This window comes from Taudactylus pleione, unplaced genomic scaffold (assembly GCF_031769625.1).
Source record: "Taudactylus pleione unplaced genomic scaffold, aTauple2 ptg000810l, whole genome shotgun sequence".
Taxonomy (NCBI): Eukaryota; Metazoa; Chordata; class Amphibia; order Anura; family Myobatrachidae; genus Taudactylus; species Taudactylus pleione.
The window spans coordinates 476,458-620,636 of record NW_028285212.1 but is presented as its reverse complement, the minus strand read 5'-3'; the positions used below and the strand labels follow the sequence as shown (position 1 = coordinate 620,636).

The following is a 144,179-nucleotide window of genomic DNA, read 5'->3' as shown; positions in this document are numbered from 1 at the left end:
GGAGGCCATACGGATTAAGTATTGTTCTTGCTGCGAGGGATACTTAAGTATCCAACTTGCAGCGGGGGAAACGTGATACCAGAGCAATTCATCTCCCTCGGTTAGTATAGTTAATTACCTCCTCCCAGTCGTCCCGGCTACGTATGCCTGACATCAGGTCATACATGGGCACAGCCCCCAGGGAGGTAGTGAGGAGGCAGCGGAGGGATCCGCTCAGATGCCTCTTCACATCCCTCTTCGCATCCCCGGAACTCCTTCCCATAGGAAGGAGAGGGGATCCGAGAACAAGCACTGTCTGAAGATGGCGCTTGTTCTCAAAAGCAAACTCCTTGGCTGAATATCAGGGGGTCCTTTTCGGACCCCTGATGATGAATGGCCCGGTAACGAAAATATGCAGAAACTAGTGTTTCCGCATGCTTACCGGGCCTTTTAGTTTGGATGAATAGACCTCTAAAGGAGGATTTAACCTCCATAATAAGATTCCATTGTTTTTAGTGAGCTAAATACTCGGGTACTTCATTTTAGTAGGTTGCCATTTGGAAAGAAATTGAGGGCCTGATTCAGAGCCGGACGCTATTTGCGCTCGCTCGTTCAGAAAAAGGGGCTGGCTATTTAAATTGAGCGCTCGCTCTTTGCGGTCTGTTGACGCCTCTATGTCTGAGCAAGCGAACGAAACATGGGCTCGCTATTTTGAAAAGACGCCCCCTGGCTGCTCGCATCCTACGTCATCTCCGCTATTTATTAGATTAATCGAGTACATCGAAAGGCGTCTGAACTGCTCGTTGTGCTTGTGGTTGGATTTTCCTACCGCAATCATGCGAACAGTTCAGGCTAAGAGACAACCAAGTGACGTGGCCGATGACGCTGCTTTGTTAATTATGCACACCCTTAAAACGCCCGTTTTAACCGTTTGGCACGCCTGCGTTCGGATCTCCACTCCCCGTTTTCAAGCACCTTCCCCTGTTACCACTCACAAACGCCTCATCCTGTCACTCAAATTATCAGGCACTCGCAATTTTGCGAGCACTCGATTTCCGACCGCAATGACTGGTTGGCGCATGCGCATTACGACCCATACGCATGCGCAGTTGTGCCAACATCGCTCGGAGCGAACGAGCGGCCGCTTACGAGCAGCTCTGAATCAGGCCCTGAGTTCACTTCTAACAGCTACTTAGTATTCAGAGGGATGAATATTTAATATTTCTGTTGTGGCTGCATTAGATAGAGTTAAGTTAAATAGCCAAGACAGACCTCATTAAAAATTATAAAGGGAAATTAATGTATTTGGATTAGTGAGCATGATGTCCTCAGCATACAAAGCTATTTTGTGTGAATAGGAGCCTACTGAGACACCGGACAAGAACGCTGAAGGTGCACTTATGGGAAGAGTGCCAGGAAATTGCTCACAATGTTTCATCAATTATACACATGCATAGCATCCAACGTTTTATATCACAGAACAACAGTAGATTACTTTATCATTAAACGATTCAAATTAGTACCTGTAATATTTGTATTCTCTCTGATCCTGGCGGCTGGGGCTCAATGATGAGGGTGAAGATGAGAGGTGATAAGGTGCATCTCGGCCTAGAGAGCACACTAAGGACCTCATTCAGAGTCGGTCGAAGCGGCCGCACGGTCGTACGCCACCGATGTTCGCTATACTGCGCATGCGTAAAGTTCGCAATGCGCGTGCGCAAACTAGCCGCTACGATCAGAAATTTCTCTCTCCTTGAACACAGCCAGGTCGGTAGTTTGAGTGACAGAATGAGGCGTTTGTGGGTGGTAACAGGGGAAGGTGCTTGAAAACGGGGGAGTGGAGATCCGAATGCAGGCGTGCCTAATTATGTGAACGGCGTTTTATGGGAGTGCATACGGATTATGGGAGTGCATAATTAACAAAGTAGCGTCATGGCACATGGGTGGTTTTTACACTGACATGATCGTAGAGCTTAAGAGAGGGTATGGTCAACCTTAAGCTCTACGACCAGTTCCGATGGTTCCCGATGGTCTTGATTAATCCTTATATGCCGGGAGATGACGTGCAATGCGTACGAGAAGGGGGCGTTTTTTTTAGAATTCCGGCCGCTTCCTCCCCTTGGTCGGCCAGCTACCGATCCGAACAGGGACGCAACTTGCGAGGGAATCATTTGCATATCCGGCCCCTTTTCCCGTACGACCGTGCGGCCGCTTCGACTGGCTCTAAATGAGGTCCTAAGTGCCATGAAAGGTCTTACGACTGGGAGTAACTGTAATGAAAGTGACTTGTGGCTCCCTCAAGGATCAAATTCAACTATTTTGTTAATTTCAGAACCAAGAAACCACCACACTTTCTGTAACATAGGGTGGGTAAGATGTCTGGGGCTGAAGAAGATATTATTGAATGGACAACAGATACCTCTCTATCAGTTATATGGGAGTTCCTTCATGACACTGTCTCCGGGAAGTTGATGAAGATTACATGATTGCTAATAGCCATCAATAAATGCTTCATCCTCAGACGCAGCCATTATATGGCAGTCACGGTTATATAACTTAGCATTGAAGTTCTGAAATTAAATTGCTAATCTTTTCCTGATTATAAATTGGGGTCTTTGACGTGGGAAATGGCATTCTGGCTTTGTTTCTACATATATTAGTTTGCCCAAATGAGATCTAATATCTTTCTTTTCTCCCAAAGTGCTTACCAAACTTATTTAAGGGGATTTGGCTGTCTTTGAACAAGACCACAATGAGCACTGTCAAAGGGACTGTGGTGCTGATTCAGACCCGCTCGCAAGCTGGTCGATGTTTGCGCCCTGCGCATGCGCCACATCTGTCGTGCGCATGCGCAAGACCCGGCCAGCGATGGGCGCTCCATCGCTACGGGTCTCGCACCAAAATGGGGCGGATGTCGATTGTGATTGACAGCTCGCCCCATTTTGGAGGCGGGCAGGGGGTGTGGCTACACAAACGGAGGCGTTCCCGAAGGAACGCCTGCCGTTTGTGGGAGGCACCACTGACATCATCAGTGATGTCAGTGGTGAGCTTCCTGCTCTAATTAGAGCAGGAAGCTCACTGGGGCTTGCGGGAACGAGACCCTACCACAAGGGTCTTGTCGCAAGCCCCGATGGTCTCGACCATCACCTGGCCGCTCGCAAAAGCTGTGGGTGGTCACCCACAGCTTAGCGAGCGGCCAGGAGGCAGGCTGCATTAAAAAAAAAACGCCCTGATTCAGAGTGAGCGCTCTGAAAGAGCGTCCGGCTCTGAATCAGGGCCTTTGAACAATGGTATGACTTGTGCTGGGATAAGAGTGATTCATTCAGATGTTCTTAATTTGTAATGGTCAACTACTTCTCTATTGTGTCAGCACCCATCCTACTAAGTTATCCTCTCATTGTGGTTTTATGTTGCCCATCAAACCAATCAAGTGATGGGGTTGGGGGATTTATTGAGCAAAAGGAAAGCAGAAAACACCTCAGATCTCCACACAGCCAGGAGTAATGTGTGAAAAGAAATGAACGAAAAAGGCACCTTTAGAGCAGTAAATAATCAGCGTTTATACAAAACTGCTCTTTAGCGGATTTAGCACTTACAATTTTATACCAGACCCTTATATTACACGAGGATTAAGGTGAAACATTTCATTACAGAGTCCAAAACGGAGCTGTTGCACATAAACAGCAGCAACAGCTTCTCCCATGAGCCTTTGCAGCCGTGACAAGGCGGTGCGCAGACTGTAGATGTGAATGGCACTATCCGAAACGGCCAGTGTACTTGCATACAGTATATTTTATTTATATCTACATATTCACCTCCCTAAAAAGTCAACAAATGTGTCCGTACTACATATGGCATTTAGGCCGGCTACACACTTGTATGACCGGCAATTGTGCCGATGGACGGGGGCGATTTTACTTTTGCGCCACTCCTAAGGAGATTGGCAGTACACACTTAAAAGATTTAATGAATGACGAAACGCTCACTGGGCCTGAATCAGACCCGCTCGCTAGGATGCGTTCGCACGCAGCCGTCAGCTGCCAAAGTATGCAAAGCAAAGCATTAGCACACCCATTTTGTCTTGCCGTGCGATTGCGGTGTGTATTTAGACGCCCACTAGCCTGTCACAAGACGTCCACTTTCCCTTACTAACACACGTCATCTCCAGGAAGTGTATTAAACAATCAGTAACATCGCGTAACATTGGACCCATACGCAGCACTTGTTGCTGACCATACCCTACCGCAAGCACTGCGAGTGCTGCAGTGTGTAATACAACCATGTGCGTGTACTATGACACTGCGTCTTAATTATGCACGCCCCTGAAACGGCGTAAAGACGCACAGACACGCCTGCGTTCGCACCACCACACCACCGTTTCCATCGACCACCCCCTGTCACCACCCACAAACGGCTCGTCCTGTCACTCATTCTAGCGGGGCGTCTATGTACAGGGTGCAAACAATCGCATGGACTAGTACGCGCACTAAAACTTGTATGCATACGCACATTGCAAACATCAGCAGGCTACGTGCGAACGCAGCCTAGCGAACGGGTCTGAATCAGGCCCACTGTTCCATCCTTCATTAATATGTACAGCCTCGCATGCGATGTCGTGTGATTGGCCCTGCAGTGCTGCCAATCACACAACATCGCATGCTACCCACGGGAGCAAGCAGTCGGGCATACACTCTGCACGATATGCCCGATTTGTCATTCCGATTTGCCCAAATCTAATCGATATCGTGCAATTGTGTACCCACCCTTACACAGATTGTTCTAGATAGTATTTTTATTGTAAACCAATAGGCTCTTTAAGTACATTTTCAAAATCATTATTATTTGTCTGCTGTTTTTTTAAATAATAAAAACTGAAAAAAATGCTGCAGGCATAAGTATTCAACTGCAGTGCTGTGGAAGCTCCAAGTTTACACAAATTAAATTGGGTGTCAATTAGTCTCTACCCATGAGTCATTAAAAAAGCTGGGATTTGGGCTTAAAATTGGCGGGATTTGAATTTCCAATCCCAGGATTTCGGTATTAGTGAGCAAATGCACGGTTTAGTTTTTTTTAGCACCTGCATCACTCGCGCAGACGCTGCCCCGGCCCCCGCTTGTGTACAGCGTGACGTGATGTCAGAGGTCATGCTGCGCAGCCCCACGCCGGCCTGCCCCTTCAGCCATGCCCGCCCACCCCATTGACCAACTCAATCCCAGGTATCCCAAAATTGAGCGTTTTTCAATCCAGAATCTCGGAATTGGCTTCCCTAGTGAGCATTGGAAGAATTGTGAGGAAATGGAAGCTGGATCATACCACCCAGGCACTACCTAGACAAGGCTGTGCCTCAGAACTAAGTGTCAGAGCAAGAAGTAGACTTGTTAGGGAAGCCAGGGAGAGGACAACTATCACTGTGAAGAAGTCATGGAGTCAGTGGCTGAGGAAGCACCAGTCAACCATATGAAGAGATCTGCATACAACTGGCCTGTATAGGAGAGTAGCTATGAGGGAGAGCAGCTCAGGGGACAACTGAAGTTTTCCATTTGTTTACTAATATAGATATATAAAACCATACATGCTCTACACTCACCTAATTGCACTCCAAACTGTATTTCATTTAAATTCAGGGAATGTTTGTGCCAAACTATTGCAATCATTTGTGAAGACAGCCAACTACGTCAAAGTCTTCCCTTCTGGCCTGTCCCTACACTGACCTGTAAAAACCTTTGACAAGCAGGTATCACACTAGGACTAAATTTGAGAAGCACTGCACTAGTCAGAGTTTTGCATTAATCAGGTGACATGTCCAGGGCAACAGAAATTTTGGGCAACCATCACACATGTTTTGAGGGCCCTCTATCTCCTCCCATTAGGTACAGTACATGCAAGTCGACCATTTCCCATGTCTCTCATCCTTGCCTGTGTCGCTCCAGCACTATCCCTGTGTCTCCAGCCTCATCCCTCCTTTGTCTCTCCAGCTTCACCCCGTGTGTCTCTATCTCCAACCATCCATTCATCTCCTGCGTATCTCAGCATTATTATCCATCCATCCTACTAGCAGCTTCATCCCTCCATCCTGTGTCTCTCAGCCTCACCCCAGCCCCTGTGTCTCTCGGCCTCACCGCAGCCCCTGTGTCTCTCGGCCTCACCCCAGCCCCTCTGTCTCTCGGCCTCACCCCAGCCCCTGTGTCTCAGCCTCACCCAAGCCCCTGTGTCTCTCAGCCTCACCCCAGCCCCTGTGTCTCTCAGCCTCACCCAAGTCCGTGTCTCTCACCCAAGCCCCTGTGGCTCTCAGCCTCACCCCAGCCCCTGTGTCTCTCAGCCTCCCCCAAGCCGCTGTGTCTCACAGGCTCACCCCAGCCCCTGTGTCTGTAAGCCTCACCCCAGCACCCTCACAGCCCCATCCCCTTTGTTTTAAGCTCGACTCCACCTCCTGTCACTAGTTTTATTTTTATTTATTTTTTTAGCATACTTTCCTACTTTCTGATCTCCCCTCCAGTCATGGGAGGTCAGACCGAATCTATATTCATGGCTATCTGGGACAGTAGAAACTCGTCAGGTTGCTTCGGGAGTACAGGAACTGGATGAGGAGGATGTCTGAAGGTGGCAATGGCAAGAAGGTATTCTTGAAGGTGCAGTCAGCTAGAATGATCTACGCAGAAGGCGCATTACAGAGACACATCCAGCAGTTTTATATATATTTTAAATGTAGATTACATTGAAAACTCAAAGTTTCAATAAACACTTAAGTCTACATGAACAATTCTGAGAGGTATGGCATAAATACAAAGTTTCCTATTTTCCTGTCTTAAATTCAACTTATCTGACAATTCTAAGCATGGGTTTTTTTATGTCCCCTTGGATGAGTAATGTGCAGCCATGAGACCAGTCATTGTCTTCTAATATTCATAGAATGTAGTGTATGGGGTGGGATGTAATTAATTTACCGGCGCTCGACCCAGAGCTAAAGATAGGCATTAAAATCCCGACACCTATCTTTAGCCGACGACAAAATCCTGACAGCCGACAACACGAACGAAGGTAAGCGGGGCCCTGTAAGCTGTTAGCCATGGGGGGAGAGTTATGCTGGCCATACACGGGACGATTGATCACACGATTTGGGCTGTTTTTACAGGTTGGACAGACCAATCTTATGAAAATAGTTGTATTTTGAGTCTTCTGTGACCCCGATGCGCGTCCTCACCATCGTCTAGTTGGATCGCAGATCAGATGGTTTAGCAGAGAGACCTCAACCTATCGTGTCTTATGTGAAGTCTTATGTGAAGTCGTTGCATTTTCAAAACCAATCGTCTAGGATCTTAAGGGAATAATTTCAAGGGAAATCGTACAACTGATCTTACCACCTTTTGAATCTCACTGTGTATGGCCACCATTAGTTTTAGGGGCCCCAGGGGGAGATTAGGGTAAGGCACACCACAGGAAGGGTTAGGCTTCTGGGAGGGTGGGTTAGGCTTAGGCACCGCGGGGGGAAGTGAGGATTAGGCACCCCTCTGGAAGGGTTAGGCACCACCGGCGGGAGGTTAGGGTTAGGCAGCACTAAGGGAGGGTTAGAGGGGGAAGAAGGGTAGGGTTACCATATTTACCACCCCTATCGGCATATTCATCCTTCCAGCTGCCGACGTCAAGATATGAACCGCTGGGACTTCATACCCATTACCAGTGGCGTCCTTACCTGACATCGCACCTGGTGTGGGCTGGGTCAGGCATCCTTCACTGAGCGCGCCACAGCCACGTGTAGGAAAATTAGGGGGGCGTGGCCCCGCGGGCTGAACCCCTGTCTTTTTTACACCTGGAGGTGCAGGCTGCCCCCAGGGACCTGCCTGCTTGAGTGTCGGCTCCCTCACTGTGCTAGGATCTGAGTCACTGAGGGGGAGCCAGCACTTTGTTGTCACCCCTCAGCTGGTGACACCCGGTGCGGCCCGCACCCCCCTTGTGACGCCAGTGCCCATTCTGTATGGAGTACATGCATTTTCCCATATATAAAATTTATAATGCAGATGGAATTTTAAAAGGTGCTTTATAGGTTATATTATAACCTATGTCTCAGGGACCTATGTATCAAGCTGTTTGATACATAAAATTATGGTGAAACTGCAGGATGCTACGGAGACCATCGCGAGGATGGAGGTGAGTATAAGATCTTTTTTTCAGGTACTCCAAACGGGTTCTACGGACAAGTGGACATGACCAGCTGGCACAGGTAAGTATGTTTGAGTGAGGTAGGTAGGTGTGTAATAAAGTTTTACTTTAGACAGTGTGCACTGTGGTTTTTTAACTATTTAATTTACAGTGGGGGTATGGGTGCCGGCAGCCTGCTGGCACTTGTAGTTCCACAAGTGCCAAAGGGAAGGCATGCTGGCACCTGTAGTTCCACTGTAAATTACAATAGTTTCAAACTATATACCACATTATTACCCCCCTACCCACTGCTCCAGGGGTGCGGGAAGAGCCCCGGTCTTCAGCTTAAGCCTGTGGTTTTGGGGGGTGTCTCCACCTTCCCTGAGATCCCTGGCTTGGGCTGACCAGCTTATGGTGTTAATGCTTTGGCCCTGGAGACCCGTTGATAGGGTCTCCTGGCTGTGGCTTTACACCCCGGTCGGTTTGGGTCTGGTGCTGGTTTTAAATATAGGGGACCCCTACGCATTTTTTCCCCTATATTTAAAACCAGCTTTGCAGCCAGGTGCTGGTTCCTAAATTATTGGGGAACCCTACTCGTTTTGTTCCCCATAATTTTAGGAACCAGGACTGGCTGAACAGTCTGGGGCTGGTTATGCTTTTGGGGGGGATCCTACGTAATTTTTTTTTAAGATTTAACCCTTGTTTAACAGGTAGACCACACAAGCAGTCTTCACATATCTCACTGATATGTGCAGTCTGCTAGCTCGGGAGAGTTTTGCAGAGAGAAAACACTGCAATCTCGGGTGAGTAATCTCATCTAAACTTGCTACTCGGGGGAAAAATCTCGATCTGCTTCACCATCGGCCAACTTACTTTCAGCTAAACTCACTTCTTAGTAAATGTGATTGTTTAAAAACGGGAAAATCACCCAAGTTTTGGCGAGGCAAATCGAGTTTAAAAAAAAAAAAAAACTCGATCAGACTGGAATCTTAGTAAATGTATTTATTAAATCCTCCTAGGTGTGCGGTCTTCCTCCTGGACCCTTTCAGTATGCAATTCAGGTGCTCCCAACTGGAGAAGATCTTTTCCATGACGTTATCCGGGAACATGAACAACAGATTACAACCAGTTCCAACACCAGTACCAGGCAGAGTGCTGTTACCCGGCTGCACTGTTGTGAACATCTCCTAAATAGCATTATTTTTACTGACGTTTGGTAAAGAATATTAAAATGGAAATAAAAAATATTAGCATTAATAAACCTATTTCTGTACTACCCTAGGTTCTAATTTGCATGTATGGTAAAACAGCCTTTTGCTTATGCATGGTTTTTTCTTAATAAGAGCTGGAAATGGTGTGCGTAAGGAGCAATACAGAGCCATACACGTGCATGTGTATATAATATAGTGAGTCACACAGATGAGCCTATGTGCGTTGCACTCATTGAGCAATACTGCTACATACACTCTATACAGGTAACAGTTACTTCCTGGTCCTCTGCCCCCTCCCCCTGCACCTCCCCTCACAGGTGCTGTGGTTGCCAGACTGCGAGCATAGTACAGAAGGGAACATTGGCTGCAGGTAATAGTGGTGTCTCTTGTAACTGTCTGCTGGTGGCTACAACTATCTATGCACATGCCTTCTTAGAAACCTCTGATGTCTAGGTGCCTGTGTTTGTTACCTTCCAAATGGACCCTGTGTATTTTTCCTGTGACCTATCCTGTCCGCTTGTCGCTTTGGTTTCACATGTCTGGAGATGATACAATTACGGTAGCTCTTGTGTCGGTGTTATGCTCTCTGTCCCTCTCTGCTTCATGTATGATTACAGGGCTGATGGTGACAGCTTCTGTCTCTAGTTCATGTTTCACTTGCAAAAAAGTTCCATACAGGGAGGCAGCAGTGAAAGTGTATTGTTGGGTGGACACACCTGGAACTACTATCTGACCTTGGGCCGGGCACATTCCTATTATCTATTTTGTTGTGTAAACAGATTAATGTTTTTAACACTGTGTGCGCTGATGCTTAGTTTCAGTCATTATATACAGTATATAATGTGTGTGTATGTATATATATATATATCTCTATATCTGTGGTGTAGGTGTCACATGTTTTTTTTTTCCTGTCTGTCAGCAGCCTGGAGATCTCCTTTCACTGATGAGCCAGTGACGTTCCAAGAAAATGACTGGTGAGAGCTGGCACTGGATTATTTTATGTCACACCCAGAACTCCTGCATTGCCCAGGGGGACACGGCTTAGTGAAAGCTGCCGCACTACCTGCGTGACTATAATTACCGCAGCTGTAATCAGTGCTGCGCATGCGCCACTTTTGTGAACGTAACGGCGCATGCGCAGCACTGATTGTTCGCAGACACATCGGTTGTACACACCTGCCCATGTACTATAGACCTATATCGGCTGATTAATCTATCAGTGTGTACCCACCTTTAAAGCTGTAATAGGAACCATTGTGGTCTGTAAAACTGGGCACACACCATTGCGATTACTCTTTCGATGCGACGGTTTGATCGACTTCATCCCCGATTGGAAGTCCCGACCACAGTGCTGATACGCGCGTACACACCTATACAATCATACAACATTCGAACCCCGTCTGCCATACTATCATAAGAAAAGGATTGTGCCACCCACATCGCAAGAACAGGCTGACGATTGTATAGGTGTGTACACAGCTTAAAAGTAGCCGGCCAATTGGCCCGACCACCAACTGGGCTAATTTAGATGAGATATCACCAAGCATAAAGATCAACAAGTGCGTGGCCACGTTAACAGTGCCAGGTACACAGTGAAAGGAGATTACAATGTGACACTATTTATTCATCAGTGTCAATGGCTTACAAGCATATAGAAGCATGTAGGGAGTAGTTCTGACTTACAGTAAACATTTCTGACATGGACAAAGAAAACAACAGTACGGTTCATTGTATTTTTCTTCTGTGTTAAATGGTTTTGCTTATTTATTTTTATTTTATTTTTTTTTAAAAGGTTGGTTCATACTTACCTACTCTCGCAGGAGTTGCTTGAGGCTCCCGATTTTTTGGGTAACCCGTCGCACCCCCGAAAGAGTAGGCGTATTTCCCACATCCCGCTCACTTCCTAGTGAAGTGGGTAGGATGGGCAGGTTTTCTAAGACGTGTGCGGGCCCTTGTGGAGTTGGCGTGGCTAAAGGGGTCAATTGCATCATTCAGCCCCGCCCCCTCGGACCCGCGAATCGCTGGGGTTTCCTGTAAATGGGCATGGCCTAATGTCGGCCATTGTCTGGTCTCCCCCCCCCCCCCGAAAATGAAAAAAACATGTCCTCTCCGGCTGCTCCCGGAATGCTGACCTGCAGAGTAATGGGCTGGTCATGGGAATTATCACTTTAGTCAGTGACTAAAATACTTTGTTACTTACCTTACCAGTAATCTTTAACGACTTTCAGCCATAGGGCCGCATTAATCTTTACAATGTCATGGATGAATAGGTACTGATCCACTACTCATACTCACCGCTGATTCATATAGAAAGTGCGAGAGCAACCGACAGAAAGCTCACTTGTGACAGTACTCTGAGGGGTATATTTACTAAAGTGCGGGTTTTTAGAAGTGAAGTTGTTGCCCACAGCAACCAGATTATACTTTTAGAAGATAATAGCTAGAATCTGGTTGCTATGGGCATCAACTTCACTTCTAAAAATCCGCACTTTAGTAAATATACCCCAGAGTGTGCACTGTCTGGAATGCTTGAAAGGTCATGACCCCACCATTTGTTTAATTATTACACTATTCTAAGACCTGGCCACTTGTGTAATAACAAGACAAGTCAAGAGGAGCTTTATGTTCAAACACAGGGCGGGACTGGCAATCGGGCACTTCTAGCAAATGCCACAAGGGCCGGTTTGACATAGCGCAGGCTTACCCTGGAGAGCAACCTCCTGGGCGGCGCCATGCTCTGAAATGCGCGGCCACGTCATTGCGTAATGACGTCATGACACGGCCGGAGCCAAGCCCCTCCCGGGCAGCGTTGACCCGGGCATGTGGATGTTCGTGAGAAAGCAGGCTGTCAGCCCGGCAGCCCTGCTTCCTCTGTTGCTATGTGCGGCCACGTCAGGGCCGGATCATAGGCACGCCCCCGACTGGCTCCCGCCTCACGGCAGCAGGAACCAAATGATGATTGCGGCTCTTAGGAAGCCCCGCCCCCTTTGATTAACTAATGCCGTGATTCGCGGGTGAGTAGGGGGCGGGGCCTTATGCCGCGAAGTGCCCGCCCCCTATAGAAAGCTGGTACCTGAGGTAATTGTGCTTCCTAGAGAGCGTGCACACACTCCTTTCCTCTCAATTCTCTCTTTTCCTCACTCCCTCCACTGCTCTCTCTGGGCCTGATTCAGAGCCGGACTCTATTTGCGAACGGTCGTTCAGAAAAAGGGGCCGGCTATTTAAATTGAGCGCTCGCTCTTTGCGGTCTGTTGATGCCTCTATGTCTGAGCAAGCAAACGAAACATGCACTCGCTATTTTGTAAAGACGCCCCCTGGCCGTTCGCATCATACGTCATCTCCGCTATTTATTAGATTAATCGAGTACATCGAAAGGTGTCTGAACTGCTCGCAGTGCTTGTGGTAGGTTTTACTTCCCGCAATAATGCGAGCAGTTCAGGCTAAAAGACAACCAAGTGACGTGATCGATGACACTCCCTTACTAATTATGCACTCCCATTAAACGCCCGTTTTGACCGTTTGGCACGCCTGCGTTCGGATCTCCACTCCCCGTTTTCAAGCACCTTCCCCTGTTACCACCCACAAACGCCTCATTCTGTCACTCAAATTAGCAGGCCCTCGCTGTTTTGCGAGCGCACAATTTCTGACCGCAATGACTGGTTGGCGCATGCGCATTACGACCCATACTCATGCGCAGATGTGCGAACATCGCTCGGAGCAAACGAGCGGCTCTGAATCAGGCCCTCTGTCCACTACTCCTGTCCCCCTCCCTTCCCCCACCCTCTCTCCTCCTTTATCTCACTCTCTGAGGGGAATTCAATTAAGAGCGAATACATTCGCCTGGTCGAATCTGTGCGGCAGCTGCAGCACTTTACAGCAGCGGGATTTTGCTCAAAAGTGTTCGCTACCCCATAGGGTACCGAGCACTTTCGGGCATTGGGTTGACCGTGCGAAGGGCGCGAGAAGAGCTGCCGTTGCCGGCGTTTAAACGCCGTGGCAACGGCAATTCACACCCTTCGCCTGCAATTGCATTCCCCTCTCTGTCTCTCACTTTCTCCTCCCTCTCTTATGGTCCGTACACACGTAGCTATCTACCAGCGTTACGATATCGCTGGCAGACCGTTATGCACCCTCCCTGGTATGCTGGATGATCAGTATCGATCATCCAGCACACCACCAACTTACCGACTACTATAGCGATCTACTGTCATCGATCGCTGGTTCCTATAGTAACTTGCTCTAAATCAAGCAAGTTGACCGGCATGCACGTCCGATGGACGATATCGCTATCGTCCATATGTGGCCGCGCATCGCTGGTTGACGGTAAGTTGGTAGGGACCATTTAAAAGAACAATTTTAAAGATTACGGTAACGATATCGTTATTGTTCAAATCGTTCATTTAAATCGCAACGTGTGTACGGACCATAACCCTGTCTCCCTCCCTGTCCCTTCCTCCCTCTCTCTCTTGCCCTCCCTGTCTCTCTCTCCCTCACCCTTTTCCCTCTCTTAGAGGTCTATTTGATGTTAATTATCGGGGTCTGAGTGGACCCTGATAATTAACATTCTAACGCTACGCGAGTGTCGGAGCAACTCATCATTGCTCCAGCCGGAGACAGCTGATCCGAAAATCAGCTGTCTCCCCAAAGTGTTTCACTGTTCCTTTCAGAGGAGACAAGTGCGCATGTGTGACCTACGGGTCACGCATGCGCACAAGAGCGTATGGGGACAGCGGGCCATTCTAAGAGAGGAAGGTAAACAGGAGATATCTGTGAAATCTACTGCTTTACCTTCTTGATGAATGGCCCAAAAACCTAATTTCTACAATTGCAGGTGAAAATGTTCATTTTCCTCTGCTTTTGTAAAAATTAAGTGAGTAGGATTGCCCGGTGACACCATGCTGAGGACAAGGTGGAGTCACTGGAGTGTCACGTGCGGCTGCGGTGGTGTCATGACACGGCTGGCCGATGGATGAAAAGCGTGGCAAGGGCGGACGAGAAGCTGACTGGATGGACTGAATGCCATCTTCGGACACTTCATGATCTGCTGACAGACGCCATCTGCAGATGCCACGATATTGCTGTGAGTGGCATAATGTGTTATAAGAAGCATTATTGTGTGTGTCATAATGTATAAGGGGAATTACTGTGTAGCAAAATGTATAAGGGGCACTACTACTGCGTGGCATAAAGTGAATGGGCTCTGGGTGGCATAATGTGAATGGGCTCTACTGTATGGTGTAGTGTGAATAAGGGACACTACTGTGTGACGTAACGTGAAAAAGGGACACTACTGTGTGACGTAATGTGAATAAGGGACACAACTGTGCAGTGTAGTGTGATGAAGGGACACTACCGTGTGGTGTAATGTGACTAAGTGACACCACTTGATGACATAACGTGACTATTGGGCACTACTGTGTAACGTAACGTGAAAAAGAGACCCTACTGTGTGACGTAAACTGAAAAAGGTACACTACTGTGTGACTTAATATGAATAAGGGACACTACTGTGCGGTATAATGTAATGAAGGGGCGCTACTGTGTGGAGTAATTTCTTTAGATTGTAGGCTCTCACGAGCAGGACCCTCTTCCCTCATGAACTTCTCCTTATACTTTCTTTTACTTCTTACTCCTCAAAAGAGCTCTAACAATTGATTGCGGACTTCCTGATGCTTATTTTGAGCGCTATGATCGCTAATGCAGCATATACTTGTCCTGTATTGTACTGTAAGTCACTGGTTTCTTGTTCACTTATTTGTTTATGTACTTTGTAAGGCGCTGCGGAACACTTATGGCGCCATAGAAATAGAGGATAATAATAATATGACTAAGAGTCACTATTATGTGGCATAATTTGAATTGGGGGTACTACTATGTGGTTACGCACCCTCCCAGCAAGACCACACCTGGATTTTTTTGCTCACCTGTGGATTGCGGCACAAACGCTCTTTTGTAGTTACAGCTCTGCTTTGGTGTGCACAGAAGTGTCTTCTGCGTTCAGCAACTCTGCCCTAAACAATTCCTACAGTGAACACTATCTAATCCTGTTCAACTACTAAGCTAGGGATTGGTCATTTACTAAAATGCCTTCCCTTTTCTCAGTGTGTGACCTACACCAGTAACGTCTGACAATGGCACATGTTTGAATCCACTGCCGGACGAGCTCTGTTGTAGGTATTACATTTTTAAAATAGAGAATGATGTGTACTTGTATGTTGTTCTAATATTTATTATATTTGTAAGAGCATAGACTAAGAAGTGGGAGGGGCCAGGAATAATAAGGGGAGGAGTCTATGCCAGGAGCCAGATGCTGTCGCGAGTTGGGCCTGTTTGCTCTTTAAATGCCAGGGCCTATTTTTAGTCCCAGTCCGGCCCTGTTCAAACATATAATATTGAACAAAGTAACAAGCCTAGAGATTATACCCTACAGTAATGGTCACTAACCACTCCAAAATGTTATACAGCAAGATTTGAGTGGATCTGTGTAATAAAGATTAATGGGGTGTGTCTGCATACTGTAGCATAGAGCAGTTATTCACCTGCTTATGAAGACTTTTATTTATTGTTTTTACATGAACAGCATTTTTGATCTGGTAATCTACAGGATATTTACTTTACTATAATAAGCACATCCAACATACAGTCATTAGATCAACTGCACGACCATTGGACATCTGAGTAACTCTCAGGTAATTCACCATGTCCGGCAAAATCACACTAACGGAGCCAGTGAAGCTGCATCCAAGGATGCAGCTACTGGCTTTGGCATGCCCAGAAAACAGGGTCTCAGTTCTGTAAAGCTGCCGGAGTCTCATGGAAAGGGGGTGAAGCCTCTGGGAAATGGGGCGGAGCCTTTTGACACCCTGTTCACGTCACTGTGGGGACGTGCCCAGCGCACTCAGAGATGCTGGGCTGTCCCCAGGCTCCCCCTACACTGTGAATAGATGCCGTGCGTATCTATTCATGGCACAGTCCCAGAAAAATGGAACTGTCCCACTGACAGACAGTTGTGAACCATACTTGCCTACCCTCGGCCGGGAGCCTCCCATTAAATCGGGTGCCACTCCCGGCCCTCCGGGAAGGCAGACAAGCATCCCGCCAGCCGCCAATCCGCCCGTGAATGAAGGTGGTGTCTCTAGAGACATCAGGGGACTCTCCTCTATTTTGCCAAAGCAGCCTTTTTTCCATACAAGCATGATTTTGTCCATCGATAATGTGCTGCCAGCAGGCACAAGAACATCCTCCCCTGTATGGATGAAACATTGAAGCCCTAACATTGATTTTGTTTTTGACACATGATTATCAATGGTGGGAAAACATCAGGTTCTTACCATTGATGGCCAAAACTATATATATATATATATATATATATACGACAGGCTCAATCCACGGCACTCGACCATCTGGGGTGCCCTTGGTATGTGACCACACCATCTACATAAAAAATATCATACAAACTCGGCACTCACATGCTTTTCAAACTGTAACTCCTTTGAACATAGGGAATGTTGGTTCCAAAATATTGCAATAATTTGTTAAGCTGGCCACCGCTTCACGGTCATTCCCATCTAGCCAGTCCCTACACTGATTCTCAGATAAATGAACTTGATCTGCCATCTTGGCCTCAAGCTTGCATACATTTTAAACAGAAAACTGGGTCCTGCCTTAAAGAGACAGGACCACACCCAGGGCTATCAGTTAATAAGCACCTGGAAAAAGAAAAAAGTTTGCCTTACATTTGAAAAACAGGGTGCCCTAGCAAGTGTGACCACAAAATTTAAATAAACGACAGGCTCAATCCACGGCACTCGACCATCTAGGGTGCCCTTGGTATGTGACCACATCATCTACATAAAAAATATCATACAAACTCGGCACTCACATGCTTTTCAAACTGCAACTCCTTTGAACATAGGGAATGTTGGTTCCAAAATATTGCAATAATTTGTTAAGCTGGCCACCGCTTCACGGTCATTTCCCTGTATTATATATATATATATAATACAGGGAAAAAAATGAGTAGGGTTCCCCTGTATTTCCAGAACCAGCACCAGACTTTTTCTAGCGTGGGGCTGATGCCGCAGCCAGGGTAGCCCGTTCACTGGGCCCCCCAGCCGCAGCATCAGCCCAGGCCGGGGATCCCTGGAGAGCTGGGGACCCCCCCACCAATAAAGGGGTACCCCTCTCCAGGGCGGCCCAGGCTTATAGCCCGGGGCTATCCCCGCCACCCCTGGTGGCGGTGGGTGGCAGGTTGATTGGGTGGTGTGATGTAAATAATAGCAAACAATGGGCCTGATTCAGACCCACTCGCGAGCGGCTGTCCGCTCGCAAGTGGGTCGATGTTATGGACTGAGCATGCGCACGACGGAGGGAGCTCCGTCGTGCGCATGCGCCAGACGCGACGAGCGAAGGAAAGTCCTTCGCTCGTTGTGTCTGATCAAAGGGGGCGTTCTGTCGATGTTGATTGACAGCACGCCCCCTTTGGTAGGCGTGCCTCCCTGACGGGGCGTTCCCACGGGAACGCCTCCCGTCAGAAGCCGGCCCACTGACATCACTAGTGATGTCAGTGGGAGTGATTTTGGCTCTGATAGAGCCAAAATCACTCCAGAGCTTGCGGTTGAAAACCTCAACCGCAGGCTCTGGCTCGCAATTTCGATGGTCGCGATGGTCACGACCATCGCGGCCATCAAAATGCACGCTCGTATAGCCTGTGGGTGGTGACCCACAGCTATACGAGCGTCCAGGAGGACGCTCCATTTTCATGGAGGCCGGCCCTCATTCAGAGCGTGCGGCTCTGAATGAGGGCCATTGTCTTTACAAGTAGAAGTGCAGGTCCCAGCAAGTCTGTCCCGCATGCTGGTACTTGGTGAACCACAAGTACCAGCATGCAGGGCATTAAGGGCCCACTAGTACCTGTAGTTCACCTGTAAGAATTAAAAAAAAAAAAAATACAGGACACACACACCGTGACAGTATAAGTTTATTAAAAGGGCTCCCCTGGCTGCGGTATCAGCCCCCTGCTAGAAAAAGTCTGGTGCTGGTTCTGGAAATACAGGGGAACCCTACTCATATATTTCCCTGTATTTCCAGAACCAGGACCGGATTAGAGCCCAGCGCTGGTTGCGCAGAATACGGGGTACTACTATGTCAATTGTCCCCTGTATTTTGACAACCAGGGCTGGTTCTGACTAGCCCGGTGCTGGTTGGGCTTACATACGGGGGACCCCTACATCGTTTGTCCCCCATATGTTGCCCAACCAGCACTGGGTCCTTAAGCCTGGGGCTGGTTGCTCTTTGGAGGGGGGGGTGTGCACGCCATTTTTTTTTTAAACACTTTTTTTTCACAGATGCATGGATGGTTCTCAGTGAACCATCCCCACTTCTGTACTTATTTTATTACAGACCGATGCATGCATCACGGACATTGCCGTCAAAACATCAGTGTTTGCAGGTAATGTTGATGTCTCATTCGTACTCCCCTGTTGGGAGAACTAAAGTGGTTTGTTGAAGCACAGGTAGTATTTATTCATCCTCCCGCTGGCTGTATTTTGTGAAGCTGTTTTTGAGCTTGAGGCTTGCTGTGTACACACAAACGTGAATAGAATACATATTGTGATTGCAGTAGTAATGTTATATAAAGGCCATCTATACAAATACTGTATATACCTTAAATCTCAGAATATCTTCTAGTGAAGGTAAATGGCATCTAAGATAATAGACATGTAATAATAATTGTCAGTTATCTATTCTAACAAGAGAGACAGAATTCTCTATGTTTTAGGCACTGCAAAATGATAGGAATACTATTAGGTTCATACTCTAAACCCATTTGGAGGAAAAATAGTATTCTAATTTATATTTTATTTTTACAAGGTACTGACTATATCAAGTCCAGCATATAAAGGGATGGCCACCTCTTGCCTGCTTGCGAGGCTATTGTAAATCTGCGTCGGCACGTAGACGCCGACACCCGCCTCGGCAACCCCAGCAAATGAGGCCAACACGTCTCCATTTTCTAAAAACACAGGCAGCGCCAACCCCCTTTCTGCCCCAAATGGACGCAGCGTGTCAATCAGCCTGCGCCTTAGGGGGCATAGTGCACGGCGTCGCAGGACCCATTCTGCACCTGCCACTGGAGCTGTATGCAAACCATCGGGCTTGCGGACATCTACGAATCAGGCCTATAGATTTCGGCGCCGGTATGTAGACCAGCGGCATCCCGCACGCCGGGATGCCGACTACATCCCGGTGCACAGGTACTCAATACCACATTTGAAAAGATCCTCAGGTGGAGCTAATTATTTCACTTGTGCTTCTGTATGGTTACCTGGAAACCATGCACTGTTGGTAGCTCTCGAGGACCAGGGTTGGCTATCCCTGTTTAAGACAATACTCTCTAAATTACTAGCTGTATGAAAGTGCTCACTAACATTTCACCATTCTCTACCTCAACAGACAATGAATGTGGGATTCAGGCCACTTTAATTTCACCTCCTTCTTTGGAGGAGGATCTATGGCCACACTTAGGCTCCAGTCTGTCCCTCAACTGCACTCTGCAACTCAGAGACTCATGTAATGGCAACTTCACATGGCTGAAAGACGGGAGAGCAGCACAAGACCTGTACAGAGGCCAACAGAGTGCCTGGTAAGTGTTTTGTAAGAGGAGAAGTGATCTGTATGATTACAACAAGTGCTTCTGTGGAGTGGTGTACAGTACCTAGCGGTAATTAGAGCAGTTCTAAAGAGGTCAGGAGCTCCGAGAAAATATATTGCATTGTTGTAACTCGTTCATCAAAAACACTTCATTTAATAATTTGAATTATGCAACACCCAGCCATGGCTATAATAATAATAATATATAAAATTAATAATAAAAAGGAAAACTAAGAAACTTTATTGAAAATGTGATCTCAATATTTAGTATAAATATATTTAGTTTAAATACAGTAACAGTATAGCAGATAGTAGATACAATCATTATAGGTGTAAAATGTCCCCTTAAACGTAACAACCAATCAGATATTTGCTTTGTGTTGTCTTACTTGCACTACACAGATAAAAGCTAATTGCATATTGGTTGCTGTAATTCACTGGAAATTTTGCTCCTAAAATGCAATGTTTATAAATGAGCCCTGCAGACTTTTATTTGACCAAGATTAATAATTAAATATTATTATTAATAATAATAATAATAATAATAATAATAATAATGTACTATATAGAGCCAGCATATTCTGCTGTGCTTTACCAAAACAAAATAGCAATAAAAGAAGACTGGATAATAACAGACAGACATAGAGGTAACAGGGCGCTGCTCTCATGCTTACAATCTATAGCAATTGTTCCCAAACTAGGTGACACTGGGTACTTGCAGGGGTGCCACAGGTTGGTGCTCCAGGACCAAATAAAATGATTTATGATCCATGTGCTTGGCAAAACCAGTGCTGGTGGCTGCCAATTATAACATATGGTGACATACAGAAGTGCGGCCCTGTCCAGCACGACATACAGGATAACACAAATAACAGGATGACAGGTAACACAAATAACTTCATAATCATTTCTCAAGAAGAAACTTCTGGTCTACGGGTGCTGTGAAAAAATTGCTGATACTCTAGGGCGCCGAGATTTAGGAAACTTTGGGAACCACTAATCTACATTAGTCGATTTACTTTACGGAACATTGTTAAATTAAAGTTATGTTTATTTATCCCGCATCTACATTCAATTTGATGGTGTTCTTTTACATAAATCATTTTAAAATGCTTAATTTAATAATAAAGACTTTTTTCATGCAATTGATGCACAAAATAAAATACAATTGTTAATTTAGTAAAGACATTTTATTAAAGGACCACTAAGACTAAAATATAAATATATCCCTCTTCAAATTGTCCCGGATGGGGTGAGAAGTATATATGCACGCTGTCGCACAAACAAGAGCGTAAGCATGTCATATTGGGGAGTGTCTACATCCTATTTGAGCATGCTTAGCGCAAATCGGTACTGACTTACCTGATGCTCTGATTCAGGGACGGACGCTATAACACAGCCACTGTGTCAATGTACGCAGCGGCTGTGCGAGATTATGCAAAAGCCGCATAAGGCATCTAATGTGAAAAGACGCCCACTGCTGTCTTCTCTAATCCAATGCTGTGTCGCAGCCATCAGATCAACCGCATGACCATCGGAGTAATGCTCTGCAACCAGTGAAAGCTTTGTCCAAAGATGCAGCCAGTAACTTCAGCACGCCCAGAAGACCGGGCCATTACGCCCCTGTTTTCGGGAACGTTGGCCATCGCCGCCCCAAAACGTCAGCAGTTGGTCTATCATGCTGCGGCTTTTGGGGCACTGCAAGCGACATCGCAGACCCAGAAATGTCTGCGCACGTGCAGATATTAAAACAGAAGAGATGTGCGTTAACATCGAATTCACGAACATGTCTGAATCAGCCTCTACATTGAAACAGAAGGAGGTATGCAGATATATTCAGTATATGAAAACTAGGGGTGTGCACCGGCCACTTTTCGTGTTTTGGTTTTGGATCTGGATCTTTCTTCGTGTTTTGGATCTGGATTGGATTTGCCAAAACCACCCTTCCGTGTTTTGGGTTCTGGGTTTTGTGTTTTGGATCTGTATTTTTTTGAAAAAAAGCATAAAAACAGCTAAAATCACAGAATTTGTAGGTTTTTCTGCTCCTATGCTATTATTAACCTCAATAACCTTAATTTCCACTCATTTCCAGTCTATTCTGAACACCTCACACCTCACAATAGTGTTTTTATGTCCAAAAGGTTGCACCGAGGTAGCTGGATGACTATGCTAAGCGACACGAGTGGGCGGCACAAACACGTGACCCATCTAGGCGTGAAACTGCAGTGGCAGACAGGATGGCAGTTTGAAAAACTAGGCCCCAAACTGTACATAATGCAAAGAAAAAAAAGAGGTGCAAGATGGAATTGTCCTTGGGCCCTCCCACCCACCCTTATGTTGTATAAACAGGACATGCACACTTTAACAAACCAATCATTTCAGCGCCAGGGTCTGCCACACAACTGTGGCTGAAATGATTGGTTCGTTTGGGCCCCCACAAAACAAGCTGGCAATTAATCTGTCCCTGCACAAACTGGCTCTACGGAGGCAAGATGTCATCCTCATCCTCCTCATCCACCGATTCCTCACCCTCTTCAGTGTGTACATCCTCATCCTCAGAGAGTATTAATTCGTCCCCGCTGGAACCAAAGGTCCCTCTGTACGTTCTGGAGGCTGGTCTCCCTGGAAGAGTTGATAATTCATTTTATGAACATCATCTTCTCCACATTTTGTGGAAGCAACCTCCTACGCCTTTCGCTGACAAGGTTCCCGGCTGCACTAAACACTCTTTCGGAGTACACACTGGAGGGGGGGCAACTCAGGTAAAATAGAGCCAGTTTGTACAGGGACCTCCAAATTGCTTCTTTTTCCTGCCAGTACAGGTACGGACTGTCTGACAAGCCTACTTGGATGCTGTCACCGATGTAATCCTTTAACAGACAGACGCACGCTTGTCGCTGCTGCTTTGAGGATGCAAGTGCGGCTACAGACCACACAATTCACAAAGACATAAAAAAAAAGAACAATATTTTTATTGTTTGTGTAGCACACTTTGAGGGTGTCACCACCCTTTAACAGACAGACGCACGCTTGTCACTGCTGCTTTGAGGACAGTATCATATGCAGTGACAGTAGACTTATCAGAAATTGTTGGCACGTCCATCAGTCCGGACCAGATGTCCAAACCAGCCCTTGACTTATGACACAGGCGCACGCTTGGCGCTGCTACTATGTTGATGCACGTGCGGCTACATCGCACACAAGTCACAAACACATTAAAAAAATAGTTTTTTATTTTTTGGAGCACTTTGAGGGTTACACCACCCTTTAACAGACAGACGCACGCTTGTCGCTGCTGCTTTGAGGATGCAAGTGCAGCTACAGCCCACACAATTCACAAAGACAGAAAAAAAAGAACAATATTTTTATTGTTTGTGTAGCACACTTTGAGGGTGTCACCACCCTTTAACAGACAGACGCACGCTTGTCACTGCTGCTTTGAGGACAGTATCATATGCAGTGACAGTAGACTTATCAGAAATTGTTGGCACGTCCATCAGTCCGGACCAGATGTCCAAACCAGCCCTTGACTTATGACACAGGCGCACGCTTGGCGCTGCTACTATGTTGATGCACGTGCGGCTACATCGCACACAAGTCACAAACACATTAAAAAAATAGTTTTTTATTTTTTGGAGCACTTTGAGGGTTACACCACCCTTTAACAGACAGACGCACGCTTGTCGCTGCTGCTTTGAGGATGCAAGTGCAGCTACAGCCCACACAATTCACAAAGACAGAAAAAAAAGAACAATATTTTAATTGTTTGTGTAGCACACTTTGAGGGTGTCACCACCCTTTAACAGACAGACGCACGCTTGTCGCTGCTGCTTTAAGGATGCAGGTGCGGCTACAGCCCACACATTTCACAAAGACCGAAAAAAAAGAACAATATTTTAATTGTTTGTGTAGCACACTTTGAGGGTGTCACCACCCTTTAACAGACAGACGCACGCTTGTCGCTGCTGCTTTGAGGATGCAGGTGGAATCTAGACGGGATTTGGAACTGGGGACACACTACCTCCATCAATTGTCTAAATCCCACTGCACTAATGGCGGATACCGGACGCACGTCTAACACCAACATAGCAGTCAAGGCCTCAGTTATACGTTTTGCTTCAGGATGACTGCTGTCGTACTTCATCCTCATCGCTAGGGACTGTTGGAGGGTCAATTGTTTAGTAAAAGTAGTGATGTTCCTACTTCCTCTCTGGGATGATGAACAACTCCCAGCAGCAGCAGCAACAGCACTAGGAGGAAGTGGTTCTTGATCTTTCCCTATTTTATTTTTATCGGAGAAAGTTTGGTCCTCCATTTATGTTATATTGATATATACGTGCGGCTAAAGCGCACACAAACACAGAAAATATTTTTTTATTTTTGCTGGAGAGTAGTGCACTTTGTGGGTTACACCACCCTTTAAGAAATGAGCCAGCCGGCTCTTTACTTATGGGACGCAGGAGCACGCTTGGCGCTGCTCCTTTGTTGATGCACGTGCAGCCACAGTGCACACAAGTGACAAACACAGAAAATATATATTTTTTTGGTTTGGAGTGTACTTTGGGGGTTACAGCACCCTTTAACGGTCAAGCCAGCCGGCCCTTTACTTATGACACAGGCGCACACTTGGCACTACTTTGTTGATGCACGTGCGGCTACTGCGCACACAATTCACAAACACAGAAAATATATATTTTTTTGGTTTGGACTGGAGTGTACTTTGGGGGTTACAGCACCCTTTAACGGTCAAGCCAGCCGGCCCTTTACTTATGACACAGGCGCACGCTTGGCACTACTTTGTTGATGCACGTGCGGCTACTGCGCACACACTTCACAAACACAGAAAATAATTTTTTTTTTGGTTTGGACTGGAGTGTACTTTGGGGGTTACAGCACCCTTTAACGGTCAAGCCAGCCGGCCCTTTACTTATGACACAGGCGCACGCTTGGCACTACTTTGTTGATGCACGTGCGGCTACTGCGCACACAATTCACAAACACAGAAAATTATTTTTTTTTTGGTTTGGACTGGAGTGTACTTTGGGGGTTACAGCACCCTTAACGGTCAAGCCAGCCGGCCCTTTACTTATGACACAGGCGCACGCTTGGCACTACTTTGTTGATGCACGTGCGGCTACTGCGCACACAATTCACAAACACAGAAAATAATTTTTTTTTTTATTTGGACTGGACTGTACTTTCGGGGGTTACAGCACCCTTTAACGGTCAAGCCAGCCGGCCCTTTACTTATGACACAGGCGCACACTTGGCACTACTTTGTTGATGCACGTGCGGCTACTGCGCACACAATTCACAAACACAGAAAATAAATTTTTTTTTGGTTTGGACTGGAGTGTACTTTCGGGGGTTACAGCACCCTTTAACGGTCAAGCCAGCCGGCCCTTTACTTATGACACAGGCGCACGCTTGGCACTACTTTGTTGATGCACGTGCGGCTACTGCGCACACAATTCACAAACACAGAAAATAATTTTTTTTTTGGTTTGGACTGGAGTGTACTTTCGGGGGTTACAGCACCCTTAACGGTCAAGCCAGCCGGCCCTTTACTTATGACACAGGCGCACGCTTGGCACTACTTTGTTGATGCACGTGCGGCTACTGCGCACACAATTCACAAACACAGAAAATAATTTTTTTTTTGGTTTGGACTGGAGTGTACTTTGGGGGTTACAGCACCCTTTAACGGTCAAGCCAGCCGGCCCTTTACTTATGACACAGGCGCACGCTTGGCACTACTTTGTTGATGCACATGCAGCTACTGCGCACACAATTCACAAACACAGAAAATATATTATTTTTTTAGCACTTGGGGGGAGCACCCCTGATGGACAGAGCACCCCCTGGACAACACTACAGCACCCCTTTAGGACTGGGACACTGCACAGGACTTTGGAGTGGACACAGCCCCTATGGAGAACTGACTGCACAACACAGTCCAGCCAGCCCCTATGGACTTTGAAGTAGTGGACACAGCCCCTATTAACAACAGCAGCACAGCACAACACAGCCAGCCCCTATGGACTTTGAAGTAGTGGACAACAGCAGCACTACACTACACTACACTACACAGCCCTAACTCCCACCCTCCCTCTTCACTGTCCACAGCTGAGTGAGAAAATGGCGCCGACGCGGGTACCTTATATAGGATCCAAAACCCGCGAGACTCGGAAGGCGGGATGATGACGTTTTGCCTTGATTTCAGATCCGAGTCAGGCGGGAAAAGTCGAGCCTGATTCGGATCGGACTCGGATCGGGGGGGCTCAGGGGGGTTCGGATTTCAGAAATCCGAACCCGCTCACCCCTAATGAAAACGTTTGGGTGGCTTATCAGAACAGACTATTACAGGCACTGGGATATTTAGTTGCATTGCTGAGAGGTACAAACCTACATTGAACTATTGCAAACAGTATTTACTAGGGATGTGCAGGCTCGGATAGGTTCGAGTTTGCACGTGGAGTTCGGATTTTTCCCTCCAAAAAAACGGAACTCAGAACGAGGCAAAACGTCATCTTACATGGACGAACATCATCATTCCTGGTCTTTTGTCCAGGAATGATGATGTTCGTCCATGTAAGATGACGTTTTGCCTCGTTCTGAGTTCCGTTTTTTTGGAGGGAAAAATCCGAACTCCACGTGCAAACTCGAACCTATCCGAGCCTGCACATCCCTAGTATTTACCATTCATTGTAAAACTTACACCAGAAAGATAAATACTATCACTAAATGGTTGCTTTGGTTTTGGTGCAGATTTGCAAGTTTGAGAATTATTAGTAAAATCCAAATTTTTTATGATCCACAAAAGAAATGCACAGCTACTTTTTTTGTGAGAGCTCTTAGTCATAGGTGACGCACATTTGATCAGGTGGCCAGTACGAGTATAGTTTGAAGTATATTCAACAGCGCTCTACAGGATTCACTGATGTAGTTGGGAGCTGCTTAACGAGCTGTCCACTCTTGCACACTGGGGCAAATGTATGAAGCTCTGGGAAGTGATAAAGTGCAGAGTGATAAATGAGTAACCAATCAGCTCCCAACTGTCATGTTACAGGCTGTGTTTGAAAAATTACAGTTGGGAGATGATTGGTTGCTCGTTTATCACTCTGCACTTTATCACTTCCCAGAGCTTCATACATCTGCCCCACTGAAGCATAGTATTTAAAGGATATGTGTTAAGTGCTACACTACTGTGGTATATGCAATATGTTAATTATGGAATAAGCTGAATTATATATAACACTACAGCAATGTATGAATAGTGTTTTAATTATTGATATGGACCACCCGAGGAAAAAAGATAAAATTAAAGTAAAAAGTCAGAAAGGAATAAAATATGTTTGAGTTCCACAATGGAGCAAGTGGTGATCCTATTAATGTCCTTTAGAGTGGGTGATGGTAAGGGTGTTTAGTAGGCTCCTTTAGGGTGCCACTATCCGTAGTATCCTTACAACTACGTGTTCCCAATTTACACATGTAGTGCATACCATGAGTGACCCACCCTAATCTAGTTGTTCCACAAGGTGGTGTGTGGTAAAAAGTGTGCCCTGTGAGGGGGCTACTTCCCGTATGGTCACTTGTACCTTTGTCCAGTTGTGTATGTGCTTTTATTAGGTTGGCGAGGACCCTCATGAAGGTCCTTTACCATATGGAGAGATGTCATACGTTACCCTTGCACACTTATCATATATACACAGTCTAAAAGTTCAGTCTACAGCCGGGGCGTCCTGCGCTGTGACTTACCCGTATCAACAAAGGATACTACGGATAGTGGCACCCTAAAGGAGCCTACTAAACACCCTTACCATTACCCACTCTAAAGGACATTAATAGGATCGCCACTTGTTCCATTGTGGAACTTAAATTTATTTTATTCCATTCTGACTTTTTACTTTCATTTTATTTTTTCTCCTCGGGAGCATTGTGACTCCATATCAATATCAATAAAACACTATTCATACATTTCTGTAGTGTGATATATAATTCAGCTTATTCCATATTAACATATTGCATATACCACAGAGTGTAGCTCTTAACAGATATCCTTTAATCAGAGCGAGTATGGCAGCATCTGTGTGGGTGTAAAGACTTGCAATGCCTGGGAGTAGGAATTTGGCTGATCAAGGACATTAGCTAAATGTAGAATAAGTGGATCATTAACCTCTTTTTTGTTCAGGCTTTTCTCACCCCTGTGCTGAACCTACTTTGGAACTTTTTGGTCTGGTAACCTTACAACATCTAAAAAATATATTAAAAATGTATGCACAAATCTTATAAACTTTGTTTATTAAAGTTGAAAAAAAAACATTAGTCTGTTTACTCCTAGCACCGCAAATAAAAAGTTACCTAAAATGGGCAAAACTCCCCCAAAAAACCTGCTTTTTTATTACCAAGAAAATGCTGCATACACACGGTACGATCTGTTCAGTGAACGATATTGTTGAACGATTTCCCTTGAACTTTCTGTAGTGCAGGACAAACGATATTGGGTGTACACACTGATAGATATCTTTCAGTGAAGTCATCCTGCCACATCGCTGAACAGGCAAAGCTTGATGAAATCATCCAAGTTGGCCTGCATGTACGAACGACAATAGATATCATTATTGTCCACGCGGGAGCATGCATCGTTGGTCGTTCGCTGCATAAAAATTAACGTTATGAACGATTTATCATTGATCCATATCGTTATCGTTCATATCATTCATAGATTTCGTACCGTGTGTACGCATCTTAAAGTAGTCTACACATTAGTTTTCACAATGAAATCTGCAATTGAAAATGACAGTGTTTTATAAGCTAGTTTTTGCTGTATTCAATTAAATACATAGAATGTGTAGGAATAATATAGTAGCCCAATAATGGAAATAATGTAGTAGCCCATTTTAGGAACATATTATTTTCAGTAGTGGCGGATGTAATTATCTAGAGAACATCAGACAATAAGGGCTATTTCACACACGCTGGTTTTCACCGGCCGGCAAAAATCCTGCAGTTTTTTTGCATTGTAGTAAATTTAATTAAGTATGTAAACGGATGGGTCCTTTCACACTGCAGGGACACGGCACGGTCGCCATGTTACAGTCGGGAATATCCACTGACAAGGACGGCTGCCGTGCAAGTCAGTGAAGCACAATCTACAATGTTTCCTTTCACACACAGCGGCTCTTCAGAGCTTGTACCCGCCCACAACTCCATCTGCTGCTGCGAATGCCTACTACCTTAAGATAACTAACCACAACATTAAAAATGTCTCAAAGCCGTTGCATGTGAAAGGAACTGATTGCTGGAAAGAAAAAAAACATCCGGCTTTGGACAGTTTTTTTTTTTTTTTTTGCCAGCCCCCGCCAGGCCCCTCTGGAAGCCTGGGCCCGGGTAAACTGTACCCGCTCCCCCCCTCTCTCGGTGCCCCTGGCGATATGTCTGACGGATGGACAGATATATCTGCAGACATATCTGTCCATCTGCAAGTGTGTACGGGCGATCAGCCGACCGCCCGTATACATGCAGCCGCGGGGAGGGGGGTGACTGCCTGGAAGATGATGGTTGTTCAGTGTATATGAACGACCATCAACTACAGATATATCTGCTAGGTGTGTAACAACCTTTAGGAAAAGACCACGACAGTGGTGAAATTGTACCTGTATTTGCAAGCCGAGATTATAGATATGGAGGATTCTGTAATAAATTGTGAGCTGCTGCGGCTCGCAACCTATTGCATAAGCCCCATGGTCTACAATGAAGAATTCAAATTAATTTATATATCACACACATATGTATCTATAATTTGTGTTAAATGCTGGTCTGAGTAAATTAGTTGTAACTTATTTGCCTAGGATTGGCCTCAACAGCTCTGAAAGGTACCTCTCCAGCATCCTAGATGTTAATCTGACCACCGAAGACGATTTTGGAAGGTTTACATGTCAGCTGCAGACTCTCTCTGCCTCATTTACTCTCCACAGAACAGGTACTGAATTTATCTTCTAAATGAAACAAAAGTTTCAGTGCAGTTACCCATAAATATATATTGCTGTTTTCCAGTAGAACTATGTCACAATCAGAAATATTATGTGTGTATGCAGTAACGATTTCTATGGCAATACTTAAAAAAAAAAAAAAAAAGAACTGCACCATGCAGGTGGCACTAGTGCTATTGCTGTCTAGTGGTGATATTGATTAGTGGTGCAATTGCTGCAGGGCCTATCTATACTTGGGATCTTGACCTTGTGATATATAAATAGTATGAACTTGGAGCTTTATATTGGTAGAAAAAAGGACACTATAAGCAATAAGAATTCTAATGATCAATATATTTATAATAAACTCCAACAATTAACATGGTTTTTTAAGTAAGGTCTCTTAGAACATGTTTGGCCAAATGGGCTCTATTAAAGGTAAGTCAAAGATGTTTGCCCACCTATCACATCACGGTGAACCTCATAAAGGTGGGTCCCTAATATCCTGCTAATACTGACACATAATTTATCTACGACTTACCTTTAATAGAGCCCATTTGGCTAAACATGTACTAAGAAATCTTACTTAAAAAACCATGTTAATTATTGGAGTTTAATATAAATATTTTGATCATTAGATTTCTTAACGCTTATAGTGTGTATCTTCCAGCTTTTTTTCTGCTGTTGAACTACAGGTCTCAGCATGGTAGCTCCTTTTATTATGTTTAAGATTAGGATGTGCAGCCCAGCTCCTCCTTTTTTAGCTTTATATTGGTACAATGAAAGCTAGAGTCTACATAAGGATTTATAATATCATAAGTGAAAGCAGAATGCAAGTTGCAGAGTTTGGAATCCAGCTAGTTTTTGGTATGCACGAGCATAGTTCATGCTGCAGTCTTATTATTAGTGATTTCAAATGGTATGCACAAGAGCTGCAGGCAGAGGTGGGTTGGTAATTGAACTCAATAGCATATTTCTCCATGAGCAGGTGGCCCAAGTGAAGTCATATGCCCTCCAGGAAAAATTATTTCTTATATTTAAAATTAAACAAAAAAGCTGCAGGGGGGGGGCTATCCTTAAAACCTGGACTGTTAGTGTGTCTTGAGGACTGTGGTTGGGTACCCATGCTCTATTGGCTAGGCATATTACTGTGTATCACATGATCCCACCATCAATAATCACGCTGATTATAATAGATGACATGAGTGGCCAATAAAGGATTCTGCACCTGTGTTCTCCCTCTAATTTATTGGCCTGTCAGTGACAAATTCCAAATGTCCCACTTTTTCCATGCTCATCTGCTAACCCATGGCATTATGGGCCTGGCAGCCTTGATGTAAACCTTCCTCCTGAGCAGGGGTGTAGCCATAACTTTATGTTCCCCATAGCAATATATTGTAGGGGCCCCTGTACCAACTCTTCTAGAGCAGGGATGGGGAACCTCAGACCCGGGGGCCGTATAAAGCTCGCTGAATCATTTGGTCTGGCCCTCTGAGCTTTTTTTCTGCTAGCCTCATCTGGCTAGCAGGGTACCTAGAATGGCACCCTGCAGCAAGAATCTATGCAGCAGTGCCGCCTGGAGCATTCTTAGGACGCTTCAGACAGGGGCGGATTTTGATGGAAAACCAGCCCGGGAAAATTCTGTTGAGGGGGTGGATCTGTTGAGGACAGCAGTATACTCCCTCCTTTTAGGGCCTGGAGGTGCTTTTGCAAGCCGCTGAGGGGAGCAGGGTCGGCAACAGAAATCTTGGTGAATGATACACTGTCCATCCCTCTGCACTATGTACAGGCCAGTCAGTTTGGAAGTCTTTTCTTTCCTATATGGTGGTTTATCTGCCATGGGGAACCTCTGAAGAATTTGAGCCTCACTGAGCAGCGTCCTCAGCTGGTATTCACTGTTCATGTAGATCACACTGTCTGGAAGATGCCTGTTTACGTAGAAATATAACCAATGTCATCACCATAACCAGATAAATGTACAGTAACAGAAGTTTTTGTGCAGGGCAAAATGTGAATTTCCCTGATCAAATAATTTCTGTGTCTCTCCAGGCCCCCGTGTTACTCCAGACCCTCTTACATCTCTCCATCCTCATGCCCTCCTGTAGTTCTCCAGGCACCTTGTGTTCTCCAGGTTCCCTGTGTCCCTTCATCACCAGGGCTTCATGTTTCTCCATCTCCAGGGCCCCTTGTCTGTCTCCAGGATCCCATATGTCTCTTCACGCCTCCCTGTGTCTCTCCATCCCCAGGCCCACCTGTAGCTCTCAGCCACTTTCCCCCAGTTCAGTGTGTCTCAGCCCTCCAGCCCCAGTGTGTGTCAGCCTCATTCCCTCCAGCCCCAGTGTGTGTCAGCCTCATTCCCTCCAGCCCCAGTGTGTGTCAGCCTCATTCCCTCCAGCCCCAGTGTGTGTCAGCCTCATTCCCTCCAGCCCCAGTGTGTGTCAGCCTCATTCCCTCCCAGCCCCAGTGTGTGTCTTAACCCCATTCACCAGCCCCAGTGTGTGTCAGCCTTATATCCCCCAGCCCCAGTGTGTGTCATCCTCATTCTCTCCAGCCCCAGTGTGTGTCTTAACCCCATTCACCAGCCCCAGTGCGTGTCAGCCTTATATCCCCCAGCCCCAGTGTGTCTGCCTCATTCCCCCCAGCCACAGTGTGTTTCTGAGCCCCAATGCGTGTAGCCTCATTCCCCCAGCCCTCTGTGTATGTGTCTCAACCATATTCCCCAGCCCCAGTGTGTGTCAGCCTCAGTCCCCCCCCAGCCCCAGCATGTGTCCTAGCCCAAGTGTGTCCCCGCCTCATTCTCTCCCCAGCCCCAATGTGTGTCAGCCTCATTCTCGCCCCAGCATGTGTCTCCCCCCAGCCCCAGTTCATGTCGGCCTCATTCTCCCCACAGCCTCAGCGTGTCAGCCGCTTTCCCCCCCAGCCCCAGCATGTGTTCCAGCATGTCAGCCTCATTTACCCCCCAGCCCCAGCGTGTGTCCCAGCCCCAGCATGTCAGCCTCTTTTTCCCCCCAACATGTCAGCCTCCTTCACCCCCCAGCCCCAGCATGTGTCCCAGCCCCAGTGTGTCAGCCTCTTTCCGCCCCCATCCCCAGTGTGTCCCAGCCCCAGCATGTGTCATCCTCATTCTCCCCCCCCCCACTCACCAGCCCCAGTGTGTCTCAACCCCATTCCCTAGCCCTAGATTGTCAGCCTCATTCCCCCCCTAGCCACATTGTTTCTCAGCCCCAATGCGTGTAGCCTCATTCCCTCCCAGCCCCAGTGTGTGTCAGCCTCATTCCCTCCCAGCCCCAGTGTGTGTCAGCCTCATTCCCTCCCAGCCCCTGTGTGTCAGCCTCATTCCCTCCAGCCCCTGTGTGTCAGCCTCATTCCCTCCAGCCCCTGTGTGTCAGCCTCATTCCCTCCAGCCCCAGTGTGTGTCAGCCTCATTCCCTCCAGCCCCAGTGTGTGTCATCCTCATTCCCTCCCAGCCCCAGTGTGTGTCATCCTCATTCCCTCCCAGCCCCAGTGTGTGTCAGCCTCATCCCTCCAGCCCCAGTGTGTCATCCTCATTCCCTCCAGCCCCAGTGTGTGTCATCCTCATTCCCTCCAGCCCCAGTGTGTGTCATCCTCATTCCCACCAGCCCCAGTGTGTGTCAGCCTCATTCCCTCCCAGCCCCAGTGTGTGTCTTAACCCCATTCACCAGCCCCAGTGTGTGTCAGCCTTATATCCCCCAGCCCCAGTGTGTGTCTTAACCCCATTCACCAGCCCCAGTGTGTGTCAGCCTTATATCCCCCAGCCCCAGTGTGTTGGCCTCATTCCCCCCCAGCCACAGTGTGTTTCTGAGCCCCAATGCGTGTAGCCTCATTCCCCCCAGCCCCAGTGTATGTGTCTCAACCATATTCCCCAGCCCCAGTGTGTCAGCCTCAGTCCCCCCCAGCCCCAGCATGTGTCCTAGCCCAAGTGTGTCCCAGCCTCATTCTCTCCCCAGCCCCAGTGTGTGTCAGCCTCATTCTCTCCCCAGCCCCAGCGTGTGTCTCCCCCCAGCCCCAGTTCATGTCGGCCTCATTCTCCCCACAGCCTCAGCGTGTCAGCCGCTTTCCCCCCCAGCCCCAGCGTGACCCAGCGTGTCAGCCTCATTTACCCCCCAGCGTGTGTCCCAGCTCCAGCATGTCAGCCTCTTTCCCCCCCAGCGTGTGTCAGCCTCCTTCACCCCCCAGCCCCAACATGTGTCCCAGCCCCAGTGTGTCAGCCTCTTTCCGCCCCCATCCCCAGAGTCTCCCAGCCCCAGCATGTGTCATCCTCATTCTCCCCCCCCACTCACCAGCCCCAGTGTGTCTCAACCCCATTCCCTAGCCCTAGTGTGTCAGCATCATTCCCCTTCTAGCCACATTGTGTTTCTCAGCCCCAATGCGTGTAGCCTCATTCCCCCCAGCCCCAGTGTATGTGTCTCAACCCTATTCCCCAGCCCCAGTGTGGGTCAGCCTCAGTCCCCCCCCAGCCCCAGTGTGTCCCAGCCCCAGCGTGTGTCATCCTCATTCTCCCCCCCCCAGCCCCAGCATGTGTCCCAGCCCCAGTTTGTCAGCCTCTTCCCCCCCCAGCATGTGTCCCAGCCGCAGCATGTCAGCCTCTTTCCTCTCCACCCCCAGCGTGTGTCCGCCTCCTTCACCCCCCAGCCCAATCATGTGTCCCAGCCCCAGAGTGTCAGCCTCTTTCCCCCCCATTCACCAGCCCCAGTGTGTCTCAACTCCATTCCCTAGCCCCAGTGTATGTCAGCCTTATAACCCCCAGCCTCATTCCCCCCCAGCCACAGTGTGTTTCTCAGCCCCAATGCGTGTAGCCTCATTCCCCCCAGCCCCAGTGTATGTGTCTCAACCCTATTCGTCAGCCTCAGTCCCCCCCCAGCCCCAGTGTGTCCCAGCCCCAGCATGTGTCAGCCTCATTCTCCCCCCCACCAGCCCCAGCATGTGTCCCAGCCCCAGTTTGTCAGCCTCTTTCCCCCCCCAGCCCCAGAATGTGTCCCAGCCGCAGCATGTCTCAGCCTCTTCCCCCCCCCCCAGCCCCAGCATGTGTCCCAGCCGCAGCATGTGTCAGCCTCTTTCCTCTCCACCCCCAGCATGTGTCCCAGCCCCAGTTTGTCAGCCTCTGCCCCCCCCAGCATGTGTCCCTGCCGCAGCATGTGTTAGCCTCTTTCCTCCCCAGCCCCAGCGTGTGTCAGCCTCAATCCCCCCCCCCCAGCTGCAGCATGTCAGTCTCTTTTCCCCCAGTGTGTGTCCTAGCCCCAGCGTGTGTCAGCCTCTTTCCCCCCAGCCCCAGTGTGTCATCCCCATTCTCCCCCCCCCAGCCCCAGCATGTGTCCCAGCCCCAGCCTCTTTCCCCCCAGCGTGTGTCATCCTCATTCATCCTACCAGCCCCAGCGTGTCAGCCTCTTTCTCCCCCCCAGCCCCAGTATGTGTTCCAGCCCCAGTGTGTCAGCCTCTTCCCCTCCCCCATCCCCAGTGTGTCCCAGTCCCAGCATGTGTCATTCTCCACCCCCAGCCCGAGCGTGTCAGCCTATTTCCCCCCAGCGTGTCTCAGTCTTCATTTTTTAACCCATAGTAGTGCCCTAGTTAATATTATGCCTCATAGTAGTGCCCTGTTTATTTTATGAACCATAGTAGTGACCCAGTTCACATTGTAGGGCTACCAGTACACATTATGCAACACAGTACCCCAAATTCATATTATGACATACAGTACCCCAGTTCCTGTTATACCACTTTAGTTCCGCCTGTTCATATTATGCCACACTATAGTGTCTCCACTTCATATTGTGCCACATTACATTGCCCTCCAGTTCAAATTTTGTTACATTACAGTGCCCCAGTTCATGTTATGCCACACTATTGTGTGGTATGGGATGCTGTCTGTCAGAATACTGACAGCGGCATTCCGACAGTCAGAATCTCGACCCCTCTAGGTAAGTAAGGTAACACTAACCCTCACACCTACTCGGAACCCTCCCACCCCGGTGCCTAATCCTATCCTTCCCCCTTAGTGCCTAACCCTTACCTCCTTTCTTAATGCCTAGCCCTAACCTCCCCCTCCCCGGTGCCTGTATGTCATACATCAGTATACTTAGGAATAAAGAAGTTTAGCTAGATAATCTTCACATTTTTATTGATACCTGTACTGTACTAAAATAAGTTGTTACACTGATTTTAATTTTAAAAACAAATGGAAAAGATTATGGAAATAAAGTGCATTAAAATGATGTGTGCTGTAATGTCTTATTTGTTATTTCTTTAATAGTTTTATATATTTTCAGTCTGTTATTTGCAAATTGTTTTAAACTTTTTTTTTTTTATTAATGCCTTGAAAAAGCTTACACAGTGAAATGCACTTTGGTGATCATTATGTGCTGTCATTTCATTTGATTTACCTACTTACCTATACAATTAATTTACAGATTAGAGGCTTGATAAGGAAAGAGGTCATTGGGTGCGGCCACAGAGGGAGAGAACGTACTGTAGTTACTGTCAGCATTTCACATACAGGATAATTACACTTGTAGGAAAGGCAGGCAGACTGGCGACACAGAGGGGTGAGACAGTGTGCAAGGGGCATAGGGTCTGAGTCACATGTGAATGCAATGCTGATATTTACGCAGATTGAGCGATTGTAAGCCGCGCTGCGCACGTACAGTGATTTGTTTTATGATTACGCTCACATAGAGGATTCTATTTGCAAAGTGAGAGGTAGGTAGTCAGCGTTTGGGGGAAGTAACATGGGGCTAGGGAAACGCAGGCGTGTCGTACCTTTTAAACACTGTTTTCTCGGTGTCCATAAATTAGCTACTGATTTACTAATAGCAGCAGAAAAGCCCTCTGTGTGTAAGGAGACCCCGCTATGTCTGCGACAGCTTAGACTTACTCAGATGTCTGATGGCTGCCTGATCTGAATTTCAATGTTTCCGGTTTTGTGCATGATCGGCGGATGTCAGATGCTTTCAGTGGGCGTCTCTAAGTGCTCGATAGCAGATGGGTCATTAGCATATTTTCACAATTGCGATCCGTGAGAGATCACAGCTGCGATGGCACTTACGTGCGGATCTGAGTTAGGCCCTTAGAGTCAGGGGCGTATCTATAATAAGTGCAGGATGTGCAGGGCACACGGGCCCCTGGGTCCCGGGGGTCCCACACCGCACACTCTGCACCCATACTTCCAAATACTTACCTCTCAGAAGTCCCACGTTGGCTGGAGAGGCGCTACACAGAACTCCTGTAAATTTGTCCGCAGCGGTCACTTTCCCGGCGTTCTGCGCATGCGTAGTAGGGAAATTGCCGGGAAAATGGCTGCCGCGCCATTTTACCGGTGTACTGAGCATGCGCAGTAGATTCTGGGCACAGACTAGCGCCTGGATCCCACTGACTGTGACAGTATGCCGCGGCCACCGGAGAGAGAGGAGGGGGCCCCGGATGGTGAGTGAACACTGTCCCCATCCTCTCTAAATACGCCTCTGCATAGAGTGGTGGGTTAAGATGAGAGCTGGAAGGTTCTAATAATGTTTACTGTTCTATTGCTCAGATGTGGCTCTAGCTCCGCATTGTCTTTAGGTGTTAGATACACAAGCTGTTTGGGGACTAAGGAGGCTGCTTATACATATAAGAAAGAACTGCAATAATCATTTAATAAAGGGCTAAAGGATTGCTGCAGAGGACCATCATTTTAGGAAAGTAGTAATTAGCCAATACACATAATAGAGATAATGCAATGGCTAATATACATTCATAAGCAATGGCAGGTGCTCCCAAACATTAATTGAATACCCAATGATACAGAGGAATAGGGCAGGGAGGGGGGGTTATATTCTCTCACTTCTTCCCCCCATTTAAACAAACCATTTCACAGTTGCAGTGCTTACGCCATGTTAAGTCCTATCACTCTGCATCCTTGATAATTCATGTATTATAATCTGTGATTGGAGCTACACAAATTTGAAAAGAGAATCCATGTACTAAGCAATTAGCATATTAGGGGGCAGATGCATCAAACCTTAGAGAGAGATAACGTGGAGCAGTTACCCATAGCAACCAATCAGCTGCTAACTGTCATTTATCTAGCACAGTCTATAAAAATTATAGAAGCTGATTGGTTGCTATGGGCAACTTCTCCACTTTATCTTGTCTAAGATTTGATGCACCTCCCCATAAGTGGCAATTGTCGAAGTCTATAATATTGATTGTTTACCCATCTAACCTCTTCACTGCTAAGGACGAGAGGGACTCATCCTAAGCATTCTAGGTGTCCAAGAGGGGAAAACTTACCTAAAATTCTCCCCTTGGGGCTTGATATAGTCTTCACTTTTGGATGCAATTACATCATTAAGCCCCAACATTAAAATTAGATAATAAAAATATATAAAATTCTAATAAAAAAAGATAACAAATAAGACATACAGTAGCAAACCTTTTTTTAACACAATTTATTTACATACTCTTTTATATATATTTTTTTATTTAGCTGTTTTTAATAAGCTATGTCTAATATTTAGCTCATTACAGTATTACTTCAGTTAATTTCTTTCTTGTGTATATTATTGAAGTATGACTTAAGTTGAAATGATAGAACATAGCGGCTAAATTCCTTGGCAACACCGAGTTATATACAGTAGGTGTTATGTGAGACCAGCCTTAGGATATTAGACTGTTGTGCTTACTATACATATTAAGTTTCTCATCCACTGTGTATTTCTGCATCTCTCTGCCTCCAGTCCCCCCTTACCTTTCTGTCTTTATCTTTTATCTGACTTTAATACATAACATGTTTGTCAACTGAATATTTAATAATGTTTCTGTCCATAGATCAAGCAGGACACATAGCTGCTGTCATCTTTGCCCTCTCTGTGGTGGCAGTCTTGGTAGTCTGCAGCATCTTGTACATCAAGTGTCGCCTCAATGCACGTCTTTGGTACAGAGACAAATACGGAGACCCAGAAATAAACGGTGAGCACCTCTAGGACTGGTGGTGGGAAACAGACATTTATTACTGGTCATGTGTGGGGCATATTGTACGAGGTCCACATAGCTTTATTACAGTGTTACAAAGTCTGGTCCTAAAAAGCTGGGTATACATTATACAATGTATCGTATGATATATCATTCCGATGCGGAGCAGAACGATATATCGTACATATCGTATATATGTGTATGTCCGATCTGTCGTTCATCGCATCTTCCCATCAGGGTTACGGTGTATTGCTACCAAAGAAACTATCTTTCTATGGGTTGGGTATGAGATCCCGGCGGTCAGAATCTCGCCGCCAGCATCCCGACAGGGTTAGGGTACCGACACCTGTCAGGTAAGTATCATAACCGCTACCCCTCCCTCCCTGTACCCTAAACCTAACCTCCCCGTAGTGCATAAACCTAACCCTCCCCCCCCCTATTGCTTAACCCTCCCCCTAGTGCCTGTACCTCTCCCTAACACCAATGCTTACTGTCGGGATGCTGCACGCTGGGACTCTGACTGGTGTCGGGATCCCACACGTTCGAATGCAACCCCTTGTATATATATTGCCCTAAGAGTAGTATTAGGGTGTTTCTAATGTTCTGGCACTTTTGTATTGAAACCAGCTATGAATGTTTTCCACTTGAAATCCAAAATTTTCTCCATTGTTTTTGGGCCCTCGCCTGTGCCCATCTAGTGTGTAAAACACACACATGTGGTATCTCCTCTTTTGGGTGTGTCCCAGCCCTTTAGAGCAGGACTGAACAACCAGTGGCTATCCAGGTGTGAAAATCCCAGAATGCCCTACCAACTATCATCTATTTGGCAAAGCATGCTGGGGCTTGTAGTTCCACAACTCCTTGAGAGCCCCACAATGTCCTGGTCTGCTTTAGAGACTCTGTAACCAGCTCTGGAATAATTGCCTTCTGAATGCTAACCTTTTCTCCATAGTATCTGATCTCTGGCATTTTACCAGCCACATCCTCCAAAACGTAGGGCGTTGCCATTCTGTTTTTAATTTTGAATCAGAGGTGTGTTTTTTTTCACAACTGTACCTTTATCTTTGTGATGTTAAACCGCCCTTAAACCAGCAGCTGTCTTTTTGTAAAACTGAAAGAGGCTTTAATGGCTGTTAAGAAGAAACCACAGTGATGATGAGTGACTTCAGCTATTCTGTTACCCACTTGCTAAATACAACTACAGCAGCTTTGCTCCTATCACAGAAAGCCTTCCCTACGGAGTAGTTAATGGATGTTTGGTGAATTGAATAATCTGAAGAGGAAAAACCATTCTTCTCACCCTACCGAGACACTTGGACTAGTCCCCCAACCCAACTACTTCACGTATATAGACGAGGTCATAAGCACTTTAGAGCTCCATTTCTTAGAAAACGATATGACAAAGCCATCACCTGTGATCTACTGGGAAACCGAAGGAAAACCAGCCAAAAGACCAAATTTATTAACTGCCTATAAAACTATAATATCAGATATCTCAGATGGATTCATTTGCAATACATGTGTAGCATAGCCACCCTTATCTAGGTGCTTATGCCAACAATCTGGTCAGCAAAAGGAGGAAAATTGTGGATTACATATATAAGTATATATTTTTAAATGAGACTAGCCAGGAGGTGCACCAGTCATTTAGCTATATATATCCTATTTCTAAAGGCATCACAGGTAGCATTCTATAACAGGGGCCAGGCTTCAACAGGCTACAACAATAATGCACTAAATACCTTTACTGGCTCAGATATTGGCAGGGATTGCTACAATATGTACTGTATCTGCCAAGATCGGGTTCTATTCATGACTATAAACTGTTGTTGTATAACCTGCCAGGCACCACTTATGTACAACAGTATCTTGTGGAAATATTCCAAAAGATAGCAGACAAACCTCTTACAAGATAAACTTCTTACTGCTCAATCCAGTCAGACCTGTAATCTTGGAATAAACCTTCCGCTTCCTGATTTGATGCTGTAATTTTTTGAAGATGACCTGGCTCAGGTGCTAATGTAATGCAAGCCATTCTCTTAAAGATAACAACTTTCTTTAAATCTCTACAGACAACAGTCATGGTGCTTCATTTGGGGAAAGGATTAGTAATTTTGCAACTTACAGTTCTCTCTGAGGACTTTTCATAAATGTAAGTGGAGGCTTATTATATAGCGATATTACCAAGGATGTATACTAGGTAGAATATTAGTCTGTACATGGAATGCGGATGGTTGCATTGAGAATATGCTGTTAGGTGCAACCCCACACAATTAATTTGTATAGAAAGATTAGAGGAAGATGTATCAAACATTGGAGTTATCTCCAAGGTTTGATACAAGGTAACAACCAATCAGATTCTAACTGCTATTTTACAGGCTGTGTTTGAAAAAAGAGTTAGGAGCTGATTGGTTGGTCCTTTATCTTTCTCCACTTTATCTCTCTACAAAGTTTGATACATCTCCCCCTTAGTTTGTAATACTATGATTTCTACAGTGGGCATCTTCCAACAGAAAAGTTAACGGGGTTAAAAGAAATTAATCATTTGCAATACTTGTCTTTGAAATGAGCTTCTAAAATAGGTTTTAGTTTGTGGATTACATTTTAACAGGAACTGGTGTGTCTACTGTCTGTTCACACTATATTTCCAGAGTGTTATTGTTGCCCATAGCAACCAATCAGATTCTAGCTATTATCTTCTAGAAGGTGCTAGGTAAATGTTAAGTAGAATCTGATTGGTTGCTATGGGCAACATCTCCACTTCTAAAAATCTTCACTTACATACCACCAAGACTATTGTTTAGCAATTCTGAACTCTCAACTTTCTCTGCAGATGGACGTCTGTTTGATGCGTATGTCTCATTCTGTCCATCAAATATTGACACAAAGTTCACCAATTTCATTCTGAAACCTCATTTGGAGAACAGATATGGCTTCAAATTGCACCTGGATGAGAGGAGTCTCCTGCCCAACACAGGTAGTTTAATTACATGCCCATCTTATAGAGTGTATTACAGCTATTTTATCTCTATATACCTTCTAACCTCTGCAACATCCTGGCTTCTCTTTGTTGTGACGAGTTTGCTTTCTACGGTGACACCTGCATAGTAGGAAGGCAAAAGTCAATCTCCCCTGCAGCTGAATAACAGGATATGTCGCAGGTGCGTTTGATTTTTGTTGGCTTTCCAGCATGACATGCACACTGCAGAGAAGAGGAGCCAGGATCGTTGGAAAACTAAAAATACGGTTTGGATGGAGATAACTTTAATTGTGTAGATAACTGCAGCAGCACCACATAGCCTTGGTAACTACTCTGCAAGCTGAGATGACATAAAGTCACTTACTCTATTAATTACCAAATAAAGGGCTGTTAAAATTAAAATATTCCAGATAACTTGAAGAGCGCATCAGTTGTTCACTGTGTCCTCCTTTGTGGTCAAAAACAGTTTCCATTAGAAATACAGCATTCTCTATAGCGGAATGTAATATGTCAGATGGAATAGCTAGCACATAATATTGCCTTTTAGGGTATTTTATGATGCCCTTCCCGATACGCCTGATTAGTCAAATAATCCCACAATCAAAAAGTCACATGGGATGAGGCCCAGTGATCGGGGTGGCCAAGATGTCGGAAATTAGTGACTGGTGTTGGCTTATTCTTTGGTAAAGTGTTGCCTTAGCAATTGTAGTGCTCTTCCAGTGATTTCTATCGCCACCTGGTGACAGAATATGTAAATAATATATATTTTTTTAATAAATGTCTAGGGCCTCCTCATAAGGGGATGTAGTTATGAGACTGGCGGCTGTGATGCCACCAGTGTCAATCCCAACACTGGAAGCCCGACAAGGGACTTAAGATAAGCATCGAAATACCGACGCCTATCTTAATCCCGATGCCGGAATCCAGGAGGACGATGGCCCAAACGAAGGTAAGCCAGGGCGCCCTTAGTGCTAGCCGCGCGGGGGTGGGGCGGTTAGGTTTAGGAAGCATAGCGGAGTTAGTGTTAGGTTTTGGGGGGGAGGTTAGGGTTAGGCACCCCCTAGGGGTGCGGGTTAGGGTCAGGCACCACTTGGGGGGGGATTTAGGGTTAGGCACTAAAGGGGGAGGGTTAGGTTTAGGTACGAAGGGGGGAGACTTAGGTTTAGGCACTAATGGGGAGGGTTAGGGTGCGGGGTGGGAAGGGTTAGGCTACAAGAGGGGAGGGTTAGGGGGAGAAGAGGGGAGGGTAAGTATACTTACCCGACCATCGGATACCAACCATCGGAATGCTGTCAGAATCTTGACAATAGGCATCCCCACAGTCGGCATTACATACCAATTCCCTCAGAAGTACTTGTCCGAATTTTTCTTCACTACATGCCTTGGAACTCGCTTTAAGTAGGTTTTAACAGCCCTGTATTTGTCCATTATGTAATACCTATAATATATGTCCAATAAGAAGGCAAATTTATTTTACAAGTATGATAATACGCTTCTATAAAAAGGAAAACAATAGTTCACAAGATTGCTCGGATTTTGGCTGTATTTTTTTTTTCTGATTACGAAATAAATCAGATTGTTAGGAAATCATATTGACCATTGGTGTTTCATGCTATTGTCAAGTCAATCTTCATGTCCACTTTTCAATCCACCTACTTTAAAATATCTAATGCAGTAAAGTAGGAGGCAATACAATAGGATGAAATAGAAAGTGCCAGTATATGAAACACATTATGGGCCTGGTTCAGAGTTGTGTTGTCTTTGCGTACTAATCTTTTATCAATATGGTGGTGGGAAACAGCGGTGTAGGTAGGGAATAGGGATTAATGCTGCAGGAACATGTCTCAGATGCACAGTTAATAATTCAGCCTGGAAGCCCCTTCCCTCTCCCTGTTCCCTAGTATAGACAGTGAGGTTCATTCCAAAAGTATTTAAGAAATTTAAAAATCACGCAATACATAGGACTTTAATACCCAGCATGGTCTGAAATAGGTATAGCACTGCTATTATCCTCCTTGGCTATGATCTACTATATTTTCTCTATATAATAAGGTCTGATTTAATGATGACAGTTAGTGAGTGTAAATGTTCCTGATAGAAGTATTCATAAGAGTAATTGATAAATATTTATAAATATCTAGAAGTATTTATTTCCTGATTTTGCCATTTACTGTAATACTGCTTTCCCACCTAAGTCCCAGGTCTGACCCGAGATTTGGAACACATGACCTGATTCAGACCCGCTCGCTAGGATGCGTTCGCGTAGCTGGGCGATTTTCGCATTCTGCACGTGCATACGCATCGCAGTGCGCAAACCAGTGCTAGAGATCGGGGAGGGTTCGCTCGTTGCACATAGACTGCCCAGCAGAGTGAGTGACAGGAGAAGCCATTTGTGGGTGGTGACAGGGGCTGGCCACTAGAAACGGGGAAGTGTAGGTGCGAACACAGACGTGCCCGAGTGTCTTAACGCCGTTTCAAAGGCGTGCAAAATTAATAGGAAGCATCATTGTACACGTCACCTGGTTGTATTTCACACTGAAGTGATCGCAGTGCTTGCAGGGTATAGTCTCAAGCGCTACGTTAGCTTCCGATGGTACCCGATGTACCAATGGTTGCATACACTTCCTGGAGATGATATGCGCAAGTGGGTGTCTGAAGACAGGATGGTGGGCATCTACATACACAAAGCAATCGCACACCAAACATAGTTGTCATGCTTATGCCTTGCCGTGCGATCGCCTGCCATGCTGAATTTGCATACGCTAGGTGCGAGCGTACGCATCTAGCAAGCGGCTCTGAATCAGGTCCACAGTTACACAACGGGACAGACCCCTTTTCCACTGCGATGCCAATCCACGTTATTTCCAGATCGGCGTAGTTCACACTGCACACGGGCGACATCGTCTCCAAGCGGCAAGAAACCCGGAAGTCCCAATGCTGTAAACAGGACCCGCGTCAGTCGACCCGGGTTACCCGTTTACACTGCAGGGTTACACTAGTCATTCCTGTTTTAAACCCTGCAAGCTACCCGGATAGGATTGCCGGGTCACTCGACCTGGGAATCCAACCCTTGTCCCTTTTACACCTAGCAGCAACCGGGATTAAGCCTGACAATAACCTCGGTTTTTGCTGTGGTGTAAAAGGGGTATAAGTGTGCCCATGGCTGGAATAGTCTCTTTAATATGTGATTTGGCATACATCAGTGTTGCCTCTTATAGCCATCAAATATTATCTTACGACGCTGCTACCACTAAACAGAGGTGAATTTATCTTTCAGTGTACTGTGATGTGTCAGATTTCCCCACACTATGCAGGATTACACACCTATAAAGCTGCTAATTTCACCCCCTAATCCTGATAACCTCATATAGTCTGTGTAATGTCACCACTCTTATAAAACCTCTCACCACAAATCCGTAGCCTCACAAATTACCAACTTTACCCAAGTTTTGTGACTGACCACAAAACCACAGTACTGACAGCCTCTTACTGTATACTGTATACCTTTTATCTACTGAGCACTGCATGAGTATAAACTTGTGTTCTTGTTCACTTCAGAGCCTTCTGCTGAACTGCTTATGAATGTCAGCCGCAGCCGACGTCTGATAGTGGTTCTATCACTGGTGTATCTGGAGCAGGAATGGTGCCAAAACAGTTTTAGGTGAGTTTGTCATTTGTATGCTTTAACCCAGAGGTTCCCAAACGCAGTCCTCAAGGCATCTCAACAGTTCAGGTTTTAGAGATGTCCATGGTTGAGCACAGGTGACTTACTTAGTACCACTGTCAATTTAATCTAACCACCTGTGCTCAACCATGGATATCTCTAAAATATGAACTGTTGGAGAGCCTTGAGGACCACGTTTGTGAACCTCTGCTTTAACCAACTCTTATATCCTGCAATACTTTATTACCTTCCATGTAAATGCAATTTAGCACCATTATATTACACAGCACTTTCCAGACAATATAGAATCTTTCATAGTAGTTCCTAGTCCAATGGCATACTATGGAGCATATGTATCAAGCTGAATTAAAAAAAAAAAAATATGCCGAAACTGCAGTTTCTGCATAATTTTATGTATTGTTGCTATGGGGTTGGGTATGAGATCTCGGTAATCGGGATGCCGCTGGTCAGAATACCAATAGCGGCATCCTGACAGTCAGAATCCTGATACCCATAAGGAAAGAAGGTAAGACCAACACTTACCCCTAACCCTCCCTCCCTGGTGCTTAACCCGAACTCCTACCAAGTGCCAAACCTAACCTCCCCCTCCCCGCACCCTAAACCTAACACTCCCTCCCTGGTACCTAAACCTAAACACCCCCCTAGTGCCTAAACCTAACCTCTCCCTCCCCGCACCCTAAACCTAACCCTCCCCCTAATGCCTAACCCAGTGGTTCCCAAACTTTTTTGAATTACGGCGCCCTAGTGTATCAGCAATGTTTTCATGGCACCCCTAAGCCAAATGTTTGGTGTTGAGAAATTCAGAAAAAATTTAGTGAAGTAAATAGTGCTTTTCCTGTCATCCTTAGGCTCAGTTGTGTGGTGGTAGACAAGTTTGTGCTTCTGTCTGTCCACATATTTACATTACATTGACCATAAAGAATTTGATTTGGTATTGGATCACCAACCTGAGGCACTCCTGCAAGTGTCCCAAAGCACCCCAGGGTGCCACGGCGCATAGTTAGGGAACCACTGGCCTAACCCCTCACCCTAACACACAATACTTACCTTCGTGATGCTGGTGGTCGGGATACTGGTGCCGGGATCCCGACGCAGTTCTTGAAATGTTTGCACATAGACGCCTACTCTTCCGAAATGGTTTAGTGCAGCGTTTCTGATCTCCAGTTCTCAGGGAACCCTAACTGCATGTTTTCCATACTGAAGCACAGGTGTATGTATTTCTGACTGACACATTTTAAAAGATTTGCATGTGGTACTAAATACTTCATTTGGGATTCTGTGAGGAGACCTGGAAAACATGCCCTCTTACGGTCTCCTGAGGATTGGAGTTGGGAAGTGCTGCCCTAGAAATACCCACATTTAGTAATCTCCAAACATCCATGGCAGTCAGGGAAATTCTCACTGAAGGGCGCACCTACCTCACCAGATGATGAAACCAGCATCATCACACACCTTGCCCTACCCACTTCATGACTTTAATGCCGTAGACTCCTTTCACCAATCACAATTATGCTTTCTGAGTGTGTAGTAAGCTAAGGGAGGAGAGAGCTTGCTGCTGATTGGTGTGAGTAGCACATGACTGACAGCTGTGACATATACCCACCTCAGTATGCGGTTCTGTAGTGTGAGCATGCTAATGAGGTTACTGACAGTGAGCAGGGATTCCTGAAGAGCTGAGGAGAAACACTAAGTGATATGTATTATTTATACACACACAATGCTATGGTGCTGAAAAGGAGCATTGAAATGTAATCATATGGCTCGTACACTACAATACCTGATCTACATTTTTCATGATGCGACTATAAAAAAAACAATAAAGCTGGCTGTCAATTTCTAAAACCATTTCCACTTGAGAAAACACATTTATAAAAATGTCTGGTTGTGTCTCTCATCTCACTACATCATTACTGAATGACATGTTTGCATGAAATATCCTGGTATTACATTTGCATCCTTATCTCGCTGTTCTGGAGCCATTATTTAATGAAGTTTGTACCTTGTGCATAGGGACGGCTTGTTCCGCCTGCTGGAGCTCTCACGCAGACCTATCTTTATCCTGTTTGAGAATCAGTACAAAGATCTACCCCCAGAAGTCACCCAACTGCTGAGCTCTAGTAGAGGGACCCTGAAGACACTGCTGTGGAAGGCGGACTCTGTGGTATGTATGTGATGGTGAATCTGGGAGAAAACAGAACTGCAGGATGTAACTGCATGACCTTGATTCCAAGATTGTTTAGCCAGTGCCACTGTGCACTGATGGATTGGGATCGGGATGTCAGCATCCTGATTGGGTTACAAGGCTAACCCTATCCCTAAACCTAACCCTCCAAGCAGCCTAAACCTATCCCTCCCTCAGCGCAGCTTAAACCTAACCCTAAACCTCCTCGTAGTGCCTAACCCTAATCTCATTACTTACCGTCGTGTCAGCAGTCAGGATGCTGGTACCGGCACTCTGACTGGTGTCAGGATTCCTCTGCCGGGATCCCGAACACCGGGATCAATACTACATCCTGCACCGATAACACATGAAGAAAGTTTTACCGTATTGTAATTGTTACCACCTGAATAAATAATTAACTCAGCCCGTGTACTGTGTAACCCTCTTTCTATACAGTCTCCAGCATCTGACTTCTGGAAGGAGCTGCGCCTTGCTCTTCCTCGCAAGATTTCTCTAGTGGACGGGAAAGGTGACCCTCAAACTCAGTGCCAGGATGATAAGGATCCTATGCTGACTGTCAGCAGTGAGGCTGCAGATCCTGACCCTGAGGGGGACCTAGGTAAGACGTGCTACCTTTTTTCCAGTGCATTTTTTAGCAATTCCAAAATAATCCTTGACCTCAGATCCTATGAATGTCATTGCTTTGTGTCTGTGTTCTTATAGTTATCCCTTTTCTACTGTACTTTCCTTCCAGGTGTGCGAAGAAACCTTTATAAGGCTCCACCACCCCGGATGGCCCCAAAGACACTTTCAGTAGAACGAGAACCCACTGGAGATGTGGACATCTCAGATCTAGGGTCACGGAACTACTCTGCTAGGGCAGACTATTATTGTCTGATGACTGAGCCTGACCTATAGGATGAAGAGTGAGGAGTAGGTGCAGGAAGTTGAAGAGTAGAGACTTTAATGTGAAAGAAGACACCAATAATAACCCTCCAGAGCTATTGCTGTGACAATGGGTTACTTACGTTACATACGTGCTGTAGGAGAGCGACATCATTTTAACAAATCAAAAAAGTAATCAAACATGAGCAGATCCCAACAGCCAGCTCGTCCATGATGCCTGCTGTCTGGCTGATCATTAATAGAGATATAGCAATGGCAGGATTGCTGAACGCTGCTCATCCCTTGTACAAGGACAATCGTACATATGAACTGGCTAGAGAAGGAGGAAGTAGCCTTCAAAAGTCAACAAACCTTTTATCTCCTATGACTAAGAGTTGTTACAATTAGAGAAGTGGCTCTTAAAGTAAAACATAGAATATTTTATTTTGTGTTGTTAATATATTTACATACAATATTATTAGAAAAAAATTGTATTTTTATAATGAAACAATTACAGTTAATTCATTTAATTTTAGGCAACAGTTTATACAAAAATCATAGAAAAAAAAGCACAAACAGACCAGGAATTGTAGATCTAGTTAATAAGCAGCACAGTAATCTCAGTGTCCTGAGAGCTAGCTGGAGAACCAGTGTACTAGGGACAGTAGACAAGTGCTGAAGAAGCTTTTCACATCTACCGTTTGCAATGAGATGTGAGATAGGTGCTGTGATAATATTACAGGGCTGCCGTGCGTCCTGCCAGAGAAAGGAAAATACTGGGAAATCATGGAGCATATTGATAGTAATATCAGTGACCGTAGGATTGATGTCAGTGTCTGCTATGACCATGGTACCTGCAGTATTTAGCATTTTGTGTACCGCGTCAAATGGAGTGAGTACAGCTTGCAACAAAATGCTTCCAAGTGGCTGGTGGTTCTCCTGCAGTTACTGTAGATGACAAACCGTAGCCCTAAGCACATGTTCAACTATGAGCAAAAACATCATAAACACACATAGACCTATTAGATATTATACCATGACATGGCACTCAGGAGATAATACTCGGCACCGATTCATTGATATAAAACAAAAAACACTTTTCATGTAGTACATTGGGCAGATTGCTATAACAGGAGTGATGGTACAGAACCGATGCTTGGATGGAGTGAAGTCACCCAACAATGTATGGAATGTGGAATGTAACAGGTGTCTGGCTGGTAAATCATCTGATCATACACCGGTTAATGAGTGATGCTAAGCAAAATCTAAAATGCAAATTTACACCATGTGTTACCTATTAACAATACTGTTCTATGACCAGTGTTATACTAATTGGTTGTATATTTCCAAATATATTGTTATATGGGGCCTATGTACTAAGCCTTGGAGAGAGATGAAGTGGATGGAGATAAAGTACCAACCAATCGGCTCCTAACTTGTCACTTTACAGGCTGTGTTTGGTTGTTACGCTAAGGCTTAGTACATAGACCCCTTAGTATATTATATTTGTATATAAAGAAAAATACTGTAAAGAGTTTATTTCATGCTGTGACCAAAAAATGTGATTGATTTACAGACATTGTTACGAATATGAAGGGAAAATATACATCTATGGAGTTTTGTTATATCTTCACTTTGCCATCCTGTGGCTGATACTGTTACCAGAGCAGTAAAAATAATAATAATCATCTAGAGTGAACGTAGTGTCAGCACACCATGGGCAATGATTAGATTAGGTATCGCACAGTTGTAGGATTATTTGGTACATTGCATGCGGGAAAAGTCCCCTACGTGCACTGAGTGTACACAGGTACCGCTGTTGCCTATGGAATCGCTCCCATTTGAGCTGATGGTGGAGAGCCATGAGCTGTTCTAGGCAGGGTCTGAGAGGTGGCCTGAAGTACTTGCAAAAAATAAGGCCGTCTCATGAACGCCGCTGTACTCCCATAGGCAGATCCACAGCCACAGAAGCCATGTTTAGTGGAATTTAAGAAGAAAACACTGAGCAGGCCAAGTGTCGATGGTGCACACAATGGTGGAGTGTTCAAAGGCACTGTCCACGGGCACGGAACGTGGGAGTCTAACCGCTTGTACTCTGTATCGCTCGCTGCTGCACAAGGGGAAGGCAGAATATACCATTTGCTTATTACCGCAGCTACAAATCTGGAATAATTGCAATAGCGAATGCAACTGCGTCCATTTCTGATGTAGGCCCACTGACACTTATAATAGCACTTTACATACCATGGGCCTGATTCAGAGTTGGGAATAGAGTGAGAAATAGCACTTAACTGTGGACAAACCATGTTGCAATGCCAGGGGTGTAAATACATAATTTTTATTTTGCATGTAGTGTAAATACTGGCTGCTTTTACATGTAGCCCACAAATACTGCACGGCTTTATTATTACTCTACAATTTAGATGTCAGTTTGGAAACACTCCTCCCAAATCTAAATCTCTCTGCACATTTTAAATCTGCCCCACCTGCAGTGCAGCATGGTTTCACCAAGATGATCGGTTGAGAGAGAGATATCTCGCTCCATTCCCAACTCTGAATCAGGCCCCATGTACATAAGCAAAGGGTGGTGTAATCCAAATCCTGGTAATATTTGATCTAATTAGATTTTACATTCTAATTGAATCCAGGTAATGATTTTTGTTGTTGAAATTCAGACACCTTCTGATCAGATGTGGTGGAGCTTAGTTCATGTGCAGGCAGTAAGTGACAGAATGGCGGCCCCTTCACATTCCCGGTGCACCGCACAGCCAGTATTTACTCTTTAGTGTTATTTTACAGGGCGATCCATAGCTTGATTCTGTATCGCACGTAATGCATACACACACTAATCCCTATGCCGATGCAATGCTAGAGGCACTGTACCTGTACTTGGCTGCCCCCCATCCATCATCCCCTTATCACACGCTACTCTAGGAGTGGGCAATAAGCAGCCCCCCAGCTGTTGTAGAACTACACATCCCAGCATGCTCTGCCACAGTTTTGCTATTTGACCATGCTAAAACTGTTCAAGGCATGCTGGGATGTGTGGTTCCAACAACAGCTGGGGGGGGAGCGCTTATTGCCCACCCCTGCTCAGCTACTCCATACTCACACCAGTACCCGAGAAGCACAGTTACAACCATGTTTCCATAGATGGCAGTGTTCTAAACCTTAGTGCATCTTTGTGTATGTAGCGCCCCAGCTGCTCCATTTACAAGAGCAAACAGTCACCACTATCATTGCACATCCACCTACCCTATGCTGGGTGCAGGAGAGGCGGCATACACAAGACTCAGAATGGTGAGTAATTCTGGCAACACCGTATTGCCAACACACCTAGGTGACTACTCTAGTCCGTCCATATGACCAGTTGCCACCCAGAAACGGCCAAGATCTATCCAACTCCGAATCGCCCGCGCATGCACAAAAATACCTATATGTGGTAGAAAGCTCTTTACCAAATGTGAATTGAGAAAATAAAAATTATATAGTTAAGTTTGTAATGATGAAGAATTAGAAGCGGAACAATTGGGGGTTTATTCATCTATTCATTGTGAAGTGAAAACTACATCTGAGATCTTCCAAGGTTGCAAAGGAGGTTGTTGGAAATAATTGGATAGTTGGAACATATTTAGTTTTGTAGTGTGAAAATGACTTGTCTGCTTCATCCCAAGCGTAATTAGTTGAATTTTTAAAGTGGGGAAATCCCGTTCCTGTTCCTCCTGCCGCAAAATATCTAAGTGACACCTTGATACTTTGTGGCAGTCTTGCCTTATATTCACAAATATGTTAGTAAGCCCCAAAATGTAAAGCTTCTAATTAATCCTCATTACAAATAGTGTAATAGTTAGTTTATTCTCTCGTTCCACATGCGCCAAGGAGTGTTCCATCAGCCGGCTGACATGAAGAAGGGGTCCTAAACTGTCAAGATAAATAGAATTCTGTGGCTGCTGAAATTTTGGAGTGGCGCTGGTCCCACCCCTTTACAAAAATGTGATAAAAAATAGGACTATTAAATTTCCTATTACAGGTGCTACACAGGGCTGTGTTTCTTTAGCAGCTGTTGGAAATGGAGATAGTCAGTACCCAAAAGACAATTAGAAACAAATATACAATAATAGCGCTTATGAAGAAATGATGGAGCTCATATAACACAATTGGTTAAAATAAATATATTTATTACAAAGTATACAGTACATAGATATAGTAAAAAGTACTAGATTATTCTAGCAAACTTCAGTTAAAATAAGCAGTTAATAACATCACGCCTGATCAATCCACTGTATATTATGGTGCTTGACTAGTGAAGTAAGGGCCTGATTCAGAGCCGGACGCTCTGACCAGAGCGCTTGCTCTGAATCAGGGCCCTCCTACCTAAACTTGGAGCGGCCTCTTGGACGCTCGCATAGCTGTGGGTTACCACCCACAGCTTATGCGAGCGTCCATGGCGATGGTCAAGACCATCGCAACCATCGAGCTTGCGACGAGACCCTGAGGTAGGGTCTTGCTGCCGCAAGCCCTGGCGTGATTTTGGCTCTATCAGAGCTAAAATCACTCCCACTGACATCACTAGTGACGTCAGTGGGGCCGGACCCAGACGGTTGGCGTTCCCATGGGAACGCCTCCGTCTGGCAGCCACGCCCCCAGCACGTCCACCAAAGGGGGCCTGCTGTCACTCACCATCGACAGTACGGCCTCTTTGGTGCGAGACCCCGAGCGACGGTTACCCCGTCGCTTGCCGGGTCTCGTGCATGTGCACGACGGAGCTCCCTCCGTCGTGCGCATGCGCATTTGGGTACCATCAACCCGCTTGCGAGCGTCCTGCGCTCGTGAGCGGGTCTGAATGAGACCCTAAGTCCTGTTCCTATGATAACCTCCAATGAGTATACTGCAGCCTTTCTAGAGGATGTCCAACATAAGATGGTTATAATTACCGTCCGTTAAGCATAGAGTTCTGTATATTAGCGGATGGCATCATGCATGGAAAAGTAAATAGAGGATCCCTTGAAGTCAGCAAACCTTTCATTATGGACACCTTCAATCTTGTAGGCAAATAACAAGTGCACGTCTGGTTCTTAATAAAAACAATCTAGAGGTCTGGTTCAGGTAAAGAGCAATTCCTTCAATCTCCCAGTCAATATTCGGATTCAGGGGTGCAATACCTCTAACGCGTTTCGCTGTGCTCCCTACAGCTTTATCACATGTGTATGCAGGCTGCATGCGCAGCACTCAATCTGCCCGCACTCAGTTACATATAACTCTGAATCAGGGCTTACACACAACTGAGGCGGAATTTTGTGGGCATAAGCCTATCAATTCACCAGGTGTCAGCGAGATTGCTTATCCCTAGTGAAAGAAGATATTTTGTTATAAATATTGGTTCAACACATAAAATGGCTGCTTTTACTAAAGTAATGAAAGCTTACAGCTAATTGTACTTAACCTCTCACTCAAATCAATGCACTATATAGACAGTATAAAATGTGTGTAAGGCTGTCCTATATCCACAATGTGCTCAGTGGAAGCCTGGGTGTGTGGCCCAACAGTTCACACTGTGAGCGAGGGAGACAGACTGCTGGCTAAGTAAGGAGGGAGCAGGGGGAGGGGGCTTGTGTCAATGGTGTGTGTGGTGGTGGGGGGGAATTAGCGGGGAATAGCAGAGAGGGCCAGAGTATATATATATATATATATATATGTAAAAATATATGGTCCTGCACATGTTTGAAAGCTGCAATAGGTTTTTTATAGAAAGAAAAAAAATTTGGGCTGGACAGACAGATGGCTCAGTGGTTAAGAGACAATTAGCAACAAATGCAACATTAAAGCAAAACGGCTTGTGGTCTGACCTGACTGAATAGGTTGAAAATCATGGCTGATAGGTAATGTCTAAAAAGATATTAGACCGATGACGTATCAGAAAGTCTGTGTAGTCGTCTTGGCCAGACAGTCTATGGCCTTAGATCCAGTTTGGACAGCCAGGTCTCCACATGTGTGTCCATCTTTATCCGAGACAATGGGTTAAATTTCATTTTTTGCCCCTTATTTCATGGGTCACTTTTTCTTGCTTTGTTTAAATTACCAATGGTATTTTTATAATGTACTGAGAAGATATGCCTAAAATAGAACAAGGTGTGTTCTAACTATGTGGCATATTCAATTAGGTGTGAATAGTCCCGTACTTTTTGCATGCCGGATTTATCGCCGACATCGCTGGTTTTCCATGCGGAAAAGTATTGCGCTCGTCCTCGCTTATCCCCGTATTCAATTAGAAATCTGTGAAAACGGGATCCGGCGAATTCAGACCTGTTGAAAAGTGCTGTCAGACTTGGAGAAATCAGCCTGACACCCCCCCCAAAAGATGCACTGACATTGGGGATCACTATAGATATCCCTGAATAGGCCTGCTGAAGGTATTTGGGGTACTTAAATGCTATCAATAGCTGCTAATTAGGGTCTTTGCAGAAGTGGTGAAGAATAGCATTTAGCAGGATTTTTGGCTGAAAATAAGTAGTCCTAACAAATTTGGGGTACATGAAAATGGGTGCTAGCATATTTTAAAGTTGCTAAAGTGAAGTTTAAAAAAAACGTAAAAAAATCCACCTGCCGCAAGCACCTGTAAACTTAAAAACACCTGGGGCATACTTGGGGACCCCCCTGGTGTCTATTTCACTTGTTTTTAAGTTTGTCCCCCAACTTTGTACTTTTTTGCCCCATTTTTCAAAGTTATTTTTTGGGGTGTTAAGTATTTTTTAGAGTTTTTTTTTTTACACAGTTTACCTTTGGGGGACTGTCCCAAGGGTGCTGGGTGGTTCCCGCAAGTTTGCACCCCAAAACCCCAATTCTGTACTTTTTTCGACAGCTTTCATAGGCAAAACTTTTTCGCCTATTCCAATGCATTGACTTTCTGCACCGGTGAAAAGTCTTTGGAATTGAATACGGGGATACGTTTTCGCCAGGCACAATGATGTCACCGGCGATACTTTTCCGCAGAAACTGCCTTTTCGCACCTAATTGAATATGCCACCTATGTGGGGTACATTTACTTTGCGGTGGCTTACAAAAACCTCTTCTAAGTGTGTTTAAGCAGAGATTTAAAACCACCTTACGATTCATATAAAAACATACGAGTATTTAGCTTTGAATACAGTAGTATTGCCATTTTACATTTCCTGCTTAGAATTCCGAGAAGGGCTTAGAAAATCTACCCCTATGCCACAGTGAGCAATGAGTGAAGTTGCTTTTGGCACATGTACAGCCAGAGCCAAAAGTTTTGAGAATGACACAAGTATTGGTTTTCACAAAGTCTGCTGCTTCAGTTTTTATGATGGCAATTTGCATATACTCCAGAATGTCATGAAGAGTGATCAGATGAATTGCAATTAATTGCAAAGTCCCTCTTTGCCATGACAGTGAACTTAGGCCTGATTCAGCCAGGAACGCATGGATGCAGACTCACGCAATCAGATGGTTTTGCTCTGCGCATGCATCGCAGTGCGAGTGTGCAAACCGGCCAGTGCGATGGAGTCCGCAGCCCCAGGGACAAGTGATTCACCGGCAGTGCCGTTTGTGGGTGGTGACGGGGGACTGGTTGGGCAAACGCAGGCGTGCCTGTGCATTTGAACAGCGTTTCAGGGACGTGTATAATTAAGCCCTTGCGGCGGCGGACGCAGCCTGAGGTTTAGTTGCACACAAGAAGTCTCGCTATGGCTGCGGGAGGGTCAGGTCAACCACTATTGTGCGTATGGGTCCGATGGTTATCGATGTTACCTTTGTTTCCACTGTCTTGCCAGGTATAGAGGACGCAAGTACAGGGAAGTGAGTGGTATTATGCAGTGCCGGGCATCTGCTTGTTCTGCTGCGATTGCCGTGTATGCATGCATTAGCATATTCTCGCAGCGGCCGGGTGTATGCGTCTCTTGCTGAATCAGGTCCTTAGTCCCAAAAACAACATTTCCACTGCATTTCAGCCCTGTCACAAAAGGACCAGCTGACATCATGTCAGTGATTCTCTCGTTAACACAGGTGAGAGTGTTGACGAGGACAAGGCTGGAGATCACTCTGTCATGCTGATTGAGTCAGAATAACAGACTGGAAGCTTTAATAGGAGGGTGGAGCTTAAAATAATTGTTCTTCCTCTGTTAACCATGTTACCTGCAAGGAAACACGTGCAGTCATCATTGCTTTGCACAAAAAGGGCTTCACAGGCAAGGATATTGCTGCTAGTAAGATTGCACCTAAATCAACCATTTATCGGATCATCAAGAACTTCAAGGAGAGAGGTTCAATAGTTGTGACGAGGGCTTCAGGGTGCCCAAGAACGTCCAGCAAACGCCAGGACAGTCTCCTAAAGTTGATTCAGCTGCAGGATCGGGGCACCACCAGTGCAGAGCTTGCTCAGGAATGGCAGCAGGCAGGTGTGAGTGCATCTTCATGCACAGGGAGGCGAAGACTTTTGGAGGGATGGACTGGTGTCAAGAAGGGCAGCAAAGAAGCCACTTATCTCCAGGAAAAACATCAGGGACAGACTGATATTCTGCAAAAGGTACAGGGATTGGACTGGGGTTAAGTTATTTTCTCTGATTAATCCCCTTTGGGACATCTGGAAAAACGCTTGTCCGGAGAAGGAAAGGTGAGCGCTACCATCAGTCCTGTGTCATGCCAACAGTAAAGCATCCTGAGACCATTCATGTGTGGGGTTGCTTCTCAGCCAAGGGAGTGGGCTCACTCACTATTTCGCCTAAAAACACTGCCATGAATAAGGAATGGTACCAAAACATCCTTCAAGAGCAACTTCTCCCAACCATCCAAGAACAGTTTGATGATGAACAATGCCTTTTCCAGCATGATGGAGCACCTTACCATAAGGCAAAAGTGATCACTATGGCTCGGGGAACAAAACATCAACATTTTGGATCCATTCTAAGGTAGGAGTCCTGATGCGACAATGTGTTCATTTTATTTTAATTCATTTTATTTTATCTAATTCAACTTATAATTAGTGTCTAATGGTTCTCTCCTGTTCTGGTCTTTATAGAACGATCGACATTGAACACATTGTCGCATCAGGACTCCTACCTTAGAATGTCTCCCATTGTCGATACAACTTCTGTATAAAATTAGGGGTACAGAGCAGGGCTCGACAAAACCCGGGGGCCAGGTCGCCATGGCGACTAGATTTGGTTGCCTGGCGACCAGATTTTCAGCAACCCCTGGGCCCTGTAGTCAGTGGCGGGCTGGGCCAGGGGGCAGGTTGCCATGTGCCCCCCGGGCCGCAGCACCATGCGGGCCGCTGGCCATGGGCAGTCTGTGTCTCAGTGACACAGACTGCACCACGTGTGCAGCGCTGCCCGGACCGAGTTCGGTCAGCGCTACACAGTGACTGTCAAACACACAGCCGCCGGTGCCGGCAGCTGTGTTTGTTTTGCGTGGCAATCAATGAGAGTCTGCTAGACTCTCACTGACATGCGCTGCACCCACTGCAGGAGCTGATCCATCTTCCAACTCCTGCAGAGGGTAATGGGAGAGACATCATGACATCTCTCCCATAATGCAGAGTGGCCCGACCCGGGAGGATGAACGGAGGAGCGGATGGTGGGAGCGGGGATTCAGGTAAGTGTTTTTTTTTGTTGTTTTTATTACGTGTGGCACTACAAGGGGGAGAGCACTACTGGGGGCACTACAAGGGGTAGAGCACTACTGGGGGCACTACAAGGGGGAAAGCACTACTGGGCACTACAAGGGGGATTACTACTGGGGGCACAACAAGGGGGAGGCTACAAGGGGAGTACTACTGGGGGCACTACAAGAGGGGGGGACTACTACTGGGGGCAATGCATAGGGGGGACCACTTCTAGAGGCACTACAAGAGGGGGGGACTACTACTGGGGGCAATGCATAGGGAGGACCACTTCTGGGGGCACTATATATGGGGACCACTACTGGGGGCACTGCATAGAGGGTGTGGCCACTACTGGGGGCACTGCATAGGGAGTGTGGCCGCTACTGGGGGCACTGCATAGGGGGGGTGGCCGCTATTGGGTCACTGTATAAGGGTGGGGGGTGTTATTAGGGCACTGTATAGGGGGTGCTACTAAGGACAATGCATAGTGGGGACTACTACTGGCGGCACTGCATAGGGGGACTACTTCTGGGGGCACTGCAGAGGGGGGACTACTACTGGCGACACTGCAGAGGGGGGACTACTGGTGACACTGCAGAGGGGGGACTACTACTGGGGGCACTGCAGAGGGGGCACCACTACTGGGGGCACTGCATAGGGGGAACCACTACTGGGGGCACTTCATAGGGGTGCCCAGAGAATATTCTTGCATCTGGGCCCGCCATTCTCTAGTTCGCCCACTGCCGGTGGTGGCTTTGCTTGCCCAGGGTTTTTTGGCTGCGGAGGGGTGGTCTTTCTGGGGGTTGGTTGCCTGGAGAAGCGGGTTAGCTGCTCAATAATGTGGCTGTGAGAGGGTGGTGTACCTGGGGTACCTCGTTAGTGGTGTGGCCATGGGGGTTGGTTGCCTGGGGCTTAGGTGCTTAGTAATACTGCCCTGGGGAAGGGGGGGTCTGGCTCCTACACTTTCATCCTGGCTCCTAGGTTTTAGAAAAATGTGTCAAGCCCTGGTATAGAGTACTGTGGAGAGGTTAGGAAGAGGATTATGAATGATAATGAAGGTGATGGCTAAGGGATTGTATCCCTCTGAATAAAATTATTATTATAAAAAATGTTTCTTATATTTTTTTTCTTTTTAAAATTCATTATAACTAAATGTACTGAATAAATTCTGTCATCCATATCATTCTTGGATAAATTAGATTTTTAGCTAATTTCATTTTGAATCTATTATCTAGTGATGTTATTATAAATAGATATGTACTATTTTCCTTTGGATAAATACCATGATACTGGTAGTGTAGAGGTAAGGAAGAGGTCTGGCAATGACTATAAATGATCAAGTCGATGGTTCACGTCCCAGTCAGGACATATTTATAGAATATATTTTTTTTATTTTATATATGCATTTTCGTTGATTATTTAATTTGGAATGTATTTTGTGAAACTCAAAACGCCATGAAAAACCTTTTTGGAGTTACCTATATACTAGATTATATGACATCATTTTTGTGAATATTGAAACTGAGAATTTATTTGTATGTGAATTTACTAAAGATCGTGAGTAAATTAGATTGCAAGTCAAGATGGCAGGTGTCATCAATTTAACAATTAGGATAATAATCCTTTTGTATTGAAGCAGGTATATAAGGGCTGTATGCCTGTGAATGGATATTCTTTGATAAAGCTTCTGCGAAACGCGTTAGTCTACCTGGGTCATTTGCAACTATTATACCAATGCCGACTCTTTGAAAGAACTCTGTGTACCCTGGAGACGGCAACTACAGCTGGAAATTGGCTATCTTACTCTGAGTGACTATTTCCTTGACGTGCTAAGGTACATTAAAAGGCTAACATCTAGCCCGGATTCCTACGGTACCGCTGAACCGGGATCCACCTCACAGGCACGGTATAGTTCCATTATTGGGAAAGACAGAGAGTATCCATTTGGTCGGAACAACTCCTTTTGGGATAAGTAAAAGAGGCAGAGCAAGCGGAGTGCTTTCTAAATCCCTGTTAAATATTTGGAGACAAGAGATCAATTCACAGCAGGTGGTCTTGAAGGACATAGCACTCTATTAAACGTATGTATTTACAGAGACTTTGATACAATTGCCAATCTACTATTCTACCAGCCAAATATTTATAAAGGAACTAATATTGCAAGGATTGCTACAACGCTTATGGAATTTACCTATTCCAGGATTTAGCATATCAAGCGCACATTTATTTATCTTTTAATATTTTGTGTCGGCGCATATAAATAATTCTGACCACATAGGTGGTGTCAATTATTCTTACATTGTTCTTTATTGTTGATTCTGTGTATATGTCAGTGTTTTATTTATTTGTTTGATATATAAAAAATCTTTATTATACTCATGGCGTTTTGAGGTTATTTCTGCCATTACAAGGATTAATAAGCGCAACCACATTTTTTTTTTTTTAGTTATTTAGTCTTTCTTTCTGAGAGACCATAGTGAGTATACACAACTCACTGTTGGCTGCTGCTACTAGTAATATAGTTTCATTGATTAGAGCCTAAATACAGGTTACTAATTTCTCATGGTAAGAACTTACCCTTGTTAACTCTCTTTCTTCAAAGTCCATAGGGTCTAAAGGGAGACCTTGGGGGTGTAGGTGATGGAACCGAATCCATTCACCAACCAGTTAAAGCTTTCAGCTCCCAGTTTGCACTGGGTCCTCTCTATATACCCCGCCCCGAGTCAGAGGTACCTCAGTTTGTAATAAGCCAAAGGCCGGAGGAGGATAAGAGAGAAGGAAGACTGGTATACTCAAGAATCACATTCTCACACAGAAGGAGATGGACAACCGGTGACCAGCAACATAGTCCATATGAAGCCAGGTGCGTCAGGGCAGGTGCCCTGTGGACCCTATGGACTTTGAAGAAAGAGAGTTAAATGTAAGTTCTTACCATAACTCTCATTTTCTTCTTCAGGGTCCATAGGCTCCACAGGGAGACCTAGGGGATGTCCCAAAGCAGTCCTTTTAAGGGTGGGGACGCTCCTGCGTTGAGAGGAGAATCCAGCGCCCAAAGGAAGCATCCTGAGAGGTGAAGGTATCAAAGGCATAGAACCTTAGAAAGGTATGGACAGAAGAGCACGTAGCCGCCTTACACAGCAGAACAGCCAAGGCACCACGGCGAGCTGCCCACGAGGGACCCACAGACCGAGTAAAATCAGCATTAACAGAAGTTGTAACATGCAGGTCCGCCTAAGTGTAAGCTTCTGAGTTAGTCATACGAAGCCATCTAGCCAATGTTTGTTTGTTGGCTGGCCATCCCTTCATGTGAAATCCATAGAGCACAAATAAGGAGTCAGATTTCCAAAGGGAACTGGTACGGTCCACATAAACCCTGAGGGTGCAGACCACATCCAAGGAGGCCTCACCTGCCGAGAGGTCTGGTGATTGAAAGGCCGGTACTATAATCTCCTGATTAATATGGAAACTAGAAACAACTTTTGGAAGAACTCAGAGCGAGTGTGAAGCACAGCCCTATCCTGGTGAAATATCAGAAAGGGAGAATGACAGGAGAGCGCTCCCAATTCTGACACCCTCCTGATAGATGCAATAGCCAGAAGAAAAAGAGAGTCTTAGCTGTTAACCACTTAAGTTCCACCGAATCAAGTGGTTCAAATGGAGGACCCTGGAGGGCCCAAAGAACTACTGCCAAATCCCAATGAGCCACTGCAGAGACAAAGGGAGGTTGAATCTGGAGAACATCCTGGAGGAAGGTGTGGATATCTGGGAGCAGAGCAATTCTACATTGAAACCACACTGACAGTGCAGAGACATGCACTTTCAACGAGGCTAGGTGTAGGCCGAGGTCCAAACCACCATGATGGAATACCAGGACTCTGAAAATCCGAAACACCCGAGTGTCATAATCTCTAGTACGACACCACCGGAAATATGTATGCCACACTCTGTGGTAGACCCTGGCAGAAGCAGGCTTAAGCGCTCTAAGCATCATGTTGATGACCGAGCTAGAGAATCCTTTGGACCATAGGAGGGATGTCTCAAGAGCCACGCCGTCAAAGACAGACAATCCAGGTCCGGGTAAACTGAAGGACCCTAAGACAACAGGTACGGACGTTGAGGCAGCAGGAACGGAGTGTTGATGGAGAGGCTCCGAAGATCTGAGTACCAATGACGTCTGGGCCAAGCTGGAGCCACCAGCAGGACAGTGCTTCCATCTTGTTTGCACTTTCAAAGAAGTCGAGGAAAAAGGGAGACTGGAGGGAAGGCAATGCGTCTACAAAGGTTGCCTCAGCATCTCTTGTCTTAGACCTGTACACAGGCAGTTTGTGATTGTGTACGGGGAAGACCCCATCTGTTCACTAGGAGTTGAAACACCTCTTGGTGAAGCGACCATTCCCCGGGATGCACGTCATGACGGCTGAGGAAGTCTGCTTCCCAATTGAGAACTCCCGGAATGAATACTGCTGATATGGCTGGGATGTGACCCACGGCCCATGGCGGAATGCGAGACATTGCTGCCTGACTTCGCGTACCTCCTTGATGGTTGATGTAAGCCACTGTTGTGGCATTGTCGGACTGAACCTGTACAGCTTTTCCGTGAAGTATGTGCTGGGCCAGGTTGAGGGCCCTGTAGACAGCTCGAAGTTCCAATATATTGATTGGCAGGGTTGATTCGGACCGGTCACTGCACCCCAGCCCCAGAGACTGGTGTCCGTTGTTAGGATTACCCAGTCCGGGATCCAAAAGGGGCGACCCTGGTTAGATGAGATGTCTGTAGCCACCAAGAGAGATAGAGGCACCTCTGGAGAGAGCACCATCGTCTAAGCTTTTATCCGATGGGGTAACCAGTTCCACCTAGGAAGGATCAGCCTTTGCAAAGGCCTAGAATGGAACTGAGCATATTCCACCATGTCGAAGGTAGACACCATGGATCACAGAACCTGCACTGCTGAGTGGATCGACACTCGAAGACTGTGAAGACATCTGCTCACTAGTAGTTGAATTGTGGAGATCCTGTCTGCTGTTAGAAAGATTCTCTGATCCCGAGAATCCAGCAGGGCTCCCAGATGAATCATTCTCTGTGAGGGATTCAGGGAGGACTTTTTCCAGTTGATTAACCATCCGTGCTTGTGCAGGAAAGCAACGGTTAACTGCAGAATTTGTGTGCGCTATATAAATAACTGGTAATTAATAAATAAGATATGCAGAGGGTGGCATGTGAGGGAAATGCAGGTGGGCAGAGAGTGACTTGTTAAGTTCTTTGTTTGTAAATTTTATAGCAAAAATATATTAACTTAAAGATGAAAAAAACCTTAGGGTTTCACATGTCCCATTAAGACTTCTTACACATGAACTGAAACTGTACAAAAATTACTGAATCTCTACCACAAATTTGAAACAGCAATTAAATTCCGATCATTAAGGCTGACGTCTTAATGGACATATTGCAGAATTCAGTCGCAGCCAACTAGCACTCATCTACTACTGGAGCTCAGCTAGACAGCCATTTAGGGTTGGGTTGGATTCTCTGTGCCGGATGCAAAAGGACAGGTACAGTTGTGTATCATCTGCATAGCAGTGATAGACCAGGCTGACACATCTGATATTTCACCCAGTGGTATAATGTATACAGTAATGTATACTGCAAAAATCTTGGGAGATAGTATAGAACCGTGTAGAACACTGTAACAATCATATACTCTTTTAAACCATTAACAACTTACATCACTAAATTCATATTATCCACCTAATTTTCTCCTTCAGTCTCATCCAAAGAACCCCTTCACAACTAAACTAACACCATTAAAAGCATTAACCCCTTATTCTAAACATGAACCTTTCAACAAAAGCCATTCCCCCCTCCAACTTCACTCACCTTTTGCTGGGATTCCTGTCTGTGCTGCTCCCACACAGCACAGCCATAGTGTAGGGCAAGCAGAGGGTCCTTTCCCATGTGTGAGGGGCTGGAGACCAACAGAAAGGAGACAGGAACTGTGCACAGTAGCAATAGGCAGCACAGACTCTACAATTGAAGAGATGGAATGAAAAAAAAAAAAAACACAGATTACCCATCTGTGCACCCACCAGTTTTATGTGCGTGTCTGAAGCAGCAGTGAGTGGCTTCTGCAGTTCACTCACAGGAGACCAGACCTAGGTCTTCTAAATGCTGGTGACCTGTTCCTGGGAGAGCTCTGGCCCTGGGTGGATCGAAGTGTGGCCGAAAGTGTCCTAATTTTTTCATTTAGAACGTTTGTAAGCATGGCAGTGGAAAACACTCAATGTTTTTGCATTTAATATTATTACCCTTTTATTAACATTAAATCCTGCAGCCCGAAAGACACAGACAAGCGGTGGCTTTGAAAACCCACTGATTAGTAAATATACCCCATGTCATCTCCATAGCTCTTTGTAAAACACAAGGGAGATGATAAGACAAAAACGAATATTCGTATAGTTTGCACGGATACAAACAACACCATCTTACATTGTTAGAACTTAGGGAAGTAAGGGCCTGATTCAGAGCCGGACGCTCTGACAAAGCGCTCGCTCTGAATCAGAGCCGTCCCTCTGTTTTTTTAGAGCGGCCTCCTGGCCGCTCGCATAGCTGTGGGTGACCACCCGCAGCTATAGCGAGCGGCCAGGAAGATGGTCGCGATGGTCAAGTCCATCGCGACCATCGGGCTTGCGACGAGACCCTTGTGGTAGGGTCTCGTTGCCGCAAGCCCTAGAGTGCTGTCGGCTCTACCAGAGCCGAAAGCACTCCCACTGACATCACTTGTGATGTCAGTAGGGCCGGCCCCAGACGGTAGGCATTCCCATGGGAACGCCTCCGTCTGGCCAGCCACGCCCCCGGCCCGCCCACCAAAGGGGGCGTGCTGTCAATCAACATCGACAGCACGCCCCGTTCGGTACGAGACCCGGAGCGACGGCTTGCCCGTCGCTATCCGGGTCTCGTGCATGCGCACTGGGCCAACATCGACCTGCTTGCGAGCGCTCAGCGCTCGCGAGCGGGTCTGAATCAGGCCCTAAGATCAAACTTCTATTTCAACTAGATTTGTACACACCGGTTCTAAAACTTTTAAAAGTTTACAGGAATTTCTCAAATTTTACAAATGAGAGTCAGTTTGCACATGTTCTGGTTACATTTCAAATGTTTTAGAGCATCCTATTGCCAACAGTGAACCTCAATATGCCAAAGGCAAACATTTCAATTAAAACAACTCCATAAAAATATATATATATTTTTAATTAAGTATAAGAACACCAATTATAATTTGAACAAATAAATAAAAATTTCAGTTCTCATTATCAACTACTGGTGATTGCACTGCAAACTTGTTCAGGGACAGTTAAATATGATTACATTTCAAACTAGAATTTTGTTTTCCTTTTGGGTCTCTCTGTTCCATACTTTATTACTAGGAAATTAGTCCTCTTTGGAACGGGCATATGCTCCCATATTAAAGTCATGAACATTACAGAAAACAATACAGCAGTATAAAATCCTGTTGTGACATCACACGGCTATTTCTGTGCTTATTTTTATGCCACCTGTGTATCAAGCTGGTATCTTTTGCCATTGATGGTGGGTGGATTAGGGACAAGGGGTATTTCAATGGATAATGATCTAGTTGCAAATACATTTTATAATGTGCCCCAAAATTGGTGAGTATATTTACTAAACAATAGGTTTTCAAAGACGACAAATCTGTGGCTTTTGACAGCTGATTTAAAGAGACAAGCTCAATAAATGCAAAATAAACCTGATTTATCATTCATTACTTGTTGTTTTAAATTCAGCAGTCAAAACCCATTGTTTAGTAACTATATTAAAAAGCTGGTTACTATACCTTTAGCTAGACATGATGTGATTTATGCAATTTTTAGGGTGTTCCATATTTGCAGAAAATCTGTTTCTTTATGATACAAATCATCTATCCTTTCCCCCCTCCCCCAAAGTGGCGTTAAAGTGTAATATGTTCTATGTCTGAAGAACGGAAAACTTCTCAGCTACTGTACATTTAATGAAGGATTGTTAAAAGAATGTAGCATACTATACACATGGGAATAAACAAAAATTGCTGGTCTCCATAGCGATGGTCCCCACCCTCTAAGCAACTCTACATCTCCTCTCCAGAACTCTAACCACACCCTCTGAGATCTGCACTATCCCAAAACTGAAACTGCTGCCTGAGCTATATATATATATATATATATATATATATATATATATATATTCTATAATTATTTTATCCTCAGAATCCGATCGCTGCCAGACAGAACCCTAAAGGCGTTGGTATTCCTCTGGGTCCATGACTTGCTGCAGACCTCACATTAGTCATTGTAGTAGTCACATAACATAGGTGTGAGTACACACAAAAAAAAAAAAAAACACATTTTCAACAGTTTTAATTCATATTCTAAAATGTATTCATGTTCGTTTTTCTTTCCTGAGCCATTCCCTAATTTAGTATTGCTGGAGAGTGGTCTAAGGCTGGGTACACACCTAAACGACTGGCAATCGTGCCGATGTTCAGGGCGATTTGCCTTCACACTGAACATCGCCTAATTGCCGGTATACACTTGAAAGATTTAATGAAAGACGGAACAATCACTGTTCCATCCTTCATTAACATGTACAAGCTCACATGCGATATCGTGTGAATGACTGTGCAGCACCCACGATATGCCCGATTTGACGTTCCGATTTGGCTAAATAGGTCAAATGGGGCAGATATTGTGCAGGAGTGTATGCACCCTAAAACCTTAGCTCTATGCAATGCTCATTATTACAGTCCATGTTATGTTATTTAGCTTAGAACATACAGACGTATTCAATATAGTTAAGATTATGTTGGGGGGGGGTTAAGTTCAGTCTAGAATATATACAATGTTTTTGGATTTTGTACTCTAATGATAACAAAACTGAAATGGCTTCTATAGAAATACAGTACAACTATTTCTTTATAAACCACAGCCAATAACTTGGTGCCAGAATTGTAAATGTGGGTACAAATAACATCCGTGATAGTGTAAGTCAGAGGAAGAAAGTAGAAAGTCGTAGTTGAAATATAACCTTTTCCCGAGTTGACTGCAGCGTGCCAACTGTAATTCCTTCAGCAGTTACTATGTAATAAGTAACCTATTATATAGTACATCGCTTGGATTGTCTGCAAGCAGCGACAGGGCCGGACTAGAAGGTCAGATTCCACAAGCAGGGGACTCATTGCACAAAATTTCCAACATAGGAGTTCCAATATAATCATGTTCCCTAAACAAATTTTAGACAGCTTATATAGGAAAGAAATCATAGATATTACAAAAGGTCTACCCCAAGACAAAAGAAACAAACATAATTGGATAACTTTGTGGCAGAGTGGTTAGCATTGCTGTCTTAAAGGAATATGGCCATGGATTTGATTCCGTCAGGGCACGATCTATATTAATTTTATATGTTCCATCCCTTTTTGTACTGTTTTTTTTCTGAGTTCTGTTGTTGACTCAAAAAAAATTAAAAAAAAATACTGAGGGCGATTCAAATTTTAGAGCCAGGGACTGTCAGTGCCAGACGCGTGATGGAGCAATTCAATTGTTGCTCCGTTCGGGCGCAATAGCTGCCAACACCGACATTTCTGCTCGCCCCCTCCTATATACACACACATACAGTATATACATAAGGGCTGTTCAATAAATAAGTTAACAAGAGCTCTCATTGTGTAAATGTATTCAACTCTATATGTATGTGTATATATCTCAATAGTATGGCCCTTGGTACAGATTATTTTTCAATATAGTCCCCATACATGTCTAAGCATTTGTTGCAATGGTACACCAAGACATCTATTCCGGCATAGTAGAAATCATTTTCAAATGCCTGGAGCCAGGACATGGCGGCTTGCTGAACTTTACTGTATGTTGCGAATCGCCTTCCACCCAGGTCCAAAGAGATGGGAATCACTCAATGCCAGGTCAGGGCTGTAGTAAGGGTGGGCCAGTACCTCCCAATGGTAGCACTGTAACTCACACATGTAGTTGGCAGTGTGGCCTGGCATTATCTTGCAGCAACAGTATGCCTGTTTGCAGCAACCCAGGTCGTTTTCGACTAATTGCCCTCTGCCACAGGCTCAGGGTGGAATGCATCCCGCCACTCATCTCAAGCATAATGGCATTTCCTACTGCTGTATGCTGGAAGAAAATCGCAAAGGACAGCACTCCCAGTAAGAGCTGTGCTTTGTGATAGAAGGATATCCGGTTTAGCACCCGGGAGTCCTTCTGTACATGCTTTAAGTGCCACAGGGGTTCTGGGAGAGATCCGATTGGATCCCTCTTTGGGAAATGCCAGGGCCGTAGCTAGGGTAGTGCGGCCGGTGCCATCGCACAGGGCACCACAGGTCAGGGGGCACTGTTTGGGCCTGTCAAATTTCTGTTTATTATCATTCTTACTTGTAGCTTCCTCTTCTTTTATCCCCATCATCTCCTGGCCTCTCCTATCTCTTCCCTGGCCCTTCCCCATGAAGCCATGGCCCTTTTTTGGGTGCATTATGTCCCTTTGAAAAATGAGGGGGGCGCCAATGCTCTTTCTGGCACAGGGTACCAAAATGTCTAGTTACGGCTCTGGGAAATGCAAATAGAAGCCCAAGCTCCGTAATGTATCACACTCAATGTGTCACAATAGCAGACACCGGGGGTCATTCAGACCCACTCGCGAGCGGCAGTACGCTCGCAAGTGGGTCGATGTTCCCTACTGCGCATGCGCACGACGGTGGGAGCTCCGTCATGCGCATGCGCGAGACCCGGCGAGCGAAGGACTTTCCTTCACTAGGAGTGTCTCACCAAAGGGGGCGTGCTGTCGATGGTGACTGACAGCACGCCCCCTTTGGTGGGCGTGCCGGGGGCGTGTCTGCCAGACGGAGGCGTTCCCAAGGGAACGCCTACCGTCTGAAGCCGGCCCCACTGACATCACTAGTGATGTCAGTGGGACTGATTTTGGCTCTGATAGAGCCAAAATCACTCCTGGCCTTGCGGTTGGGGAACGAGCGAACAAAACATGCGGACGTTTATTTGAACAATACGCCCCCTGGCCGCTTGCATCATACGTCATGTCCGCTATTTATTAGATTAATCGAGTACATCGATCAGCGTATGAACTGCTCGCTATTCTTGTGGTTGGTTTTTCCTACCACTATATTGCGAGCAGGTCTGACTATAAAACAACCAGGTGACGTGGTCAATGACGCTGCTGTTTTAATTATGCACACCCATAAAACGCCCGTTTTGACCTTTAAGCACGCCAGCGTTCTGAATTCCACTCCCCGTTTTCAAGCACCTTCCCCTGTTACCACCCACAAAGGCCTCATCCTGTCAAATAGTAGGCATTCGCTATTTAGCGAACAAACGATTTTCGGCCGCACTGACTGGTTCGCGCATTACAATCCGTACGCATGCGCAGATGAGCGAACATCGCTCATAACGAACGAGCGGCTCTGAATCAGGCCCTATGTTCCCTATCACATGCGCACACATACACACTAGGGTTAATTTGTGTTGGGGGCCAATTAACCTACCAGTATATTTTTGGAGATGTTTTTTGCCCTCCTCTCTCTGGACAGAAGTTTACTATTAGGCATAAATGTACCTGTAATACTCCATGTGTAGTATACCAGATTGTATGCCCATGTGGTTTGTCCTATATTGGGAAGACTGAAAGACCTTTCAAAGAGAGGATGGCGGCTCACCGATCATCTATTCAGACTGCTCTTAGCAAGGGAAATAGTGACCAACCCATCACTAGACATTTCACTAGTGTACCACACACACTTGCATCATTGCGCTGTCGTATGATAGACCACATTCTGATGTCATTAAGGTTTGTCAATCGTGGACTGAAATTGATACAATGTGAGGCCAGGTGGATCCATCGGTTGGGGACTCTTGCTCCCAAAGGGCTCAATGAGCACCATGGCCTTCAATGTTTAATGTAATAATCAGTAGGGAAATTAAGTTTCACATTGAGTTTAATCTAAAATCTAATATACTAAGTATGTTTCATACATGACTTAAAAACTGTTCCATAGTTGAGTAGTGACAGTCAGTTATGATGATCTCACATAGTATTATCATATTGGTATTATATTAATAAGTATTCAATGTTTAATAAGTTGACTACTATTCTGTGAGTTACAGTTTGCATTGTCCTGATGAAAATGTGATTAAAGACATTGAAATGTTGACACACAGACACACTGTTCAGTGTTGAATTTTGTGTTTGGAGTGCCACACCTGTGATTTTGTGAAGGCACACAACGCAGTATTGTTTGGAGAAGGAGTGCGGGACCCTGGTGTTTGGGCTGCCATCGGGGGGGGGGGGGGGTGATGCCTATAAGATGCTGAATTCCCCTGCTGATCTGTGATCCATGCTGGAACCTGGAGGTCAGGTGTTAGCCCAGGAAGAATGCTGCAGAGACAGCACAGTAAGTACAGCGGTACAGGGATCTCATTTCTTGTGTCTGCAGCTCTGTGTTCCCTCCCTACCACCTTGATGTATGTCCCTCTCTCTCCTGTCAGTTTTCTGCAAGGTCTGTATTTGCCTCTGCCTCCCACTCCATAAGACATGTGTGCCATTATCCCTTTTTCCACTTCACATGTGTGCCTTTGCCCCCTTCTACTCCCCCATGTGTGTCTCTGCCTGACACTGCACTCCCCATATGTGCCTAGACTCCTTCCCTCCCTTCTGCGTGCCTCGGCCCCTCATCCACTCCACTTGTATGCCTCTGACCCCTGTCACTTGTTTTCTTCCTCTGCATCACATATAAAAACGGGTATAAAGGACTAGCCTAGCTGAAACATCCAGTGAATGTACTCTTCTCCACCATACACATATACGCATTAGCGTACGATGGGGCCATATTGTCTCATTGTTCATTGAGCTTTTATAGTTAGTTTTGACCAGGAATTATTTTATTTATGATAATCACTTCTTCCTGCAACTAACTGGTTGTGCGACGGGGTCCAATGTGGCCCCATCGTACGCTAATGCGTATATGTGTATGGTGGAGAAGAGTATATTTTACGAATCACCAGATGTTTCAGCTAGGCTAGTCCTTTATACCCATTTTATAGATGACTTACTGTGCATTTGGTCAGGTCGAGGATTTAAAACAACTTTTTGAATCACAGAATCATACAGGCCATCCAGTACGCTTTACATATACCATTAGTAACACAGGGATACATTTCCTTGATGTCCTTATTACTAATTTGAATGGCCAATTAAACACATCCTTATTTGTCAAAGAGACAGATAAAATACTATCCTTAAACATGATGGCTTCCATCCATTGCCATTACATAAAGGATTACACTACTCTCAGTTCTTGAGAGTTAGGCGGATAGTGATCCACTTGAGTTAATTGTTCAGATGGACAAGATGGTTGACAAATTTGTTAATAGGGGATATCCTAAACATGAATTGGTTAAAATGAAGGAATGGGTTCTGAAGATTCCTAGGGAACGGACCTTTAGTTCCTCACATAGTGATACAGACACCACCCAACCTATCATCCCATGGGTTAATAGATTTACGACCAATAGTACTAAGACTACCAAAATAGTGAAGAATTTGTGGCCTATTGTCAATTCTGAACTACAACAGCTACCAAATTCTAGAGTCATGCCGTGTTACACTAAGGCCGTAATCTTCAAGATAGATCAGTTAAAATGGATGTGGCCAAATTTAAAGGACACATTAGACCTAGCCACTTTTTGACCCAAAGGAATGGGTATCACCGTTGTTCGGGGTGTGTTACATGTAGAGCTGTCATGCCTGGTGACCGCTTTACACATCCCTACACGGGGAAAAAAAATGTACTATTAGGCAATCTGTGACTTGTACCACTACTTTTGTTATCTACCTCCTGTCTTGCCCATGTGGATTATTCTATGTGGGCAAGACAGAGAGGCAGTTCAAAGAGAGAATGGCACTCCATAGGTCTGCCAACCGGGCAGCCTTGCAAACTGGCTCTAGTGAGCAGCCGGTTGCTAGACACTGCGTAGCAGCCAAACATGGAGTGCAAGATATTCGCTCTAGAATCATTGACCATATACCGCCGAATATTAGAGGTGGCTATAGACCTAAACAATTACTACAACTGGAATGTAGATGGATCAGCATACAGTACTTAACACACTGTCCCCTAAAGGGCTTAATGAGTCATTAGGACTTGAATGTTATCTGTAAGACATAACATAACTTTGTTTTATAGATTCTGGATAATGGTACACTCAATGTAGCTTAGTTACGATAGCTAACCCAATTCTCATCATTGCATATATTCTTTAATATGTATTAATGTGTTAGTATTTAGCAGTCATAGCTTCTGTGAGTGCACACTGATTTTTAATGGTAATAGTGTTCACGGGGATTATATCATGTTTCTTTTTTGTTTTTTCAGGTTACCATAGTAACCGTGTGGGGAGAATGCCATTGGCTCCCTGAGGCGTCGCGGCTTCATGACATCACTGGTGAGGCGACAGCTATGATCAGCAGCACGTGTAGCCAGGGATTGTCGGCGGGCTGAGGTGCCACAGGTGAGTAACCGTTGGGGGATGATTTCATTATTGTTTGATTGTTCTTGGTATATATATCACTGTATTGTACATTGTTTGCTATTCCTGATGACGGGCATTTGCCCGAAATGTTTAAACAATAAATCTTTTCATACTTCATTTATAAGACGCTTGGAGAGTTGCCATTTGGAGTTCGTATGTGGAGGGCTCATTAGCCCATGGATGGCACCTGCACAATTACTTACCTTTACTATTGAGTGTAGGGGATTTTGTCCAGTGTGCATGTGACTAATATAAAATATATATATATATATATATATATATATATATATATATATATATATATATATATATATATATACACACACACACACACATAAATATATACACACACATACATACACACACACACACATATATATATATTAGTTAGTTCTGGAAAGGATGGCAACACTCAACGACTGACAGTAATGTTCACAAAGATTTTAATGCATAATCCAACGTTTCGGGCACAAGCCATCCTTTCCAGAACTATTTTGGGACCTGGTGGTCCATGGAAGGCACCAACGCAATTTACCCTTTACTTCAGTGAGTGCCGGGACTGTGCTATATTCTATATAATATATATATATATACATATATACACACACACACACACACACACACACAGTAATATATAGATATATAAAAGCATCTCTCCAGTATTTATAGACAAACATTGTGTATTCTGTGTTAAATACGTGAGTGAAACACGTAGAAGTGGTCTCTACAACAAAAGAGCAACTCTCCTGCATTTATAGACAAACTATTCTGTGATAAATATGTAAGCGGAACGCGTAGAAGTGGTCTCTACAACAAAACAGCATCTCTCTTGCCTTTACAGACAAACTATTCTGTGATAAATATGTAAGCGGGACGCGTAGAAGTGGTCTCTACAACAAAACAGCATCTTCAACAGCCAGAGTTAAAGGGACTCCTGCATTTATAGACAAGTGATTTATTCTAACATCAGGAATCAGGTTACAACATAAATTATTTTTACAAAATGTAAATGCATTCTTCTCTAATTATTTGTATTATAAGACAATACTGCACCACATTTAAATAGGAAAGAAAATCAAGTGCTAAAATATAATTTTTAATTAGTTTGAAAGTTACACACTGTGTTGTATATTTTTATCCTGTGGCCTGCCTGGGTCTGGCTATTTTTACAAACCCATCTATGGATTTGCAAATTGCATAGTGAGCAGATATTGCACAGCACCTCAACTGTTCTTCATTGCTGAGGGATAGGCACAATGATGTATCAGACTATGTACCTGATCTACATAACGTTTGATTTGTGGAATGGGATAATTAAATAGTCACAACAATGATTTTTATCAGCCCAAGCTAATCAGAAACTTACCACCACTTTGGAGGTGGAAGGAATTCAATCTTTGCAATAATTTTACCCTCCTTGCTCCCATCCAATTTATTTTAAAGGAATACAGATTATTATACTTTATTTATATGGCACCAGAAGGGTTCCGCAGCACCTTACAAAGTACAGAGAAAACCGTGACTAATGCTGGGTACACATTGCAGCGATGTTTACCTGGCGGCAGATGGGCTGACATATCGTATTTGCGGTACACATCAAAACAATGTAATGAAGCCCAGAACAATCCCTTGTTCTGTCCTTCCTTACCTTGCGCGGCACCGCATGCGATATCGTCCGTTTGGCCGTGTAGCACGGCCGACCGGAAGATATTGCCAACTACCACGGGAGCGTCCAGATAATCAATGTACAGTATTTGCACTTCTTGCATTGCATCATGGTTTGTTACAGCTGCAAAGTAAAACTAACTAGATTTTTTTTTGCTTTGCTCCCAACTCAGAATCAGCACCTACATGTCTACAAGACTATACATGTCGGCTGCGGTCTTCACCTTAAGCAATCTCCACACAAGGCAGGCCCCAGCAAGGCCCCGGAATCCGTGAGAATATCTCACCTCCACCAAAGAATGTGGGGGCTTTTGTACACATACAGTTCCTTCCCATGCTTAACCCATTAATTGCCCAAGTGAAAGAACATTTGGCGGGACATTAAGAACACGTGACATTAGCTTCAGAACTTTTATTTATTTCTCTGACACACTGCACTATACAAGGGTGACATAGGAAGAAACAAGGCACATTTGAGCATGTTGACACAAACAGGTATGTTCCCCTGAGATTTAAAAAACTAAAATTTAAAAAAACTACACAGTGTGTTCTCATTTGCAAAAAATACAATAGGGTAAAGGGATTGTGAGGTGGAATTAACTCACAGCTGTACATATCAATATTAACTCATGTAAACCACTTTAGCATATTATAAAGTTTTCTTTAAAACACAGTTCTCATCTGGAAAGATTAAGCACAGTACTCCAGGAACTCTACTCAGGGCCGTAACTAGGGTAGTGCGACCAGTGCCATGGCACAGGGCACCGCAGGGGGCGCTGTTTGGGCCTGTCAATTTTCCCGTTTATTATCATTCTTACTTATAGCTTCCTCTTCTTTTCTCCCCAGCATCTCCTGGTCTCCCCTATCTCTTCCCTGGCCCTTCCCCATGAGGCCATGGCCCTTTTTCAGGTGCACTATCTTATGTCCCTATTTAAAAATGTGGAGGGTGGGGGGGCACCAATGCTGTCTCTGGCACAGGGCACCAAAAAGTCTAGTTACCGCTGTGACATAGGGTGACTAATTGTCTGCAGGATAGATTACTGGAGCCTTGCGTAGTTACTGTATGTAGTGAGAACTGCAGGGTCGCACAGCCATTGGCTCGCCAACTGTTGCTGACTGAACGTGGCCGACACAGTACTCTGAGCACTGACGTTAACAATAACTAGAGAAGCACAGCTTATACCTAAACAGTGTGTATGTATTTGCATGTATTAAATATATAAACCCAAACAGACAATTATGCTGTACATTCAAACCCATACATTAATTCATTTTTTTCCTAGGTTTTTCTTTTTTGTTAAAAAAAAAAAAATACAAGCACACATGCATGTATCTATTTACTTATCAATCTATCTAGCTACATACACTTTCCCCTTTAAAACACCGCTTTGCTGTGTTCAGAGTGGCAGCATTTATTGCACAGGGGAGTATGGTAAGGGATGGGGAAGTACTCGGGTATTCTTTCTCAGTGCTCTTTAGTGATCTTCTGATAAGATGAGAAGCAGACACTAGTGCAGTTGGTAGAGACCACATCATGGGCTGAGGAAATCTTCCTTCCGATATCCCTTCTGTGAAAGAAGATTGACAGGGGATTATAAGAATGCAGTTATGTTTAGCACCTGGCAAGCTTGGAGCTGTGGTGTCATGAGGGTTCTTCCGTGCGCTTACTTACCGCTTTGAAGTCGCGGTGCAGCTTGCTGTACTGCCACATGTTCGTAAGGAGGCTTGAAGCAGCTCTGGAGGACTTCTCACTGTCTGGGCTGGAGAGAAGAAACATCAATCACTCATTAAACGCGTCAGGTCATTGAGCCCTAATCCAGGGGTAGCCAACCTCGGACCTCGTGAGCTACCAACAGTTCATGTTTTCCAGACCACCTAGCAGGTGCACAGGTGCATTCAGTACTAACACATTTGAAAATATCCACAGGTGGAGCTAATTATATCACTTGTGATTCTGTGAGGAGACCTGCAAACCATGCACCGTTGGTAGCTCTTGAGGACCAGGGTTGGCTACCACTGTCCTAATCAAAGTAGAAATAATCTGCGACAGAATCTGCCCCCATCAGACCTCAAATCTGAACCCTTAAGCCAGCCGCATCATTGTAACCTCTTGCCTTATTGCTGGGTACACACTGGCTGATATGTATCGGCCATTCAACTAAATATCGTGGGCACGTCGGGGGGTGTGTACCAGCGATAGGTTTGTGCAGCACAGCTGATGGTCGATATATATGTAGAAATATCGGCACATCGTGCTGTGTGTACGGGCTGCAGAGGCTGCCGGTGACGGACGTCACAACTGGGCAGGCACATGTAAATACCCACCCAGTTGCAACGTCAGGCACAACACATCGGGCCAACTATTGGTAAGTGTGTATGTACTTAGGCCATCCCGTCATCCTAGTGTGTACCCAGCTTTAGGCTGTACTCACCTAGATCCCTGCTTGTTTACTACATACAAACACCAACAGAGCAAGTACTTATAAGCCATTTTCTGTTGCTGTTCTTTCACCACCCACTTAAAGAAGATCTTAAATTCATCAATATTCTAATTATTCCTAATATGTGGTGTTTCTTTTCCTATACGAGGCAATCAAACATCGGACTGGCAACCAATCAGCAGTGGCGGCTCATGATTGGCTGCAAGTCCACAAGCTCCATTTGACTCGCAGCCGGTACCAGATTGAAATTGCGCTGGCGCTGTCTGTCCATGTCTGCCACTGCCGCCAGTGCGCCAGCTGTAATTAGCTGGTGGCCCAGCCCCTACTGGCTGCTGATAGCACACAGGGGGAGACGAGAAGCTGCTGGAGCGACATGATGAGATGAGTTGCTGGGGGAGGGGGCATAATGTGTAAGGGGCACTACTATTGTGTGGAATAATGTGTTCTATGGGGCACTACTACTGTGTGGCATAATCTGTAAGGGGCATTACTGTGTAGTGTAAAGGACATTACTGTGTTGCATTATGTAAAAGGGGCACTACTACTGCGTGGCATAATGTGTATAAGGAGTACTACTGTGTGGCATAACCTGAATGAGCCCTGTGTGGCATAACCTAAATGGGCTCTGTGTGAGATAACATGAATGGGCTCTGTGTGAGATAACATGAATGGGCTCTGTGTGGGGGCAAATGTATGTGTTTTTACATCTGGGGGGCCTATTAACATCTTGCTAAGTGGCCCACAAAGTTATAGTTAAGCCCTTGCATGCAAACACAGAGGCTCTGGATTTAATATGAACTTGCATGAGTCATCAATTTTGCTCAGACAGATATTAAACTTCTACTTTTGTAGCTTTCTCACAGGTACTTGGCAGACTGCCAATTTCCATTGGAGCCAGCCCTGGAACCTGTGTAATTTAACAGTGTCCCCATTTTTAGCGATTGTGTGAAAGTGTGTGGCCCTGACAAAGTTTAAACCTAGGCAAAAACTAATCCTGGTCAAACTACACTACCATGCCAAATTTGGCGGAGCTAGGTCCAAAACTCTGGCTATGCATAAAGGACAAAGAGACACAGACTTTCTTGCTTATTTTATAGAAGTATAGCCATACCTCCCAACTTTTTGGGCACAGTGCTCTACAGAGCAGCGGCAAATGGATGAAGCGCACATGTGTGTCATCCACATTTTGTCTGGGGGCATGATGTGCGGTCAGGCCCCCAAAATATGCGCAATAGGTGGCGTCATCCACGTGCTTGAGAATGCGGCCATTTTTGTAGTGTGCAGGAAAGTCCAGACACGGTCCTTCTCGTGGAACCCTTTCAGACTGTTGCCTCCACTTACCCGTCTCTCTTCCTCTTGATGTACATCAGTTTGCCCAGTCCATTGAAGTATACAATATCTCGTGCTGCAAGGGGTCCAGCTACAGTGAGATTATTGAGCACAGCAATGATATTCACTATAACCTCAGCAGGAGGGCTCTTGTCTCCTCCCTCACCGGGGAGTTTCTCAAGAAGATGGCTCACTAGCTTGGTGGCTGAGATATTAAGAAGACAGACACACAATGATTAAAAAAACAACATATAGGCTTAAAGCAAGTGAAAGAGGTACTATATAGTAAGAGGAAAAGCTGAGAAACTCTATACAGTGATATAGTAAATGATGAAAGATAGGGGAATGTCAGAAACCAGGTACTCACACATCTCCTCCTTATTTTTGGCATGTCTAGACAGGTTGCGGATAAGGCCTGTGAGTGACCGGAGTTGGCTGTGATCTGCAGTTCTTAAGCGATCCAGAACTGGGTTTAGAATACGCTCCTGTTCCAATGCCACCTGGCTCAGGACAGCTGCCCACTGATAAATGAACACAACATTTAAATATATATTATAGTATTTAAATTGTTCAGGACTGGAGTTGGGAAAGGAAACCCTGTCATATGGTATCCACCTACCTATTCCTATATCTTCTACATGTAGTATATGCTGCCACTACCTATATACTCTACACGTATCTGCTACCTATTCCTATATCTTCTACATGTAGTATATGCTGCCACTTCCTATATACTCTACACGTATCTGCTAGCTATTCCTATATCTTATATCTTCTACATGTAGTATCTGTTGTCACTTCCTCTATACTCTACATGTATCCGTACATACCCTCTACACGTGGTATCCACCATCTCTCACCTATATCATATACGTGGCACTGCCACCTCTTACCTATATCCTATACCTTCTACATGTGGTACTGCCCGGAGGGGGCCCATGTGCAGACTCAGGGATAAATTTACTAAGATGGGAGTTCTATTAAGTGATGTTGCCCATAGCAACCAATCAGATTCCAGGTATTATCTTCTAGAAGGTGCTAGATAAATGAGAAGTACAATCGGATTGGTTGCTATGGGCATCACTTCTTAAATATAACTCCCATCTTAGTAAATTTACCCCTCAGTGTGAGCCCCCACCTCTCTTTAGCAGTGCAACGGTGGATGCAGTAGAGTAGATTCTGGTGGGGACAGCAGTACTGCGCATGCTCGAGTCACCGGGAAAATGGCCGCCACCATTTTCCCAGTGATTTTTGCTGCTTTGTAGCACCGGTCCAGAGACAATGGACAGGTAAGTATAAAAGACTATATGAGTGCAGGGTGTGTGGTGTGGGCCCCCCTGGACTGTCACCTCTTACCTATATCTTATACCTTCTATGTGTGGTATCTGCCACCTCTTCCTTTATCTTATACCCTCTACATGGGGTATCTGCATATGGTGCCACAAGGGTTCCGCAGCGCCCAACAAAGAACTGTTACCAGTGATGAAATAGTTAATCGCTACATAAGTATATAAGTTGTAACACACATCCATATACCCCTTGCTAGGCCTCTTGAGGTTTGAAATGAGATTGTCTTAATACAGTTGCTGTTTTTCCATAGAATGGTCAAATGACCTTTTGGGGTCAAATAAGCCATAATTTGAGGGGCCTACTCTACCTGTCATTTCTATTGCAACCAGAAGTATAATGAGCCATTCATAGCTTCTATGTTCTTATTAGTAGATAGCCACATTCCATTCTAAGATGTGTAGAGATGCTAAGCATTATGGGTAATTAACAGTGATGTCCAGACTCTATACAAAGGAGCCTTGAAACAGAGTTCATCTCCAGACATTAGGACACGTCATTACTGTATTCTCTTTGTCTGAATATCTTAGTGCTTACAGAGCATGTGCAAGAGAGATAAGTTTGGTCAATGCTATGCTGGACCAATGAGTGCTTGATACCTAGCACTGTATGTAATTAATATGGGCTTAATATCCGGAAAGCCAACACCCCATTTTAGGGTATATAAACCAGAGGTACACAAAGGACCCATTGGCTCCTGGTAGACTTGAGACTGCAGTAGAGTGCTACCAATGTATATTATATATATTATCTGGGCGTTGTGAAACGATGGGCTCCCCAGAGAGAAGATAAGATGAAGTACATCTTATGCTGAAGATGATGAATTACCGGTGTCATCTGAATACATAGACAAAAGTTGAGTATACAGTATACTTTGTATGTTGTTTGTTTATTGTTCATTTGTTATTTGTAAATAAAGTGTGTTCATTTGTACTCACTCATATTGGTCACATGTGTGTACTATTTCATTTCGATCAGAACGAAACCCACCGTTATGCAAGAACATAAACAGCTGAGCAGAACAAGAGAACAGTGACTTAAAGTGCAATACATTGCAGGACAAGTACAGGGCATATAAACATTACTGCAACAGTGGTCTTATCACTCAAATAAGTAGCAGGGTGGCAGAAGTCAAGGGTTAGGTGCTGTTGTAAGGAGTATGGAGTAGAAAATAGTATAAGTAAGGGAAGGAAAAGCACATGAGGGAAAAAGGGCCCTGATTGTAAGAGCTTACATTCTAAAGGGGAGGGGCAGACAGATGGGTGACACAGATGGGACAGACAGTGAGCATGAGACAGAGGGTTAAGATGAGAGCTGGAAGGCTTTGATGAAAAAGTGTGTCTTGAGAGCCCATTTGAAGTTTTGTAGAGGTGGAGAGTGTGATAGGGAAAGGTAGAGAATTCCAGAGGTAGGGAGCAGCCCGTGCAAAATCTTGGAGGCGGCCGTGGGAGGAAGTAATCAGTTGGCAGGAGAAGCATCATCCATTTGCAGAGCGAAAACAGCGGGCAGGAGTGTGAAGGGAGATAAGGTCAGAGATGTAAATGGGAGAGGAATGGGTGAGGGCTTTGTAAGTGAGTGCGAGAAGCTTGTATTAGGTTCTGAAAAAGGAGAGGACCCAGTGGAGGGCTTGTAGGAGAGGGGAGGCAAATGTAATACGTTTGGAGAGGAAGATGAACCGGGCAGCAGCATTGAGGATAGATTGGAGTGGAGAGAGGCGGGAGTCAGGGAGGCCAGATAGAAGGAGGTTACAGAAGTCCAATTTGGAGATGACCAGTGAGTGGATGAGGGTCTTTGTAGCATCCAGGGTGAGATAGGGTCTAATCCTAAAAATATCTTGAGATGGAAACGGCATGACTGCGACATGTGTGGTTTATAGGAGAGGGAGGAGTCCAGGATAATTCCAAGACAACGCACTTGGGGGCTAGAGGAGATGGTTGTGCGGTCAATAGATAATGAAATTGTGGAAAGTGAGGTGCTACAGGAGGGTGGGAAGATGATCAGTTACAGTTACCTATATCTTATACCCTCTACATGTGGTATCTGCCACCTTTTGCTATATCTTATATCCCCAAGATGTGTTATGCCATATGATCCATAAGGAAAAGATAATTTGTTCTCCCTCTTTGTCACAATAAAAGACACTGCACAGTAATACAGACGCCTTGTAATGACCAAACCTTCATTGGGAAAAGTCATTCATCTCTAATACTGCTATCATAGAATAAAGCTGCCCATACACTGCTCGATTATTGTTCCAACTTGCCATTTAGTTGGCATGTTGGAACGATAATCGTTCAGTATATGGTTAACCAACTTGTTGGTTAAATCAAACGTATGTAATTTAACCAGCCCATCCAGCTGATTACCATTTTAGTGTAGGGGGGATTTGTAACCCTCCCAACCCCAATTGAACAATTGTAAGCACAGAAGTAAGTGGCGCCTGTTAAAAATAATGGGGAGGACCGCCACCCAATCTGTTTTATTAATTTTATTTTTTTTTTTTAACAGACGCCGACGCTTTTAGCACAGTGCTGGTTGTTCCAAAATCAGAAAAGAACTGGCGTGGGCACCCCTCCTGATTTCATCTAGTGGGTACCTGCAGTGTGGGTCCACTGACCATGACTCCAACCAGCCCCAGGCAAGTTGGCACCAGGGCTGCCTTTCCCCAGGACAGTTTGGTCTGCCAAAAAAAAAAAGTGATTTCCCTCCTGGGTATAACCAGTTCTGTTGCCTATAGCACCAGGGCTCTTCCGCCATCCGGTGCCCAGTGGGTGCTGGGTAATTGTAATAAAAATAGATTTAAAAACATTTTGTCATTGGCAAACTAAAAGTCCCAGCATGGCCAGGCTGCCAAACATGGCTGCTGGGTAAGCTAGGACAAATGGTTAATTAAGGGGAAAAAAAAACAAAAAAACTGTTTTTTTCTTGGGGTAACCAGCACTAGGCTGAAAACGCTGGTGCCGGTTAGAACGTTTTCTTTATTTTGTTTTGACTTTTTTTTTTTTTTACACACAGAAGTAGACCAGCACCATCTGCCTACTTCACAGACCTCAGACAATAGATCAATTGGAGAGAAAAGTTGTCTAGTTGACTGGTCAGAAGAAACATTTGGATTGTGTGCACTATGCAGTGCTATAACAGGACTACAGAGCGCCCTGTGTGGCAGAGACACTGTCGGACTTGAACATGTGCTGCCTTTGTGCGTTTTCCTTCAATGCACCCCACATTCTGACCAAGTTCTATCCCTAGATGCACATCAGGGTGGGGGGATCGTAACAGGGTCATGCTCCGTACGCCACAGCACTAGGCTACACCTCGGGTCACACTTCATGATGGTATACTTAGTCAGATAATCGTTCAGTTGGGAAGTTTGATGAAACATTACTCAGTGTATGACCATCTTAAGACACAAGCTCCCCTCCCTAGGTAACAATTAGCTGTACATATATGGATTTGCAGCCACAGGACACATGCCCTACTTACTCTGCGGTCTCCGGCAGTGATGTTCTGTAGCGCTCCTGCCGCTGCCTCTGTGGTGTGTCTGTTTAGTTCACACTGTTGCAGCAGCCGGTTATACAGATTGACAATCTGCGGGTGCCACAGTAATTCCATTCCCTTTGGGTCCTTCGAGATTTCGGCAAAGATAGCAAGGTCGGTGCCCTGCCGTTTCTGTTGGGAACAGAAGGGACAAGCTTAGTCCATGCAGTCTAGGGGTGGACTATAATGAGACAAAATCGAATGATATCTACAAGATAAAATAATATAATGTTTAGGATCAGGATCCTTGGAGCCACAACAGGTTTAATTTTTACTTTAAACAAACCTTTAGATTCTAGAGAACCAACATCTTCTCTCTGTGGTTCTGATTCAGAGTCGGATGGTTTTGCTACAGCCACTGGGTCTTTGTACGCAGCGGCTGTGCTATAATATGCTAATGCCGCAGGGGGGAGTCTTGTGTAAATTAAACGCCTCCCGCCGGCTTCTGTGATCCGCTGCTAAGTCCGAGGACGTAGCATTGGTTCACTCTGCGTGACCATCGATCATGTGAGTAACGCTCAGATTACTCAGGATGGTTGGTGTTATCACACTGCCGGGGCCCGTGAAGCTGCATCGGAAGACGCAGGCACTTGCCTCGGTACGCCTGGAAAACATGCCGACAAGCTCCAGTTTTCAAGAATGCTGCCCAGTCCACACCCACAGCATTTCAGTCATGCTGCGTCTTAGCGATCTCGCAGAATGGGATCTGCACAAGCACAGCGCGGCATCTGTGCATGTGCAGATCTCACACCATCTGAGATGTACATAAACCATCGAGTTTGCGTACATCTCTGAATTAGACCCGGTCTCTGCTAAGAGACAGATTGGGCCTATTTGGATCTGCCAGGCGATATAGAACTTCTATCACACATTTACTTAGCCTTCCATGATCTAGATCAGGTCAAAATGCAAAAATATACATCCAAAAAAATGAAGGTTATTTTGTGACAAAAATAAAACGTTTGAATGAAATTAGAAGGAAAGTTAATTCACTCCGAGCTATTTATAGTAAAAGTGAGTCACAACGCTTGGTGGCAAGCCGAACCCTGGTGCACGGCCTGGCCGGTGAACAACCGGATGAGACAGACCCTGGCATTCCCAGACCGGCCAGTGAGTGACTGGGGGCAGCCCAGCAGCTCCCAAAATACTGGGCATACCCCATAATGCTGAGAACATGTCCCTGTGCCACATGACCACACCCCCTTCATGGCACATGGCCAATAACATTTTGCGTGCGTGTGCGCACACATAGTACGGTTACAAAATTTATTTTGCTTGCACCTTAGTCAATTATATACTGAACCAATGTTCTTGAAAATGTACTAACACCATATAGTAGATTGTGGGTGCATCTTAAATGTATCTATCACAAAAGAAGACAAAATTATAGGGCTCAATCCAATTACCCGCAGGTGCAACTAAGTGCTGCTATATGTCGCACTCCCTGTGCCGCTGGATACATGGATTTTTGTTTTGCACAAAACTCTGATTCTGGGTCAGTAAAGGGCCGCGAGTTTCGATGTCTTTTGCCAGCATTTATCGGCTGTTGTACTGGTAATTTGCCCCCTCACATGCAGGGGATCAGTTAATTGGATTGAGCTTTCATTTTTTGACATTTAAATAAGGAATTAGAAATGGAGGAGAAAATAGCTTGTCAAACCTTAGATAAGGTCATGCACAGTGTGCCATGTGTGACCAAACCATTCTCCCCATCCATAAAGCAGTCTGCTCCAGTTGTCTAACCACATGCCCACATGGAAGGTTTTGGATGTTTTTACCTCTTTAAGTTTGCGACTCTGAGGGGTGAAACAGCCCATGGCATCTCCGGCTACACTGCTCCCCCGTTGCGTTCCTTCCAGCCTTTGCAAGCTCGATGGAGGCATCTCATCATACAGTCGGTAAGACAGGTTCCTTAGTACACATACTGCATTTTCCACACTCTAAACAAGAAGAAATTGGCACATTACATGAAAATAACAAGACCCTCCTAACATACACCACCGAGCGTTACTTCAGTAATGCAGACTAGAGGCCTGATTGTGAGTGGCACTATCTGCTTTCAAATATCAGAGATCCATGCTAACATCCACCAGTACTCTGAGTAGGGTGCATGTAATGTATCAGCACCATCCCCAGCCCTCTGCTTGTGAGAGCAGCCATCATTTCTATTATCTGAATTTATTCAGCCCCATCCTTTGTGGGGAAGATTAGTCTGAACATGGACGGATCTCTGCACCCATGGAAGGTGCTACAGACAGATAACCCATTGTTGCATGATGCCACCACCCAGTAACACTCTTTCAGCCATAAGAGAATTGCATTAAGTTTGGTGCATGTGCAGTTTGATACAAATTGTGAGGTCCAACTACATTGGGAATGGTGTGCTTCTCTGAATCAGAAACCAAGAGTCATGTCATCACGCGTACAGTTATTACTTGCATCAAGACCTCCTGGATATGTGAGAGTTTTTTTTATTATAGAACTTCCTTTACCTCACCCCGTAGAGATTGGATTCTCACCTTGTCCTCAGATTTCGAAGCCTGCAAAGCTTGGTTTGTATAGCCAACCAAAGAGTCCAGAAGACCAGGACAATCCCGCATCTTTTGACGGGTCTCCTCACTGGCTGAGCTCAGGTTCCTACAGCACAGAACATGGACAAATCATCTTATAAATAACCGACAACGTTTCAAGCTTTTTTTTTTTAATCTAGTCATATAGCATCATTCGTATTAAGCCAGCAATCAGTAGGCCATCATTCTGCAGTCTCTCTTAAATCAATATTAGGTCAATCTAAACAATCCTGTAGAGCTTTGGTGCAGCACCTGAGGAAGCCTGTGGCGTTGTAGAATATTTCAGCCTCCGATGCATTCTGTTGGATAAGTGCAGATCCTGTAGAGCCAGAGAGTGGGCCTAGCACCCGGTCAGTTAGGGGACCTAGGGTATCGCGTGCCAACCTTGTTTTCAGGTTATCACTTGATGACAAGTTCCACAAAATGCCTGAAGAGCAGAAGAAAAAAAAATTACAATGGAGGTGCTGCAACCTATTGTTATCTGGCCTTACTCATTACAATCCACTGATGTCAGCTTTACATATGGACCACTCTCTTTGAACATTTGTTAATATATCAGATTCCCTTCCATAAAACAGAGGGGGAGATGTATCAAACCTTGGAGAGTGAGAAAGTGGAAAGAGAAAGTACCAATCAATCAGCACCTAACTATCATTTTACAGGCTGTGTTTAAAAAATGACAGTTAGGAGCAGATTGGTCGGTACTTTATATCTATCCACTATCTCTCTCTCCAAGGCTTAGTACATCTACCACAATTTATCTCTTTCCGTGTGAACTCTGCAGCCTCCAGATTTACTTTATGTGCAGTGGGGGACAGCACTAAGGGCTCTATTTATGATGGGATAGGCCCTCCTTTCAATATTTATTGTTATATATTTAATCGGTAATCTAAGATTACAGGTGTTTGTTGCTGTATCTCTCTCGCCATCTTTAGGCAATGGGGACCCGGCAGCAGCCTTTCTGGCTTTAGTGAAGCCTTCCGGCACTGATCATTAGGATCACTGTGATTCTAAATGAAATATGCCACTGGTAATAAGGTATGTTCTTAAATGGGGCCTTACGGCTACGTACACATCAGAATGACGTACAAAAGACGCAATAGTCATTCCAATTCCCCTTCATCCCAGAACACACAATATAGAGCATGCACACTATGCAATCTTCTGAACGACAGCACGATATATAATGTGAAAGGATTGTATCCAAATAATCGTTTCTCCTGTACACACTATGCCACAGGTTCTCAAACTCGGTCCTTAGTGCATTTTTTCCAGGTCTCCTCACAGAATCACAAATGAAATAATTAGCTCCACCTGTGGAATTTTTCAAATGTGTCAGTGAGTAATGACTACACTGCTAGGTGACCTGGAAAACCTGAACTGTGTGGGGTCCTGAGGACAGAGTTTGAGAACCTCTGCATTATGCAATCACCGTGTAGATCACTGGCAGGTCAGGACAGGACCAATACATCTTGTGGACTTCCGGTTGAGCATACACACTACACAATGTGCACCACATCGTTCATGACACATTCCCATCTGATGTGCAGCACATCAGAAGTGAAGATGCAATGAACGATGTACATGAAGGCACAATTGAGCATACACACACTATGCGATGTGAAAGAGGTCATTCCAATTTTCCCCAAAACGACATATCGTCCAATGAATCGCCTAAAGCTGGATATTCACTAGACCAGTGGCTCTCAAACTCGGTCCTCAGGACCCCACAGAGGTCATCTTTTCCAGGTCACCCAGCAGGTGCACAGGTGTAGTCATTACTCACTGACACATTTTACAAGATCCACAGGTGGAGCCAATTATTCACTTATGATTCTGTGAGCAGACCTGGAAAACATGCACTGTTTGGTGTTAAGAGGACAGAGTTTGAGAACCTGTGCACTAGACGATATGCCGTCCGTTCCAGCGGGTCAGAGCGACATAATGGGTACAAGTTTATTGTGTACCCATGATATGCGCGCTGCCGCAGTTCGCTAGAGACATCGCCCATCAGCCCTACTGCAGGGCTGACGGGGGACGCCGCTAATGATGCCATGCTGCAGAATGTAGCATGGAGCATCCTTCCCACCGTCGGACCCAGCATCGGCAAGTGTGTATGCACTTGCCGCATGCAGGGTCCCGTCGCCCACTAAGTGTACACTGCATAAGTTCTCCTGAGTGACTGTTATAATTTCATATATAAATGCATTTCTGTTATATTTATCCCATGTAGACATTTTCACACCCTAGTTGGCATCAGATAATGTTCCAAGTTTCTTTCAGGCAGACTCCATTACCTCAGGACTGTTACAGCCCAAGATGAGCCGCTTTGGCAATATGATCACACACATGTAGGGATGGGCGTGGCGTCAAGGCTGCATCTGCCTCCTGAGCCAGAACAATTTGGACACATAGCTCATGGCCACTCCTGTGAGCCAAAGAATGCTCCCCAGCCCTTCTTACTGTACTTTCTTATAAAGTAAATATGAATTATTTTGGCAGCACAGTTACTGGGTAAGATGGCTTCTGCCATTCACAATTGACAGCTCCAAGCATGCTGGTAAATGACCTTGTGCAATCCACCAATCAGAAGTCTGGTAGTTTCCCAGCTCACTGACTGCTGATTAGTTGTAGTTACTGGAGCTGACAAGTAGGTACAGGGCTCATCTGGGGTCTGATTTATGTGGCTAATGTGTTATAAAGCCACCAGAGTTCTGGAGGTCTACACGTTACTGTGCCCCCCAGGACAGGGTTGCTATTGAACAGTAGTCACTATAATACCTGGAGCCTATTTATCATCGGAGGCCGTATGGTCTCTGATGATGAAGTATTGAACTCGTTGCGAGGGATACTTAAGTATCCAACTCGCAGCGGAGGAAACATGACACCGATGCAATTTATCATTACTCTGGTGCGGGGACATATGCTCTGAAAAGCAGCTGTCCCCTCGGTTAGTATCGCAGCTACTTCTGTAGCTGTGTTACTTACCTCCTCCCCGTCGTCCAGGCTACGCATGCCTGACCTGAGGTCACACATGTGCACAGCCGCTGGGGAGGTAGTGAGGAGGCGGGGGGACGGATCCCTCTTTGCATCCCTGGAACTCCTTCACATAGGAAGGAGCGGAGATCAGAGAACAAGCGCTGTCTGAGGCTGGTGCTTGTTCTCGGCAGCAAACGCCGAAAACTTTCAGTTTTCAGAGTTTGCTAAATATCAGGAGGTCCTTTTGTATAAGATTATATCGTTAATATCACAATTTGTTTGTTTCATTGATAGATAGATATATATATATATATATATATATATATATCTATCTCAAACCACAGGCACATGGTTATCAGCACATCCATTTTTCCATTGTGGCATGCTAGTAGTAAAACCTGGGACACTTGCTTATGTTTGACCCCTAAAGCTGGGTACACACTGATAGATAGATCTATAGTGCATCGCCGGGTGTGTACAGCGGATATGTCTGATCGACATCGTTCACAGAAATATCTAATCTGCCATGCAGCAAAGAAGATGGCGGATATATATCTGAAAGATGTATCGGTCATCTGCTGGTGGGTACGTGCAACCCGCCGATCGCCCGTACCCATGCTGCGGGACCCGGCGGTGATTGACAGCTCAACTGGGCGGGCAATTTAAATGCCCACCCATTTGAGCTGCAAGCATGGCACATCATGCAGACAAATTGGTAAGTGTGTATACACTTATCAAATTGATCATCGACCTAGTGTGTACCCAGCTTTAGTCAACACTTGCTAGCCATCCCTTGTACACAAAAAGGAACTTCTACAACAGCCCTCATTATTCCTGGTCATAATAGTATGTGTGTGGCTTCTTCCAGCCTGGTGTGTATTAAAAATTGGTTTGAATTACTTTCTGCTTCACCACAGTACATCATCATATTGATTTGTGCTGTGCTGGGTTTTTGATTTAGGGGATTTAGGTTTTCCCTACCCATACAGTATATGGGTAGGGAAAACTGGTAATGGTGGGAACAGCAACATCCACTCATGCAGAACCAATATATTAATAAGCTTTCCGGGTATTTATTAACTTGCAGAAAAAGTATGATATAATTTTAAATAATTTCTTATAATTTGGATATTGCTTTAATTTCCTCTCATCATGGTTAGGATCAATAAAAACATGTGAAGTGTCTATAAGTGTAGATAGATAAACCTAACATACTAACCTATCATACTATTGACCAACAATGTCACTTACAAAAAAATCATTCACTTGCATTGTTTTAACTCTTATAGGGGCTGATTCTGAAGTTGGAGAGAGATTAGATTTGGGAGGGGTGTGTCCGCACTGAAACCTAATTTGCAGTAAAAAAAATAAAGTTGTCCAATATTTGTGTGCTACATGCAAGAGAAGATTGTATTTTTGCATGCAGAGTAAATACGAAGTTACTTGCTTTTTTCTTTGTTTGCTTTGCTCCCAATCAGAATCAGCCCCAATGTGCATAGAATGTTCACTGAAACCTTGGCTGTAGAATTTATGTTTCTACTGCCTGTTCTTGTATTAGAGTTTTCTTCCTCTGTAATCCTCTGCCCCAAAGTCTAAATGATCCCTAGTTGTACGATACCTGTAAGCCAGGATTAAAGTCTTATCTGTCAAACATAAACATAAGTTCCCATAAAACACAGCTATTACAGTGCTTATATCCCAATTATTGATTTTTAGGAGAGGACCTCTTTCACTGTTTTGCTCTGAAGAACTTTGTGTTTCATTCTTTATATAGATCATATTCCCTTTGTACTTGGTGAACTTCGAGCAATTGCACAGACATGTAGGGACGAAAGAAAGACAAAAAAAAAAAAAAAGTACCTGTTACATTTTTCTTGAGCTCATCATCTTGTTCTTTCAGAGCCTGTAGAAGCTCATACACCCCATTTTCCTCCACCAAAGTCATTTTGTTCTCAGGACTGTCATAGATGAGGTTGCGCATTGCACCGGTGGCATGACGCTGCACTTCTTGGTTTGGGTGATTAAACAGTTTAACCAGTTTGGGAATAGCCTGGTACGTACGAGCCTAGAAAATACATAGCACAAAAAGTGGATCAAAACTAAAATGTAATACGGCATTGGAAAGGGAATCAGCCATGTTATTAGGTATTTAAGCCCTTGCTCAGAATGCATTAAAACAAAGACTCACTTGTTTTTTGGCTTCGGTATCACTGTAGCATCGATGCTGTATGTAAGCCGCTCCTAGGACCTGTAGGTTGGGATCGCTTGCCATTAGATATTTCACAGCTGTCGGCATGTCTATATCATCGAACCTAAACATCAACATGGAAAGTCATCATTAGTATATGGTGACATCACCTGTATCAGAATTGCATCATAGAAGCACCCACACAGATATTATTCTATAAGGAATGCATCTAGACCTCTGCTGGAGATCATTTATCTCCATGGCAAACATTTATATTACACTGGAATCACAAGGCTGATCATGCTTAGAATTGTTGCTACCAACTGCGTATCTATAATGAGTGCAAAGTGTGCGGTGCACACTGGCCCCTAGAAACCAGGGGGGCCCAAACCGCACCCATATATAGTTAGAATGACCTCTCTGCAGTCTCCAGATTGCTGTGCTGAAGCTCCAGGCCTGCAGAGCAGCAAAAATCACAGGGACAAATGGTGTCCGCCATTTTCTCGTTGATTTGCGCATGCGCAGTAGAGATGTCCCCGGAAATAAAGCAATGCCGCCATTTTCCCGGAGCTCCCGTGCATGTGCATTAAATTCAGGCATTAAGCCAGAATCCACTGTGCTGCCAGAGAGGAGGGGGCCCACACTGAGGCTGCACTCGGGTTCTCTCCTCGCTTAAAACGCCCCTGGCCAGTGCTATTTCTTATTTTACGCCAGGCACAAAGAAAAGTGCTAAAGTGATGTCACACACATGCGTATTATCTCTATTCTGACACTATAACCTACTTAACGTTTTTAAGATATGACCTATAAAGGACACACAGCCCCCACGCAGTACTGCATTCATTCATTTGCCTCTGCTTTCACTTTGATAGTGCACATTCTGCAATGACCAGCTACATTTTTTTGCTTCTTATCTGGTGGTTTTACTGAAACAACTTGCTTTTAAAAAGTTGTGTCTTGCAGGGGACTTTTGATTTAATAAACCAATGTCACTCTGTTGGAAAATTAGTTGTTCAGTAAAATGTAGAAGTATCCTGTTAATTCCTACACTAAACTGTTGCATTAGAGTCTAAGGGGTCAATTCAATTACTGCTGATTTTGTCTTGCACAGGAGGTGTACAGGAAAATTGCCGATGTATCGATTACCGTATATGGTGGAGATGTGCGCCGCCGAACATGACAGCGATGTTCAGTTTCACATCGCCTGTAAATGAATTGACTCCTTTGTATGATAATTGATTATCTCTTAGCCAGTCATGTTAATTAATGCAAACATGCAGAGAAGGAAACTAATCTATGCATACATAAGCCTGTATGTAGTACTGAACATGTGTATACTTTATAAAGTCTGGCATTTAACACTGTAGGTATGTTCCTCTTTTGTGACACTGCAGTTCTTAATGTGCTGGAATTGTCTATTTGCTCATATTTTATGCATGCCACTTACCCACTAGTAAATGAATGCTGACTCATCAAGCTCTTGTTTCCATCAAACACATCCATGCCCCTCATCTCTTGCAGTTGGTGTGAAGACTCCGCCAGGCTCCGCACAGAGGGCGCCCTAGAGGTCTGTTCCATCATATTGGTCACATAGGTGGAGCCCACACCACCTGACTGTTGCATTTGCTGCTGGTTGACTGAATTCAGGGTGCCATAAGACCCGGATGCCATGCGGGCACGGTTGTTACTTTGGAATCGCTGTAAGGTGCGCATGGCAGGTGCCCTGATTGTTCGAGTCTGTGCCACCTCTGCTCGTTCAACCCATGAGGTGCCACCATCCTGGACAAGGTTTCCAGAGAGAGACCTTTGTAGTACCGGTGCAGCACTAGCAGAAGAGTTTTGGCGGCTGTAGTAAGCGGATTGAGAAGATGCCCCTTGGTCATATCGCTCATCGCCATCTCCAATACGCAAAGACCGCAGTGACATGGTATCATATTCACGGCGGGCTGGATACACTCGCTCATGGTAGGAGGTTGGCCGGGAGGTGGCATATGCTCGTTGTTGCTGTGGTGCCACACTGATTCGTTGTGTTGCCCCCACATCCGCAGCAGACCGGGAGGAGTAGCCTGATCGCATGCCCCCAGCTGTGCCATATCCAACTGAGCGAGCAGACTGAAAAAAAAAAAAAAAAAGTCAAATCAATAAAAGCTCTATAAGACACATGCATCAAACCACCCTATACAATATAGATTTGTTTCAATTGACAGTCAACCTCTGCACTGGTCAAATGAGAATTAATAATAGCTGCATTTAAGCCACTGATTAAAATGTTAGTATTGTAAATAAAAGTGTTTTGGTATTTTTTGTAATTAATTAAGATTAACACTTGTTTTCCTGAATAGTACAACTATACCTGAAAAACCGGACATCTTAATGTAAAGTGGAAACACTAGTTCCAAAATTCCTAGGAGACTACCATGAAGATAGTGTTTGCAGTGGATTATAAAGAAAACAGGTTACAGGATACTCATGTGCTGTATGTACAGTGATGAATAATGGTCACCCCACCCCATCAGGCTCCATCTGCAGGAACTTACAGATATCCTTTGATCGGAGCCGAGGACCTGTGAGCGGGAGCTGTAGGAAGTTGGCACAGAACTGTACTGGGATCGAGAAGAGAAGTTCTCTGTAGAAGAAAGCACAACTGTTAGAAAACCATTAAAGCCCTACATGGTTTCTGCAAGAGCTGTGCAGCTGGTTAACACTACAAGAGCTGAAAGAGAAATGGCTTATGTGTAACAAGACTATTGGACTTCGCATGCTCAGGTTTTAAAATTAACATATATTTGCATATTTACTTTTTTTTTTTTTTTTTTTTTTATTATAATTTTTTTTCAAAATCAAATCGGCCACATTTAAACAGGTATTTTATAGTATTCACAAAATACCTGTAAATAATACTGTACCAAAACATAGAAATAAATACACATTTTCAATGTCACCTGCACTCTGATTAAGCTCAGACCTGTCGACTCACATGGTCACAATGTAGATATAAATACCTAATACCTTTGTATTTTTCATATCTTAAATAACTTTACCCAACTACAGTACAACATTTTATTTTGGTTTTAGTGGAGTTATTTTTAAAGTTACAATTCCGGTAGTGCACTGCAACTAATATTATGCTGGCCATGAAAGTGTACATTAGGACTTAGGGGTGGCTGAGGCTATAATCAGTCACCATCCCCATCCGTAGAACTCTCAAATTTGAAATTTAAAACTTTAAAACACCCATAAGAGTTTGTTCACGGTCAAGAATCATCCCACAGTCCACAGTATGGTTAGGTAACTTAAGTGCTACACATTGTTGACCCATGGTACATAATCAAACAGAATTTCAGGCTATACCTTAATGTGCACGGGCTATTATATCCCAACTTTATTGAGTAAAAAGAATAATAATGAGAAGTACATTTCTGTCATTTATAACCTAGTTTAAGATCTTCCAACTTCACAAGAAAAACAGAAAAAGTTTGATTGGAAAAATATGGGGCTATTACATTTAGCTCATGGACTTCTCCGGGATAACCAGGTGACATGGGAGCCTTCCACATGTGCCTGTCCTGCTGATCCAAGTCAGTAATAAATAAATACCTCAAAATGGGACTCCCAACCAAAGCACATTATTATAAGTAATGTAAATTGGTTTGATATGTCAACTAATTTGAAATTTACGTAGTTGGAGACACCGTTAACTCATCCGCCCTAAAATGTGTCACCGGCAGCCTGACAATGTAGATTCTGTCTAGATGTGACTAATCTGTCTAGAACTCCAGAGTTCACCTACAGTGACAAATAACCCTATTCTTCAAGATATGCTGGAGTTAGATAAGATTTATCAGGCAGGCATGCTCACACACTGTAGTGTCAGGTATCAAGTACTGGCCACAGTTTGAATTCCTCTTTTGTTTTACAGTTGTGAGGACAACTGGCTCAATACAGACTTGTGCTTTCCTGTAATGCACAGGGACTAGTAGTACACTCCCGCAGGGGACTGCTTTCTATTAGACACTCAGGTGGTCTTTTAATTATAACTACCCTAAAAGATTGCAGTATCTTGGGACGTTGTCATCTAAATAAGCAGCCGAGGCTCATTTTCATGTAAGGATGTTGTGCAAAACAGTATGTACACTAAGATTAATGGAGATTTGCCATGGCTTGGACAGGCTATCGTGTGCCTTTTATATACATTGTTTTAAAAACGCATTTATTCTGCATATAGTTTTAAACATGTAATGCAAATTGAATTTGTTTTTCCACTGCAAGAAATTCCCGAAAACTCTCAATAAGATTGAATGCCACAGACAATGTCAACTGTCGTCAAATACCCACTTCCCTGATAATACCAACAAAATATTAGATGACGACTCGCTGCTCCAGAGATCGGACATAACCTCAATACTGAATTTAGGTCCCTTACGTCCTAAAGTTCTTACAAGATGTCATTCATTGTTCATTCAAATATGGATTGTTGCTAACCATTTTGCATGTGGTCCTATACTAATTCCAAATAGTTATTCTTACAACAATTTTATCAGCAGTTACACATTGGATAAAAAACAGGAGACACATTGCCTTTGAAAAGCTCCTCACATCACTAATTGTGTGTTTTTTTGTTTTATGAATTAGTATTCAAAGAAACAAAACAAGATAATATAAATAGCAATCCATTAATAAATGGATAATGTGCTAGTGATTGCTTAAAATGACCAACTGTCAGAAATGATGTATGACCATAGGGCCTGATTCAGACTTGGGAATAGAGTGAGATCTCTCTCAACTGAGAACCTGAACAAACCATGTTGCAATGCAAGGGGTGTAAATACATACTTTTTTTTTTTACTTGTAGTGTAAATACTGGCTGCTTTAGCATGTAGCCCACAAATACTGCACAGCTTTATTATTACTCTACAATTTAGATGTCAGTTTGGAAACACTCCTCTAACTCTCTTCACATTTTAAATCTGCCCCACCTGCAGTGCAGCATGGTTTCACCAAGTCTGAATCAGGCCCGTAACCTTTAGCGAGCAATAGCAATCATTACTGCAACACTTAGAAAAAAAACAACTTTGCATTTTCTTTCAATAGCTCTTTTTTGTTGTTACAATATAAATAACTATTTAGCCTTCTTCAAATTTTTTTTTAATATTATTGTGGAGTGCCAGCTTTACTTGTGTGCATGTAAATATAATATATACATACACATACATACATACACGCACATACACACACACTGAATCGAAATAAAACTGCATTCTCCCATAGAAAACTCCCGAGGGGGGGGGGGCATGGTGTTTAAGGGGCTATACCTCAAAAACTATTGGAGGTACCGAGCAGAAATTTGGCATGGACAGGTAGAACTGATGCTCGGTGCTGCACGACAAATTTCAGGGCAAAAAATATTTAAAAAAAAAAAGAAAAGAGGATTTAGGAGTAATCTAAAACTGGGTACACACCTAAAGATTTTCTGTCCAACCATCCAATTAGCTGAAAATCTGGTAAGGTATGAAAGCAAATGACAATCAGCAATTTGCTCCCAAATGCCGGAAAATGGTCAAAAACTTATTTGAACAAATTGTTTAGATCACAGGTTCTCAAACTCGGTCCTCAGGACCCCAAACAGTGCATGTTTTCCAGGTGTCCTCATAGAATTACAAGTGAAATAATTAGCTCTACCTGTAGATCTTTTTAAATGTGTCAGTGAGTAATGAATACACCTGTGCTCCTGCTGGGTGACCTGCAAAACGTGACCTGTGTGGGGTCCTGAGGACCGAGTTTGAGAACCACTGGTTTAGATCAAACATTTAACAAACTTGTCTGACGACCATTTTCATCTGTTTTCTGGCATTTAGGAGCAAATTGCTGATCATCATTTACTCCCATACGTTACCAGATTTTCATTCCAACCAATCAACTAGTTGTATGGTTGGACAGAATATCTTTAGGTGTGTACCCAGCTTAAGGTTCCAATGGTCAGTTTTTTCTGACACTTTTTATTTTAATATATGTGTATGTTATAGTTATATATATGGGATGTAGTCTGGAAGCAGACGGTCTAAATGCCGACCGCCGGCTTCTAGACTACTTAATCTCGGCGAGGGTTGAATGACAGGCGTTTAAATCTAGACGCCTGTCATTTTACCGACACTGGGAGACCGGCGCCCGGCATCCCGATCGAAAGTGATGCCGGGCGCTGCAGCGGACACCCGCAGGGAGGGGTGTTAGGTTTAGGGCTCCCGGGGGGGGGACTTAGAGTTAGGCACCCCCCCGGGAGGTTATGGTTAGGCTAGGGGGAGGGAGGGTTAGGCACCCCCGGGAGGAGGTTAGGCACCCCCCTGGGGGACTTAGGTTTAGGCATTTAGAGGAGGAGTTAGGGTTAGGCACAGGGGGGAGGTTAGGGTTAGGCATCCTAAAAGGAGGGTTAGGGGATAGAATTAGATTAGTTTATAGTTACCTTTAGGACGATCGGGATTTCCTCCTTTGTCGGGCAGCCGCTGTCGGGATTTGAACCGGCGGTAATACATATCACACCCATATATAAATAATCAGTGATATAGGATATTTGCAGTTTGAATTTAAAACAATGATGTGCGTATGCTGCATATTTGCCTTTAAAAAAGCTGTAATTATTCACTGGTAACTTATTCAGAGTAACACACAAAGATACACAAATAATGCAATATTTTTGTATTCATTAATTTAATAGCGCTACACATAGCTATATTGTAATCACTTCTCACTAGAGACTTTCAAATTCATCCTAGTAGTGAGTACATTCATTTCTAATAGCACAAATCAGGGCTGTATGTGGGGGTTTCTTACCTTAGAAGGGCAAGATCTAGCCTGTTCAGATTTCTAGATCTTGGGCTAGGTTACAACTACAGCTCATGACTTTAGGATTGTTTCAGGCCTGATTTAGGACTAATGAGACTAATATTAAGGCTATGTAAGGTTTATGATTAAGACTATTGACCAAAATGGTCAGTGGTCTTCAAAGGACATTTTAAGGCAGAAGTTATTTTAGGTCTTCTTAATCTAGTAGCGGATTACGTGGAGCAAAGGCTAATGCTTTGGTTGCCTCTTGAGCTAAAACTTTCCTTATTAGGGGAAAAATCCACATGAGAAAGTCCGATCACTGTAGTTCGTATCGTGATGCAATAGGCGCGGTTAGAAGATGGAAAGCTGCACATAATGCATTTGATACAAAAGTTTGTATGTTCAGTTTCATAAGAGGGGTGTGTTAATTTTGGTGTACAATGCTGTGAAATTGGCATATTATTAAAAGGACGCCAAAATGGCACTGCACTTATACGGCATAGGTTCTCAAACTCGATCCTCAGGACCCCAAACAGTGCATGTTTTCCAAGTCTCCTCACAGAATCAGAAGTGAAATAATTAGCTCCACCTGTGGATCTTTTAAAATGGGTCAATGAGAAATGGCTACACCTGTGCTCCTGCTGGGTGACCCGGACAAATGGGATTTTGGTACCTACCGGTAAATCCTTTTCTCTGATTCCACAGGGGACACTGGAGGTGCTTACGCTGGGTATAGAGGCGTGGATAACTGGAGCCGGCACTTTAAATAATTTAGAAGTGTGAAGCTCCTCCCCCTCTATGCCCCATCAGCCCTCAGTTTAGAAAATGAAGACCGAGAGCAGATGGAGTACAAGCGGAGTAAAAAGGAAGAGAACACACAACAATCAAAATATACAACATATGGAACAAACCGAACAGGCAGGCTAAGAGCGCAGAGGTGGGCGTCCAGTGTCCCCTGTGGAATCAGAGAAAAGGATTTACCGGTAGGTACCAAAATCCCATTTTCTCTTTCATGCACTAGGAGACACTGGAGGTGCTTACGCTGGGGACGTCCCAAAGTTTTCCCCACGGGCGGGAGCGCTCTGCGGGGCCTGCAGAACAAGACGGCCAAAACGGGATGCCGAAACCGCGAACGTATCAAATTTGTAAAACTTGACAAACGTGTGCACAGAAGACCAAGTGGCCACACGGCACAACTGTGACGTGGAGGCTCCCCTACCAGCCGCCCAGGACGCACCCACAGAACGTGTGGAATGAGCCGAAATGGACGAAGGAGGCCGGCGTCCGGCACCAACATAAGCCTGATGAATAGTCAGTCGGATCCAACGTGCCAAAGTCTGCTTAGACGCTGGCCAACCCCTTGAACCGCATCATAGAGGACAAAAAGTGACTCAGACTTACGGAGGGAAGCAGTCCTGTCAACATAGATGCGGAGAGCTCTAACCACATCCAAGGTAGAAGAACCACCAGAGTCCTCCACCAAAGACGGTACCACAATAGGCTGATTAATATGAAAAGCCGACACTACCTTGGGAAGGAAGGCGGCTACCGTCCGGAGTTCCACCCTATCAGCATGAAACACAAGGTAAGGTGGATTATGGGACAGAGCACCCAATTCCGAATCTCTACGAGCCGAAGCTAGAGCCAAGAGAAGGACAGTCTTCAAAGATAAGTACTTAATATCAACCTCTTCCAAAAGGTTCAAACCTGGACGACTGAAGAAACAAAAGCACTAAGTTCAAGTCCCAGGGAGCAATCGGAGGTACAAAAGGAGGTTGCACCCGCAAGACCCCCTGAAGAAACATCTGCACCTCAGGAATGAGGGCCAATTTCCATTGAAAGAAAATGGAAAGGGCAGAAACCTGCACTTTTAAAGTTCCAAGCCGAAGGCCAGAATCCAGACCCGTCTGAAGAAAAAGAAGAAACCGGGACAACCGAAAAGTCCTAGATGGAAGATCCCGACTGGAACACCACGAGATATAAGAACGTCAGATGCGATGATAATGCGCAGCCGAAACTGGTTTCCATGGTGGGAATGACAGAGTCTGGGATTCCTCTACGTCTTAAGATATCGGTTTCAAGAGCCACCCCGTTAAACGCAGTTGTGCTAGGTTGGGGTGTACTAAAGGACCTTGCTGTAGCAGATCCGGGCGCAGAGGAAGGGGCCACGGATCGTCTAACAATAGGGACCGAAGGTCCGCGAACCAACTCCTCCGAGGCCAGTTCGGAGCCACGAGAATGACAGAGGCTGACTCGTGTTTTATCCTTTTTAGCAGTCGAGGAAGAAGTGGAATCGGAGGAAAGAGGTAAACCAAGTCATAGTTCCATGGAACTGTCAGAGCGTCTACTGCCACTGCCTGCGGATCTCGAGTTCTTGACACGTATACCGGGAGCTGACGATTCAATCGTGACGCCATGAGGTCCACCTGAGGACATCCCCATCGACATATCAGCGCGTTGAACACGTCTGGATGAAGCATCCATTCCCTGGGGTGGATATCCTGTCGGCTTAGGTAATCTGCTTCCCAGTTGTCCACACCCGGGATGAATACCGCCGACAGGATTACTGACTGGCTTTCGGCCCACCTGAGAATCTGAGTTACTTCTCGCATGGCCATGCGACTCCGAGTCCCTCCTTGGCGGTTGATGTACGCGACGGCCGTCGCGTTGTCGGACTGAACTCTTACCGGACGAGTTCTTAGAAACTCTGTTGCTTCTATCAGAGCATTGTAGATCGCTCTGAGTTCCAACACATTTATGGGCCACTTTTGTTCTAGAGGGGACCATCGACCCTGTAAATGATAATCGAGGACTACAGCACCCCATCCTCGAAGGCTGGCATCCGTTGTTACGATGATCCAGTCTCACACTCCGAATGTCCGGCCCGCAAGAAGATTGTTGGATTGTGTCACCAGAGAAGGGCCACTCTGGTAGCTGGGCTCAGACGGATCTGGCGATGTAGGAGCAGATGAGACCCTGACCCCTGTGTTAGTAGGTCCAGCTGAAAGACCCTGGAGTGGAACCGCCCGAACTGTATTGCCTCGAAGGCCGCTACCATCTTCCCCTGGAGACGCAGACAAAGAAGGAGGGACACCCTCTTTGGTCTGAGGACCAGCTGAACTAACAACCGGATATCCCGGGCCTTGTCTACTGGAAGGAAGATCCTCTCTGATGCCGTATCTAAGATCATGCCCAGAAACATGAGCTTCTGGGACGGACTGAGATTTGATTTCTTGAAGTTTATTATCCAACCGTGTTGGATTAGAGTCTGATAGTTTGAGTAAAACCCCATACCTCGTTGATGTTCTGGAACTGGGACTAGCACAGATGATACTACTAGAGACTGGATAGCCTCCTGTAGAACCCTTAGTGACCAGCTCCTAGAGGCACATTTTCTAAACTGAGGGCTGATGGGGCATAGAGGGGGAGGAGCTTCACACTTCTAAATTATTTAAAGTGCCGGCTCCAGTTATCCACGCCTCTATACCCAGCGTAAGCACCTCCAGTGTCCCCTAGTGGATGAAAGAGAAATGTGACCTGTTTGGGGTCCTGAGGACAGAGTTTGAGAACCACTGCTATACGGTAATATTAGCTTGCAGTACAATTTGGTTACACCCTATGTATTTTAGTATAAAAATACCAAACAATGAAAGTCTGTAGATGTTTGAAGAACTCTGAATGAAAAAACAACTCCAGTTTGAATGAGAGAATACTGTATATGCCTAGCAATGAAAGGTTAATGCAGAACTATACAAAAACCAACACACCTATTGAGGAGTGGAAAGTGATGAAAAGGAGGATGAAAGGAAAGTTACACAGCTCCAATGTGTGCACATCCAATCCACGCGTTTCACCTGCATGAGTATATTCCACTGTGTCAGATGCACAGAATAGTCTGCAGACACAGAAGAATTGAATCCAGTGACAAACATTCGTTTGCAACTCTAGAGGTGATGGTTTCCTCATATAAAAGCTACAGAATAATTTTATTTGCATAGACAATTTGATACTATTAACTCAATTACATGCCTTACTCATCATTTTCAAAATACTATAGGGCCCTGAAAAGCAAGAGTCTGTGTCCAAGCAAAACCACAAACTCACGAGTAGCTTTACAACCATTATTGTCAAGATTAGACAATGGTGGGCAGTTCAATAGAGAGCGATGATCAACATTTTTTGGTGTACACGCAGCACAAATCACTGTAAAAAACACATTTTCACCACAAAAGCCACTTGGAAATGCAACTAGGTTATTTAATGTAAAAAAATAGGATACTACTTGGATAGGATCTATAGTTCCAGAAACAATCACGGGGAATGCTCGCCTTCTGCTCCACTGCTAAAATAGGTATATTTCTCATGAGAAAGCCACTCATTAACTATTGGCCCTAAACTAATAACTCTATTTAATACATCTGCTTCAGTTATTCCAAGTAAACATACAGTCACTGTAAACATTACCCCCGGAGCTCCGGTAGAAGAAACAACCCCTATATACACACAACGATTTTGTTAGTGAACGATTTTCGTTGAGCGTTTCCTTTGAAAAAGTTAACGATTTTTTAAGTGTAATTAACGATTTTTTCAACGATGAATGAAAAATGTTCCTAACTTTAATGAAAATCGTTAAGTTGGTCAGTCAGAAATGGACGATGAACTACAAACAGGAACGCGCATGAACGATTCTCGTTCATCGTTCTAACTCAGAAACTGAACGATTTTTTGAACGATTACGACGTCGTTATAGTAAAATCGTTCAAAAAATCGTTACGTGTGTATGCACCTTAAGGGAGAGATTTAATAAAGCTTGGAGGGAGATAAAATTGGAGATAAATAACACCAACCAATGAGCTCCTGTCACTTTACAGGCTGTGGGGCCTATTCATTAAACGTAAAAATTCAATGGAGATAATTAGCTTTAGAACTCTCATGGAGTTCTAGCTAATTATAGGTGGAATTCATCATTCCACCTCTCCATAAGTATCTATTCCGAAAAGCAGTCATTTTTGCGATGACAGCTTTTCGGGAAATAGATACTTTTCACTCTCTACACTACCTTATCGCGTCTGGAAACAGTGCTGCGCATGCGCTGTTACATCTGTAAAACCAGCGCATGCGCAGCACTGCCTACAGATGCGGTAAGTTTCGTACCCCCCCCTCCGACCCCCCCACCCCCCTCCCCCTACCTCCCGCCCCCCCGACTTACCTGTCCGCGCAGCAGCCTCCGGCTCCGTCCTGCTGGTCTGTCATGTGGTTTCACTGCAGACCACATGACAGATTAGAAAAAAAATAAAAAATTTTTTTTTCTTTTTCTAAACTTTCTTGTGCTCTGCTGGGACGCACACATGACAGACCAGCCTCCGGAGCCTGAGGACGGAGCAGAGCGCCGGAGGGACTCGTCGGGGGACCTGCACATGCTGATACAGGTTAGTGGATTCTGCTATTCGCCACCTCACAGTGGCGAATAGTAACTGCATCAAATTCCAAAAATTGATGAATACCATAATTTCCACATCCCCATACTAATGTATGGGGAGTGTGGAAATTAACGCAGGGGGACTTAGCAAGGAGATATCTGTGATATCTCCTGTGTTAAGTCTGTTCATGAATACCAAAATAACGTTATTTAAGGAAAATGTCCTTAAAAACGTTATTTTATCTCCCTCCAAGCTTTATTAAATCTCCCCCTAAATGCAGAAAAGTACCTTCAGCAGACTTACATTTAGGATGAAGGGATGTTGCCCTACCCTCAAATCTATACAAGCACATCGGGGCGAGGTAGACTGGCCTATGTAATAAAAACAGTTGTATTTGTTGAAAACGAATAGAGGCAATTGAGACCAGAGAACACTCGAGGGCAAATCTCCACTCATCTTCCCGTAGGGTCCCCAAATCAGCCTCCCATTTGGTTTTAAGAATCAATAGCTCCTCTGAATAATAGGTACCTAATAGTAGTAAATACAAATGAGATAACATCCTGTGTGAACCTATTGCCATTATATATTTTTTTATAGGGGAATATTTAATAGCTGGAGGGTCCCCGGGGATAATGCAGGTTTTAGTTGTAAATCTCGAAAAAAAAATATTTGAACAGTAGACAAAGCCAAATACCACTGTAATTGAGAAAATGACTTAAACACCTCAGAAATGTATAATTGCCCTATGTAGACCACTCGCCACTCACTCCACACCTCTCATACCTGTATAGCCAAATGTTCAGACAGAGCTCTAGAGTGCCAAAGTGCAACTGATTCCCATACCAGAATCTCCTGAACTACCAAAGGAATACCACTCCCAGTTGTCCTGCCACTAAGCAGGGTCTGTAACGGACCCTGCTTGGGAATTGCCAATCATTAACTTCAAGGGGTCTATGTACTAAGCCCGAGAGGGAGAGAGAGAACGTGGACGGATATAAAGTACCAACCAATCAGCTCCTGTCACTTTACAGGCTGTGTTTGGATAATGGCAGGAGCCGATTGGTTGGTACTTTATCTCCACCCACTTTCTCTCTCTCGAAGGGGGTCTATTTACGAAGTCTTGGATGGAGATAAAGTCGACAGAGATAAGGTGCCAACCAACTAGCTCCTGTCCTTTTTCAAACAAAGCCTGTGACATGGCAGTTAGGAGCTGATTGGCTGGTACCTTATCTCCATTCAAAGCTTAGTGCATAGACCCCCAAATCACTGTCATTTCTACAGAATGCTGGAGGACCCTGCAAGTGGAGTATGAAGGAGCCCAGAACCATCAAAACATACAAAAAAATGGTGATCATCTGAGCCAGCCACTCAAATGCTGTGGCAACTAGACGTCAGTGATATCAGTGGAGCCCAGCAGTTTGAGCACTGCCATACCTTGACTTGGTCAGAATTATCTGTACAAGAAATATTAGCAGTACCCCCACCTAACTGCCATCCACGTGAATGGGTATATTTTACAACCCTTGAGAAAGAAAATTGCTTCATATAAACACTTAAACTCTGATGCTGGCCATACAAAATGTAAAATTGGGCAGTTACAGTAGCCCAAAATCTCAGTGTGGGTGATTAAAAGTTACCTAGATGCCTAAAATGGATAGGTACATTAAGGGTAAAATCACACACAGGCTGATATTTTTTATTTGTTTTTTTTAACCAATCATACCAACAGGCCCTAATGAAGAAGAGATAAATTTGCCCCTAAATGCTATAAGTTTGTGTTTTGGCCAATCTGGCCACTTGTGTACACAGTCAATTTGTACATTAATCCTGTTGCTTGTGCCAGTCGGCAGGATAGGTGCATGTCTGGCCAGCATCAGTGTAGAATATGGTCCTCGATATTGATTAGCATGTTCTTGATGTGGGTTGGATTCACCGAGGTTTCATGTAAGAAAATAAATAAATGAAGGTGGTGTGAGAACTGAAGGAAGTACTCATGATCAAATATACCCTATTAGTGCTTTCACAAGTGTTAGACATGAGTAGTCTATTGTTTTAGGGCTATACACTGTACCACTTCTTACAGATATGTTTGCTTTGTGGAACAGCCAGACACTACTAAAAGGTTAGAGAGTGACTGATCTGAAGTATCAATAGCTGACGTCAGTCCCAGGGCATGGCTTTCTGAATAATTTATAGTCTATAACTAGAGCTGGAACAGTGGCAATTCATTCAGCTCTGTGCTGCAGTTGTAAGAGTTCAGTCAGGGCAGAACAAAAAAAAAGCGACAGTAAGAACAGGGCCTGTTTGTTACTCAGCGGCAATATGTATAGTTTTCTACCAATGCATATCGCAGAGATAGCATATTATAGCAATACGAGGTTTTCAAACGAAATATAATACTACCGGTCAGGAATGCCAAGTGTAGACTTGCCACCTAACTGGGCCAGTATCCAGGGATACTGTATACACATGCGTGACCTAGCCAGCCAAATCACACAAGCGCAGTGAAAAAGGGAAGCTGTCAGTTCCACTTGAAAAGACAAAAAAATCTATATGTAAATAGATGAAGCAGGTGTCCAATGTATACCTCCTGCTATCACCATCCTGAGATATCAAAAAGGATTGTGTTGGTACTAGTTGCCGACGTTACTGGCCTTCCCCTCTGGGAGGCGGCAGCTAGGTCGGAGGTCCGGGGGCATGGCACAGCAAAGTGGTGGTGCAGTGCTCCTCATGACCTCCCTCCCGATATACAAAGTTACAATTTGTGGCCTTGATGAAAGAATTCAGCACCAACTGAGTCATCAAGATGCCCGAGCCAGACACTTCACTCGGGCAGCAGGGGACTCCAGGTGACTCGCCTACTTTATCGGGCATCCAGGGGAGTCACCTGAGATTCGGAAGTCTCCCGGATGCTTCGATGGCATAGGCAAGTATGAGTTGGTACATGTATGGGGAAGCCTTCTCTGGAGAAACCCAGCACATCTGTTTGGAGGGAGTAGCCTTTGATAAATAAGGAGAAGACACTCAAATTAGAGAAATCCAGATCTCTGGCAATAAACAGTGCTCAAAGCCTCAAAAAAAAATCACTTAGGCCAAAATTCCATTCGTAAACATACTTTATTTTGCAACCAAATCAGGAACGATAACCATTTTAAAAAAATGTTCCTAATTTTTACCTACATTTTTTGGCTTAAAACAACATTTGTGAAATATCCCTGTGAATGCAGACGATCTGTTCACAGTCTTCAAATATTGGTTAAACAAAATGGCTGCTTCAGGCAGCTACATTAAAGAAGGAGATGCCCCTAACGAAAAGGACACTAAGGCATTGTCCAACGATGCAATGGTTTTAGAATATTAATGCTTAAAAAAAAAAAAAAAAAGAAGAAGAGTAACATTGCTTACGGGTGCAAATCTGTAAACCATAGTAACCAATGGCCATCATACAGCCTCGCTGCTGTAGCAGGTGGACGCTTTTATGAGAAAAGCGGCTTCAGTGGGTAGTTAAAAAAAAAAAAAAATCTCAAACTATCAGCTGCACCCACTAAAATGTGCCATGTTTATTTTGTATTAAAAGGAACAGGTACAAGTACTGCTGTTATTCTATCACAGCCACCTTGGAAGATAGTATTTGTTCTCTCCATGTAATGTACCCACTTATAATTGTAATAATATAGATTATTATTGTAATAAATAATGTACACAATAATCCTCTGAAAATGCACTAATCACCTCATATCTTGTCACTTGTCCCTAGTGCATGGATAGCATGCTCATGAATATTGGGCTCAACTGACAAAATGGCTGCCTACATGGTATCACTAGTTTTTAATGAATTGATAGGTGGAATTCTCACAAACATTGGCTAAAACCTGTGATATTGAGATTTCTTGATATTTCACTTTTAAAGGGAATCAGTAGAAGGTTGGAAGACTGTCTGAGAGGTTGCATAACTTGAGTGTGTATGACACACAGAGAACCTTGCACAGTATATCATGTATACAAAGATCTCACAAGACGACAAGGAAGCAGCAAGTGAAAGAGACAAAATGGGAGCTTTTTTATGGATTTCTATATCATCCAAGGAGCTTTCTGTGCACGTCTGAGGTTCCTTGGTTACCACTTGCCCATTTATTTGACATCTGCGTGGCTGGCAGAGTTATAGGGCCCTTTTCCGTGTGAATGAGAATGGACATTAGATGTTTTTTTAGAACAATTGTAGCCACTTTGCCTGAATGAACAATTATTTCACCAAATCCATTCATTGACAAACCATATAAAACAGACAGCAGTGTGAAATAGGCACCCTGAGCGGCGTCAGCAGCTGTTACATAAATTAAGGCGCTGTCTCTTGTTCTCAATCACAACGGTTATGTCAGCTTCCTCAGCTACCTTCCTCCCAGTATTGTTAAGGTAAAGCCAAAGACATACTACAGACTGTTCACCAACACTCCTTTTAGTAGAGCTATATTAACACAAACTTTATGGAAATGTGCATTCATTTTACAGAAACTACAAAATGTTATTTTAAATGTGTTACAGGCAAAATTACAATTGTGCTATATGGTATAAAATATTAATTTAATAGGAACAACTGTTAAACTGTCCAGTTTAAAAGAAATAAAAAAATCCTGAAAGCTGTACAGAACACGGTACATATTAGCAGGAATTAGGGAAAATGTAAGAGATAGATATCTATCTATCATATACACACAACATAGACAATAGTTTTCGGAAGCCTGACTGTTACATCAGCAGGGACTGAAATGACATTGTATTCAAATACATATACTTTAATATGGAGTGGGCAGGCCCGGGTAATAGGGGGTGTGACCTAATTGCGGGAGGCGTGACCACGCCCCCTTCCCGGCAAAAAAAAAGTTGTGCTGCGCGCTGAGTGGGGGCGTTCTGAGCCCCCTCAGCCCGGCTCAAAGCCAGGGGGGACGCGATCAGTGTGATCGCTCCCCCCCCCACAGGCATAGGAGACTGCTGTGTGCTGGGCTGCTGTGAGGAAGGGGGGGGGGCGGCGCCGGACCTGGGCACCTCAGGAGACCCGCTTTCCCCCCCCCTCTCGGCGCCCCTGGGAGTGGGTCCCCCTTTTGCAGCTATAACCGCTTCCACTCTTCTTGGAAGGCTTTCCACAAGATTTTGGAGAGTTTCTGTGGGAATTTGTGCCCATTCATTCTGTAGAGCTTTTATGAGGTCAGATGCCAACGTTGGACGAGAAGGCCTGGCTTGCAATCTAAATTCCAGTTCATCCCAAAGGTGCTCGATGGGGTAGAGGTCAGGGCTCTGTGCGGTCAAGTTCTTCCACACCAAACTCATCAAACCATGTCTTTATAGTCCTTGCTTTGTGCACTGGGGCACAGTCATGTTGGAATAAAAAAGGGCCTTTCCCAAACGGTTGCCACAAAATTGTCAGCACAGCATTGTCCAAAATGTCTTGGTATGCTGAAGCATTATCCAAAATGTCTTGGTATGCTGAAGCATTATCCAAAATGTCTTGGTATGCTGAAGCATTGTCCAAAATGTCTTGGTATGCTGAAGCATTGTCCAAAATGTCTTGGTATGCTGAAGCATTAAGATTGCCCTTCACTGAAAATAAGGGGCCTAGCCCAAACCCTGAAAAACTGCCCCATACCGTATCCCTCCTCCACCAAACTTCACAGTTGGCACAATGCAGTCAGGCAGGTAACGTTCTCCCAGCAAATCCAGCAGGGATGACATTTCATGAACCGTCTTATTGCAAAGGTGGCATACTATCACAGTACTATGCTAGAAGTCACTGAGCTCTTCAGAACAACCCATTTTGTATCACAAATGTTTGCAAATGGAGACTGCATGGCTAGGTACTTGATTTTATACACCTGTGGCAACGAGTCTGATTGAAACATCTCAATTCAATAATTAACAGGTGTGGCCAAATATTTTTGTCCATATAGGTGTATAAATAAAATTATATACACACATACATACATTTCCCCTGTATTATAACATGTTTTGAGAATTCTCAAAAGTAGTTTTAAAAAGTAACGAATAAAAAAGAAAAATACATAACCATTTATTTTATTCAACTGTTTACCAATTACCCTTCTCGTCATCAACTCAATTACGATTTGGATATAAAAAGTGTAAAGAAGTTACAATTTTTCTCAATATAATGAAAGATACTAAAGCAGGCTACTTTTATAAAGTGGATACAGGTTCAACTAAACAGATGCTTAAGTGTAAATGAAAGGTCTAAAAAAAAACAAAAAAAAAACTAATGAAAAAATGTTTTTCTGACACTCATTACCTTAAAATTCCACTGGTATAATGGCATTCTATACAAATTATAAATTTATTAGGAACTCTTAGTCATATTTACATATTAAATGTGCACTCCGGGCGACCTTGAAGGCAACATGCAGGAGGCATGATGTAACGAATCACATCATCGCAGCACTGCCCCAGGCGGAACAATTTGCTGCAACGTGCAGTGGGAGGTGGAGCCACGATGATGCGATTTAATGCAATGGGGTCATCTCGCACAGGACTGCGCAGTGCACTGGGGAAATGGGTGGGATCCATGAGGCTGGTCTACTCTCCAGGGAGAGTTGCCTGAAGTTCTGGAGTCTCGCTGACATTCAGTCAGAGTAGACAAGTAGGCTTAAAAGTTTAATCAGAGACAGGAGCCCTGCATCAGTAGACAGACCTTCAACTAGACAATTCCTTATTTTAGAAAATCTAATGCTTTACGTGAGAACAGATATGGCTTTAAAAATATATACATCTCCAGGGGCTGATTTTTGGGTACAACTTTATAGAATCTGGTACAGTGGCTTGTTACTGTGGTCTTGGGATAGATGCTGACCAACATACATGGAGTTTGTAGGTTTTCCCCTTGTTTTTGTGGTTTCCTTCCACAGTTCATAAGTGCATTGGTAAACTACTGTAGGCGAGTGTTTGCTTGTGCATCATTGGTAGGATTGTGACCTTCACTGATAAATAAACAATCTCTATAAACTTCTGCATTAAATGCTGGCACAATATAATTCATAAAATTGGATTAATGTACCATGTTGCAGTGCCTGGAAAATTCACTATTTAGCAGGTTGCAGCTCATCTTATCAGTTTATAACGGGTGGCGGTGGTAAGTCAGCAACTGACTGCTAAGGGTCTCAGCATTTGTGTTTGCAACGCCCACATTACCATGTACAACTAAATATCAGTATGAAGCAATGCAGTTCTCAATTACTTTGTGTGTGTGCATTGGGTAATAGGCTACACGACTTCTGACGCATTTCCCACAAGCCTCAGGTAACTGACTACACAGCCAATGAGTCGTTTTCATTAGGCATAGCTGCTGAGTCAGCAGGAAACATTTGCCTTGAAAACCAAAATAACTAGAAATGCACTAATCATACCCACCAAACAAGCTATACAGCTCTGGCCACAAGCCTGACGGATAAGAAGATAAAGCAGAATCCCAACCAGGGACATTAGAGGAATTCCTCTTTGTGTATAGGTCATGATGACACAGAATGATCATTGTTTAGGATATTTGGAAGCAAAACATTGCAGAACAATTTCTACAAAGATAAGTATGGATTTCTAAAATGCAAGTACATGCTATATAAAACAACATTTCGTAGACTGCTTTATCTTTCTGCGGCACTCTTCACTTTGGGAGGCTTGTAGTGGCACTGTTGCTGTTATTATCTATAGAGATTTTATGTGCTTGACACAATTTAGTTCAGTCTAAAGATGCATACACACCGATTTTTTTAATGATTATCGTTCATGCGCGTTCACGTTTGTAGTTCAGTCAGACTGACCAACTCAACGATTTTCATTAAGGGAATATGCAAAAATCGTTTGTAGTTCAAAAAAATCGTTTATTACATTTAGTAAATGAACGATTTTCGTTAATTTTTCCCCTTGAAAAAATGAACGAAAATCGTTTACTAAAATCGTTCATTACTAAATCGTTGTGTGCAGCTTAAGGGGTAAATTTACTAAAGTGGAGATGTTGCCCATAGCAACCAGATTCTAGGGGGTATATTTACTAAAGTGAGAGTTTTTAGAAATGGAGATGTTGCTCATAGCAACCAGATTCTACTTAACATTTAACTAGCACATTCTAGAAGATAATAGCTAGAATCTGATTGGTTGCTATGGGCAACATCTACATTTCTAAAAACTCTTTAGTAAATAAACCCCATAGAATATGAATACAGTATGAAGGGTATCCTTCATCAACAACAGGACATACTATAGTACAAATGAAGGAGCTGATGCCGTGTTGGCAGGATTTGCATCCAAAAATGTGAAAGGGTTGCATGTTCAAAGAGCATATTTAGGTCCATATGCTGAGGTGTACACAACACAAGGTGCATCCAGATCTGTACCAGTAGGATAAGCGCTAGGTACACTAAACAGACACACATACATACATACAGACACACAACTAGTCAATTAGGAGAATATAAGGTTTTTGTTTAAAACTATATTCACAGTATGGTTTTTTTAAAAAAACAAACAAAAAAACCAGCAGATGTCATATTCCTTTTTGTACTGTATATGATGAATGAAGGTAACAATTAAATTTAAAAATACACTTCATAGGTAAATGACAATCATCCAAACATAAGTGGCTAGTTAATGCTGGTAACAGTTATCAATATCAGCATAGATTTGCACCAGCCCTCCCTCAGTAACACACATTGACAGTCTTAAACAACTCCTGCTGATTTCATGTTGAAGTGGCTGACTGACATATCCTTCCCAACCACAGGAAGAACTGCAGAGTCTCCCTTACTCAAAAACTCCACAGTTCCTGAGAAATTCCCCCAGGGTACTGCAGGTAACTGGCATTTATTCCAGGTCACAAAATCCTGGAGAGCTTTTCATTAAACAGCCTTTTTATTCACAGGTCAGATAGCCTGTGGGGCCACCGAGTGATGCTTAGATCCCTGGCAATACTGGCTGGCTAACAGTACTTTTACCACCAAAGCCATAGGTGCCCCGCCGTCTTAATAGAACAGTGCAGAGGAGCAGGAAAATGGTGCCCTGTGCATCCCTGGGGAGCCCCAGAAGCTGCAAAAAAATACCATCAGGGCAGCGACTGTACCACCATCTTGGCATTGCTCCCTGGGTGGCAGTACAGTTGAGCACCCCCCATTACAGTACTGACTACCACTCGCCACTAGGGAGGCCAATCTCAGAATTCGGGATTGAAAAACGATCAACCCCAGGATTGAGTTGGTAGTGGCAGGCAGCAGCAGGACTGAGTGGCTGCACTTCATTCTCCTCCCGGTCACTCAGTCCTTAACACTCTCCCCCCCTCTGTTCCTCAGTCCTCATCTCTTCCCCCTTGTCCTTCAGTCCTTCTCTCTCTCCCCCTCACAGTCCTTATATCTCTCTAGCCCCCTTAAACCATCCCCCCCACCCCTTAGCTTGTGTATGTCGACTAATCCCAAAATTTTAGGCCAAAATCCTGGATCCCGCCATCCTGATCCCAGGATTGGCCACCCTACTCACATGAGTGCAGGGGGCATGGACATGGGCCTCCAACTGCAGGTTCACCAAATAAAGATAAATAAAAAAATATTAACAGAAAAACATAAAAATATTTAAAAATGCTTTATTTTAATAATGAAACTTTGTGTGCCGCCTCTGCTATCAGGATGGTGACAACATAGGAGAACAGCCAGCAGTACATGTACCTGCCACTGTCCATAGAGAATGTGCGATAACAAACTTCCCCATGCTTTGCATTAGAGCCCCAGCATGGTTACAGCCACAAATGCAGGGATACAGCCATTGCGGGCTGCGAGGATTATAAAATACTGAGAAAGAAACCATTTCCTGGATTTTGTGTTCCTTTCCCTTTGGACTTACCTCTTAAAAAACAAACAAAAAAAACAACAACATATGTCTACAGTCAGCCCCTGCTGTATAGGTTCATATACTGTATATACTATCCTATTCTTGAGGCCCATCATTGTGTGGATTTGCTGTCCTCAGCTCTCAGTGGGAGGCAGATGTGGGCACTTTAGAAGATGAGGTGTGGCAGACGGCTATAGAGTATCAACGACTATCTACTACTTCGATTAATGTCCAGATTCAATTATTTATACTGCATAGTATATACTGGACTCCTGTTACTTTGGGCATCTCCTGGTCCCCTGGTATAGGCCTACGGGGACAGGGTACTCCGAGTGGTTTCCTCGGATTATCCTCACCAATACGGTTTGTTCCTTGGAGGTGGTAGATGACCTTTTTAGATAAATATACTAGACCATTGGTTCCCAAACTTGATGTCGTGGCACCCACGACATCAAGTTTATGGTCAGTTTGATTGGCAGCCACTAGCACTGGTTTTGCCCATCATACAATATGTGAACAACCAGAAGCCCTGAGCACCACCACATAACTGAACCCAAGGATGTCAGCACAATTTACATAATTTAATACATTTTACTGAATTTTTTAATAAGAAACTTTGGCCTAGGGGTGCCATGAAAAAATGCTGATACTCTAGGGTGCTGTGATTCAAGAAAGTTTAGAACCACTGTAATAGACAATATGGTCTTAATGTATGTATGCATGCTAAAGTTTCTATTGCCAGCTCATGAATGGCCTCTACAGGCCCTGTTTACTGCACTTGGATCATCTTAGTCAACAGTACCACTGAGCATGAAAGATATGTGTACCTGGCTAGAAAATCTGAATCTAAATTTGGTTGCGTTTGGTCCACATGGCTCAACTCTTCTGGCAGACGCTACTTCTGTGTCTGGCCCTGGGCCTATTATATAGTGGCTGGCAGAGTGTTGGATTACTATGGCCAAGATTCAATTGAATGCGAGCTCCCAGAGCTATTCAATTCAGTGCGCTGTTATGTCAGAGAATGCTGGTTCTCACGACTTGGGTGTGTAGTCGCGAGATCTGGCATTCTCCAACTAAAGTGCTGGCCGCGCGGCTGTTAGCGCTGCACTATGCCGGCAAACAGCCACGCAGCGTGCACTTTTGTCGCCTTGCATCCCAGGAGGGTGAGAGAATAAATCCTTTAGCCAGACCAAATATCGCGTTGAATTGAATCACTTTGGGAGTTCCCTCCTAGGGCTATTCAACATCACATTGAATCGCCCCCTCTATGTTGTAATGTTTTTGTGTTGCCATTGCTTGTTTATGTGGTTTTTCCTGCCATATTTATCTATTTTCACTTTCTTTATGTCCCATGATGCATTTCTGTAAGTATTGTTTTTATGTTAATTTCTTGTCTATGGTATAGACAATAACGTCATCGGGCCCTCAAAAACATAAGAACCACTGATAAATATTTTCCTACAGAGGCAAATATGCAGGTGGTGATTATTTTGCTTGTACAGTGTACCTCTATATTGTATCATTTCTTATAAAAACTAAACTTTCACAAGAAAACAACTTGGTGGGACCTAAAAAGACTAAGCCAAAACAATATTCTGATACGTTATAGAGGAAGGTAGATTGTGGTGTCCTCAGTGGCGGAACTCCCGGAGACAATGGAGTCAGTTGCCGCTGGGCTCCAGCCCTGAAGGGGGCATCTGGCTCCATTGTCTCCAGGGTCCCAGACGTTCCACCGCACCTACACCTATAGTACCGCCGGCTCCGTTCACTTCTACTGTAAAAAGAAAGCCAGAGGAGCCGCTGAGCTGAGTGCCAATCAGCATCAGCGGCGCTCCTCCTCCGGCTCCACTACACTCTGTGGTCTTGGCGGGTCACGGACGTCACGTATCATGTGACCGCCCGCGACTTCACCCTGTGCTTGCCCCTTCTGTCTGAGGAGCCTCCGACAGTGCACCTGCGGCTGGCAGTGGCACTGAGTCTGAACTTTGGTGGAGAGTGGTGAGGGGCCGGGACCCGGGAGACAGGGCACGTGGTGTCAGCAGCCAGTCCCCGGCAGTCGGTGCAGTCTCTCAGCTGCTGCCCTGCACTCACTTCTCCCCAGGAAGATAACCACTGGCCAGGACCCAGGATCTGCATAGAGGACTTCTTCCTGGTGAGTCCCTTCTCACTAGTACTCCTGTCCCCTGCAGTGCTTCCCACTACTCCTCCCATCCTGCCCTCTGCAGTGCTTCCCACTACTCCTATCCTGCCCCCTGCAGTGCTTCCCACTACTCCTCCTATCCTGCCCCCTGCAGTGCTTCCCACTACTCCTCCCATCCTGCCCCCTTCAGTGCTTCCCACTACTCCTATCCTGCCCCCTGCAGTGCTTCCCACTACTCCTCCTATCCTGCCCCCTGCAGTGCTTCCCACTACTCCTCCTATCCTGCCCCCTACAGTGCTTCCCACTACTCCTCCCATCCTGCCCCCTGCAGTGCTTCCCACTACTCCTCCCATCCTGCCCCCTGCAGTGCTTCCCACTACTCCTCCCATCCTGCCCCCTGCAGTGCTTCCCACTACTCCTCCCATCCTGCCCCCTTCAGTGCTTCCCACTACTCCTCCCATCCTGCCCCCTTCAGTGCTTCCCACTACTCCTCCCATCCTGCCCCCTGCAGTGCTTCCCACTACTCCTCCCATCCAGCCCCCTGCAGTGCTTCCCACTACTCCTCCCATCCTGCCCCCTGCAGTGCTTCCCACTACTCCTCCCATCCTGCCCCCTGCAGTGCTTCCCACTACTCCTCCCATCCTGCCCCCTGCAGTGCTTCCCACTACTCCTCCCATCCTGCCCCCTGCAGTGCTTCCCACTACTCCTCCCATCCTGCCCCCTGCAGTGCTTCCCACTACTCCTCCCATCCTGCCCCCTGCAGTGCTTCCCACTACTCCTCCCATCCTGCCCCCTGCAGTGCTTCCCACTACTCCTCCCATCCTGCCCCCTGCAGTGCTTCCCACTACTCCTCCCATCCTGCCCCCTGCAGTGCTTCCCACTACTCCTCCCATCCTGCCCCCTGCAGTGCTTCCCACTACTCCTCCCATCCTGCCCCCTGCAGTGCTTCCCACTACTCCTCCCATCCTGCCCCCTGCAGTGCTTCCCACTACTCCTCCCATCCTGCCCCCTGCAGTGCTTCCCACTACTCCTCCCATCCTGCCCCCTGCAGTGCTTCCCACTACTCCTCCCATCCTGCCCCCTGCAGTGCTTCCCACTACTCCTCCCATCCTGCCCCCTGCAGTGCTTCCCACTACTCCTCCCATCCTGCCCCCTGCAGTGCTTCCCACTACTCCTCCCATCCTGCCCCCTGCAGTGCTTCCCACTACTCCTCCCATCCTGCCCCCTGCAGTGCTTCCCACTACTCCTCCCATCCTGCCCCCTGCAGTGCTTCCCACTACTCCTCCCATCCTGCCCCCTGCAGTGCTTCCCACTACTCCTCCCATCCTGCCCCCTGCAGTGCTTCCCACTACTCCTCCCATCCTGCCCCCTGCAGTGCTTCCCACTACTCCTCCCATCCTGCCCCCTGCAGTGCTTCCCACTACTCCTCCCATCCTGCCCCCTGCAGTGCTTCCCACTACTCCTCCCATCCTGCCCCCTGCAGTGCTTCCCACTACTCCTCCCATCCTGCCCCCTGCAGTGCTTCCCACTACTCCTCCCATCCTGCCCCCTGCAGTGCTTCCCACTACTCCTCCCATCCTGCCCCCTGCAGTGCTTCCCACTACTCCTCCCATCCTGCCCCCTGCAGTGCTTCCCACTACTCCTCCCATCCTGCCCCCTGCAGTGCTTCCCACTACTCCTCCCATCCTGCCCCCTGCAGTGCTTCCCACTACTCCTCCCATCCTGCCCCCTGCAGTGCTTCCCACTACTCCTCCCATCCTGCCCCCTGCAGTGCTTCCCACTACTCCTCCCATCCTGCCCCCTGCAGTGCTTCCCACTACTCCTCCCATCCTGCCCCCTGCAGTGCTTCCCACTACTCCTCCCATCCTGCCCCCTGCAGTGCTTCCCCACTACTCCTCCTATTTTTCCCCAGTAGCATTTTGTAGTTTTTTTTTTCCTGGGGGGGGGGGGGGCACCAACACTTATCTTGCCTCCGGGCAACTGGGACGAAGTTACGCCACTGGGTGTCCTGCTTCTCCTAAGATCTCCATTTAACCAGAAAATGAATCAGAAGTTGTTCGGTACATTCTGCCAGGTGCTGGTGTTTCTGTGTCTTTTGTAGCATCATTAAGAATTCCATATCTTTCAATTAAAGAGCTTGGTTCCACTTGAAAAAAGTAACCAATGACTGACCTGAATTACTGCGTGGCTCATTTTCTCACATTTAATTAACAAAAGTGTACGAACTACCTCTTCATGTCCTTATTTTAGCCATGTTTTGGAATTTAGATGAGGACATTATGAAAGTGAATCTTCCCATCTACTTGATGATTTCTAGTACTTGCCCATAAATTCAGCGATTTGAACATCCAGTTTTGCCTTTTTATTCTAAGTTATCTGCAAATATCTGGATATGACAAAGGACTATTCAATGTCTGATAAATCTAGTAAGTTTATGCTCATACAGTAGACTTGTGCAAACAGGTTGCTCCATCATTTGGTCATGCGCATGGGTGGCCAAATTGAACACAGATCTGTTCAGGTTGAGCAACCAGATCTGCCTGGGGTTTGGCAATATAAACTCTTAATTCATCCAATAAACAGGATTGATGGGCATGTTGATGGCAAATACGGATTAGCTGGCCACCTAAACAGACTGATGCTGTCCATCCACTAGAAGACTGCACAATTACGACATTGTAATCGTGCAGTCGTTTGTCAGTCTGTGATGTGCCTGCACTGTATGAGCATTCGTTCAGTGTAGGCACATTCATCTGCAAACATCCTGAATCTGACATTATCGTCAGGTTGTCCAGCATGTTTGCCCGATGATAGATGTCTAACCGACCAGTGGGAGCGCGCATCTGTGGTCGTTTTAGACATTTTTGCAAATGATTGAACGATAACGATATCGTTCAATCGCTCAATTTAATCTTCTAGTGGATGGGCACCTTGAGGCCGTATTCAATTAGCGGCGAAAAGTCGGAAAACATGAAAAAGTATCGCCGATTGCGACTTTTCTCGCCAGGCGGAAACTTATCTCCGTAGTCAATTGCAAACTTTTAGCGTACGCGAAAACGCAATGCAATGTAATAGGCGAAAAAGATTAGCCTATGAATAGGTGTCGAAAAAAAGTGCAAAATCGCTATTTTGGGGTGCAAAGGTGGGAAACGTACTCTGCAACCTAGGGACAGCCCCCCAAAAGGTTAACTGCAAAAAAACAACAACAAAAACTAGAGGAACACCCCAAAAAAGGACTTTGAAAAAGGGGGCGAAAAAGTGCAAAGTGGGGGTACAATTTTAAACTAGCGAAATAGACTTTTGGGGGGTCTGCAAGTATGGGGGAGGTGTTTTTTTTATTGCAGGTGTTTGCTAGAGGTGCGTTTATGTTTTTTTAAACTTTACTTTAGTGACTTTAAACCATGCTAGCACCCATTTTCAAGTACCCCAAATAGGGTACAAAACTGCTTAATGCTATTCTTCACCACTTGTGCAAAGCAGCTAATTAGAAGATATTGACACATCTTAAGTACCCCAAATAGCTTTATCAGGGCTATTCAGGGACATGTACATTGATCCCCAATGTTAGTGCATCTTTTAGGGGGTGTCAGGCTGATTTCCCCAATTCTGACAGAACTTTTCACCTGTTTGCATTCACCGGGTTGCGTTTTTGCGTGTTTTGGAATTGAATACGGTGAATAGCGGGGGTGCGCACGATAAGTTTCCGCAGCTAAAATACATGATGTAGGAGAGAAGTCCGGCATGCGAAAAAGTATCGCGGGTGCGAAACCAATTGAATACGGCCCTATGTTAGATTAAACCCCTGATGATCTCATAATCTGTTCTTTGCGGTTTCCCGAATACAAATCTGATAGAGATTTATAACATTCCCTTTAGTAGAAATAAAGTAACAATTAATATTTTCCAATATTACGGTGGAGATTCATCTGAATTTGCTTTTGCCGACATCAACATTCTGTGATTCCCTGTATATCAGGAGTCAACGCTATACACTATCATATAAAAAGGTACTGTGCCTCGTGCCTAAGTGAGGATACAAGTTCGTAGTGAACGCATAAGCTACATGAATGTTGGATGAACCCACACAGGCAAAAGGCACACTAACATGCTGAGCTTCAATTCACAGCCCTGAAAGACAAACACATACATGGGGGCTGACACTTCTTATCTGTGATGTGAAAGCATGGCCTAACAAATATCATGTAAACTGTGATGCAATGTTTTAGCCATACAACAGCGAGAGATGTTATTCTACACTGCAGCCTCAATAATCTGCATTACACAGTGTAACATGATCTGAGCCTCTCATCATGTCTGTCACAGTGATGAAATATTACTCAAGCTTCTGTGCTATGCAAAAATTCAAGGGTGGTGGCTTTAGGTTAGGACAGGCATGTCAAACTAAAGAGACAGTCAGGTCTGTATTAACAGGCTGAAACTCACAGAGAGCTACACGTCTTCAGTTGGAACAAAACATGGGGACTATTGTTAAGAATAAAATATACCATTATCCCTGCGCAGCGCCGTAACTAGGGTAATGCGACCTGTGCCATGGCACAGGGCACCGCATGGCAGGGGGCGCTGTTTGGGCCTGTCAGTTTTATTGTTTATTATCATTCTTACTTGTAGCTTCCTCTTCTTTTATCCCCAGCTTCTCCTGGCTGCCCCAGGAGTACCCCTATCTCTTCCCTGGCCCTTCCCCATGAAGCCATGACCTTTTTTTCGGTGCACTATCTTATGTGCCTATTTAAAAAATGGAGGGGCCCCGCTCACTAATGCTCTCTCTAGCACAGGGCACCAAAAGGTCTAGTTACGGCTCTGTCCCTGCAGATTTTTATTTTAATATTTTACTTTTGTGCTAGGAAGAGGGAGCATTTATTAGCCATGCTGCAAAATGTGCAAATGGGTGCATTCAATGTTATAAGGGTATATACAATTAGGCACGGGTTGAACAGTGGGTGGAGAGCTCCGTGTTACACGCCCAAAGCTAATTGATTATTTTGTCTTTTCCTGTGCGGTAAAACCCCAGGTAATGTGGGGTAACACCCATTCCGCATAAAATCCAGAATCTAATGGTTTCCCCGCACGTTAATTACCAGAGGAACATTTGTACGCTGACTTTTCCACAGGCTTGCTGACATTTAGCTCCCTCCTTGCGGGAGGGAGCTGTCGGGCTTACACAGCTGGGGGTGTGACACGGCTAAAGGGGGCGGGGCCCGGCAGCTGACGCGTTATTGGGGGCAGAGCATGGGGACGTGACAGCGCGATCGCATCATTGTGGCTCCGCTCCCTCTTCACAATGCCGTGGTTAATGGCATTGTGCAGCTAAGGGTGGAGCCACGACGACGTGACCGCGATTCACTTCACCAGCCCCCGGCAGCTTTTTATTTACAATCGCGCAGGGGGGGCGCGGACACGTCGCCGGGGGGCCAGGAGCGGCACCAGGATTTCGGGGGGCTCCCGACCAGTATTCGATTTGAGGCGAAAAGCAGTTTTCGCGTGTTACTGGTGGAAACTTTTCGCAGATGATGTAATTTTCGCCTGTTTTGATTTTACTCCGTATTCAATTTGGAAGACTTTTCGCCTAGGTGGAAAGTCAACGCAATGTAATAGGCGGAAAAGTTTTGCCTATGAATAGCAGGCGGAAAAAAGTGCAGAATTGGGGTTTTGGGGTGCAACGTTGCGCGAACCCCCATGCAGCCTTCAGACACTGTCCCAAAGGTAAACTGTGTCAAAATTAAAAAAATCACTGATTTTGGGGGCGAAAAAAAAATGTTGGGGGACAAAGTTAAATACTAGCGAACTTGACTCTGGGGGCGTCCCCAAGTATGCCCCATGTTTTTTTTCATTGCAGGGGCTTGCGGCAGGTGGATTTTTCATGTTTTTTAAACTTAAGTTTAGCAACTTTAAAATATGCTGCCCCCCATTTTTAAGTACCCAAAATTTGCTTGGATAAGTTATTTTCTGCAAAAAACACTCCTGAATACTATTCTGCACCACTTATACAAAAATGCTATTTAGCAGCTATTGAGCCCGTTTAAAAACACCAAATACCTTCAGCAAGCCAAATCGGGGGGTACCATAGCTAACCCCCATGTCAGAGCATCTTTTGGGGAGTGTCAGGCTGATTTCCCCATGTTTGACAGTACTTTCCGATTGTTTAAGTTTCGCCGGGTCCCGTTTTTTCCTACCTTCAAATTGAATATGGGGATAAGTGGGCACGCGCGCGACACTTTTCCACCTGCAAAACACGCGATGTAGGCGAAAAGTCCTGGAGGCGAAAAAGTATCACGGCTCAGGTCAAATTGAATACGGGCCCAAATTGGGAGGGTAGGCAAGCATGCTTTTCCATACAGCTCCTTATGCCGGATGTACACTAGACAATATATCGTCCACATAGGCCAGCATGTATCCGCTATGTCGCTGATGATGTGCGCTCCCGCACGTCATCAGCAACATCGCCCGTCGGACCTGCAGGTCCAAAGGGCGATATTGGCAGCATGGCCCACACCGTAGTTCTGTTGCTGCCGGGATCGGCAAGTGGGAATGCAGGGACCTACCGTGAACGACATTGTGCTCGGTACACATCGTTTAGTGTGTACCCAGCATTAAGGCAGGAACCTGGATACCACAGTTTGGAATGCCTTCTTTATGAAGATTAGTGTTCAAACTCACAATTACAGTTTTTAGTGGAAAATTAATCACATTTTAAATAGCTATTGTAACGTATGGCCCGATAAGCTGTGTTATCAAAAATTCTCACAGTGATGTAAAATCTTTTTTGGGCAAATCATTAAAAATTGCATGGTGTAGTTGAGCAATGCTTAGCTTCCCTGGTGATACTTGCTGGCAGCTGTATGAACAGAGGCCCTGATTCAGAGCCGGATGCTCTGACCAGAGCGCTCGCTCTGAATCAGGGCCGTCCTATTTAAATTTGGAGCGGCCTTTTGGACGCTCGCATAGCTGTGGGTTACCACCCACAGCTTATGCGAGCGTCTATGATGATGGTCGCGATGGTCAAGACCATCGCAACCATCGGGCTTGCGACGAGACCCTGCGGTAGGGTCTCGCTGCCGCAAGCCCTGGAGTGATTTTGGCTCTATCAGAGCCAAAATCACTCCCACTGACATCACTAGTGATGTCAGTGGGGCCGGCCCCAGACGGTAGGCGTTCCCATGGGAACGCCTCCGTCTGGCAGCCACGCCCACCAAAGGGGGCGTGCTGTCACTCACCATCGACAGCACGCCCCCATTGGTGCGAGACCCCGGAGCGACAGCTTGGCTGTCGCTATCCGGGTCTCGCGCATGAGCACGACGGAGCTCCCTCCGTCGTGCGCATTTCGGTACCATCGACCCGCTTGCGAGCGTCCTGCGCTCGTGAGCGGGTCTGAATGAGACCCTGACTTCCTGATTAGGCAGCCAGCCTGGGTCCCATTTGCACTCCACTGAACTTCTAGTAGCAGTTTAAAAAAATAAAAATACATATAAAAAATAGATACAAAAACAACCCATACAAGATTGTTAAAACTAGAATTTTGTGTTGTCCACGGACACTGGCATTCTTCGTCTGCCATAGGCAAGTGCAATGTACGATGGTCCTTCTTTGTATGCACATCTCAGTAGGATGAACCATTTAAATACACATTTAATAGCATGCCATAGCTGGGACTTAAACTGTCAACCTCATACACCTAGCATATGGAGCTATGTGCTCCTGCACAGAAAGACTTGAAATTCTGACTACATGAAGCTTCTTGTAATTATCAGTTTAAAAACCATGCAGCTATACAGTCACACTATATAGATCTGCTTAGCTGCAATGATTTTAATCTGGCAATTGCAATTAGCTTCATATAGTTAGCATCACTAGGAGTAAATGGCTCCATGTGTAAGGTGTCTGACTGTGATGTAAGAGGATGATAGTTTGAGTCCTGGCTATGTCATGCTAGGGATTGCCCATGGTGATAAGCCCGGCAGCCGGCGATGGCTAAGTTGGGATAAGCCCCATCTTTGAATAAAACAGCCAGATTCACAGGATTTAGGGCACTTCTCCCATTAATATCTCTTGTAACATTTAATTTCACTGCCTTTAAATATTAAATAGGCTGGTTTAGTAGGTGAAGATAAAATTATGTAACTTCTTGCTGTGACATATGGAACACTGCAAATCATAGTTTCCAACTCATGTGGAATGTCCAGGAGACTCCAATTCTTGGGCATTCTCCCAGCATCCCAAGAGTGCAGGGCACCCTCCTAAATCCCACCCACTTCCTTAGCATGGTCAGTGGTGGCCTGATGACGTGACTCACAGCAGTGAGGGGATGCACATCACGTCACCATACCCCTTGAATTTGGACCTCCTCTCTGGGATCTACCCGGTAGGTAAATATGCTGTAGTAGACAAGGATATAAAAAATTTGGCCCAGGAAAATTGGTTCCCACGCAGTCTATTTAAAAGAAAAAAAAAAAAAAATTTTATTAATGCTATTTGCAAACAACAGATTAGCTGCTGTATAGAGTTTACGAATGCCCAGTGCTTGCGCTCTGTCCTGTCAATGATGATCATCCATGGAAAAACTCTACTGGATTCTAGAACACCTGATCTGACACTGGTGAAATGCAGTTGCACCAGCACTAATCGAAGCGCATTACATCACCACCAAAAGGAACCCTGCCCATTATAAATACAGCCAGAGAATATTATACTGTATATATATATATATATATATATATATATATTAATTAGGTATATATTTGAAAGCTTAAGCAGAAAGACAATGACATACACATAGAGGATGGATTTACACATTTCACACTCATATCCTTAGTGACTTCCACATACAGTACACACCCCGAAACACAACCACACACAGCAGCCTTTCAGACTTTGCCTCTGTTCACGAGGGAGTTTCCCAAAGAACAAACTGAGTGCACTGATAACAAGTGAATGATTTGTAGAGGGAGGGAGAGGGGAGACAGATGCATTTGTATGGAGTCTCACAGGGTATTACTTGGTCTCTATAAACTGCAGGACAGATCAATGTATTGCTCTTCTAGTTACATGCATAGGGTTTTAAGAAGGAACAAAACAACAATTGACAGACAAAAATGTATCTGAATGCAATCAGATTTCCATTAATGTTTATCTGTCATCTACTCCCAGTTGGCACAGCTATTATTAGTGCTGAACCAATATTCATATAAATGCAGCCTATCCACAGGGGCGTAACTAGGTGTTTGAAGGCCTCATACAAAACTTTTGCTAAGAGCCCCTATGTACCACCAAAATCGGTATGACATACCGCCGGACTAAAGCTCTGTGGATGTAATACCGACGCTGGAAGGCAGAAGAATGAAGATCCCGACAGGGTAAGTATTTAACCTATACCTAACCCTTTCCCCCCCCTAACCCTAACCTCCCCCCCCGGTGCCTAACCTACCCCCAGGGGTGCCTAAACCTAACCCCCCTCCCTGCACCCTAAACCCAACCCTCCTGTCTAACCCTAACCTCCCCCCAGGGGTGCGTAACACTAACACCCCCTTCCCCTAGCCTAACCCCAACCCTCCCGGGGGGTGCTCAACCCTAAGTTCCCCCGGGAGCCCCTGAACCTAACCCTCCCCTCCGTGGCTATCCGCTCCTGACTTACCTTCGCCCGGTATGCTGGCAGTCAGGATTTCGGCGTGGAGTTAATGATAAGCGTCGGGATTTTGACGCCTATCATTAGTCCCATGCTGAGATTTCAGTCGGAAAGCCGACTGCATACCGTACCACCCTATGGTGAAGAATGTATATAATAAATGTAACTATGACAAGGAAGATAGGCCTCCATCAGCTCTGGGCGCCATAGCAGCTGCACCCCTTGCACCTATGGTAGTTACGCCCATCAATTCACTAAGACATACCGCCTAACTGTTCTAATTCAGGGGGGCAGTCCAGATGTGAATCCTTTTTTGATTAAATGTGCAGGTGGCAATTTAGGGGTGTATTTAGGGGAGGTTAGGGAGGGGAGAGGGCAATATCTGGTTCACAAGTTCTGAATGTCGACATGTCGTCTTATGGTTTTTTGGTTAGGTTTAGGCTAAAAAAAAAAAAAAAAAATACATGTCGACTCTTTGGTGTATGAGGAGGTGCATTTACTTCCAGTGATTGTTTTTTTTCATTACAGACCACTCACAGAAGGAATCATGTGACACGTGACATCACTACTCTACAAAATGAGGGCTATCGTCTGTCACCAAAGGGTATATTTTACATTGGTTCATGTGGCTTGTGTATTGCTCACACACAATTACATTTTCTCCCTGCAATCTTCTCCTCCTCTTTACTGGCACTGACCGGGATTGGCACAGAACAAAGGAAATCTCCTTTTGTCACTGGAGCTGGAGGTACGAATTGATCGTTAGGAAAGAGACCAGAAGCAGCCTCAGAGTATAACACAACCACACCCTCCTATACACATGTAGACACAGGTGGACTCTGCTGCCGAAAATATTTGTAAGCCCACAAAAAAGGTGAAGTATGCATATTAGGAAATAAGTACAAGTCCTGGGGGATACACAAATTAGTTGTATTACTATGCAACACACACATCAGAGTGCCTACTACAACAGAAAGACCATAGCATAAGGGAGCAATTGGGACCAATGGGATGTGGATCTGTAAACAATGTAGAAAACGGCACGGTCATTATTCATTATATATCTGTTCTCTTCAGAACAGCACATACCCCCATTGTGCACTGTACATCTTTACACACAAATGTATTTATTGGAAAATTACACTACCCATGGTTTGCCAGTAATGGTTTTTCCATCGATGGCGAAGATCCGATGTTACCATGCCATCAGTGACAAACAGGGACGGACTGGGGCTATAGATGAGCCCTGGCAGTCCATCCTGTGTGCGCACCTTAGGTGAGGGTGCTCGCAAAGGGGGTGTGGTTAAGTTTTATGGGGGCGTGCCACGAGTCACTGGGGCCTGGTCTTGTGGCACGCCCCCGTCTCTTCCTGGCCAAGCAGAGGGCACCAGCCTATCACTGCCGCCACCCCTTCCCTCCCCGAGCTCATATCATGTATCCGGCAGCGTGGGGTGGAGGGCAGGGGCACTTCCACACTCCTCGAGCCAGCCCTGAGGCCATCGGCCCTTCTGGCATTTTTCCAGAAGTGCTAGATGGCCAATTCGCCCCTTGGTGACACGATCCCAGAGGGTACCTCAATGTGGCTGCTCAATGCCAATAATTGTGATATTAAGCAGCAGGGCTGGGCCAGGATGAGGCAATTCACCACAGTTCCATCAGTAAGCCCATGGACCATCCACTTCACTGGGCAAGGGAGCAGAATCCGGAAAACTACACTATATTATTCAGGGAGCTCTGGAAAGTGGTCTGAAATTTAGGATTCTCCATCACATGTGAAATTACAGTAGTGTAAACAGCCAGCATGGTCAAGCCTGCTAATAAACTGGACTCCACATGCAACCCCTCAGCAGATTGTACTGAACAGAAGATATAATAAAAAGCTAACCATTCACCTTACCTTTGCACATAAATATTACTGATATTTGTGTACCCAAAACCATTATTGTAATTTAGAAACCGGTCAACGCATATTGTGACCAGCATAAGGAACAGTACAAAGGTTCTGGGAAGACACAAGCTGTATGTGAAATATTGTATTAGTGCTGGTCATTTTCCCGCCCAAATCTGGTCTAACAGCCAACTCGGCTATTACAGTTCATGAAACAAATAGCTTGAGGTGAATCAGCGTTATACATAGAGAATATCTATGATTCCACCCAACACTATGTTATCGGCTTCATGGGGGGACTTAGGCTTAGGCACCCCCCCTGGGAGGATTAGGCTAGGGTAAGGGGGGGATAGGGTTAGGCACCCCCGGGGGAAGGGTAGGGTTAGTAATAGTAAAAATACTCATCTGTCGGGATCTTCTACTGCCGTCCGGAGGGATTTCATACCCTGTGAATGTGGTGCAGAAATGCACAACTGAAAAACTATAGTGTGTCAGAAAATCAGTGTCTGCAAACATCAAGAGATGCCCAAGGCAGAGGACTCGGCTGAAGAATTTCATCTATTTATTCTTTTCATTACAGTATTTAAGTACAATACCAGCCCTAATACTTAATTTCACAAAGTTTCAAAACGTTTCCGCGTGCCATAAGTCCTGCCTAACATAACAGAAAAAGGTCAGGTGATTCAGATAGTTTACAAAGTTTTAAAAATACAAAGTTCTATTTTCTTAGATTTGTTCCTCGGACTGTATAGGACGTATTTGTACCATCTCCTCTCACATTAAAATATGAAGGTGGTAAGTGCAGGGTACAAAAAAAACTAAAAACTTCTATTTTATTCGCTCTCAACCATCTAAGAATTCTGTTGGAATTGTACTTCAGCAAATATTTTTATAGTTTTTATGAACCATTTTGGCTGTTGCATGCTTGAAATCATTAAAAAAAAAAAAAAAAAGTTACTTTAAGATTATAACAAACAACTGAGTGGTCCAAATACTAAGCGCAGTCTTCTGGATATTGTGAGTAGATGTCAGGCTTGATACGGACTACCGCTCAGAAATAGAAGAAATAATACAACAAATTATGCCAGTGTATAGGAGGGAACGCATCAACTCTCTGGAGTCTTCCTTTTGGGACTAACCTCTTAACAGTAAAATGCGTTCACATAAAGGTTTCTTTTTATCACGATCAACCAGTAGGTGTATGGTTACTATTCACACGTCCCCCGCCCTTTAGTAATAACACTCACCAGGGATCAGGTGTAAAACTTTCGCATAAAGGTTTCTTTAACTTTGGGGATAATCCTTCTTGACCAAATGTAGAAAATGTTTTCTCCACACACGGGGAAGGGGGGTTTGGTGCATTTTTACACCACCCCTGCTCTCTGGGGAGGAGATGTACTAAGCTCTGAAAAATGATAAATTTTAAAGTGCTAAACTACCAGCTACAGGCTGTGTTTGAAAAAATGACAGGAGCGGTTTAGCTGGTAGTTTATCACTCGCCAGAGCTTAGTACATCTGCCCCCAGTCGTTAGAGCTGCAGACAAAGCCCAGGTAGTTTGTATGTGCTCCCTGCACTTCTCGCCCCTGGGTACAGGCAGTGCAGCTCTCTTGTGACTCACAGCTGAATGGGCCCACCTTCCTTGTCAAAGTCACATGTGTTGGTTGGTACAAGGGGACTCTTATGCAACTTTGCTTTGGGTATTCGGACCGGTGGCATCCCGACCGATGGGTACCTATACCCAAACCTACTTAGTTCATCTGTTGGTAAAGCTGGCCCTTGTTACCTGGCACAACTAACTAAGGGGCCTATTCATTAGCCGATAAATGGCCTGGTAGCCATGCAGAAACACTAGTTTCTGCATATTTAGGTTACGAGGCCATTCATCATCAGGAGTCCAAAAGGAGCCCCTGATATTCAGCAAACTCCGAAAACTGAAAGTTTTTGGAGTTTGCTACCGGGAACAAGCTCTATTTTCAGACAGCGCTTGTTCTCGGATCCCCGCTCCTTCCTATGGGAAGGAGTTCCGTGGATGCGAAGAGGAATCCGAGCAGATCCCTCCGCCACCTCCTCACTACCCCCCCAGCGGCTGTGCGCATGCATGACCTCGGGTCACGCATGTGTTTACGGGACGACGGGGAGGAGGTAAGTAACGCCGATACATAAGTAGCTGCGATACGAACAGAGAAGGCAGCTGCTTTTCGGATGCAATGATGAATTGCTCACTTGTCACATTTCCCCCACAGCGAGTTCAATACTTCATCATTGGAGGCCATATGGCATCCGGTGATGAATAGGCCCCTTAGAGTTAAACGGTCAGTATGCCGCTCCATTGCAACCTCTTCATCTTTCCCCAAATATTTCCTCCATTCTGTGCTGGCAACAGATGCAGTTATTATAATTGATCATACACACAGCAGTGTATCGGGGTAACTGTCAGCAAGTCTGCTTATAAGGGAACATGTTTTAGCAAGTATACTGTACGTCTGAGTCATATTGCCCCTGTACACTGTGTCAGTCTTAAATGTAAAATTTGAAAACAACAAATACGGTTAAGTCATTATCCTTCCAGAAAAATCTTAAACACCCTTATGGGCCTATATAATAAGCAGAGAAATGCCCTATCCTTAATAGGGCATCTCAATAGCCCCTGCCAGAGAAGTGATTCACAAAGCATTGGGAAGCCTATTTCATATGCATTTCATTTTTTTTTTTTAATTTAATTTCTCCTTATTACTATCTCAAGATGGTGATAACTATATAGCATTTAAATATAGCAGTTTTTCAACTGGAGAATACTGTACTTCCAGTTCCGTTGTGCAGGTGTGAGCTGGCTAGTCAATATGCTGACTATTAGAAAGTGTTTTTGTCGCCGCAGTTTAGAAAGAAAATATTTGTAGCTGTGCTTAGTGAATAGCTGTAGTAGTCTTGATGGATGGCATAAGGAGGATTGCGGTGGATGGGTTGTGGTGATGATGTAACTATAGTGTATGTCTGTTGGTATATATAATCTTATTTCTCTGCACATGTGGTGTGTTAGTGCTTATTTCACTGAAATACAATGGATACCATCCATAGACAACCACGACACGATGGCTAGTTCATGCAAGTTAATCTGTCAACACATTCATTTCTCCCAGTTATGGGAGTACTATCATTTTACTGTGCAAGTATAATGCATATATTTTTTACATAATAAATAACTGTTCTCTTTTCCCTGTTTTACCATATACATGATTTGTACCATCAGACAACTTTGATGAACATATTCAGTAGCTTCTACTACATGAGGATTTATTTGGTTTTATTTTCCATCAAAAAAGACATTTGTCCATTTTTTTGCCCTTGGGTACAACGCTCCTTACATCTGCTCTATACACAGCAACTGTATCCACAGAGCACTGGTGTCGTATCCAAGGTCAACAGGCAAATACTGTTCAGATGATATAAAGCCGGGATTCCCAAACTCAGCCATTACAGTCCAGGTTTTACGGATATCCATGATTGAGCACAGGTGACCTAATTAGTACCTCAATCAATTTGATTTAACCATCTGGGACTAAAGCATGGGTATCCTTAAAACCAGGACTGTAATGGTGGAGTTTGGGACCCTCTGATATAAATTAAATAGAAAAAGTTGCAGGAGACTATGTGCGTCTCAATAGTCGGATGTCTGAAAGTGGAAAAGCTCCTTTAAATCCAAGTTTTCAGAATAATGTATAGGCCAACTTATAACAGATGGGATGAAAACCTTGTAAAGTTTTACCTAATGATGGAAGTTTTAGAACATTGTTTTACATGGGTCTGTCTGCAATGAATTATTATATTGTGCAGAAAGGGTTAATCCTCTTCCACCTAGCCCCTTCCTACTCATAATAAACAGGTCTATACACATAGCATCCGAAATTCAGCACCTTGGTGAAAAGCATGTGCACTCCCTTCTCCCTCCACTCTTGCATGCACCACCCTATTACACACGGGTGACACAACAGCACAGTATTGTCATCCGCTGGGAGACACAGCCCACCCCTCCCTAAGCAGATAGCGGACAGTCATAAGTCACCAGCAATTAAACTTCACATCATTCTGCAGGAATGTGTATCACAGAGGGTGCATGTATAATGGGACTCTGGCTCTCCGTACAGAGGGGGAAACAGGACTTAGCTTGCCAAGTACAAACTTCACTCCACCCAAACTCATAAAATATCTGTAGAGTAATCCTGATCACAAAACAGTGACCACCAGCTTAACCCTGATACACATACTACATATATGGTATTACAAACATGAAATGCCCATTTTTACCTTTCAACTACAACTCCTGGCTGGCACATCACACTGAGAGTGGACACTCACTTGAAAACACAGGCCCTGATTCAGACCCGCTCGCTAGCAAGCAGCTGCTCGTTGCAGACAATGTTTAGTAGTGTGCGCATGCGTGTAGTTCGCAATGCGTGTGCGCAGACTAGTACGAGCGATCGGCATATGCTCGCTCGCCCTGCAAAGACAACCCAGTTTAATGAGTGACAGGAGAGGCCGTTTGTGGGTGGTGGCAGGGCAGTAGTTACGGGGGAGTGGAGTTGCGGACGCAGGCGTGCCAGAGTGTTTTCACGTAGTTTCTGGGGCGTGCATAATAGGCAGCGTCGTAGTACACGTCACCTGATTGAATAATGCACTGTAGTGCTCGCAGTGCTTACGGTAGGGTACAGTCAATCGCAAGTGGTGCGGTCAGATCCGATGGAACCCGATGTACCGATGGTTGTATATACTTCCTGGAGATGATGTACGCTAGTGGGCGGCTAAAGACAGGCTGGTGGGTGTCTATAAACACAAAGTGATCGCTCGCCGAGACATAGTGGGCGTGCTTATGTCTTGCCGAGTGAACGGCTGCCGTGACGTCACTTTTCAAAATTTACATACGCTGGGAGCTAGCGGCCGCATCTAGCGAGCGGGTATGACTCAGGGCCACAATCTGTAGGTAACCAGGTACTGCTTGGTGCAATGGTCACACACCATGCAAACACATTCATTAACCAAGTATACATATATAAGCTAGCTGTAGGCAACTTGTAGCCTCTTTTGGCTGCTATCCAACTAAAAACACCTAAACGTGTATACCTCAACAGCTGATTAGCCAGGAAGGGACGCTACACTTATTATTTACTTGTGAATTTGTAGACCATTAGTAAATATCAGAATCACCAACAATATTACAGAACTTCAAAGAGTGGACTTTACACACAGGTTGTTAAACGCTTGCATGATCCAGGAATGGAGCCCAGTAAATCTCTGTAGTGACTCTTGGCCTGTACACGAATGCCACAGCTGCGACGAATTTGTACGCAGCGCCAGTGGGAAATTATACAAATGTCGCAGACGCCGTTCATTCATTGGAGACGCCCACCACGGTCTTTGAAAATCCAAAAAGACTGCGTACACAGACACGGCATCAGCCAATATCAGTTGTACTCTGAATGGCCCCCTGAACTGAGATGCCGGAACCATTTATACTGCATACGGGATCGCAGTCGATAACGGTCACGGCATGCCTGCATTTCAGTCACCACTCCCTTGTTGCCGCCCACAAACAGTCGTGGTCTGTCAAATACTTTGCGAATAAGTCCCCATTGCGAGCGACAATAGTGATAAAACATGACATGTGCCGATGCAACTCAGATGCATGCGCAAATCACCGATGTCGCCACTTAGGATAAGAGTTGAGGGTCCAGTGCCAATTTATTGTTGGTCATAAGATAGAGGGGTGGCAGTTACCCCATGCCAGCAATAAATGTATTTGTTGTGGTAACAATAATAATTTACTGCACAAACCGCTCTTGATGCAACAAATGCTCGGTCATTAAACTTACCTGATAAACTCAGTAATTTGCCTTTAACCAGCTTATAGCAACAGAACACTTTATATTAGCATGCTAAGCTTACATAAGCCCAGGTCTGACACTGAGAAAGGAATGCAATAAAAACATCACACCCCAAGGATCAGGGCAAAGATATGACACACTAATAAAATCACAAGGTTTCTGTAGGGATGCATGGGAATCTGCATACAAATACAAAGAACATTTAATTACAGCCTGAACCAACGCATTGATGTAACTATATGCATACACTGCCCTGTGAGTAATACAGATGGATTACACAGAACATCCTGAAGTTTTAGAAGGACAATGGAACACATGAAAGTAGTGCACGATTTGTATCATGTCAAAAAACAGGGTTTCAAAGCTTACAATTACAATTGTGTTTATTCGCCTTTACACAATGTACACCCAGCCACAGAAAGTAGTAACGTATAACAGAAGTAGTAGCATGGAGGCCTGAACATAATTAGCAAAGTGATCCCAAAGGGGACAATGAAAACCATTAGGCTGCCCAGGGCAGAGGTAAATACAGGTATTGTGGCTTTCTTTTGTTTTATTATAGTAGAGAGGGAGGATGTAGTAACTACAGGTTGTCAAGTACAATAAGTTGGACAATCACAGGTTTAAAACTTCACTGTGTGAATGTCCAGGAATAATATTTTAATATATTTACAATTTTTTTTTGTATTTTTGGACAGTCTCTGCATAATTTACTAAGATCTGCATCTGGGCGCTACATACATATAATCATTTAGTTCTTAAGATTTGGAACTTTCTTACCTCCATAAGCGGAGTTGGCCTGTGATGCCGTTTGTCCCTTTTGCATCATCCGTGCCCGGACTTGTTCCTGTACGCGGGCATTGCGCAGCTCTTGGCTCTCATCACGCAATCTCCGGTCCAGTTGGGAGTCCGTAGGCAGTGCCAGCGATGTGATGTCCGTGTTTGGCTGCAGGGCCGACATAAGGAAGTGACTGTCCTGCATAGTCAAGGTTTGAGGGTGGAAGTTCATTCTCCCACAAAGTACGACTGCCTACACTCAGCGTCTCGCCTCACCTGCGGCTACCCCCACCTGAATATAATGTGCCACTCTCCTCCACCTGTCTGAGGGGGCCACTTTTATGTCTGTTTCCTGTAATTCTCTGAGCTCTATTTGGATAATGCAAACTGTTCCTGCCTGTCACTGGCCTCCTCCACGCTCGCAGGCTGTATCTGCTTCCATGCCCCACCCTGTCATTACCTCAGCACTCCTACCTGTCCCTGCCTATTTCTCTACCCCACCTCTCTGGCCTAATGCACTGATCCTGCTGTCTATCAACCCCTTCTTAGTTTCCCTTCTATACAACAGGCTCTTTTCTCTTCATTGTCTATAGCAGGTTTAGTATAATACACCAGCGCCTGCCTCTCTCTCTGACTTCTGTCCTATTCTGTGGAAGCTGTTTCACACCTGCATTACAATCCCTCACACCTGCTCCTACACTTTGCAGTCACACAGATCTGTGCAACAACTCTTTTCTCACTGTGCGCTCTCTTCCCTCTAACTAGCACTCTGTTTGTCTATTTCACACCCCACTCGCTGTACTCCTTTGCTCCTCTACAGGAATGTTACATCCCCCTGTCAGCGAGGAATCTTCCTCCCTTCCCCACTATAGAGCTGGCCTCTTGCTGCTAACACTATAGCAAGTCTTATACCATAGCCTGACAGATAAACAAATTGTTAGGCCCCAAATACTGTGAAAACCGTTATTCTCATTTAAACCTACAGAACATTCTGTTGCACAACATGATTCTATTATACAACCTGCCGAGAATCTCAATGCTACGTGACACTGTAAGGATGAGACTCTTTGATAAAATAAGACAGTTGTAAAATAAACCCCAAATAATGACAAATGCCCTGAGCATCTTTTCCCTATTTAATCTTATTATAATCCATAAGTGATGAATGCATAAACAGTGCGTTCTGGCATCAGCGTTCATTCAAATAAGCATGTGTATTGTAGGGAATAAAGCACCCCCTGCTGTACGTTATTACATATATCAGAAGTGCCATTGGATTTCTGTGTCCTGTATAAAAACAGTTGGCTTACTTTATAATATTCTATAGACCATTTCTACTGTATACACCTGCCTGCTGCTTTGGGATGAGTATACAGCAACATCACTGCTTGTCTTGAAATCCTTAACATGCCCACAGTACTCACAGTCTTATTATTGTGTATGCAGTCATAATGTCAGAATCAGAATGTCGTCATTCAATGTTGACATTTTGAATGCTGACACACACAATATCGACAGTCCATTTTAGTGTTAGGGTTAGGACTCAAATCACAAAAATTATATGTTGATATGCTGCCTGTCAACATTGTGAAAGTCAATATTCGACATACCGTCCTCGTCGACATTCTGAGTATCGACATTTAGTACCACAGCCGTGTATTGCAAGATTGTAAGTAGTACAACATATAGGGTCAATTCAATTAGGAGCGAGTTTGCAAAATCGAACTTATTTCCTGAAACTCACATACATTGTGTGAATGTGCGCACCCGAGAAAATGTGAGATTCTATTGGAAATGCCAATTTGCTGTACTCGCTGTGAGGCTGCATGACTTTACTACACCAAGAAAACTGGGAGAAGTGCATGAAAAGTCGATGTTGATTGACAGCACGCCCCCTTTGGTGGGCGTGCCTGCCAGACGGAGGTGTTCCCATGGGAACGCCTACCGTCTGAAGCCGGCCCCACTGACATCACTAGTGATGTCAGTGGGAGTGATTTTGGCTCTGATAGAGCCAAAATCACTCCAGGGCTTGTGGCTGGGAAACCCGACCGCAGGGTTTCCCTCGCAAGTCCGATGGTCGCGATGGTCAAGACCATCACGACCATCTTTTTGGACGCTCGTATATGCTGTGGGTGGTGACCCACAGCTATACGAGCGTCCAGGAGGACGCTCAATTTTAATGGAGGAGGGCCCTGATTCAGAGCTAGCGCTCTGGTCAGAGCGTCCGGCTCTGAATCAGGCTCATAGATCATTTACACCTCCACATACCTGTCCCACATTATTTACACCTCCACATACCTGTCCTACATCATTTACGCTTCACATACCTGTCCTACATCATTTACACCTCCACATACCTGTCCCAAATCATTTACACCTCCACATATCTGTCCCACATCATTTACACCTCACATACCTGACCCACATCATGTACACCTCCACATACCTGTCCCACATATTTACACCTCCACATACCTGTCCTACATAATTTACACTTCACAAACCTGTCCTACATCATTTACACCTCCACATACCTGTCCTACATCATTTACACCTCCACATACCTGTCCTACATCATTTACACCTCCACATACCTGTTCCACATCATTTACACCTCACATACCTGTCCCACATCATTTACATCTCACATACCTGTTCCACATCATTTACACCTCCACATACCTGTCCCACATCATTTACACCTCACATACCTGTTCCACATCATTTACACCTCCACATACCTGTCCTACATCACTTACACCTCAACATACTTGTCCCACATTATTTACACCTCCACATACTTGTCCCACATTATTTACACCTACACATACCTGTCCTACATAATTTACATCTCACATACCTGTCCTACATCACTTACACCTCCACATACCTGTCCCACATAATTTACACCTCACATACCTGTCTTACATAATTTACACCTCCACATACCTGTTCCACATCATTTACACCTCCAAATACCTGTCCCACATTATTTACACCTCACATACCGGTCCCACATGATTTACACCTCCACATACCTGTCCCAAATAATTTACACCTCCACATACCTGTCCCACATCATTTACACCTCCACATACCTGTCCCAAAAAATGTACACCTCCACCTACCTGTCCCACATAATTTCCACCTCCACATACCTGTCCCACATCATTTACACCTTCACATACCTGTCCCACCACATTTATACCTCTAAATACCTGTCCCGCATCATTTACACCTCCACCTACCTGTCCCACATCATTTACACCTCCACATACCTGTCCCACATCGTTTACACCTCCACATACCTGTCCCACATCATTTACACCTCCACATACCTGTCCCACATCATTTACAACTCCACATACCTGTCCCACATCATTTACACCTCCACATACCCGATCTTCATCATTTACACCTCCACATACCCGATCTTCATCATTTACACCTCCACATACCGGTCCCACATCATTTACACCTTCACATACTTGTCCCACATTATTTACACCTCCACATACTTGTCCCACATCATTTACACCTCACATACCTGTCCTACATCATTTACACCTCCAAATACCTGTCCCAAATAATTTACACCTCCACATACCTGTCCCATATCTTTTACACCTCCACATACCTGTCCCACATCATTTACACCTACATACATGTCCCACATCATTTACACCTCCACATGCCTGCCCCACATCATTTACATCTCCATATACCTGTCCCACATCATTTACACCTCCACATACCTGTCCCACAACATATACACCTCCATATACCTGTCCCACATAATTTACACCTCCACATACCTGTCCCACATCATTTAACCCATTATTGAGCTTTTTTAGAGAAATTCACCTGAAAGCTGGCATGTCTTTATTGGTAAAATTATGCTATTTAAACCCCTCCAAGCACATAATTATTCACTGAGAGGTCCTGACATCTTTATCCTAAAATAAAGATGTCCCCTACCTTTTCTCCTGCTCAGGGGGTTCACAAACACAAAAAAATATGGTAATATCGTCTGTGAAGTCTATGTGAGTTTGGTATTTAATTGTAAATGTAATTCACAGTGTGAGTTCTCCGTTTGAACAGCTTGCAGGATCCAACTCGCACTTAATTGAATTGACCACAAAAGGTGCATACACACAACGATTTTTTGAACGATTATCGATAACGATATCGTTTATCGTTCAAAAAAGCGTTCACTTTCTGAGTTAAAACTGTGCATGCGCGTTCACGTTTGTAGTTCAGTCAGACTGACCAACTCAACGATTTTCAGTAAGGGAATATGTAAAAATCGTTTGTAGTTCAAAAAAATTGTTCATTACATTTAGTAAATGAACGATTTTAGTAAACGATTTTCGTTCATTTTTCCCTTGAAAAAATTAACGAAAATCGTTTACTAAAATCGTTCATTTACTAAATTGTGTGTGTATACAACTTTAGAACAAAACCTTTATACTAAGAACGAAAGAGGTGACAATTTTCTTCTAATCCTTTATCATGCACCTGCTGTTGGTGGCCCTAGAAGAGTGGGGCAGGGAGACACTGATCTATAGGGTAAAAGGCTTCTATTTACCTATAACTGGCTACATCCCTTATAACATAGAAAAAGCAATTTCCCAAAGTTCTACTCCCACCAGAACCTACACACATTGCTTACAATGCAAAGGGTGCAAATACTTTTTTGTTTTTCTTGCATGTAGCTCATGAATGCTGGACAGCTTTGTTATTACACTGCATTTGGACACCCCCTCTCCTATCGGAGTATCTCTGCACATTTTAAATCTGCCCCATCTGCAGTGCAACATGATTTTATCAGGTTCATATATTTATACGACATTCATCATGGGGGCATTCATAAATAATGTTGTCATGAGAATGTCGACATAGTCATTATGTCAACAATGAACATGCTGACATGTTTGTTATGTCAATATTAATGATGTCGACATTCAGCATGTCAACAATGATGAAGTGTCAGCATGCTCAGAATGTTGACAATGTAGTTTTCAGGTAAGTCTAACCCTAAGCCCTAACCCTTACCCCTAAACCAAAGTCTAACCCTAATGTCGACATTATCCAAGTGTCGACACTTAGAGTATGCTAGTGCGGCACATTAGTATAGAGGATCACTGAAGAGAAACATTATTTTGTATCTGCCTTACTGTGGTTTCATAACACTGTGCGCATACAACAAATGTTCAGTAACACATAGCAACCAGATGCTCACTGTGATCAGCCTAGTGCCAGTACAACTAATGCTGGTACTGTATGTGATTGGTTGTTATATAAGTTACAACACACTTGTATTACATAAATGAAAATTATCTCCCCAAGATAAATTATTTGCTTGTGATAAAACGGTCTCTCAGAAGGTGCAGAAACCGGTTGTCTATCTGGAGGTCTTCTGACTAAAGATTTGATCTGATATTCATTTGTTTTGTTTTCTGCTGGATAAGATGGGCTACAGTACATTACTAGTTGGTATAAGCATGTGTGAAGTCTTTGCACAGATGCGATTATACTTCAGCTGGCTTCCAGCTTTCCTATAGACGATACTATGAGCGGGATGTACTAATGCTGAAATGCGGTCAAACCCCTGAAAACTGCCGATTTTGGTGGTTTCACTCCCATATGTTCAAAGCTCCGGAAAGCAAAACTTTCCGGAGCTTGTACCTGATAGGCAACGCCATCTGTAGATGGTTTTACCTTATAGAAGCCTAAAAGTACGTCAGCTTCTAGCTGCCATTTTTCAAACACAGCCTGTAAAATTTCAGTTAGAAGCTGATTGGTTAGTATTTTATCTCTGTCCACTTTATCTCTCTCCAAGCTTTGATAAATCTACCCCCTATGCTGGGTACACACTGGCAGATATATTGGCCGATCAATTGATCAGCCAGTATATCCTGTACTCATCGGCCAGTGGGGGTCATTCAGACCCGCTCACGAGCGGCAGGACGCTCGCAAGCGGGTCTATGTTCCCCACTGCGCATGACGGAGGGAGCTCCGTTGTGCGCATGCGCGAGACCCGGCGAGCGACGGGCTCACCATCGCTCCGGGTCTCGCACCAAATGGGGCGTGCTGTCGATGTTGATTGACAGCACGCCCCCTTTGGTGGGCGTGCCTGCCAGACGGAGGCGTTCCCATGGGAACGCCTACCATCTCAAGCCGGCCCCACTGACATCACTAGTGATGTCAGTGGGAGTGATTTTGACTCTGATAGAGCCAAAATCACTCCAGGGCTTGCGGCAGCGAGACCCTACCGCAGGGTCTCCGTCGCAAGCCCGATGGTCAAGACCATCGCGACCATCATCATGGACGCTCGCTATAGCTGTGGGTGGTAACCCACAGCTATGCGAGCGTCCATGAGGACGCTCCAAAAAAAGGTAGGAGGGCCCTGATTCAGAGAGAGCGCTCTGGTCAGAGCGTTCAGCTCTGAATCAGGCCGTGTCCACCAGCAATATGTCTGTGAACGACGTTGTTCACAGGCATATCGTGTTGGCTGTGCTGCACCGCTGATGGCAGATATATCTGCAGATATAGGCTGCCCGTACACTTGCAGCGGAACCTGCGGCCAGACGACAGAGGATGGTTGTTCAGTGTGTATGAACAGCCATCATCTGCAGATATATCTTTTAGGTGTGTACCCAGCTTAAACCTTCATGTCTTTACTTCATATAACAGAACTTATTTATGTTAGTGGTGTACAGAGCATTGCTAATGTATCATTTTAAGGTTGAACATTACAAAGACTTTTGTCTCAGAACATTTTTGTTGTTTTAAGTACAACAATGTAGATTTCAGCTTTCACAGGCAAATACAGAAATGTTATCAGAGGGTTTAAAGCGTTTTGTTACCTTACAAACAAAGTTGTAAATGGAATTTCAAAAGAGCACCTGTTCCCTGTATACAGTGGAGGACAGCTACTGTATTATGAGGGTTGGTACAATATTCGTAATAGTGCAGTTTATATATTCACCTCAATTCGGTGCCTAGTGAATATTAGCCATGGGTTGATGAATAGTAATAATGACGTTCCTCAGAGAGGTCTAAGTTAAGGTGCATCCCTATATATATTGCTTCAATCAACAATATAGGAAAAAAGGGGTTTTCAGACCTGCGCCAGGAGGACTAAGTGTGAGATGCAGATTGTGCAGCCTAGAATCTTAGGAGCTTTTAACCTAGTTCCCAGAGACTAGGGTGAATCGTCTAGTGAATTCTCATATCAAAGGGGATAGGATATGTAGAGGATACTATTTTGAGACATGTGCCATCATTATTACTGTGTATACTTTTAAAATCCATTTTTGCTTTAGAGATTGAAGGAATAGTTAGAATTTTACGATAAAAAAAACAGGAGGTGTAGAAATTACCAGTGAATGAATGCACAATGCTAGCAAATGAACAGTAACTGTCCAGTAAATTAATAAAATGACTTACATCAATAAAACAGTCAACAGATCTAATATAAGATTTTATGCACTAAAATTTAACATTACTGTATTAAACCTGAAAATGTTCATTCACTGGTAAGGGTATATTTATTTACTAAAGTGCAGGTTTTTAGAAGTGGAGATGTTGCTCATAGCAACCAATCAGATTCTAGATATTATCTTCTATAAGGTGTAGATAAATGTTAAGTACAATCTGGTTGCTATAGGCAACATATGCATTTTTAAAACCACGCACTTTCGGGAATATATCACGTTGTGTTAATTCACTGGCTGAATCGCCCTATGCCAAAGTTTTGTATTTTGGATCTAGCTTTATCTGTTTCCTTGTTATGATAGGTTTAATGGTAATATTCTGCCAAGTGAAGTGAAGGAATCGTCTTATTTTCATCACTGAGGGACAATGGATGCATAAATGAATGTCAGTAAATAGGGGAATCTACTGTGATATACTGTACACACAGATATCTTCCTTTGTGCCAATATACTGTACACACAGATCTCTTCCTTTGTGCCAATATAATGTACACAGATCTCATCATTTGTGCCAATATACTGTACACACAGATCGCTTCCTTTGTGCCAATATACTGTACACAGATCTCTTCCTTTGTGCCAATATAATGTACACACAAATCTCTTTCTTTGTGCCAATATAATGTACACACAAATCTCTTTCTTTGTGCCAATATACTGTACACAGATCTCTTCCTTTGTGCCAATATACTGTACACACAGATCTCTTCCTTTGTGCCAATATACTGTACACACAGATCGCTTCCTTTGTGCCAATATACTGTACACAGATCTCTTGCTTTGTGCCAATATACAGATTAAATATTTAATGCTAAATTTACGTAAATTGAGTCTGCTACTTGGTCCTCCTTCAAGGCTTCTATGCCTGGATTCTTATGCTGGGCATACACTATACAATTATCTGTCAGATATCTGTCCAATCTGGCTGGTTGGAATGAAAATCTGGTAATGTATGGGGGCCAATGACAATCGTCCATTTGCTCACAAACACTGGTAAACAGACAAAAATGGTAGTTCAGACAAATTGGTTAAACTTAAAACACACGAATGTAACCAATTTGAACAATTGTTTTTTGTCCTTTTTCCAGTGTTTAAAACCTTATGATCGACTGTCATTTGCTCCCATACATTACCAGGTTTTCATTCCAACCAGCCAGATTGGACAGAGGGCCTGATTCAGAGCCGGATGCAATTAGCGCTCGCTCGTCCAGAAAATAGGGGTGGCTATTCAAATGAACCGTTCGCTCTTTGCGGTCTGTTCACGCCTCTAGGTCTGAACGAGCGAACAAAACTTGCTGTCGTTTTTTGGATAAATACACCCCCTGGCCGCTCGCATCCTACGTCATGTCCGCTATTTATTAGATTAATCGAGTACATCGACCAGGGTATGAACTGCTCGCTATTCTTGTGGTTGGTTTTTGCTACCACAATTTTGCGAGCAGTTCTGGCTATAAAATAAATAACCCAGTGACGTGGTCAGTGACGCTGCTGTATTAATTATGCACACCCTTAAAACGCCCGTTTTGACCTTTAAGCACGCCTACTTTCGGATCTCCACTCCCCGTTTTCAAGCACCTTCCCCCGTTACCACCCACATACGCCTCCTCCTGTCACTCAAATTAACAGGCATTCGCTATTTTGCGAGCACATGAATTTCGACCGCACTGACTGGTTCGCGCATGCATATAACGATCCGTACGCATGCGCAGTTGGGCAAACATCGCTCGGAGCGAACGAGCGGCTCTGAATCAGGCCCTGATATCTGACAGATAATTGTATAGTATATGTCCAGCATAAGGGAACAGAAAAGAGGCCAACTACGTGTCCATCGTGAATGAACTATTGGACAACTACAAGAATATGGGTTGCAGAATGTCACTTAAAGTTCCCTTTTTACATTCCCATCTAGACTTTTTCCCTGACAACTACTGTAATGGAGGGTACACTCGGTCAGATATTCTTGACGATATGAACGATAACGATGGAAAAAATCGTTACATCGTTTATATCGTTGACATGTTTGGCATGCATCGACCAACAAAGCGCGACCAACAAATAACGATATCTGAAGTCGTCTGTGTTTGCAGTCCAACTTGGACGACTTCATCATTTAAATACTGTCAGAAATCTTTCATCGTTATTGAGATCGTTGGTAAAATTGTTCAAATCGTTCATCGTTGATCTAGCAAGTCTGACATGGTGTATGCACCATATGTGATGAACAGGCAGAACATTTTCACCAAGACATTCTGACAATGGAGCCTGGGACCCTGCAATGATGGGGGGACTACGGCTTTTTCCTTTTTACAGAGACCAATACGACACTGTACAAACAGAAAGCATCAACTTCCTACGGCTAATTTGGATTGTTGGAGAAAACACATTGGACCTCATTCAGAGCCGCTCGCAAAATGCGAGTGCTCGCTCTGAATGAGGGAAGCCGCTTCCATTTTCTGAGCCGGCCTCCTGGCCGTTAGGTAGGCTGTGGGTTACCACCCACAGCTTAAACGAGTGACCAGGATGATGGTCGCGATGGTAAGACCATCGCGACCATCGGCGCTTGCGACGAGACCCTTGTGGTAGGGTCTCATCTGCCGCAAGCCCCAGAGAGCTTTCGGCTCTAATAGAGCCGGAAGCTCTCTCACTGACATCACTGGTGATGTCAGTGGGGCTGCCCACAAACGGCAGGCGTTCGCTTGGGAACGCCTCCGTTTGTGAAGCCACTCCCCGCCACGCCTACAAAACGGGGCGAGCTGTCGATCAACATCGACAGCCGCCCCTTTTGTAGTGAGCCACGGAGCAAGATAATTTCTCTCTCGCTCCGAGGCTTGCGCACGCGCAGTGTGGCCGTTGCGCGTGCGCACAGCCAAACCTCGACCTGAATGAGGTCCATAATCACATGCCAGATGCAGAGAGATTTGTACATTTTGTTGAGTAGTGAACAGTCTCATTAATAGCTTAACAGTAACAAGAATAAAGCTCATATAAAAGTAAATTATTCTCTCTCCCTTTTTTCATTGTTTTTCCAAAGATCAGGCTGAAAAATGAATATCGATATTCCACTATTTTACCAAAAGAGATCACTTTTGGGTACAAAAAAACCTATATAAAACGGGCACATTGCTAAAATGTGAAATGAGTCTGATCAGGATGGGAGGGGGGAGGGGAGACGACATAACAACTAAAGAAATGGCTAATGACCCTAATGACCTTCTGCACGTATTCAGCACATCACCTCTCCAAAGACCCCTATGACCAGTTAAGAGTTCACAATTTACATGACAATTATAGTGTAATAGTTATCCTATACAGCCTTGCCTATACACAGAACAAGGGGCCTGATTC

General features: G+C 44.7%; 2 protein-coding genes across 9 annotated transcripts; one reads left to right on the top strand and one right to left on the bottom strand.

The window, feature by feature from the left end:
* The first annotated feature begins 9,559 nt into the window (after positions 1–9,559).
* On the top strand, positions 9,560–50,735 carry SIGIRR (single Ig and TIR domain containing). 8 transcript variants are annotated; one of them, XM_088458119.1, is made up of 10 exons: positions 9,560–9,590; positions 10,246–10,300; positions 19,782–19,971; positions 29,831–29,961; positions 38,771–38,911; positions 41,748–41,891; positions 45,453–45,555; positions 47,590–47,740; positions 48,197–48,359; positions 48,495–50,735. In XM_088458119.1, the coding sequence occupies exons 2-10, from the start codon at positions 10,294–10,296 to the stop codon at positions 48,656–48,658; spliced, it is 1,194 nt and encodes a 397-aa protein (XP_088314245.1). In that variant the 5' UTR covers positions 9,560–9,590; positions 10,246–10,293; the 3' UTR covers positions 48,659–50,735. The 8 variants fall into 8 exon arrangements, with proteins under 8 accessions (XP_088314245.1, XP_088314247.1, XP_088314242.1 ...); XM_088458121.1 differs by having other exon boundaries at positions 9,569–9,590; positions 10,249–10,300; XM_088458116.1 differs by lacking the exon at positions 9,560–9,590 and adding an exon at positions 9,612–9,696 and having other exon boundaries at positions 10,249–10,300.
* Positions 50,736–74,913: 24,178 nt separating this feature from the next.
* Positions 74,914–134,131, bottom strand: PKP3 (plakophilin 3). Its single transcript, XM_088458145.1, has 13 exons — positions 133,339–134,131; positions 93,445–93,533; positions 92,355–93,019; positions 90,908–91,031; positions 90,580–90,784; positions 85,993–86,167; positions 85,690–85,807; positions 84,949–85,110; positions 83,117–83,302; positions 78,654–78,807; positions 78,299–78,491; positions 76,189–76,276; positions 74,914–76,084 (listed from the first exon to the last, which is right to left on the bottom strand). Exons 1-13 carry the CDS (start codon positions 133,565–133,567, stop codon positions 76,049–76,051), a joined length of 2,424 nt encoding a protein of 807 aa, XP_088314271.1. The 5' UTR covers positions 133,568–134,131; the 3' UTR covers positions 74,914–76,048.
* Between the last annotated feature and the right edge of the window lie 10,048 nt (positions 134,132–144,179).

Coding starts and splice junctions, on each gene's coding strand:
- PKP3 (XM_088458145.1), bottom strand. CDS start 133,567: ATGAACTTCCACCCTCAAACCTTGACTATGCAGGACAGTCACTTCCTT. Junction 86,168..90,579: donor GCTCAAGAAAAATGTAACAG/GTACTTTTTTTT, acceptor TCTGCTCTTCAG/GCATTTTGTGGAACTTGTCA. Junction 76,085..76,188: donor TGCACCGCGACTTCAAAGCG/GTAAGTAAGCGC, acceptor CTTCTTTCACAG/AAGGGATATCGGAAGGAAGA.
- SIGIRR (XM_088458119.1), top strand. Junction 19,972..29,830: donor AGAGGCCAACAGAGTGCCTG/GTAAGTGTTTTG, acceptor TTATTTGCCTAG/GATTGGCCTCAACAGCTCTG. Junction 41,892..45,452: donor GAGTCTCCTGCCCAACACAG/GTAGTTTAATTA, acceptor TGTTCACTTCAG/AGCCTTCTGCTGAACTGCTT.